Below are 144,179 nucleotides of genomic sequence, written 5' to 3'. Positions count from 1 at the left end.
TCGATATTGTGTTTTTTATAGACATCTTACTGTGTTGCACTAAAATTATAGACTTTGCCAGGTCTCAACTGTTCCTTTAGGTCTTCGCAGGGAGTTCTTGTAATGAGTTTTGTTTAGTTGACTGTGTGTAACAAAGAAAATTGATAATAAATTAATTTCTCGAACAGGACAGATCGTCATGTTTGCATATATCACATATTGTATTTTGATAAACATTAAAACGCTGCGTGTGTCATTAACATATTTCCACACACCGTGTAGCGACTTGGCTTGCGGGTCTTAGTTCTTGGGATTGCGGATCGAGTCATGCAGTCCTGCCCACTGTCAGTAACCAGTACGTGAACAGTGTAGAAAGTAGCTGTGTTTGTATTTTATCAAAAAAGCTTTTATCTTCATAGGTTTCGAAGATACACTTTCAAAAATGGCGTCATTCCTTGCATCATCGCTGTATGATGATAGAATCGTCAATCCTGATGTGTGTGACACTATCATACAGGGCGTGGCTACTTTTGTATGTTATCCTCAAACCTTGACTGCAATTGAGAACATCACAGATGAGAAGAAAGAGAAGTTAATGAGATGTCTAATGTCGGCTTATGATAAACGCACATGGGTACATACCACCTGGATTTTAGTGAGATTTTGGAGAGTAAGTTTTTAAATTTTAAGTACGACATTTTTGTGTTAACAGACGTCACCTTTAATATTCCGCAACGTTGTTACAACTTCCTGAAACTCCCTCATTAGATTATTTACAGGTTTTTTCATTGAATTCCTATTTGTACAACTTTGACAATTTTTCATCTGGTTTCAGTAAGATTTGCGCTGGTACCCAAACTTCCACAGAATTGTTAACCAATCAGAATTTAGGGTATTTTGTTAAAATTATAGGGAAACGCAGGGAACTTTTTTTGGGAAATTTTGTTGTATTTTTTCGTAGATTTTTGTGTTTAAAACGCAACAGGAGATTGTTTCGTACTTGTTTTGATTCTAAACGACATTTTGAAATTGTTCTATTAGGGCGATGGTTTCGGTTTTAGACATGCCACTTCACCAGATCTTATCCCGTTTGGAATATCAGACCAGGGTGAGTGTTGTTTTGAAAGTACTTTACCGCGGAAGTGTTAAAAGCATTAACTCGTGTGAACTTGTTGACTCTCAGGTTTTTGCATTTTACGGCGGCTATTCTTTAAAAAAAAATTTCCCTCTGATAACTATTAACAATATGAGAAAATAATTTTGTTTGATTTTGTTTAGCTGGTACAATCAGGGCATTCACACAAAGTATGTAGCTAATTCATTGTTTTAACTTTTTTTGTTATTTGTATAAATATTTGAATTACCTTTGACACCTACTTCCTCGAATTTTTTGGACTGCTTTAAACTTTTTTTACATTTAAATTTAAATCTTCATTGCAACATACGATTAATCTTTGCAGAGCCTTGCCCATCCAATATTTATCAACAATTGATGCGTACGTTATGTTTGGATGATCAAGTATTATCAAATGACTTCCTTAATGGCGTTTTAAATCAACTAAACTGGGCGTTTTCCGAATTTGTGGGGATACTGCAAGAGGTACTAATATGATCTATCACCATTTTAACATCATGTTTTTAAGAAGTGGGCGTTTTTTGTTGAAGCCTCCCACACCTTGTAATGCATATCTGATTTGAAACGAGTGGTAACATCTCTTGTAACCTCTACTATTTTGTGAGATCGTAGTTGAGTTCACTTGTATTTAGCATATAATTTAGTTTTGTGATGAAATAAAAAACAAACGTGCAATTTTTTAACGTAGCCATCTTATACGACACCTTTATGATGTGTTCACTTGGTTTTAGATCCAACAAGCGACGGCTCGTTTTGATGGCCAACTTCCAGAAACACGTCAGCTTCGAACGTGTGGTATTTGTTTTGATCTTACTGTAGGTCTGTTAAGGGTAAGATTTGTTAATCTCTATGCAGACTTATATCGGTACTAGCATTAATTTTAGTAGCAATATTGCAATGTGCTGAATCCTAAGGTTGCACGCTTAGTGCCGAACATTGTGTTTGATTGTCATTTTAGGTACTTGAAATGGTATCCAGCATTGTTCCTGAAGTGTTCACTGATTGGTCAAGATCGTCAGCTGAATTAACCCTCACCAGGCTGTTCCAAGTGAGTCCTTAATTTCGTTCTTTTTTCGAAAATTTTTCGTAAGTATATTTTTTGAATTGTTAAATGCTACTTTACTTTTATGGCATAATTTTTTTAGAACCGATATACATTGTGAAACAAATATAAGTATAACAGAGTAGAGGTTTCGCGTGTATGTTGTGTGATAGAATTGAAAGCCCCCTAAAATATTTTTCTACCATTGTTTTCTACCATTGTTTTGGCCTATTGAAATGCCCCATACTTTGAATTATCTTCTTGTTTAGGCCGTCATCCAAATATTAAATCGAGTTACGGCGAGTTATAAATTATTTGAAACACTGTCACGACTTCATGCTACAGGTTTGTCTCACTTATTTCTTTGCCTCGCTTTACCGAATCCTCACGGTTTAAGTTTAAAACTAAAGTAGTATTGTTAATTTTTGAAGAAATTTTTCTTATTATTGTACAAAACCCAAAGATGCGAATCCTAAAGCTGTCATCTTCTTTCAAGTATTCACTGTATTGTTTCATCATCTAGATATTGAACGTCAAGACAGATACGCTGTTCTTGCTGCGGTGGCAGGTGTTTTGGTGACTCTACTACAGAGGGCTAACACTGAGAGGTTTGTACATGTGATAGATGGTATCGAGTGTGAAGATGTAGCAGAATTTAAACTTTCTTGTTTGAACTTAAACTTTAAAACATGCATTCACAATGCAATAAACTAAAAGGCGTACAAGTTTTTGATAAGCAACACGAATGTTAAGCGCCTAGACCTTGAATAGGGCAAAAAAATAAGCATTTTAATTAGCGATCTTGCGGTCTTGCTCCAGCAACCTTTCCAATCAGACCGTGGCAAAAGTCTATTCAGAAACAACATGCATGAACAAATATCAACACTATAGTGTGCTGTGGAGAAATCTTTTTACGTGTGTTAAGTTTACTGCTGACAAATACAATATATAAGGAGCAGGGTAGAATATACAATGCCCCCAAAAAAGCTTTCCCTTTAAAATGAGCTTTCTTGCTTTCCGCTGTAAAATTTTATTTTATCTATTTTTTACAGACGACAATTTGCTGTTTCCAAGCTACTGGAGGAGCCCAGCTTTCAACTCGAATCAGTTGCATTCCTGGCTGGCAATCCTGTTGAAATAGGCGCAACCAACTCGACCACGCCCATGTTTTCATTTAAAAAATGTAAGTATGATCACGTGATCTTGTTGTTAGTTAATGTTGCGTAAATGTAGTGAACAAGCATGAATGCCTGTTGAAGATATTATTTCGGTTTGTCTATTCAGTATTCATGTTACTGTGAAAAGTTCATCATTTCTTGTACATGATAGTTTAGTAGGCGACGGTTCGGAAGATCCTTACCCGATGATGGGATATGATTTGTGTGATATTCATAAGACAAGTGTGTTTATTCGTCTCTATCTTTTCTAACATCAAATTTCTGTACAAGTAAAGTATAGGTAATGATCTCCATCGTAGATCTTCATCGTAGATGTTCTGTATGTCGTAGCAGTTTGCATTGCCCGATGATGGGAGATGGGAGAATGATCTCCCGAAACGTGGCCTACTAAACTATCATGTTCAAGAAATGATAAACTTTTCACAGTAATATAAATGTCTACTTTGCTTACTACCAGTTGGTATGAAGTAAACATGTTTTCAGAATTAGTTATGATTTTGTCAGCTTCATCCCCAAGCCTTTTCCTAATGTTTTCACATTTGTTTTGAGAAGTGAGAGTTGATTTTGTATTTATTCTTTTTTTAGTCAAAGAAGTTTCTCAAGAAGAATGTAATGAGATAGAGAAGTTATTACAGTTTTTATCTGAAGAACATACTGCTATCAAGATGAAAAAACAGGTGGGCGTAATTTCTTTAGCGTGCCCGGCCACACTTTATTTTACCGCAAGTCTTTTTTTCGCGAATCATTTATGTTAAGATATTGCTAAATAACTTTTGTAACTTTTATGTGCAATATACCTACAAATATAAGAATTGTTTTTACCAATTTTTTTGCAGTTTTAATTAGGCTGGTTATTATTTTTATCAACTACAAGAAAACGCTAGCAAAGAAAAATAAAATTATTTTGATTTTGCCAAATATTCGCGAAGTTAATTTTAACGAAAAATTCATGTCTAGTGTTAATTCTCGCCAGTTACTTGTGGAAAATGTTTGCGAATATGGATAAAATTAATCCTTGCAAAAATTAATTTTTGCGAAAATTAATCTTCGCGAAATCTTTGCAAAAATTATTCTTCGTGCAAATTAATCTTCGTGAAATTTAATTTATTTTTTCACATTTTTTATTTGCAAAAAATAATCAACCCCAGTATGCTCCTATTTCATAAAGTTTAGAATTCGACTGTTGATGTTTTCTTGTTTGAGATATTTTGGGAAAAAGTGAATAAAAAAATTAGTGGACTCTTTGAAATCAAGCAATAAGTTTTAAAATTGTTCGACACACCCCGTCTTATTTCCAAACCAGTAAAAGATATTCTCGAAATACCAAGTTGGCATTAGTACTTAAATCCATTTTTTAGGAATCAATCGACGCGGAAGTTTTGTGTACTATTTGTTATGCGTTACCACAATCTGTTTCGTTCGTTCCATGCGGTCACTCCTCCTGCAGGTGAGTTATATTTTCTTTTTTAATAAATCTGTTTTTTTTTTTGAAATTTTTATTGTACACTTTGTATATTTTCATCCATTAGTTATGGCTTCTGAAAAGTTATTACCTCAAGCTTGTATTTATTGCACGTCCTTTGATGGCCGTATTTCTTCTATTTTCTTATTTTAGATCGTGTATTACACGTCATCTGATGAACAGCAAAGATTGTTTCTTTTGTAAAGAAGTCGTAGTGAAGATAAAAGATCATGAAGAAAAATAAAATGACGGCATATGTGACGTCATTACTTTTGACGTTGAATACTAACAGTCAAAAATGTATATGCCGTTAAAATTAACTGTTACATTTTTTCAAGGAATGTTCTATTTTTCTTTTTCCAGCAATACTTGGAACATTTTTGTTTAAGTACGAAATGCAGACGTATTAAATGAGCTGTGTGTAACTGTTATTTAAAATAAATTGGAATTTGTACAAAGTTTCTTGTTTGTAATTTAAGCAAGATTTCTTGTAAGCGTGCAGTAGATGTCAATTCATCAATGCTTACCGATGATAGTTTTGGAGTACCGGTGTGGATATCTAGTCTTCTAAACTTTATCGACGGTGAATTTAAATTTTACATGCAATTCTAGCGTAAGACGTTCGGTATATAGTCAAAAAGAGAGATTAGAAATTCTCGGCAAGGTCATTGATGTTCTACACTATCGCGCCTGAAGGTCGTACACCCGGGGTTCCAAACACAAACAAATCATAAGTTGATTATATTCTTTTAGTGAGTTTCAAATTACACTGTGGTTGGACTGTCTTTAACACATTTGTTGACTTTGTACAGGCCAACAATTGTGTAGGTGTGAGTACATGTTGTTCCAGCCTCGCATTGACATCTTCGATGAAGTCGATTTAGAACAGTCTAAAAAAAGGAAAAAAATCTCTTTTGAAATCGAGGTTGATTTAGATCATGTGTAAGCCATAGCAGCTTACGGCACACCCTGGCATAAAAAAATTGTTCTGTATAATTTGTAATTAAAATGGTAAAGTACAGGTGTGGTCTATAGTGGATTTTTTAAGTCTGTGGTGGAGAGTGACGGTCTATAGTACTAACCTCGGTAAAGGTTGCGCAAATAGAACCTTCAGAAAGATGTCCTCGACATCTGTGACCAAGTGCAAATGTTGGAGTGCAGCATTCGTTGATATCGCAGTCAGTGTCCGATGAGCATTTCTAATAAAACAAATAGGACAAAATAAACTTCTATTTAGGGTGGGTTTATATCTTCTGTCACATGCGTCCATCATGCGGCAGGATGATTTTGAAAATCTGATATTTATATTAGTGACGTCAATAGAAAGACTCAAATAAAATTTTATCCTGCATTTAGTTCCATGTAGCTCTAAACAAAAGTACTAGGGCCAAGGTTGTATAAAATGCCGTTTGATTTATCTTTGAGTAAATCTCCACTCAAACGACATGATGTACGACTATTTTGTTTGAAACACAGTGAAAAAGTAGATATGACCAAGGAGGTCTGATGATTCTTGACTGTGGCGCTTCTTGACTATGGTGCTTCTTGACTGTGGTGTTTAATATATCTTGAGAGAACGCGATTAGAAAAGACGGTTGAAGCTAGGTCTGTTGCTTACATTTTCAAAATTAAAGTAGTCGGAATTATGAAACTTATGGAAAGCAAAACCGGCAAGTTAGTTAAAATAAAATACCATGACATTAAGACTTGACACAATGCGCATGCGTAAAAATCTTACCTTTCCTAGGATTGGTCCAAGAATATCCGTTGGCTTTTCCTCACACGAAACAACAACAAACAAAAATGTGGCTGCCAGCATCAACATCTTCATCTTGTATTACTTTTTATACCACTGTCTGCACAATGATTTTACAAGATATTCCCCCTCTTATGTTAAACGTGTTACTCAATATTCTCTCCCGGCGTAGAATGATCCGAAACTTGACTGTATTAACTAATTGCAGGCTAACGTGGGTGGGTCAGTGAGCAAAAAATCAGGTTTAAAGATGCTAGCCAAGCTGTGTAAACATATCTATTTGTGATCACCACTTAAAATTTTAAACTTTAATTTCTTGCACGATCAACAAATTATGCCAGAGAATAAATCTTTTGAAATAAAAGTAAAGATGGATTGAAATTTAAAATTGAAGGTGGCTTTATGGAGATATATGATTTTTTGAGTCAGAACAACTAGGCGGTTTTTTTTTCATATTTGTTCAGATGTTTTGTGTATTATTTATTCAGATGTTTTGCTGTTGAAATGATCTTAAACTGTTCATCTTGTGACAAATGGTTTCGATATCGACCATCTTCATTTTCGTTAAAAGAGAGAAATGCTTGCCATGTTAGCAAAGATGATAGCAAAAGTTCGCGCCTTTTATTTTCGTGATTTTGCGCATATTTAATTTTTGCGTGCGGTGAAATGCTCCAACAATATCATTCTCACGGAACCAATTGTTTGCGTAACAGTCTAGCGCAAAAATTAAAATGTGCGCAAGAACTTCACGATTAAAATATTTCTTCTTCCCGGATAAAGCCAACCCGGTTAAAAGTCATAATTTAAAAATACATCTCTATTTTTTATTAGAATCACCATCTAACCGTACAAACACATGTTCTAACTATTACAAGAATTTAAAATGTCTTCCTAACACTATTTCTCAAATATGTAAGATGTATAAAAAAATGTAAAAAATTATACATAAATATGGATAGTAATTTCATGAAATAAATTTTTAGTAGGAACTTCATGAACTAAAAATATAGACGGAATTTTTCTACTTCGAGAAGGGAAATTTTTACTATCTATCGGATAAAACACAGTAGTTGAACGTGCAATTTGCAACAAAAAAAATCGAAAACACCATTTTACTTGTCATGACTCAGCATTTCATATAAACAAAAATGGTAACTGTTGCTGCAGCACGATAAAAATAACAACAATTACAGAATAGCTTTTAATAACAGTCTGGCAAGAAAACGAATTCTGTTTACATTTTTATGAGAGTGAGAAAAAATATTTATTATGCGAGTAATTCATTTTGCTAATGAATTAAATTTTGCATGTGTTTATTTTCGCGAATATTTGCAATGTAAGAAAATTCGCGGTTAAAATTTTCTAAAAGCAACATGAGAATTTCAAAAAGCTCTAATGCAACAAAAAATGAACGAAAAATAACCCTCTAGACCTTGCATATTTTATGATGTGTTTTCGCAGAACATAAAAATAACATCAGCATGTTTGTTTAAACCAACAGAACACAACTTTTTGGAGAAAATAATGCAATGTTTGGAAAAACTTCCAAAGTATATATAAAAATAAAACTTCTGCGTAGGAGGGTTGATACAACCATTGCGATTCCAAAACTGAATCAAACATGGCGCAGTAGCACTGTTGCTTTTCAAAATAAATACTAATTATGCAAAAAATATCACAAATGCTGCAATGCATAGAAGGATAGTGACTACAGTATTGTAATATATTAATCTGCGAAACTTTGGATCAAGATCTCCCTGTCGATACCAATATATCTATAAAAATAACAAAAACATGTGATGAGAAAAAAATTTCTCGAATAGATTGATGGGCCTTTATTCTACCAGGCACTTTTTACACCGGTCTTTACTTTGTCACTTAAGGCCTAGTCTAGGAATACAAAGGATTAAAGCAGAACTTGATATGATTATAGCAAAATGTCGATCACAACTTTTGTACTAGCTACTGCAATGTTTTTATTTAATATTATGATCACGATTGCTATACTGTCATAATATGTCATAATTTGTTTTAATTTCTTAAAATATATAACTATTAGTATGAGCTTAACAGACGATGATTGGCTTTTTTTTACACATGGATGTGTGATTAATTTTACTAGAATTAGCCTAGTTAACTAAGATTTCTTCAAAGATACAAATTCCGTTTCTTTCAAACGCAAGCTTAGACGCAAACAAATGTTAAAGCAAATCCCTAAAATCCAAATCCACCTCATTAGCAAACCCCAAATTACAATTAACCAAATGAGCATAAAGTCGGCGTGGTCACATCTTACCCTCTTAAATAATACAAAAATTATTTAAGTTTGTTCGGGTGAGTGATGTTATTCGCGCTTAAAACAAAAACAAAAATATTAACTACGTGAGCAAAGAACAATAGAATTAACTAATCAAAAAGCGCGGTCATTATTCTGACTCCAGAAAAATTGTTTGAGACCCAGCGTAATTTTCCCCACCTTAGCTATCCCAATTTCCTGGTGGTAAAAAATTAAATTAAAAAACAACTATGATCTTTCCACAATGTCTATGGTGCATAATTAATAATTTGTGAAGCATATTAAAAATAACATAGCAGCTTCTCTTTCTTCTACTCACCAGTAAAATATTTGTGATACAATTCATCAAGATTGCTCCAGCTAGGAAGATATGTGGTACATTGAACTGTAATATTGCTCCAATTATTGTGGCCTAAAAGAAAAGTTTCATTAACTTCTACAAAGTATATTTTTCACACAATCTGTCGTGCTCTAGAAAGGTGCTTTCATACAATCTACAATTTAAGTAGTCTTTCGTATAAAGTTTCACCAGTCGTTATTTTTAATTAAACAACAGGAAGCCTTCCTTTTTTATAGAGTCATATTTAAGGAGATTTGATGAACTTTGTTGAGAATTTTCCGTTTTTTAGGAAGATAATGGTGTTTTCATATTTAAAAAATTGAGGAGACTTAAGGTTTTTATATTTTGCAAAGAAATCTAGTTTACCAAAAAAATATTAAAGATAGCAGAGCAAGTGAAGAAAAAATTAGTCCGTGAAAAAGTCCACTTAGGTATAAAAACAATAGAAATAATATAGGTTGTTTAAAGCCTTTTGCTGATGTCAGCAGTGCACATACAAAACATTTTTGGCGAAATTGTGGGCCCAATGACTGTAAATTTGTAGAGCTTGAAACGCTGATAAAGGTTTTTTAAAGGCGTCATCAACCCTTGCAATGTGAAAATAAAAAAAGGAGAATATTAAAGGAGTTTTGATAGAAAAATTCAAAATTAGAAAATTGAGGAGTTTAGAGAAGGCGTTGCAACCAAAGTACCCTAGATTACCGTAACACTAGTATTTTAAAGGTAACTTAATTAAGTTGTTTATAAAAGACAATTCTAATGGATAAATAGTTGTATGTTTCCATCTAACAAAATATGTATGTATATATGTCAAACTAAACCGAACATGCCACATGTGTGTGAAATTTAAATACTCAATTATCAGGTGTGATTTTATGTTAATCAAATAGACGTAATATTATTAAACACAAACCTTTAATTCAATACATACTGATTCATAAAAAAAAAGAGAGAAGCGCATTAGTATACTTACTACAACAAAAACCACAGTTATAATTCCTAATGCATAGTTGATATATTTTTCCTAAAAAGAAAATAAACACTGTCTAAGCAAATGCAAGCAATTCTTTTGTTAATTTCAGAAAAAATTCTTTGACAAATGATTTCAATGTTTAGACAAATAAAAGTAATATTGGTTCCACAACATTGACGTTTGTTTAAAACAAACATAAAGGGACGAGCAGAGAGTTTTGGCTGCCTCTAGTAAACAGTTTGTAAACATCTTACACCTATAAAAAGATGTGGTGCCTATATTTGAAAAGTTATAGTAAGGACATTCGACATAATTATCTCTTTGTTTAACCAACCACCTGTCTTATTTACGACATGATTATTTCAGGCGTTAAAAACAAAGAAAGACATATTTCCTGCATAATATACATATTAATTTTTTTATACAAAAATCTTGAAGTGCCGTATTGCTTAGATTAGTCATTCAATGTTGGAGGATGAACTGCAGTGTTTTATAGCAGAAGAGTTTTTTATAAGCAACACTAGTAATACTTTTGTAAACCCTTTACTGTTATTTTTGATATTGTAGGTTTATGAAACCCATTCAGTACAATTCTTAAGCACTTGCTGACGTGTTTTATGTTAATTCGGAATGTATACCACTGTTATTCCTTGTTCTAATCTGTGATCTCTTTTTTTTAGATCACTCTCTGTTCATTAACAGTACTACATGCCTGTGATATGACATGTTAGGCTTCAAGTCTATTAAAAACTAGTCTATTATAACTTCACTATTACTGAAACTTGTGTAATTTACAAAAAAGACAGTCCAAACAATGTTAGGGTTATACACAAAAGACTTCCCAATTAAGCAAAATGTACCAAATTTCAGAAGTGCTTGGATAGGGTGAGTGTGTGGATAGTTTGTTTAAAATCCTTTTCCACTCGGTGTATAAGAAACTTAGCATACTCAGCAATAAGTAAAAATAACCAATGTTTGTATTGTCCACATTGATTAATGTTAAGTATAATATTTTGATAATACATGTGAATAAATACAAATGTAGTTTTTTATTTACAGTGTCTTCATCACATAAACTTAGCAGTCATGACAGGATTTATGGGGGTGGGCAGTACTTTAACAATATCTTATTGAAAGGTTGGTTCCCATCTTTCCAACAAACTAAGACAAGGGAGAGGACATGAAAAATCTAAACATTTAAAGGGGGGGTCAATGATCTAGCATTCTAATTGTAGACTTTGGTTACTCTATATGTTTTTATAAGCATATATGACTGGGATATGCTTATGTAAAAAATGAAAAAAAAGACTCAGTTCATGCTTATGATATATTAAGTTGCTTGATCGTGCAAATTTCATTTTTACGTGAAATATGCTATACCAGAAGGGTAAAATATTAATTCTCTATTTTTATGTTTATAAATGTTAGAATTATATATAAAAAACATTACTTCACTCTTATTGTTTAATGATAGCTTACTAAATATTTTCCAAAGAACTCAGCAATTTTATTTGTTTTTATATACTTTCAATACACTTTTCTCAATTAGAAATTTCCTTAATAAATTGCCATAAAATGTTTGTTCTGCTGATTGATAACTGCTGCAATTTTGTTGTTTGTATGGTAAAAAAGATGTCCAATAATTAGAGTCCCACATTTGGGTTACTCCAATGCCGGTTTCGAAAGGAATCAGATTGAAGGCTTACTTTGAAATTCCCTTAATTATCCGTTTAATGGGTAGATTACATCCATATAGGAGACAATACTGAACTTATAAGGCTGTATATACATCAAAATCAAGCTAAACATTCCAACTCTGCCCTCTTTAATATCAGGAGTTTTTTTTAGTTTGGTGACTAATCGGCTTCTAAAATCAAGTTTTGTTGAGATCTATAAGACAGGGAAATAATTTTTTGAACAGGTCAGTAAAGCACACACGTTTGTAAGTCATACATCATGTTTGTAAATGGGACACTAATGCACCATCCTAATACAAAGCTCTCAATTCTAACCAGGATAAAACGTTTCAGAACAAAAGCTTTTAAATTGAATATCCCGTTTGCAAACAAAAGACGTTTTTGGTCAGGCAATACTGCTACAGCCTGTACATTCTACTAGCTCATGCATAATATCAGTATGAAAGCAATGTTTATGTTTGACCTTGGGGACTTTTTTTACCACAAATAATATTCCAAAGGCCCAAAAAGCCAAAAACCTCTCTATATAAAAAATGATAGTCCAAGAATTTTCTGAGACGAAGATAATTGATAACTGTACAACCTCTATCATAAACTGAAGTTATTGCACAAAAGTTGCCCCAAACTTTTGGAAAGAAGTTTACATTGGTAACTTTTATACCCTGATCTGGGAAAACCTTATTTCACCTATCCTGTCAGTCAGGCAAAACAGCTGAACAAGAGATCCCACAATTGAGGTATATATACTGCAATGGATGTCAGCACTTTTCATCCTTGGACAATAAGTTTGATTTAATTCTGTATATATAATACTCCTTGCAACACAACTTTATCCATACCAGATAGGACATTTGCAATATATAATACTTTCTCTGGTTTACTTGATCCAAAAGAAAACAAAGTATTTGAGAAAATTGTTTCAGGTAATTTTTAAAAATATTCAAAGGAATGATATATACATTGAAAAATAACAGAAATTTAAAAATTTTATTTCAAATGTGGTGGATTTTGCTATCATGTACCACTTATGGGGCATCATATTGACAAATACAACAATTGTGGGATCCCTCGTTTATTTGTTTTCTTAGAGATAGATAGATAGATGTCCATATTTTACGTGGCTAGCCTCACAACCTTGTCTATTTTTTCTAAAAGGGGCCATGGCTCAAATAGTAGTAGTAGAGTATTTAATGCTCATTTTTAAACTATGCAGACCCAATTCTGCGCTCTACCAGACAACTCCGTGAAACATCTTCCCAATTTCCCTCACATTGTTTGGGTGGCTCATATTGAATCGCTGCCAAGGGGAATCAAACCCCAGTCTCCTGCACAAAGTAAGAGACCACCAAATTATGGCGTCATCTCAACAATCTATCAATTAAATCAGGACAGTCAGAATGCTATTATCAAAATTTACAGTTTTCTCTGTGATGTGGATGACTTTATTTCTTTCTTTAATCAACATAAGAATGGCATGTCCATGAGTCTTACGAAAAAAATATCATTTTTTTTCTCCAAATTAAACAAAAACAACAACAATTTCTTACTCTGTTACTAGATTCTCCAAACAATGGCCTATCAAGGCCACCATAGGACTGATAAGACTGGTCCATAATGGGTGATTTCATTGGGAGCCACTAATGACCATAAATCGGCTGCTAGCAGCAAACAAAAAAAACAAAATGCACCTCCCACTTTTAACAACGTGGAATTTCAACCTTTTAAATTTCTGCAACACTTCTTTTTAATATCGCCTTGACGTGAAAAAATGGTGGTAAAAATTAACGTTCCAATAAAAATCTAAAAAAACATATAATCTTTGGTAAACTAACGCTAAATCACCAAATATTTTCAACTAAACGTGGGATATTCATGCCAAGGACTTGATTTCACAACGGCACCAGCTACCATTTTGAATTATGAAGGAGAGCATTCTGGTTGTAAATAATACCGTACATTTCTGAGAAATGCATCCCTCCTCCGGTGTAAAATTAGCGAATTTTCTACAATATTTCTGTTTGTGGGGAGAAGTGACTCAAGCAAGGTCAAGTTTCAAGATAGACCTGTTTTCAGCGAAAATATTCGCCATATACCTGGGCAAAAAAATCAGCGGGGGAAATGACGAAATTTTCGACGAGTAGCGAATAATTTCCCCCGACTAAAAAAAGTTTCCTAACACGAACAACAAAAATTGTTCCTCTTGGAGACATGTTATAAATAGCTTTTGAAACCTGCGAAAACAGAGCTATTCTAACCCAAAAACAAAAGAAACCAACCGCAGAGATACACGGCTTTATTACTAAAATAATTCGATAGAAAACACACTTTTTTATTAAGTATACACGTTATAAGCTGGCTAAATTATAAAAAATATTAGTCATGTAATAAACATACCATGACCGTGAGAAAACGGCAAGCATATTATTTCTGGTTTGTTTTCCTGTAACAATTGTTTCACAGTTTTTAAGACAGGTTGTGGTTTCTGAGAGAAACGCCAACTTTGCGCATGTTGCCATAGCAACTTCATTTGTTTATGCATGTGCAGAGCTTTCAATAAAATGAACTAGCTAACATTGCAAATTTTTAATTCATGACGGGCAAGTATAATCGGTGTAATCAATTGATGTTGAGCTACTTTGTCTAAGCAGGGAATGGACATAGGTGTACCATCGTAAGTCTTTATTTACAATTAGTTATATAAGTCGTTAGCCCGTGGAAAAATCCACGGGTTCGCCCTTCCTTTTTATCCCGCATTGCGTGCGTCTCGCTATTGCGCAGCTAAGCTACCATTTTGCGTGACAGACAGACAGACAGACGTATGCGGGCATTAAAATATAGATGTAAGCCGCATATGCACGTTGCTATGTTATTGGTTCGTCTGTGACTCCTAGTTGTGGGGATCACGCTCGCTGCCAGAGGCAGTGTGTTAGCGAATTTAAAGTATCTCTACTTAAATTTGCTAGAGATTTATCGGTTATCATGTTAAACGAAGATCTTAAATATTTGATGTTTGATTCTTAGAAAGATAGACACAAACATTATGTTCAGTTTTTTTCTTATATATTTGTTTAGCTGATCAGTCTAACGGTTTGTTCAGAAAACTGGAAACGAGGTTGTGCGACCATCGGATCAAACAAGCGAATGAACTATCAAATGAAACCTGATCCCAGCGCCTGCGCCGACGCGATGTGGGAACAGGAGGTCTGGGGACAAAGCGGCATAAAAAGATGGTGACGACGGAGGCCGTCCTCTTTAAATTTCTAAGAAATCCCGTTAAAATGTCAATGAAATCGGACTTAACGAGAATCGAGTCACAAGCAACTTGACCACCGACATTTCTAATCGTAGTGAAATGAGAGCTGGAAACATCCAACCGGTAAAAACATAAAAAGGTTATATTAATAATTGTTTTCTATCAAAAAGTTTTTACAAAATATATCAAATATGCCTAAATATAACAACTAATTATAATCTTGAGACTAGCGATCAATAGATTTTGGGAGAAAAAAACTTTCGCTATTAAGTCATTTCATTTTTTTTTTCACAGTGCGAACTTTCGCGTTTTATGCCAAATATTGCAAAAGTGTTTTTCTTTGAAGTAGTGGACTTGATTGATGTCACTATACAACTTTGTACCTAATAAAAATCTCCAAGATTGGTAACTCATGTCGACTATACATTTTATGAACACTATGGAGATCAATTAATATTTTACAAAATGAAATAACCTCTGGTCAATATATACTCTAAGAAAAGTCGGAAACGAATTAAAGGGTGAAATATTTTCTTTTGTGGCTCACTTGTAATGCGAATTTTTTTACTTGAATCACATTTATTAAGATTGAGTCACATTTATTACAGAAAAACAGTTTGTTCAGTAGATGAGATGATAAATGATAAATTATATATACATGATGAATTTTATATTTCCCAGACAGTAGAGCGGTCATTTATTATGTCGGCACCAGTCTCCCTTAACACGTGTAATTGTTCATTTCTTAAGTTATTATAGACACAATACGGACATGCCATGGGTATTCGTATATCCGCTGCTTTGTAAAATTTCGCCATAGCTTCCGCAGTATTAACTAAAGATTCGGGTAACTCGTTCATCCGCGATTGAAACTCTGGAATCACTGTTTCTAACATGTAATATCGAGGTAAATTATGATTACAAGTGAACACTGTTGAATCAGGCTCATCTATACTAAGTTGTTTGTACGACTTGTTCTCATGCGCGTCCATATCAGACTGAACTTGATGAGCTATCGAAGCAGCTGCTAGAGTTGCAGCAACAGCGTTCGATAAACTAATGTACGGTTTGATGCTCAAGATCTTTCGTTTGTGTTCAATTATTTCTCTCAACATTTCATCTCTACTCAGTGTAGTTTCCTCAACCGGTGCGTACAAACACATATCAGTATAACCAATCACATCTTGATCTTCCGAACTTGATAGGAAATTATACCAGTTACTACCGGAATCCATCTGTGTAGTTACTTGTGAAAGCATGTCAATAAAAAACGTATCAGAAAACTTTTCGAATAATGCGTTTTGTTTTGTCACGTGATACAACGCAAATCGTAATGTCGGAGACGATACATTGTTGGGAGTACCAAGGTGCCTACAATAAAGAAGAGAAACTGAAAGTGACGAAAAGAAAACTATATTTTGACACATGCATCAATTAAGGGGCTATCCCCCCAAATTTTTTTAAATTTACAAAAATTTGAAAAAACATTTTAAGGTAACTTTTATCCCTCCTCAATCGTTTTCTGCTCTTAGAAAGACATAAAAATTAGTAAAAAACCTAAAAATTAAGATTTTGTACAACCCTTGCGATAACATGTCCCCTAAGCAACGGACTTTTGCCTATAAATCTCCCAATATTTTCCCTATCCCTCTGGTTCTTTTGGCAAAAAACGTTAGATTTGGGTACGAGGTTGCCCAAGGATCTAAATGTCCGTAAAAAACTCGATAGCAGAGGCTAAAATCATAATTAAACGAGCCTACAAACACGAGGCTATCAGTTTTCCTTTTCTACAGTTTATGCAGCCATGGGAAAAACTTTTAGAAAGAAATTTAGAACTAAAACCTTCAAAAAAAGAAAAGGATTTCATGGAAAAACTGTTAGAGAACAACCAGCCAGTGTAAATAATGTAAATACAGATAATGATAATGTAAATATGGATGTAAATGTGGATGTTGTGAATAGCGAACAAAACGTAAATAACGACACGTTGAATACGACTGTCTCCCAGAAAAAGGTTGTTGATTTGGATGCTAATACTACTACGAAGAAAGATATGATTACTGGTTACAGATTTGTGCACATGGAGATAATGTTATCTTTGTTCAAAGTTCTCACTTGTCCAAGTTGTTCTGATTTGGGAACGCTTGCCAAAAACACGGTACGTTGGACTAACCCAGTTAGAACTTGGTGTATTTGATGCGGTTGCAAATTTTAATATTGGTCGGAAAGCAAGTGTTATGGTATATGAACAAATGCAATTAGTTCCTGGTAGATAATCTTTTTGCGGTTGCCATAAACTTAATATGCGAATAAAGCGAATAAATATATCAAAGTACGAACCAACAAAAAACCGCAGGCAATTACGCAGAGGAAAAGCAAAGCAGAGATCTGACAAAAATAAAACATCTGAGGGAAATACTTATAAATCTGGTGCTTTTTAAACAGTTTTTTAATTTTCCCTTATGTACAGATATATGTACTAATTATATAAAATTTACATGTTTGCTTCATTTTTTGCTGATGTTAACTTTTAAATCAGTTTTTCTCCATTTTGTTTTTTTCCTCGCCGCCCTAAATATTTCTTGAACCGCTTAACAGATTTGCTTGAAATTTTCACAAATTGTTCTTCACTATAAAAGGCATACAATGAATGAGCACTTTTAGAAATAATACATTTAATGACTCTCTATGTACATTTATAGTTAATTTTTGCGTATTTTAAAACCGAAAGTTTGAAGAGCCGCCATTTTGAAATAAAGCTATTTAAAAAAAAATTGTTCATTCATTGCATAGAATCATATTTGAACTACTTATGTGTGCAATTTGAATTGGTTATGATGAACGAGTCCTGATTTATTTTGGCCAGGGGAAAGGACATAAATCACATTCTTGCTTAGTTACCAGTTGCTATGGCAACACCTACCCGCCATTATTAATTTTTTTAGAAAGTTTTTTTGATATACTTTCTGTTTATACTGAAAATTTGTTTAAAAAAAACGTTTTTGTAAATTTTTCTTTATTTAGGGGGATAGCCCCTTGTGACGAAAAGAAACTATATTTTGACACATGGATCATTTAAGTGGTCCTTCCTCTCTTGAATTAGCGAAAAAGGTACACTTTCGTCAAAAATAAACAAAACAAAAAAATAAGAAACTTTATCAAGAATATATGTTAGGGTGCATTGTTTTAAAAATCCCAAACATCAAAATATTTTGTTTTGTTTGCTGTCATATAAACAAGCTACTTCCTCACTCCCTCTTCAAATAAGCACAAGTCGAAACCATGTAAATTTTTAAGCGCCTGGCAATGAATTACGACAGTGATTTGAAACAGAAACCACGCAACATCAACCCCTTTAAATATAACGAAAATAAAACACACATACCCAAAAAACACTATAGTGTAAAGAGGGCATAATGATTCCAAATGCTTTCGAAGCAAATCTTCTAAACGACGGAAATTGAAATCTTCTTTCCTCCAGTACTGAAGTATCTAAATAGTTAAACACAAAAGCTAAACAAAGAAATAGACACTCCCCAAATATTTTATTATATTTTAAGGCTATGTTCACATCGTACAAAAATTTAATGGTTCATCTCGTCAGCCGGTTAAACGGTACCGATTAACTCTAACTGATTTATCTTTTGGTAAAAATTTTTTCTGTCAAAAAAACTCGCTTAACCAGTAAATCTAAGTACAAATATCATACGCACTGCATTTAAACAAGTCACCATGGCAACAAGGCTGCAATCTTCTTCCAAATCTTCACTTAAACGATCTTCAAATTTGCTAAAAAAACTAAGTCTGTATATTTCCACATAAATAGAATTAAAACATGTAAAAAGTATATGGAAATGGACAACACAAAGGAGCTTCATCTGAAAAAATTTTCTATGACCCAGGATGTAATTACGTAATGCGACCACAGTGACGTCATCAAACAAATCAGTCACATTGTGGTCAGTGGTTGAGGTTAGTTTATATCCGCTAGAATGTTGATTATCTGTCCTGGAACAAAATGTCTTACGCTTTATATAAGCATTACTTCGATACGAAATCATGCAGAATTGAGTACCGTAATGCTTCAAATAAGCGTCCGGGGCATTTATTAAATTGTTTGACATTTTGGGAGGCGTTTAAAAGAGGGGGGGGGGGGGGGGGTGCGTTTATTAAATTTTTTACACTTCGTCTCTTTTGCAGTTTTTAAGGATACATATGATATATATCTTCACAAAAAATCACGTTCTAGAAAATTTCCAACCTTAAACCTAAGATTTAGGAAAAAAGTAAGTATGTATACTTTTACTATCTTATGAGGGAGGGGCGTCTATTCGAGGGGGCGTTTATTCGAGGGGGCGTTTATTTGAAAAAATGACTGAAAAGGAGGGGCGTCTATTCGAGGGGAGCGTTTATTAGAAGGGAGCGTTTATTCGAAGCATTACGGTATGTGTAGATAGCTGTTTAAGTCAAACGCAATTGTCAGCCAAAGATAACCATTACAAAATTCCTAGGATCCATATATGGAATTTTTAATTTTTAAAACAAGGCTGTAGGTGTTGCTAGTTTAATCCTTTTAATCAGGTTATGAATGTTAAAAGATCTGCATTTTTCTAGTAGAAAAGGACGAAAACCAGTTAAATTCGCGTTCCATCGCAGAGAAAGAACTTATGGGACCGACATTAACAGGGGAAAAAAAGAAAAAAGAAAACAATGAAACTAAAGAGCGTACTTTAGAAAATCAGCCACAACCAAAAACATCTTCTCAAAATATGAATACTGGTCTATGACGTCATGTGAATTGCTTCTGTAATAGTTCTGTATAGATTGTGCTCGATACCCGAAAGCCTAAAATATAGACCAATTGAATTCCTTCAGTACAATATTGAAGTAAAATTATTTCATAATCACACTTTTATCTAAAATTTGTTTTTGACTCCAAACATTTCCAAATTTTTCATAAAACACGTAGTGCGTAGTAACTTAGATCCTAACCAATTGCGTATCGGATGTGTTCGTTTGGTTCGTTAGAGTATAAACGAAAAATGTAACATTTGAATTTGAATTACCTTGTCCCATTTCTCGTCTAGTTCATAACAAAACGACAAAACAAACCATTGCTTCGTACGAAGTGCATACCTAAATGAAGAAGCATAAAAATCAGAAGAAATATTACGTGCGAGTATTGTTCACCAAGAAGTAACCATAAGCGAAATTCTTTCTCTACCTACAACATAACAAACCTCTTAAACAACTGTAACCTATAGTAAACTTACTGTCCCATGCAGTCAAGATCATACAATCCCTTCAATTTGCTTAAGGATACCAACACAGCTTCACAACTGTACGGAGCTTGGTCGTGACCTGTAAAAATAACAAACACTTGGTGAAATAGCAGCGGGCTAAAATATGCCAGGTAAAAATTTGTTATCTTAAGATGCAAACAAAGACAAGTCACAGTCTGGTAAAACACCAACGGAGAAGTCATATTACTCACCCACAGTGGATAAATCTGGCAAGTCATAATTTTGGTCGAACATGAATTCACGTTTTAAGCTCTAAAATATGAAATCCGAAAAACATTAATAACAGTTCGATGGCATAGTTATGTAAAGGTTAATGAAGATCCGCTCCCAATGCGTAACTCATAACTGACTCTAGCTACACCAGCGAATGTGACAATATGAATTCTTTTAATAAGTGATTATCATGAGAGGGGAGAGTTCGACTGGATAGGTATTTAGTCGAGCGATTGTTATCACTGTAAAGTTTCAGTAGCTTAAGCAGTATCCTTAAATGCACTCTATAATCTTCCCATACAGGACCGAGAGGTTACCCTGGGTCAAGCTCCACCTAAATTTGCTTCTTCCTGCACTGCTGGGCATTAAAGATTAGTAGGGAAACAAACTGAAAGTAATAAAGATTTCATTCTCGCACCTGGGTAGAGTCAACACTGACTTGATCAAAATGTATAGGCAGACCCGGAACTGGTGTTGGTGCCAACACGGAGAAGACAGATCGTCTTGCTACCGAGGTGGTGGGTGCAGCATCGTTCTCAATTCCAATCTTAAAAAGGAAATTTTTAATAATCAGTTAGCAGAGGCTTATCATATAAAGTACTTCTTTTTTAAAAAAAATTAGTCCCTTGTAACCTTCTGTCAAAATTTTTTAATAAGACAAGATTTTCTCAAACAACACGAATACCGAATATACAGTTTCATTAACGACAAAGAAATATCTGAAAATATTATTCCCATCCTTATTGTTTATCTCAAATACAAATGCAACGAAATGAAATTTTCACTTCAGTATAACATGTCAAAAATATATTATGGGACATCCGTGTAAGCATTTTTTACTGACCTGATCGATCCTCCGATCTTAACGGGCGAGTATATCCGTTTGATGAAATAAAAGTAAAGCTGCTTGGTGCATCGCTAACATACTGCTTAGTGAGTGGAATACAATCAACACTCAACTGGACTGCAAGTCACAAACGAACACACTACAATATGTTAGCGACACAAGTATGTTAGTGATACACACACTATGTTAGCGATATATGCAATATATTAGCGACGCACGCAATATGTTAACGACGCACGCAATATGTTAGCGACACACGCAATATGTTAGCGACACACGCAATATGTTAGCGACACACGCAATATGTTAGTGACACACGCAAAATGTTAGCGACACACGCAATATGTTAGCGATACACACACTGTGTTAGCAATATATGCAATATGTTAGCGACACACGCAATATGTTAGCGACACACGCAATATGTTAGCGACACACGAAATATGTTAGCGACACACGCAATATGATAGCGACACATGTAATATGTTAGCAACACATGCAATATGTTAGCAACACACGCAATATGTTAGCGATACAAGCGGATAGCTTATTTCAAGTGAAAAGGTATTTGGAACAAAAAACTTACCAAGCCACCATCTGATCTTCCCCATGCTAACACTTGATCTTCGCTATCTACACACAGCGAAAATTCACTACCAGCTGCAACACCAACAACAGATCGACGAGATAATGCTTTCACAAGACGAGGGGCGGGCTAAATGAAGGAGCAACCATATCAAAAATATAAGCACAATAAAGCGATCCAACGAGTACGTCATTTAATAGACAAATATTCAACTAAGATGTTTCTAGTGTCATATAGTATATTAAAAAAAGTTTTCTTCGATATTTTATTAACCCTAAAAAAACAGGTCCAGCAAATATGCATGCAGAAACAGGCAAAAATAGCGTTGAACACCCGTACACTTTAGGAGTAGGTTGCCATGAAAAGTCCTCCGCAGGTTTTGGGAAGAGAATGAATTGGGCTGCCAAAAGGTACCAAATGCGAATCATCTAGGTCCCGTCCTATGTATCAATCTGAAAAAGGGATGTTTTCAATCGTCCTTTGTGGGTTAAAATAAGTAAATTCAACAACAAGAAAATTTGCATGAACTTGGCAACTGTTCCCATAGCAGCATGGAGTACACCAAAAAAATACCTGTTCAATTTTATTGTAGTGTCCTAATTGTCCACAGTCATTGCATCCCCACGTGTACACATAATTCATTGACGTCAATGCCATGTAATGCCAATTACCACAAATCAACTAAAAATAGAAAATGACTCATCCTTTAAGAAAGTAAAAAAGTCGGTCAGTTTTGCGCCTTACAAAGATTGCAAGATTAGGTGGGTTCATTTTTTCTCACTATGTATTGCAAACTACATCTCTTTACAGCAGTCCCAAGAGGACTGGGGGCAAGGGGACTGGGGGGCAAGGGGACTATGGTCAATTTAAGTCAAAAACACTGATAGTCACACTATATCAGAAGTCATTTTAAGGGTCTGAGATCAAAAGACAACAACAGATACATTTGAGTGGACCTTGTTATGAATTACTGAGATCCACTTAAAACTGAATATTGTAATATGTGATGGAAACAATGGAGACCTGGATAATAGGTTGTTGCAATTTGAAAGGTAAATCTTCTGGAAGATAACGATGACTAATATCTGTTGTGTTGCTCGCCATTTGACGTCCATAACTTGCACTTTCAGCTTTCTAGAAAGAAAAACACCTTAATGACATGAATTGTTAAAACGCCACATGGGAAGAAAGCACCATATAAAGATTAGTGTGTATAAAAAAAATCGAATATGCTCCATTGTAGAGAGTTTTTTCGGCATAAAATACTATACCTCCCCACATGGATCACTCTATAGACCATAACGCCTTATTCGTTTATCTACACAGCATGAGCTTTAATGACAAAGACATGTCCAGCAAAATAAAGGATTACAAAAATGCTTACACCACAAATATGGAATTGATGATAATTTCTTCCCCAACAGAAAATTGTTTGGTCTTCAGAAACAGCTAGCTGAAAAGTGTAATGTTGTGCTACATGATAACTTCATATTGTGAGACTTTCTTTTTATTTCAATCCTTTCCAGTTTAAGAATTGAACAGTCATACATACAAATGGGGCATATAACACATAAAGTGTACCAATGTTAAATACAAATCACTTAAAGCACAATACCAGTAATTGTTAGTACATGGAATAAGAGAATTTATATCGAAAACCACAAGGCGGATGAAAATTATCAAAACTCTGTTTCGACCACTCACAGTTTCAAATGATCCACATGCGATCAAATAAATAGAATCATGCGCCAAAGACTCTACTAGCTGTGGTGTAGTCCTTTTAGTATTTACACCTATACCAAGTTGACCATATAAACCTTAAATAAAAAAATGTGTAACACTATTGGTTGGTGAAATCTATAATTTATTAGCTGAGACAGAGAGAGAGCTCAATACTAGAACGTATTATTTATGACAAGATTTGTATATCATCATGTTACAGGAAATAAACACATACCAGCACCAAATGTAAACACTTGACCCTGAACAGAAAAAAAAAATTTAAAATAATGTCAATAATTGTTAATTATTTATATTATTTTTTTGGGATTATCTGGTTTTGTTTTGTTGCCATTGCAATCTTGTGTTATTATGAAAGAAGAAAGTGCGTTACCATGGAAGAAAGTAAACAAAACTTACTCTGCTAGTTAAAACTGCTGAATGGGCGTAACCGCCAGCTATTTGAATAACTCGATGACCTTTAAGTAGATGAATAAACTGTGGTGTGACTTGGTTTTCATTGCATTTTAAACCAAGTTGGCCATGCACACCCCATCCCCATGAAAAGGCTTTGTAATCTGTTGTTACAGCTAAGGAGTGGTATTGCCCACATACAATAGAATTGACTTGTTTACTGCTCAGATCAGATAATAAGACAGGTCGACTTCGTTTTCGTGTATCCCCAACACCAAGCTAAAATTTAATGAAGGAGGAATTGAGATTAAATACCGTTCTTACCATAGGTTGAAATTCACCAACCAAGCACTGCTCCTACATTCATAACGGGGAATACATTCATAACGGGGAAAAATATCTCATGACTTGGACACAGGCAACAAAGATACTTAAACTAACCTGTCCATGTTTATTTGACCCCCATGCAAATACCTAAACCGAAATAAAAACGATTCTGAATATCGCCATCTTGGCTTGTGTATAATGAGAAATTCTTAAAAAACTTCGATAAGGTAACTGCTAAGTCAGTAGTCTGATAAAAAAGGGTTGATAAAAACATGCTTACTCCTTCTTGACACAATGCTATTGTATGTAATGCTCCACAAGCCACTGACAAAACTTGAATACTAAAAAAAAGAGAATATAATTTCGTATAAAAAGTAGTTAGAAATGTCATCTGTCCACAATTTGCACTGAAACATTATAAAACAAATATCTAAAATTATAAAACGTTTCTAGTAAAGTCTTCTTCCCCATGACATTAATATAAAATTTTGAGATTATAATACGTCTTGTATGTTATTCATTCGTTTTTATGCATCCATTATTTCATTCTCCACCTATTTTGGCTCTGTCTTCATGTTATTCTTCACGTTAGTAGACCCAATTTCACAAAAATGCATCATTTTTGCATTTTTTCTCGTTCTTAATGATCTGTAAGCTAATGAACTACAAGCTATTTTAAGTGCAGAAACCTTCGTAAATTCCTCGAGCTTTCCCATCTTACAAACGAAAACATGATTTGTGAAAATTAATACTTTAACAATACAGCACTACACTTAACATTCATCAGAAAAAAACGAAGTCGTTTTAGCATATCCATTTATTAAATATCATTGCTTGTGGTGTAGCGATATTTTGGAAATGTTTTATTATACCTGTGACATGACTAAAATCTTTATCAAGTTTAAGATATCTAAGTTTGACCATAACGTTAGATCGTTCATCGGTTTAGAATTAACAATAGAGACTAAATCCAAAATGCGATTCCGTGGTATTAATATTTAGACTAGGGTGAACATAGCAAAGTCTAAAGTCATGATTAGTAGCATTCCAGATAAGTGTGACCTTGTAGTTGGAAAGTGGTTTGTGGAGTTTGCAGGAAAGGGGTTGGTAGTAACTCAATTTTTTGTCAGACTTGCACGCATTGGGTACATAGAAGTGCAGTAGTATTGGTGGGAGGTTAAGAGCTGACATTCAGTTTGTATGCAAGCATCGCAAAGGTGAGATTTTAGAGAATGAAGTATTTCCAGCTTTAATGATGTACAACAGTGGCTCGTTAGAGATAGTTGAGAACTTCTGTTACTTAGGTGATATGTTGGGCAGTGAAGGGGGTGTTGGAAGAAGTGTTACTTGCAGGATAGGTTCTGCTTGGAAAAAGTTACTTCCTTTGTTGACTGAGTCTTGTCAATTGAGGTAAAAGGTAGGTTGTATGAGGCCTGTGTAAGAAGTGTTATGTTGTACGGTAGTGAGACATTGGCAATGAAGCAGGAAGATCTTGACCGTTTAGAAAGGAATGATATGAGAATGGTTAGGTGGATGTGTAATGCCAGTCTGACAGACAGAAAGGGTTCAGATGAGCTAAGAAGCAGGCTAAGTATCCGTATAATTAAAGATGTTATCCAGATAAGAGGATTGAATTGGCACTTGGAAAGAATGAAGGAGGATAGTTGGGTAAGAAAGTGTAGAGACTTGATAGTTCCTGGGGCAAAGCCCAGAGGCAGGTCAAGAAAGACTTGGCAAAAGGTTATAAGGACAGACTTGATACAGAGGAAGTTGAGTTTAGATCTAACACAGTCTAGATCAGATTGGAAGAGGGTCATTAGTATACCCCGTCCAACTCATGCTAGCATGGAAAACGGAAGTTAAGCCAAGAATGATGATGATGATAAAGATGATGACCAGCCAGGGAACCTGGAGTCAAAATGCCGAGTTAAGCCACAAGTAACTGTGTTACCTGGTGTTGAACGCCTGAAAGAGCGATTAATATGAAGTGTAAACTGTGCCACACATTTAGGTGAAGTGCTGTAGTATAGTATGTCATAAATTGAGTGAGGCGTAAAACATTATGGTGTTTTTAAAAATAGGCACACAACATTATGATCCTTCCAGTGTAATATATTTTTAAAAATATAACTTTTCACAATCTTAGCTGAAATAAAAACACAGTTTACAACTCATTGCTCCCCTGTTATAGCAAAAACAGTTGGCCAACCTTTTTTATTTTTCACAGCTAAAAGTTCAAACATACTCTGGACTGAGGGATTAGTACAGGCAAACAATGACACATATCCATATAGGCATAATACCCTTTTTTTAAAAAAAAAACTTTATCGTAACTTGGGATAAACAGAAACTCAGAAAACAGCCATCATTAACACTGGACTGAGCGGTTAGTAAAGGTAAACTGTGTCGTCAATGTGTTTAGGCGTAATACCCTTTTCAAAAAAACTTCAGTTTAAATAAGAAGACGGGAAAAACAGCCTGTTGTTACCATGTCCAGCTAAAAAAATTACTCAGCAATTCTATTTTGTGGAGTAAGTTTTCATGACACTAATAAAAGGTGTCACTACCTACTAACTGCACTTAGCATAAGAAATATTGATTTAGAATTTTGTTGTAGCTAGCCAAACACCATTTGGCTCCTTTTACTCTTCCGACAGAAGTAGCTAAAGAGCTAGCTAGAAGAAAGCCACAACCCCAACATAAAAATAAATAATAGTAAACTTTAAAATAATAAGAATAAATAAGGCTAGCTACAGCTAGCTGACTTCAGCAGGATGCTGCCTTGAAATCTATGTTAGCTAGCTAAAATCTTGAAATTGTTTTGTTTCAGATTAACACATGGCTAGAAAACGTGATGATATTTTCATCTCCATATGTGAAAACATAGACACAATGAAGAGAATATCCTAAACGCTGATAGAACTGAAATTTAGGCAGTTAAATAATTATACTGACCGAACCAAATATTCCTCTTCCCTCAAAAAAATTTTGATTTACAGGTTGGTGAAAAAGGCGAGTATAACAAATATGGCGTCAAAATTGGTCCCTCGAAAGAAACGACTTGTACCTTAACCCCTAGAGCTTGTTAAAAACATAACTGGAAACGAAAATTTGAAGAAGTATCTAGCATAGCTCATCAAATAATATTAAAACAACAGTCTATAACAATATTTGTGATTAAATTCGTAACGCAGTCTTTACTTTTTGCCAATTTCACGAATATCAAGGTACGCACACAGCCGGCGTAGCGCTAGGTCATGGGGTCAGGATGTCGTGACGTTACGGCAATCGGTTAAAATGAAGGACAAGGAGAAGGAGAAGAAGAAGAAGGAAACAACCGCTCATTTAAATAAGATTTCTGATACATCCGAAATCTTAATGAGAATTTGCTTTCTTCGTGATTGACCATACCGCTGCAAAACCATAACAAGTTTTTTTGCTGTGGAATTCAAGTTTATTGTGCAAATTAAAGAGTTATTTCTTAGAGACTTTCACCCTGCATATATGACGCTAATCGTCTCTAAATTGGTGTGTGTTAATATTATGATGGACGCTACCGTAAGATGAAACATGATCTGCATACTAGTGAGTTTAATGAAAACTTACCCGTGCATGTGAAGACTCTCTACTCTCATTGGTTGACTGATGGACCGTTCTTCAACAAGATCACCGTGACCTAATCTAAATAAGAATTTGTAGCACATGAAAGTCCATCTGTCAGGTTAAGAATGGTTCGAAACTTATGCTTAAGGTGGACTCTTCCACATAGTAACTAGATTGCCAAAAACACAAATAAGATGAAATACAGAATGAAATTCATGCCCTGTGCTAATAAATGCAGGACATAAGTTCGTACACCCAAGAAAATTATTTCTCTTTCTTTATTTAGCAATTGTTTATTTTCTTAAAGGGAACCCAAGGTACAAAATGATGTTGGACTTATATTATAGAGCTTAAAAAGTTAGCTAGCAAGTATTTTTAAATTTTTTAAAAAGCTCTTTTCGTTCTTACGATATTCAAATTTAAAGAATTTTAGATTATGCTGCATAATGTCAAAATTTGCTATTACTGAAATATGAAATCATAATTTATGCATCATAATTAAATCTGAAATTCTTTAAATGTGAATATCTTGAGACAAAAAAAAGCTTTTTAAAAAATTTAAAAAGACTTTTTAGCTAACTTTTTAAGCTCTATAATATAAGTCCAACATCATTTTATACCTTGGGTTCCCTTTAAGATAATTAGCTCTAATACAAAATAAAAAATAAATCAGCACTTTTCCAAAACATTTTTTCTAGTTTTTCAAGTATTTCCAAAAACCGTAGCGTACCTTCCAAAGCTTGCTCTTCCCCATGTGTACAATTCTTTATCACCAGTCACAAATGCAAGATGGTGACGTCCACACGCCACCTTAACACGCGACATCTCTGATACAAGCAGCTCGTTGCTACCCATACTATCCGACTAAAAATAAAAAATTAAGCTTTGTCTAACCAAATTTGAAATTTGACTGCAGGCTTTTGGAATATCTGCTTTAGGACGAGGTGTAAAAGATATAACCGCGACAAGTGTCACACTTACACGCATGTAGATTGAATTTGACCAACTTAATTGACCAGAAAGATGTCTTGAAATCAACTTTCTAAATAAACAAACACAAGACATGTAACATATAAAAAGTTTAACTTTCACTATTATGCTCAGAAAAAAAATCCAACCGCACTCATGGCCGTTATAAAATTTAGGTGTGCTAAAAGCGTTATCTTAAGCTTGATTTGCCTAATATTGTTTTTAAGTGTGCTTCAGGTGAAAATGATGACTGATTCTGGAGGTTTGACTATAGGAAATATTAAGGAAAAACGCATCTCTTCTCCATGTAGTAGTCTAACCACTATAGTGTGACTTTAAAGTCCAGTGGCTAACCTTGAGAGGAGTGAATACTTTAAAAAAAGTAAATCTACGACACTTGCAGTGACAAACTAAAAACAATTGATCTCAATTGCTATTTTTACAGTACATACCATATGAAAATGATAACTATGAAAAATACATACAGATCAGGTAGTGCTGTTCCCTTTCTTCTTGAGTTCAATGCAATGATGGATTTTAAAAAAACAACAATAATATCTGAAGTGGTTGGTAAAGTTGGATCATCCTGCATAACAAAAAATTCAAACATATTTATGCAGTCAAAGTGTTATTTATTAAAAAAGAAATAATGCAGCAATGAGGGTTTAAATTAGCAGGTCGCAATTCGTAATTGGTGAATCATTCTACAAAGACAATGTTAAAATTAGGAATTTCATTTTTCATCTATCGTTCGTATCACCTATCTCTATAATGTTTGTTGTAACAAAATAAGGGGCAAGGGATGAATGGAAAGTGGTCTATAGTGCTTCCAGGCCACAGCTGTAAGGTGGTTTCTCTATAGTCAGCAAATTGCGAATTGACTTTATACTTCTAATATAAACTCTGGAGATGCAAATAAAATTTAAGAATTTTAAGATGTCGATCATATATATTTAGGGCCTGAAATATTTTAAAGATGATTAAAATTAAAAACTTTGTTCTCAAAGTCAAAAATGCAATGACATTTGGAAGGAAATAAAATTGTGCAACAACTTACGACGATCGTTGATGTTGTAGAGTTAAGCGATAAAGATGAATTTGATCTAAAGAAAAATAAATTTAAAAAGATGCTACACTAAACAATATTTCATAGATTAAACATATTTTATCCGTAATTCCATAACATTTTTTTGTGTGTTAAACCTGTCCCTTATATAATATCTATAAAACTGGTGAGACAATATATCCAGTCCAATCAGAGTGCAAGGCGAAATCATTTTACCATATGAAAAATTATTGTATACTGTACAGCACATACACAAATTTACAAAGATGACAGATATATTTTTTTTAGAACAAGATATTTTATTTGCACAAATTACAACTGAGATACACTTTTAATGCAATCTGGTTACAATAAGAAAAGAAAACAACATGACTATGGACAATTATATAAACAAGCTAAATATGGCAAGATGGATACAAATTACCTTTTTCTTCTGTTAGAATCCACTTTCTCAAGGATTGGTTTAATAAATTGTCTCGATGGATCAAATACTCTTGCAATTTGAAGCAGTGTCGATTCTTCTACTTTCAGTAGTAATCGAGACACAATGTTGATAAACTTCTTTGTTACATCAGGCTAATAACAACTTGCTTATAAATATTATCCCTACAAATGATTATCCAGATGACACTACTTACAAATGACAATTAAAATTAAAATGACATATAATAAAATAAGAGAGAGGATAGTATTAGCAGAGAAATATTTAAAATGTTTATTTTTACCTGAGCTAAGAGAAATTTCGCTGCATCTTCTGGTTTCATGTGTTGTATGAACACACCTTAAAACAGAAAAAAGATTATATTGAAAAAATATGCTATGTATGAGAAAACAGTGAAGTCTTTTTTATATAAGCAACATCAGTTTTATTTCTGTCCCAGTTGCTAAGAAGTTAAGCTAAATATTCATGAAGTTTCAACATTTCAATAAATTTTCTAGTCTCGTTTGTTAGTAAGAGGATATCTTAACCTTATTTTAACTTTATTTTGATGTTTTTATTCATAGAAAAAGACTTTTCATTCTTTATATTTTTTTTTAAGTTTTAAGATTATTCAGATTTAGACATAGGTTGCTAAACTTTAAATTATCACCCTACTCAATTCTTCAGCTTAGGCTTTTTACTCAAATCTCAACTTTAGCCCCTATAAAAAAACTCAAATCTCAACTTGTTGCTTATAAAAAAAACAAAATGTGGAATATAGGCTACCTACTTAAGGCTTCATATTTGATTGTGTAGTGTGGAAAAGCATAAAACATATAAAGCTTTTACCGTTGGAAGCTTTGCATATGACATCTCCATAACCACAATCCAAAAGCATGTGCTGCACAGTTCGAGTTAACATAAATAAACCACAAGAAGACAGTTTATCCAACGCATCACTTATTCTACCTCGTGTCTGTAACAAAAAATACAAATCATTCAATATTAAAACCCAGTCATAATTTATACTTGATGCAAACATACTCCAAATATCAAGTAGAGACAATAAAAAAGAATAAACTATCATAGGAATCTCTTATTACGTGAAACAGTAAGGTTTGACCCATATGTAGCAAGTAAACTGTTTTTATGCTTAAACAAGTAATAGTGATGGGCAATTTATACACCAAAAACTTATTTATATAAAATTGTTAAGAATACTTTAAAAACACTAATTAATAGGGAAATTGTGAAGAGATCAATAAAATAATCAGAGCAAGTTCCTTCACTGTCATATACAATAAAAGTTATTCATTAGAATCAACATTTTAAAATTTTAAAACACGTTGCACAAAAGCATGCTATAGGATTTTTGCTAACCTTTGCCACTTCAAACAAATTATCAATCAAGCCATATGAAGCAAGTAAATCCATGGCCAGTTGCTCATCATAATCAAAATTATCATAGATAAATGATCTAAAAATAAACAGAGCAATGCAGTTCCAATAAAATCAGGGCGGAGATGGTGTAGTGGCAGGGCATTCGGCTTGTAATCATAAGGTTTTAGGTTTGAGTCCCCACTTAGGCGCACTTTAAATGTAGTGTTGTCAGACCATTTGGTGCCATCTACTAACCACTAATCGGCTTGTGTGACAGGCAATCAAGTTAGAGCAATGCTATACGTATATCCCTACCGCTAATGTAACATTTTGCAATCGGAGGGGAGGAAGAGGCAGCTGTTAGGATGAAATCTCCAAGGACGATAAAACTTCCCTTTACTTACTTTTAAACTTACTAGAAACTTTAAAACTACTGTACAAAGTTGTTAAATTAAAAAATTTAAATTAAAAATTACGATAACAAACATGAGCGTAAAAAACAACAAAAACAACAATACTTGAAAGAATCTGCTAAATTTTTAGAGAACGTTCCTGATCTTTGACTTTCAAGTGCCTAAAAAAATGTATTAAAAAATTATCAGGTTGCATTGATAAAATATTCTTTTATACAGGGTTCAGACAAAGGCTGACAAAATAAATCCCTGTGTTTCCCTGAGTTTTTACTCGTTTTGAAGGCATTTTCCCCTGAAAAAGACCTGGTTTTGGTACCTTTTTTCCCTGAGCAAATATAAGTAGAAAACGTTAATGTCAAATATAAATCTTGTTACTTTAACAAATTGTTTAAAACAAAATCTAACAATATAAACATGAGTTGTAAGTGTAATAAACAAAATATGGTTTGTAAAAACTTTTCAAATATAGGAAGAAAACATCAGTCAGTTGCCAACAATGAGAATTAGAAAACTAAAACAAAATATGAACGAGTGCAGTAAAAATTACAGTATCTTAAAAATGTCTTCTGCAGGGACAGGGATAGTTAATAAAAACAAATATCATATAACATGTAAGAGTTGAATAGCATATGCGGGTATAAGACTCATTTTCAAAACTCATTTACCAAAATTAAATTTGTTGAAAACAGTACATAGCTTGCCATAGCCAGAATATTAGAGCTGGGGATCGTGAATAGGTAAAATTATAAGCCATTTAAAAATCTTAAAAATTACTTTAGATTTAAACAGAATTAGGGCGTAAAAAGGTGGCAAAGCTGACAAAAAAAATCCCCAGAGATTTCCCTGAATTGGGAAGAAAAAAAATTTTCCCTGGGTTTCCCAGAAATTTTCTAAAAAAGAACCTTTTTTCCGGATTTTCCAGGGTCTGTCTGAACCCTGTTTATAATAATGCCAAAAGTAATACCTGCTCAACATAGCATAAAATTGTCATGTTGGAAAGTTGTTTTCGTTCCTTTGCAGATAAACTAGTTGGTTGTTTCTTCAACACCTGAAATTTTAGCACAAATATGGAAAAATTTCTTCGTGGTTTTTTCTTTCTGGTTTTATTAGAATATGTTTAGATGTTATCTACAAAACCATGTCCTATATTTTAACAAATAGTACAGTGCGTTACTTTAATTTCACATAATAGTAATAATAGCTACCTGTTTTATGTAAATCAAACTTTCTGTAACATTTGAGAACTCCACCAACTGAGTAGCACGTTTGATAGCTGGACACTATGAATAAAGAAATCTATATTATAATACCTGTATACGTCTGTCTGTCTGTCACACAAAATGGTAGCTTAGCTGCGCAATAGCGAGAAGCACGCAATGCGGTAAAAAAGGACGGGCGAACCCGTGAATTTTCCATGGCCTAACAACTAGTGTTTTTAATTTCAATATTAAGATTCTAGACATCATGTTACTTAACCATCCAGCTAAATATACCAGTTCGAAGTGTATAAATTTTTGAAATGGGAAACACAAATTTCTGTTTTCGCCTTCAACCATTTCCCAAAATAAAATTTCTATTTAAAATTAGAAGTTTGATGTGAGGACTTATAGGCTAGTTGTAATTGCTGATGGCTGTGTCAAAGTTGTTATTGACAAGACAAAAGTTTGCATGAATAATTTTTTTGATACTTCATTTAGCCTCTTTAGTTATCCTGCACGTCATTAATCAACAATATTCCTTCATTTTAAATCATTTACAAAAATTTTCTGACCTATGAAACTTTTAAATATTAATAAACAACAACTCAAACAACAGGCCTGCTTTCTTGACCCTGGGTATTTGTTTCTATGTACAATAAAAAAATATATACTACCTTTGATCGGTTGTAAAATTTAACAGCTGTTTGTATCTCTTTTTCTCTAATCAATTTATCAGCAAGAAACTAAAAATATTATTGAAAAAATATTATTTATGCTTATTCAGGCTAAAACATTACACACTGCACAATCAAAAATGAAAAAGCCCATAATTTCATTTAAATACACAAAAAACCAGTGTTGACAAAACCATAACCAAAAGATCATATGAAGGTTTTATTGATTAAATATTGATTCTACTGCAAAATTAGTACTATTAAGGGATTTATCACTATATCCTAAGAATCAAAGCAAAGCATAACATACCTCACACAATAAAGATATGTTTAAATCCAAGGTGACACCAATTTTTTCTGCAACTTCAATACCTGTTTTTGCTGCCAGTTCTGTGAAATAGTGCTCAGGAGAAATGCTAAACCAAGAAAATCAAAATATAGAACAACATGCGTACATAAAGGTGCAGCATCAAACAGTGTTTCTGGACATCAAGAGAATAAAACGTGTGCAAGATGTTTCATAGACCATGATTGTAAACTATCTGTCACATTATTTTCTCATCAACAAAAATTTAAAGATTTGCTATAGTGCAGATTCATGTTTAATTCTATACTCCCTTCCTAGATGTGAGATGGCAAAATTTATAATATATAGGCTTAAAAAATGAGATACTGTACCCAGACATTATTTGATGGTCTATCTTGTAGCTGATTACGTTTAAGAAACCCTCAATAATAGGAACACTGACAAGAAATTTCAAAATAAAATCTTTAAATATATTTTGTTCGTAATCACAAACAAAAACATTAAGAAATGAGTAAGTAGCATAGCATCAAACAAACAAACAAACAAATTATGAAATTCAACATGCAACATACCAAGGTCTACATTCTAAAACCCCATCTTTTGTTACAATGAAAAACGAAGAAAGATGACACTCATCTTTGTAACCATCTTTGTGTGGAAACAAATCCTTCCAGCTAACTGGTCTTTTAAAATGCACTTTGTAACAGTTCAAAAACTCTTCACCAGGTAAAAGTTTGAACATTTGAATTTCTGCTTTTCGTGATGGGTCTGGCTTCTAGAAATACATAGTAAACTGCTAATAAACACTATTGTACACTTATTTGCAGTAAACCATTAAACTAGTATTTCGAAAAAACACAATACATATACTTAAAATTTCCAGACTTTAACTGTATCAAAAATACCCTTCTACAGTACCACCGATATTGAAACTGAAAGTAACATTTGTGTAACCAGTTCAAGTTATCCTGCTGTAGAAAGTATTTAATTGGACCAATCTTTACTGAAATATTATATACCTTTAATCCCTGTCTGTTAAATGAGGTAGCTGACAGTTGACGAGATACAACATTTAAAGAAATCTAAAAACAATAAATACTGGTGGTTTTTGTTGCACATATAGTAACAGTCCGAAGTGTTTAAAATTGCCAGTCATCATTAAAACATTCCACCATGCACCATACGAAAGCTGCTGTTTATTTGAATTTATTTTATAGTCTGATAAAATAAACTGGAAAAACAAACAATCTACTACTTCAACACATTTTTATGAGTTGGATAATTCAATGGACATTTTAATGTCTTCAAACAATAATTAAAGTTTATTAACCTACTCAATTTTTTGAAAGTCACAAAACTTTTCCTTGGTATATTGCATAATCTACTATTCATATACATCAAAAATTGTAGGTATGATAACAATGTTAATTTAATAACAAAATGAAAACATAAATGTTATAATAAGAGACTTGTTATAACACTATTACCTTATTTTTATAACAAACTGTCACCAGTTAATGTAACCCTTTATTTTTATATCCAGACAAACTAATATTAAAGTTTGATTATCCTTATAGCATATCATAAATAAGCTAATAGAACTAACAACAATGGGAGCTCATGTAAGTCCATTTCACTTAAAATTCAAGTGATTGACGTTTCAAGGGCAACGGAGCATGGCAATTTAATTTGTCAGTTTTGTAGGCTATACTTACAAACAGATTACTATATGATAAAACATTTAACACCACAGCTTATTTTTATTATAAAAACACACTGATTAACATAGTGATGATTTTGAAAGTGATTTCTTTGAATATGTTATTTCCCATCAAAAACCAATTATGTAATTTGTTTGTAAAAATTTTGTTTTTTCTAGAGACTTGTCAAAATGCTAGTGAAAAGACTTGTTAACAAGCAATTGATAATACATAAATATTCAACATTAGAATCCAGGAACAGAGAGTACTAATTTGAATAATATAATAATAGTGGATAAAAAAAATTGGCTAACCTGATTGTCGTTCTTGGTGACAGTGAACATGAAGTTTTCACACAAAAGCAAATCAATACAATTTGGTGTGACATGATAAACATATTCTGGAACACGCCTAATGTCACTGAAAATTTCCAAAGCATTATACTTTGTGTCATGTTTTCCAATAAGGGCACTATCATTGATGTGATGAATGCAGTATTTAAAATCTTGTGGAAGGACCTAAAAATAATAACATTATTCTTCACATTATATTTTATACTTTTGTATCTTCTTAATCAATTCTATTAATCAACCAATATGTCAACTTTAGTTATCATAAAATGCAATTATTCCTTGTTTCTAACCTTCTGTACTCATTAATAAAACTTTGGGGCATAAAAACACCAGCAGTTCATACCCAATGCAATACGTCTTTACAAATGTCAATTTATTACGTTATTGTCAACACAAATCACAACATACAAATAAAATAAAAAAATACAAAGCATAATGTCAACAAGATGTTTAAGTGCTTTTAATCATTAAAGACAAATCATTTGCTTCATGCATCCTGAGTTTTGACCGGAAGCATATTGAAGTCAACAAGTTTTGGGTACATTCTCTCTACTTCTGTGACAATGAGAGTGTGTCTCTTTTCAGTTCCTCCACAAATCGTTTCACTAAGACCTTATGATCTTTACGCTTTATGTACGTTGGGTGGCCATTCAGACTATCGTGAATGGCAACACTCACTGCTGTGATATATACATCAGGTCTGCTGTTTGGAAATAAATAAATGTAGCATGTTATTACTTATTTATTTACAAAATTTGACTTTGTTAAAAATTGTTTTGCACTCACAAATGATGCATGTTAGGCACACTATTTTTTTATTCAAATCACTACCAGCTAAATAGTACAGGCAGGCCATGAATTAAAAAGTAGGAGTTTAATTGAGTTGAGTCAGCAACCGTCCTAGCTACTGACTGGAAAAAACATTTTAAAAAGACGTTTTCCTTTTGAATTCAACCTTGTTTTGAATTTTTCTTCAAACAGTTACAAAAAATTAATCTGATATTGTAATCTGGTGTTTTTCAAGTATATTTAAATGAGATCCTCCTGTCCACTGTCAGAATTACTTCCAACAATAAGCCCCTGCAAAAATTTCAGGTAACAGTTGTTCCGTTGCCATACTGGTTATATAATAACTATTAAAAGGAAACTGAATCATTCTGAATGTGAAAAGACTTAATAGTCTTTATAAGTTCATTACTTCTTCTGTTCCTTTGCACGTCACACCTGAGTTTTTTTAAACCTCTTTTGGATAAAAAAAACAATGAACAATCTATTCACAAGCGCCGGCAAAAAAGCAAAACATAAAAATAAACAAAAACATAAGAATTTAACGAGATGATTTTAACGTTGAAGGTGTAAAATATTTTGCGTTGTTAAGTCAAGGAGATCGGATAAGAGGCGCTAAAAGTCAAACAATGTCGCAGTAAAAATAAAAAGTAGATCCCTTATAACCAATATTATATAACATATATTAATGTTTCATAGAAATAAAATTATTTAAAATTTCAATGAGAGGCAGGACGTGAGGAGCATTCCAGGTTAAGCTTATTACTTTAGCAACTCACAAAAGCGACAATTCAGGACAGGAAAACGTTGATATCAGTACAAGTAATGATAAGGGTAAAAAATGTGTATCGATGTCAGTAGCATAAAGGACATTACCAGGAACTAAACCTTCAGAAACTATCTTTTGTTTGTGAAAATTAACAGAACAAAAAAATTGTTTTTGTAGATATTTGAAATTTTGAGTCCTGTCCTGGGGGCTTAATTAAGTATTTACAGCAGACAATGAAATAGAATTGTTACTTCTGTTCTATTTGTCAGCTGTATTTCTTCTTTATTTTCAATGCGTGTCGTAAATAAAATTGAATCAACATTGCAGTCTGCCACCATGTCATACCCCATATCATACGCTTGTGTCAAACTTGAGGGTGGGTTAAACTCTGCTGATTTTGATGGCTGTTCCAACAAAAGTTGCAATGTCCAATTTTTTACAGTGTAAATCTACATGTAAAAATTATGATTACAGTTATTTAACGATTAGCCTGTTAAAGTTTGTTTACAATGACAATGAATAGAAATGTTGTATTGTAAAGAATGGTGTATTATTTTTTATTTTTAATTCATGCATGTAAAATAAATGTATCATTAACATTATCAGAACTGTTTTCAGTTAGATCTTAATTCAAACTTAAATACAAAAAGTGATTCATGACTTCCAGAGACAAATGCAATAAAAAGTGCATATGTATTTGATTCCATTAAGATGGACTTATTTAGGTTACATTTAAACGTAAAAATTCTATTTTTCACTTACAAGTACATACGAAGTTCGTTCATTAATATCTTGTGAGAGTTCTAATTTTACAATTTTCTCCTTGATAGCTGTCCGTGTAATCTCTTGGTGTCGAGAGATGTCAAGAAATATCAATTCTCCAGACTTAAAATGAAAAGTGAATACACAAGTTAAAATATATTCAAAATATAAGACCTTAATGGGATTATTTCAAAAATTTATTGGTGTGAAATAAGACACATGGTGCTTACCTCTGTACCAACAATACCAACGTTTCTATCATCCAATGTATGCCACCATACAACACATGTAGGTCGACCTAAGTGAAAGAATAAATAATTAAATCCTCAAACGAATGTAGGCTTTCCTAAATGTATGCAGGCTATTTTTAGTTAATCACGTTTTTATGGATAAAGGCATCATTGTCAACTAGTGTGAATAAATATATCTTCACACAGTTGGAAAAGGCTATTGGTAAAAATTTTTCCAAATTACATAGTAAAGGGTACAGTGTCTGAGAGAATTATTCCTAGAAATCATACAGAGAGCAAGACTTATTAGATCACTGTTGTATAAAATCTTTTCACCAAACTAAGACATTTTAATTTCGCAATTTCTGAAAATAACCGAACGGCTGTAAAATCCCTACCGCTCAGCCCTTTCATATAACTAGCATACCCCTGAGCAACATCATGACATCAAAATTGTATTAAATTCTAAATAAGTTTGAATAAAAAACTATTTCAATATGGCGGCGGAGAAGTGACTGACTATTTAAGGTTAAATTGATGTTTTTGCAATACCTATTTGCGAAACAAAATTGTTCAATACTAATATCTTATGAACATTTTAAGTTAACCTATGTGGGAGTGAGAGGTAAGATTTAATACGGCACTGTAATAACCTTCTAGGTACTGTTTTAAAAGGCTTTAGGCGAAGTATAACACCACATTAGCCTTCTATAGTTCCTTTTTGACAGTTCTCAAGTAAACTACGGCGCCATATTACCTTCTATGGTACTGTTTTGATAATTTTCGAGCAAACTACAGTGCTGTATTATCCTTTTACAAACTTGTTTTGATAATTTTCAAGCAACCTATGGTGCTGTTTTAGGCTTACACAATCCCATTTTGACAGTTTTCAAGCGAACTACAGTGCTGTATTATCCTTCTACGAACCTGTTTTGATAGTTTTTAAGTAAATTTTTAGCTTTGCAGTACACTTCATAGTACAGTAAAGTTTATTTTTATATTTTTAATTGCTGTTGTTTGTGAATTCTATAGAGTCTGCACTGAAAATTTTCCCAAGATTATCTCACGCAGGTTATTGTTGTTTCAACAATAAGTTTCCAGAATCTATTTATCTTTTAGCGATGTAATTATGAAAGCAAACATTCATGTTAATTGTGGATATGTGGAAGCTTACATTCGGATTATACTGTAAGGATAAGTCAAGGTAAAATTTTATGCAGATTTCATAACAGGTACCTCAAAAATTTAATGCAGGAGAAACACAAAATAAATGGATTAATTCTCTTAATTAAACATTTTTCCAATGAAATATTAGTCATTTGTCCGAATATCATAGTTTATAAACTTTTAAAACTTTTTACATAGGGATCTAATCTCTGGATAGCCACTAAGTTAATTTCAACAGATTTAATTCCAAAACAGGAAATCCACAAAATGTAATTCCTGTCAAATTTACTGCAACATGAAATAGAGATGTGTAATGTTAAATTTTTCACATAGCATTATTGAAATACCTTTGGGTGGTTTAGAAAATGGAATTCTTGACAAATCTGTTTGTGACCATGTCGGAGACGCATTTACCAATTTTACTGTATCCTAGTAAAATTAAAAAAAATTACAAACTAAAACACAAACTACTTTTATTGCAGAAAATTTCCACGTCAAGTTACCTTTAACTGAGCAAGTGCTGGTATTAAATACAAGCTGGAGTCTTTGCATGCACACAAAATCCAAGCTCCTCTTAAAGGATCCACACATAATGCAACAATCCTCTTTGATGGGTTCTACATAAATTAAATTTGCTCTTATATCAAGTGCTGATCCGAAATGGAAAGGCAGCGCTCTATAATGAAAAACAGGCACATATTGGGGGAAAATGACGTAATATTTAGGATAACCCTATACTGACATACTATCTGATATATTCAGGTAAAACTCCATTTTTTTAATAAAAGACTTACGAAAAATGACATACAAAAAAGACAGCATTTGATTACAGCAGTCAAACACTTTTCTGCTCTAAATTACTGACTAATAAGGAAGCAAAGCAAAAGACTGGTAAGACATGTCTGTTTGTTGAAATAGGATTAACTAAACACTGGTTGGTTTACAACATTAATACATAATTGACATAATTTTCTCATTCAAATGTCTGAACCACTGTTTACAAGCATCAATTAATAATTTTGTATTGTCAAACTAGGAACTGTATCATGACTATAATGTTATTGTTACTGTATATTACGTTGTACCTGAAACCAGTTGAGTTGTTTTGTTACTGGACACTCTTCATCTTCTCTCATATACAGTAAAAGTGAACCTTTAAAACAAAAATTTTAACTGTTAGTAACAGATTTTCTTAAATAATCTTTACGCTTTACACGTGCAACTAACCATTTGAACAAACCAAGACTAGAAGGCTTCGTCCATTTCCTTCATACAAACTGCTAATTTTTATATCAATCTGGTCTAAAAAAAGTATTGAGAAAGTAATAGTATATGCTGATATGGAAGAAATATAGAATATATGAATCAGAAAACGAAATTAAACATGAATCAGCTATACACTCAGAATGGGAGGGCCACACTCCATAAACGAAAAAAAAAACTTTTTTGTATAGGTGAAATGCTAAAATTTCTTAGATTACTAATTTTATCAAGGTATGCTTGGTTTAACATGAAACTAAAAGTTTTCACAAACATAAAAATATACCACTTGTCCATCAACACAAAGGTGTAAATATTATTACTGTTTGTATTACATACTTTGTTCTTCCAACTCGTTTCCAATATCGCATTGAAATTTTTTTACTCGAAGTAAATACACACATTCATAGAGGTGATACGAATAATTGTTGATTTGTGATTTTATTTGATAATCTTTCTTCAGACTTGAAAGTGGAATTGGTGATATTGACATGATGGTAGTGCACACAAAAACTTTGGAAATCACTTGCGTTCACACTAGCATTGGGTGTTAACATACCTGAAAAAATATCAGTAAGTGCAATAAAATTTATAGTAGCGAGACGCAAGCAATACAGTATCAAAAGGACAGGTGAACCTGTGGATACTAGTAACAATACTAGTATCCCATAATACTAGTATTATATTATTGCTTTGTTTTACATAATGATTTATAAAAAAATCAACACTACCATCTAATTGCAAAAGTTAAATGCTCACGAAATACTTTGGAACATTCATTTTAGTTATTTCTACTACTATATAAGTTTCTCCTGTTAAAAAAATTCAAGAATCAATTAAAAACCTGTGTAGCAAGTTGTTAACCTCATTTCCAAGGATTTTTATCTATTGTAGTGTTGTGCATATTAAAAATGAAGTTGTATTAGGAATATGACATTCGTTTTCTTTAAAAAAGGTTTTAGGAGCTGTGGTATATATACATGATTTAATTCTAAACAATCTTAAAAAGGAAGAAATTAACTTTATCAATTTTGTGTTATTATTCTGTAAGGGACTGTCTCAAAATGTTCGTACGTAGTTCGTATAATTCGTATAAAAAACTTTGTATCGATTTATTAAATCTTTCGTATCATTTTATTATTAATATGAACTTGTTCGTATCATCAAAATTACAAGTTCGTATAAAGTTTGTATCATTTAAAATAAAGTTCGTATGTAGTTCGTATCATTTTTAAAGAAGTTTGTATAAAAATTTGCTTATACGAAGTTCGTTTATTATAATTGGACTATTATCTATAGTTTTATATTGAAATTTTTTCAACAATTATAAAGTTTGTTTCGTTATACAAACTTTGTTTATTTTAATTGGATTTATTATCTAAGGTCTTTAGGGATCGTCTCCACGGCATCGTAGAAAGCAAAAACATCTCTGTAGATCGTTTAAAAATCATGAAAACAGGATCGTAGAAAGCGAAAAAATCACTGTGGAACATTTAAAATTCATAAAAACGGGAACGTATAAAACCAAAAGATCACAGGATTGTAGAAAATTAGAAAGAATACCTGTATCTTCCCTGCTTTTGCTATTGCCCTTTAAATTTTTTTGTACGCTTCCCTTATTGAAAAATATCAAAAAGGGAAAAATGATGAGTTTAGTTTACTAGACTAAAGTGATATTCAATTTTTTGTTTTTCTAAGTTATTTGTCTCAGTCACAATGTATATTTTACATGATTTTTTGTTATAAATACGTATATATTTTATCAGGACACGCAATTATAGCAGTAATTTATTACTAAAGTGTAAATCTTTATGATAAATAAATAAATTACTCTGTGAAGCTTGTTTGAATTATTGGATTAATAATAACCATTGCAGAAAAAGCTCTGACAATTAACTCTACTATTACTCAGTCCACAAGAAGTCAGTCAACTGCCCCACGCTAAGTTCTAAAAAATCCTCATATGTTGTAAGAGGCATAATTCGATCGTAAAAATATGTTTAAATTTGATAACCCAAAGCAATTAAACTATATTCCTTAGAAAAAATTGCACATAGATGGGACATAGGTTTTTTTATAAGACTGCATGATAAACATTACAACACAAAAAAATTTTATTAAAATAATTTTTCTGTAATTTTGGCAAAAAAAATGTTAATCAATTCACCTTTATAATACCTATGCATTGATAAAAATATAAATGCACATCCCGTAACAGGTCTAAAATTACTGGTGATAGAAAATGTCAAAATTTGTTATTACTTAAATATAGAATCATAATTTACGCAGCATGATTAAATCTCAAATTTTTTAAATTTGAATATCTTGAGAACGAAAAAAAGCTTTTTAAAAAATTTAAAATGACTTATTAACCAACTTTTAAGCTCTATAACAAAAGTCTAACATCATTTTATACATTGGGTTCCCTTTAAAGGTTGCTTCCCACCTTAAAGAAAATGATCAAAGCAAAGCATTGTGCTAATTACGAAAATATATACTTGTTTCAACTTGTTTGCAAGATATTCGACGTTAAAGCGGCAAATTATTAGCTTGCAAAGAAGCTTTATCTCTGTCGCCATCTTGTTTTGCGAATGTAAATAAATTCCTATGCAAGATAGCTTGTTCCAGGGTGATATAGTTTTGCTGACATAGTTGCAGCCCTGGATTTTAAATATATGCATAGAGCAGTTTTATATATACCATGCAGTTGTTGCTATTTTTTGTTTTTTTAAAAAATGTTTTTTTAAAAAAAAAACTGAAGATGAGGCTTTTAACAGGTACTGAAGATGAGCAATAACTTGTCTTGCTACTCTTCTCATGGAAAAGTATAAGTAGAAAACGTACAGCAATGCCCACATACAGACTTTTTGTTGTTTACAGTTTGACTCGGCAAGCGTTTTTGATTCAGAAAGTCTGTAAAGAAATTCCCTTATCACTAAACTATTGGCAGCTTAGATCATCACAACCACGTGAGTAAACACACGAAGGACATGTGCGCAAAGTTGTAGAATGGACTGGGCTTTTTGCCTATGACCTAGATCCATGCTATTTTTTCCCAGGGGTCCATGGGGGGATGAAACAGTATGTGACAAGAAAAACAAGTAAAAAGAAATATAAGAAGAATTCTTGACTTAAAAAACTTTACATGCCCTATGATCGAGGCTAAAATTCACGGAAACTAGCAGAGGTCCAGGGAAAAAAAGAGTGCATAGAGCAAAATAGAAGCTTGTATTTATAAGGACAGACTTGATACAGAGGAAGTTGAGTTTAGATCTAACACAGTCTAAATCAGATTGGAAGAGGGTAATTAATATACCCTGTCCAACCCATGCTAGCATGGAAAACAGACCTTAAGCCAAGAATGATGATGATGATGCTGAAATTCCTGCATTGTATTAATATGGAAGCAATAAAAAATTACTAGGTGCAACATAAAAGAAAAACGCACACCAAAATTTGCGCAGGACCCATGCCAAAATGCAAAGATTCAGCGGACTGACATTAAAAATTGACACAGGAGACTGAGATTAAAGATTGACATAGGTAACAAACATCTGATGTTGTTTGTTACCTGTTGGAAGACTGTGATTTTTCTTTTTGCAAAAACTTATAGCACAAGTAGACATTTTATACTTATTTTATACTTATTCAAAAAATTAAGCATGTTACATGTGATAACAAAAGGATTTATCAAATCTTATTGTTATGACTCGTGTTTAAGATTGTTTACTATGTTTACTACTGTTATATTTTAGATTAGTTTTTAATTGTGTTGTATGACTGGGGGTTTTATCTATATCAGTAAATAAATTGAAGTTAACAGTGGTAGCAGAGGATGAGTCACAATTACAAGATACCCCCAGTCTTTAATGACAAGAAGCCATATAATCGCTATGTTGATGAATTGAAAGCATGGACATTATTAACAGATTTAGAGAAGCAGAAGCAAGGCATCGCAGTGGCCTTATCTTTACCAGAAGAAGATTCAACACAAGTAAGAGATAAAGTGTTCAGTGAGATTAGTATTGCTGATTTGAATAAAGAAGATGGAATAGACACTTTGATAGCGTTTATGGACAACTTGTTTAAGAAAGATGAATTAACTGATATGTATGAACATTACACAAACTTTGATCGTTATAAAAGAAAAAGTGATGAAACTATGGAGTCGTATATAATAGAATTTGAAAAGTTGTACAATAAAACAAAGAAATTTGATATGGCATTACCAGAAAGTGTTTTAGCATTCAAATTACTTGATGGAGCTTGTTTAAAACATTCGGACAGACAGCTCGTACTTACTGGTGTAAACTATGAAGAAGTAAATACTATGTTTAAACAAATGAAAAGTGCATTAAAAAAGTTTTTCGGAGAACAATCATTACCTACTAATAGCAATGAAAGCTTAAAAGTTGAACCATCTATTACTAAAACTGAACCTGTATTTATTACTGGAACTCATGGAAATTCAGTTAGACCTCGAAATGAACGTTTCAGATATGGTAACAGAAATAATTATGAACGAAACAATCAACAACCATTACGTAAAAGAAATAATCCACTTGATGAAAAGGGTGAACCACTTAGATGTCACATTTGTCAGTCAGTTATGCACTTTGCACGGTTTTGTCCTCATGGGAATAAAACCTTTGACAAGCCAGTGTTCCAAGCAAGCGATGAAAATGATATGGTGGAAAAAGCAGTTCTTTTTACGGGCGCAGTAATTGAAGATAAAAGTGTTTTATTGTCAGAAGCTCTTAACTGTGCTGTACTAGATAGTGCTTGTTCAGCAACTGTTACTGGAGAAGATTGGCTTAAGTGTTATTTGGATTCACTAACAACAGAGCAAAAGTGTAAAATACAACGATCTCCCAGTGACACTGTTTTTCGATTCGGTGGTGGGGAAAGATTAAGATCCAATGGCAAAGTTAAAATACCATGTAATATGGCTGGGAAGGAATGTGAAATTGTGACAGACATAGTTGAATGTGATATACCTCTTCTTCTTAGTAAAACAGCTATGAAGAAAGCGGACATGAAATTAGATCTGGTAAACGACACTGCTGAAATATTTGGTACATTAGTTGATTTGCAGAATACAACATCAGGCCATTATTGCGTACCCTTGAAAGAGGATGAAGTCTGTTTATCCAACTCAATATTGATAAATGAGTCGTTTAAAGAAAAAGAAAAGAAAGTTGTAAAATTGCACAAGCAATTTGGACATCCCACTGCAAAACGGTTAGCAAGTTTGTTGGTTGATGCAAAACTATATGATGAAGACTGTAAGAGAATCCTGGATCAAATTGAACAGGACTGTGAAACATGCAAGAAGTTTAAACGGACACCACCTAGACCAGTGGTCTCACTGCCATTAGCTACTGATTTCAATCAGTGTGTTGTAATGGATCTTAAAGAATGGGTAAAAAGTAAAATATGGTTATTTTACCTCATTGATGCAGCTACTCGATTCACTTTAGCTACAGTAATTCGAAGCAAATTACCTTCTGTTATTATTGACAAAACCATGCAGTTGTGGATTGGCAATGGATTTGGTGTTCCTGGACGCTTATTAGCAGACAATGGAGGAGAATTTGCTAATGAAGAGTACCGGGATATGTGTGATAACCTAAATATTGAAGTTTTAAACACAGCAGCTTGTAGTCCATGGCAAAATGGATTGTGTGAAAGGAACCATGCAATTGTAGATGATTGTTTGAGAAAGATTCTTGATGAAAACCCAAAATTATCGTTGGAAGTTGGTTTGGTCTGGGCACTTAATGCCAAGAATTCCTTGCATATGAATTCTGGTTATAGTTCCTATCAATTAGTTTTCGGACGGAATCCGAATTTGCCATCAGTGTTAAATGCAAATCCACCAGCTTTAGAGGGTGTAACCGTATCACATGTGTTTGCAAAGCATATTAATGCCCTTCATAATGCACGTAAAGCATTTATTGAAGCTGAAGCTTCAGAAAGAGTTAGAAGAGCTTTGCGTCATCAGATTCGAAGTACTAACACACAGTATTACACTGGAGAGAAAGTCTACTATAAACGTGATGATTCACCGAAGTGGAGGGGTCCTGCTAAAGTTATTGGTCAAGACGGCAAGGTTGTTTTTGTTCGGCAAGGCAGTGTGTATGTCAGAGTCCCACCTTGTCGATTAGTTAAAGTGGGTCAAGAATTTTCTGGCTCTAATCAGAACAAACTTGACAATACAGATCTTAAAGAGAACAAAGATGTAGGTGATCATCAATCAGAAGTAGTGATTGATTTAGAGGTTGAAGAGTCAAATGCTACACCTGTGCAACAAGAACAACGTAACAGAAGTGAACATGAGGAAAATGTTTCAGATGTACCAGAAGCAGAAATGAATTTGGAAGGAGAACAACAGGTGTCTGTTCGAAAAGAGCATGATTTTCCCAAAGTTAACGACCATGTTGAAGTGAAAATGAAAGATGTACCAGAATGGTTTTCAGCAAAAGTGATAAGTAGAGGTGGAAAAGCTACAGGGAAGTACAGTAGTTGGTACAACATAAGGAAAGAAGGTACAAATGATGAAATGTGCCTAGATTTTAAGGATGTTGAAGATTGGAAAAAAGTTGAAAGTGTCAATGTAGTTATTCTTCCAGAACACGTACATGATACTGTAGAGGCAGTTAAAGCAAAACAGAAGGAATTAGACAACTGGAAATTGTTTGATGTTGTTCGACAGGTTCCGGATGATAAACAAAGTAAGATATCAACAAGATGGATTATCACTGAAAAAGAAGTGGATTTCTCTAAAGTTGTTAAGGCACGTCTTGTTGTTAGAGGATTTGAGGAAGAGCACAAACTGCAACGTGACTCACCAACCGCAGCTAAAGACACTCTTCGTATGTTTTTTGGAATAGCAGCCTGCAAGAATTGGAATTGTGTGGCATTAGATGTAAAGTCTGCATTTCTGCAAGGTCACACTATTGATCGTGATGTTTATGTTACACCACCCAAAGAAGCAAATGTTCCAGATGGATTCACATGGAAGCTTGTTAAAGTCGTTTATGGCTTAAACGATGCTCCAAGAAATTGGTATTTCAGTGTACGTCAGACCTTATTAAAGCTGAAGGCAGAGCAGTCCACAGTAGATAAAGCACTTTTCTACTGGAAAGATACAGATAACAATCTGTGTGGCATCTTTATAATGCATGTAGATGATTTTGTACTTGCAGGAAATAAAATTTTTGAAGCATCTATTATGTCACAGTTGATTAAGACCTATAAGGTTGGTAAGATAGAAGAGACCAACTTTAAATACATTGGGATAAACATTTCTCAAGATGCTGGAAATATAACTATGGATCAAAAGCAGTATGTTGAATGCATTCAGGAAATACAGATTTCAAACAAACGATCCACTAGAAAGCGTGATGAACTCAATGATGACGAATTACATGAACTTAGATCTGCAATAGGACAATTGAACTGGATAGCTACTCAAACTCGCCCAGATTTGGCTTTCGATGTGCTGGAATTAAGTGTTTCCATTAAAAACGCAAGAGTAGAGCATCTTTTGGTGGCTAACAAGGTTATAAAGAAAATGAAAGCCACTAACAACGTGTGCTTAATCTTTCCAAATATGCCAAAGTATGAATTGTGGAAGTTGGTAGTCTTTTCAGATGCGTCATATGCAAACTTACCAGATGGCGTCTCCAGTGCTGGCGGTAGTATAGTGATTGTCGTTGCGGAGGATGGGAAATGTTTCCCAATTTCTTGGTGTTCAAAGAAGATCAAGAGGGTTGTTAAGAGTACCATTGCTGCTGAAGCCTTATCCTTAGTTAATGGTATTGATAATGCATACTACATAGGCTGTTTAATGTCACAGATTTTGTTTTCACAGAGAACAAATGAGAATTGTATTCCCATAACAGCTTATATTGATAATAAATCTTTGTATGAAAATATTCATGCTACTACTCTGGTGTCAGAAAAACGTCTTAGAATCGATATAGCAGCTATTCAACAAATGGTCAATGAAGGAAAAGTTTCTGTTCGATGGGTACCTGCATCATTACAATTGTCAGATGGAATGACCAAGCGAGGAGCATCCTTGCAGCGGTTGATGAATGTTTTAACGAATGGGAAGATTACGTTTGATTGATTACATTATGAGCAAGTTGTTGTAGCCCCTAGGAAGATGATATGTCAGGGACAATAATTCTTGTTGTTGAACGAATCAAAAAAGAAAACAAAACAAAACTACATTCTTTTATTTTTAAACATTTCATTTTGTTCAGAAGACAGTTATTGCAGAATGCTATCTCTCTTAAAAGATGGGAGAATGTTTAAGATTGTTTACTATGTTTACTACTGTTATATTTTAGATTAGTTTTTAATTGTGTTGTATGACTGGGGGTTTTATCTATATCAGTAAATAAATTGAAGTTAACAACTCGCGCACGATGAAAACAATAGAAAGCAATTAAGTTTGTGTCTAAACAAAACATATGTTCACATATCTTTTGTTTACACACAAACTTAATTGCTTTCTATTGTTATCATTGTGCGCGAGTCATGTAACTTTATGTATACATGAGATAGTTACATGAGGTCGTAAAACTCGCGATCTAAACTCAACTTCCTCTGTATCAATTCTGTCCTTATAACCTCCTGCCAAGTCTTCCCGGTCTGCCTCTGGGCTTTACACTCTACACTTTCTTACCCAATTACCCCCCTCCATTCTTTCCAAGTGCCCCAGCCAATTCAATCTTCTTATCTGGATAACATCTTTAATTTTACGGTTACTTAGCCTGCTTCTTTGCTCATCTGAACTCTTTCACAAGTTATACATCCAGGTGGGTACTGTATATAGTTGCAATAATTTACATTTCTTCTATTTCTGCAAGTTTATTCCATGAGTTTTGCAGCAACATGTTGAAGGGGCTTTTTTGCCACTAGGGAGATGACGTCAAACTTGGCTTAATCTGAATTTTTTTTTAGCACATAATGGGGGCTTTCGATGCAAAAGCAGGTTGTAAACACAAGAAAATATGGCTTTATATTTGCTTATTATTTTGAATTTTACCTAACATATAAATGTTAAATTATTAATTCTCAACACACTATAAACAGGATAAGATAAAAAAAAAAATTTAAAGTGGGAGGTAAGCTTTAAATCAAAACAAACTAAACGCTATTTATATATCTTCTGACAAATAAATAAAGGAAAATATATTTGGATCATCGAAAGGAGGCCATATGTTTTTACTAATAAAATCGTTGCAAGTATGCAACGGAACAGTATCGTAGCATAAATAGGAGAGATAAATCGTCTAATAAATAGCTTCTATTATTATAGACTAAATATAGACTATCATATCAGTCAGGAATAACAGTGTAACTTGCACAGTCATTCCAGACTACTGTTCAAAGGCTAGCTGTGGAAAAAAACTGATGTAGATACCCAATTTGAATAGCTAGTTCTAGCTTACCACTCGGCGGTGGTGAAGGCACTCAGTTTTACAAGGCTGAAGCTAGAAAATAAATACTCCCCGTTATTTATTGGGCAGAACCTTTGGTTCCTCCTTCCTCCTTTCATCATCCTTAGGGAAAACAAAAAAACTTATATATACACCAGGAGAAAAATAACCTAAGTAGGCAAAGAACAACAATAGTCACAGCAACTTAAACTGGAAAAATTACCTAAATCACATGATGATGAACGTGCAAAAACATCTACCATTATTGTTTACAATTTTTATAAGGCTTAGTTTCCACTAAAGGCCAAAGCACACGTACGAGTTTTTGTACGATTTTTCCTTCCGACAGCTTCTTTCGTTTTATTTGACAAAATGCCTTTTGGTAGACGCAGCAAGATCTTTACTCTCTTTTTCTTCAATCTTCCACCCAAAAAATTAGAATTCCATTGCGCACGTGTCTTGAAGCTGTTATCATGGAGAGCGGTACAGCTCGTAAAGGTGGATTTCCACTTAAAAACGAATTGGAACGGCTCAGGACGGACAATTGTGATTTCTGGAAACTGATTGTTTGATAAAAAAATTCTGTTTCGACTCGCTCTTATCCAAATAGAAAGTTGAATACATTTTTCTTGCGGACAGGGACGGAAAAAACTAAAAGAACAAAATTGCTCCGTCCCGACCCGTTTTGATTTTTTAAGTGCAAATTTTAACAAAAAACTTTAACAAAGAGAAAAGTGCCTTGGAAACAACCTCATGCCTAGGATTATTTGCTTCTCAACAGCGTGGTGCTTTTCAATTATTTGCCGCCCACACGGCGGTAGGTGTCTAGCTTGTCTTGGGAATTTGGTTAATCCCATGGATTAATTTTTAAATAGGGATTAAAAACTACAACCGAAAATAGTTTGATCTTTTGCTAGTTTGATTTTTCCGCAACTATTTGTTAACATAGTTTGAACCTTTTTAACACCAGGTCTTACGCCTTATCACTTTAATGCCAAATTAAAAGGAAGACCGCCATAAAAACACATATGCTTTTCCTAAATAAAGTCAGGAGGGGTGGATGGGAGGGGATAGGGTAAAAACGACAAACGCGAAAAGAAGGGAAGAGATAGAGATTATATCTGCATTGCGTACATTTTTATCTACTATATATCTGTTTTTTCTACTATTTGTTACATGTTGTAGGTTACTAGTAGCAAGAAAGGCACCTTGTATCTTTTTAGATATTGGAACCCCAATGCATAATCCTGGGAACACGCGGTAGGACTTTGTCCCCTGGGCTCTTCTACTTCTATTGTTTTCAGGGTTTCTTGGCCGGCCCGGTCTGTCAAAAGGACAAGAACCCCTGGGACGAGGTTTGCGTAAGCATTTTAGCGTAATGAATGTATGGCCGGGGATGTGGACACGTGATTTGTATGTTTATGTTATGAAAGTTTGTTTTCGTCAAGATAATCACCTTGATCGATGTCGCTACTGAGGATTGTAGTCCAGAATTGTATTTTTCATTCAAGTTTAAACTTATTTCCAGTGCTTAAACAACCCCTAAAACGTGTTTGTTTTGATGCATATTTGGGTCACCCATAAAAAATTCTTTGGCTGCTGTGCATCACGAAGGCTGGAAAAAGGAATTAACCGACCCTGTACACAGGTCTTCACATCAAATTTAAACACGCAAAACTATGTTATCTTAAGGCTGAAATACACGATCAGTTTAAACGGAAGGTCAAAACCTGATGGATAACCTGTAGGGGAAACTTTGTAAAAAGTTTCTTGTCTGCACATAATCAGTTTAAACGTACAACGCATGGTACGGAAGTCTTTCGAATTGTGCTAGCAAAACGAAAAAACGTGTTACTGCGGCTGCTGCCTGCGAGATTATCATAGCGACCGTTTTAATGAAAAGAAAGGAAAAAAGGAAAATATCTGTATGGGTCAAGTTTGACTAAAACGAAGAGAATATCTGGGTGTAACATTCACTTTACCACACAAATATCGCAAAAAAGACCCGTTTAAATACAAAAGGTTTTTGAAAATAAGTCCAGATGTTTTTGATGAGTTGCTTGCAATTATATAGTCATCCATACAAAAACAAGACACAGTGGTGCGCACTGCGTTTAACCCTAGCATAGAATTTGCTGCAACAATTCGTTTTTTAGCAACGAGTGCTAGTTATTCCGAATATTTTTCATGTTTTTGTCTTTATACGAAGCCAACGTTACATCCCACAGACGGGTTCGTTTGCACCATTTCTAAAAAAATCCTCGGTACACTCAATTTTTTTTTGCTCTCGCCATTTTCTCTTGTTTTTATCTTGATTGTTTTTTTACTCTTGTTTCCAACTGTATTTTTTGCATAATATTTTGATACATGTCGTCAAACGTTTAAAACAATAGATTTATGAAATTTCAATAAGATGAACACGTCCATAAAAAAGATGAACACGTCCATCTTTTTTGAATGACAAATAGGTCAAATTTGGCAGATCAAAATGTTTGATTTTTTTAAAATACACAATCTGCTTTGACCTATGACTCATCCGTCAGGTTTAAATCTTGCGTTTAAACAGATCATGTATTTCAGCTTTTAAAAAAGTGGTTTGGAGTAGGTTTGAAGGATGTGAACAACTCAGAAAAGCTGTTAGTTGCTGTATTACATCATGTTACAAAATTTTGCTGTGAGGGGGTTTTTAGGAATTTTTTTTTCTTGACAGAGGACCAAAAAATAATGACTCAAGTTATTTTTTGAGTTAGTGTTACAGCAACCAAGAAATGGACAGCCTGAGTCAAGATTTAAAAAGTACAATTTTTTTAAAGCTTCAACACATTTATTTTTCTTCTTTAAATGTAGATAAATTTACTATATTTATTAGGCATGTTTTTGTACGTTTTAGAAAATTCAAAAAGTTTAGACACTTTGACAAAATTTATAAAAAGTCTTTTCTGTATAATAACAGTAAGATTGTCGGTTAATGTCACATTTAGACGATAAAATATATCTAAAGAAATATGTTATTGTTTTTTAAAGGGAACCTAAGGTACAAAATGATGTTGGACATATATAGAGCTTAAAAAATTAGCTAACAAGTCTTTTTAAATTTTTTAAAAAGCTCTTTTTGTTCTCAAGATATTCACATTTAAAGAATTTCAGATTTAATTATGCTGCATAAATTATGATGTCATATTTCAGTAATAGCAAATTTGGACATTTTCTTTCATCAGTAAATTTAGACCTGTTAAGGGGTGTGCATTCAAACTTTATCGATGCATAGATATTATAAAGGTTAATTGATAAACATAAATAGACAAGAAAGGAATGATTTACACTTTTATAGTCTCTAATATTATTTGGCTAGGATTTTTACTACAAAAGGGAAATCTTCTTTGTAATTTTTTTACATGTCCAAGCAACACCAAGTGGCATATGAGTACTGATAATTTGTGTTACCATTACTTTTGATGTGATATTGTGGCGCTGTAGATTAGTGGTTATGTGGCGCCGTAGATTAGTTATAGCTCTAGTACTCTGTACGGGAAACCAGGGTTCGATTCTAACATTGTTGATTTTAACATTTAGATTTTAAAATAAGATCAGCAGTAACAAGAGATCCGTTTACACTCACTACAAAATAGTCAAAATAACAAAATGGTGAAAATTCCTTCATTGATTGAAGAAGTCACAAAGGGATGGTTACAGACTGTTTTCCAATCATTCGACAAGACTATTGAGGTTGAATCTATTAAACCAGCTGCAACTGATTCAGGTTGGTTTAGTCAAAGATTGACTGCTAGCATTATGCAACAAGATTCTGATAAAACGACAAAAAATATTTTCATCAAAATCATGCCACAAAGTGTTCAATATAAAAGTTTTCTAATTGAGAATGATATTCATATTACAGAATTAGGATTTTATCAGTCATTTTGGAAGGATTTGAAAGTTTTTTGTTGTGGCAAATTTCCTGAGATTGATAACATGGCACCTCATTATGTTGCCGGTAAATGTAACAAACATTCTTTTTTCTTGTTACTTGAAGATCTATCACCTTCACATACAATGATTGAGTTTAATAAAGGTTTCGAAACCTGCCAGTTAGTCAATGCTGTAAAAAAGATTGCATGTTTTCATGCAGTAGGTTATTTGTATGGAAAGCAAAAAAGTTTAAATTTTGAAAGCAAGTATCCCTTTCTTAGTAAATTTCACAAAAAATTTTCAACTGGTCTCACTGCCTTTCACGCAACAGTTAATGATTATTTAGAAAAAATCGAAAATCTTGTCACTGGAGATTCTTCCCTAAAACACCTTGCACCTTATGTCAGTAAATTAAAAGCTACTGGTGATATAGGGAAAAAATTTTCAAATTTTATGTTGATGTCAGGATCTGATTTTATTGTACATGGTGATTTATGGATCAATAATGTTATGGTCAATCATAATGGTGAATGCAAGTTTGTTGATTGGCAATTTCTTGCTGTTGGTAATATTTTTTTTGATTTTGGGTTACTTGCATTCTTGAGTGTATCACCAGAGGACACTGAAAAGCATATTAATTTTATGACTGAAAGTTATTATAGCGAATTTTCCAGAATATGCATAGACATGAAATGTCAGGATGTAATTCCTTGGAGTTATCAACAATTTCATGAAGCTGCATTAAAACAGGGAATGTTTATTACTCTGATTTGGTGTTGTATGTCTTTTGATTTATCAGAGAAATATGCCGATTATCAAAAACGAACTTTGTGGATACTCGAAAAGTGTGTAAATAATTGTCCGGAATATTTCTAATTAATTGGGGATGAATGAAAAAATACTTTGCATTTTAAAACATGGTAAAACATGCTTCTAAAAATTGTCTGCACTAGCTCTGAACTTTCACTGCCCACATATTACAAGGAGCTCTTCATCGTGTGATACATCTATACTAATTGAAAATACATGACCATAAATGTTTAGGGTCCGTTACACGTAAGAAAATTTGCAATAGCAAATAAGATACAAGTGCTTGTGCAAGTATTTGTGCAATGCAATATCAAGTGTAACAGCTGCTATTAAGCATTGCGCATAAATGGAAAAAGTCATCTAGTGTCAAAAAGATCAAGATGTATCTGTGGCAGACAGAGTTATGTTAAAAGCGTTAGAGTGATTGGATGAGTCTCGTCAGATGTCTTCCGCATTTGAAAACCAAAACCTTAGTCCTAATAAAAGCGAAAAACTAGAACAATTGTTTGGTAAAATGATTTCAAAGAATTTGCTTGACATAGAAAATATGTACACCCGAGAAAAGTGTAAACTTCAAATACAACAGCTTCTGTTTGACACAAGGTTTCAGAATGGACAACTGACAACCGTTCCTTCAATTTCGTTACCCTTCAGCTACAATGAAGGCCACCAAACTGGTACTTTCCACGGTCCTGAAAGAACTCAAACTGGGAGAACAACAAATCACTCAGGAGATTCCGATATCTTCCATCACGTTTCAACTACTACGGTTCCCGGGTTTACAACAGTAATTACAACAACAAACTTTCAATTATATGGTCTAGATTTTATAAAAAAAACAGTTTTATTGTATTTATGCAAACTTGTAGTGTTTTCTGTAAATATTTTATGATAATTTATACAAGTATATTCCATTGCCAAGATATCACATATTTCTTTTGCATTTGAACTAGATTTTCTCTGTGCGCAAGTTTGTAAGTCCTTTGAGAATTCAGCCATTTCCCTTCATTGACCAGGAACGATACGATTCCTGGTCAATAAATCTTCTTTGTCGACAAGACCAACTGGTGCGTACAAGTATTTAGACTTTTCCATTAGCATATTGTGTAGCGCTACGATGGCCATAACGAGGCTCGTTGTTTTACTCGGAGAAAGATTAATTGTGCTGTTGATGATTCTAAATCTAGCCGATAAAATACCAAAAGCGTTTTCACTTATTCAGCCTGTAATTGAAAATTCGCTTGGCATCACAAAGCGTGTTTTCGGAAAAAGATTTCATTAATTTTCTGATAATGCGAATGCGTCATCCTTAACAATAACGTTGGTATTTCTGATAAATCAAGCTGATCCCACGCTGGATCTTCACTCAGTGGAATGTGCTTCGGTGGTGGCAGGGCTAACCAATCATTGCTCAATAAATTATTTCACTCTATATTTCTTAAAACTCCACCATATCTAATACGCCTTAACGTCTACGTAGATAAATTTGTATTCACTATCAACAAATGGCAATAGAACTATATTATAGAATCCTTTATAGTTGTAAAATGTAGATCCAGTGTAACTTAATAGGAATATGTTTTCCGTCGAGAGCTCCTATGCAATTGGGAAACTGCCACTTTAAGTTTATTTTGTCTGACAGCACTTTCCACTCTTCCTCCGTTTGTGGCAAACGTAAATAATCTTTCTTAAGAACTCGATAAATCGCCCTGGCAATTATAGGTACGAAAAGGGAAAGGGTTTTATCCGACATGCGAAATTGGTACATCAGACTTTGATATGACTCTTCAGTAGCCAGAGATCGCAGTTACTGACAGTTTCTAATAACCATGGTCGCACCTAAAAATGTTTGCGTTGTTTTCGTGTTTTGCACTCAGTTATTTTCACTTTTACTGTCAGCAATAGCGCCAGAATTAAAACAACGTCTTTGCAAACCATTTTTAAAATGAGAGCTCAAAAACTCACATTTGTTTTTTTTATTTGAAATCAACAAAACTTATACAAGTACATGCAGAAGTACTTGTATGTTATTTGCTATTGCAAACTTTGCTACATGAGACGGACCAACAGAAATGATAAAAAAACAGACATAATGTATACATACAACAAGCAAGTAATTTAAATTTTACCAATTTAATTATTGTATTGTATATAACAACATTTGTACAATGCACGTTGCTGTTTTGATTTAATATTTAACTAATTATAAATATAATTAAGTAAACGTTTCCTATGTTTAATTGTTCCCTTTTATTCATTCAGCACTCATTTATTTATTTATTCACTAACTCATTCAGTTATTCATTTATCCATTTATTCATTTGTTCATTCATTTATCCATCCAAAGATCCTTCCATTTATTTATTTATTAATTCATTCATTCATTGTTTCATTCCTTCATTCATTCATTCATTTCTTCATTCCTTCATTCATTCATTCATTCATTTGAATTCCTTTTTTTACTACTAGTTACTTCTGCTAAACACGTACATTCTACAAAATATAAACAGGTGGGAAAATACACATTTATTCCAACCTTTTTACTTATTCAATAATGTATGATCAGGTTAGCATGGTATCAACCAGAAAAATATTTCAAGTATTTTTCCTACGCCACGTACAACAAGATCATATAACATGGAAGTAATTATGTCTAATGATGATTTTTAAGTGTTGAATTTTCCTACAATTTTTCCTACACGTTTATAAGTAATTATGTGGGATATAGTAACAACATATTTACTCTACGTGATGTGGAAAATTGTCATGAGTTTGTTTATGTATAAAAGTAAACTTGCAATGATGAAAAATATTTAAGCTGTTGGTGTTAACATGCTTCGCATTATGATACTCTGATGTTATTGTCTTGATGTTTATTTTTGTTGTACAAATATAAAAAGTGTGTGACATGTGATACAATCAAAAACCAGCAGTATAAATATATGACTTACTAGGCCATGAGAGAATGTTTGTTTGTTTATTTTTGTTTTCTTTTTTATATTTATATTTATGTTTATTTTTTATTTTGCAACAAATGTGTTTCATCATTTTCAAAATGTTGTGTAATCCTATTTACTTTGATGCGATAAAAAAACATTGTTGTATGTTTTATGGTGTTTTTTTTTTTAAATAAAGATTTGACCTCAAGCAAAATAAAGTGGTGAACGTAGAGTTGTTCTATAAAAGAGGAAAAACAGTGTGGATAAAGGTGAATAAGTCATTCTAAATTAATTAGTTGATTTCAGTCGCATGAATTAGTTTGATAAAAACAGTAGACTCACAGAAGATAATAGAACAGTTCTTGATCTGATGAGTTTTCATGAGACAACAGGAAGAGAACAAAAAGTCTAGGATTTTTAAAAGTGTTTAATAAGAAAGTAAATGATAAATACTTTTTTCAATATGAGCAGGTTTATTATTTATCAAAATGGCTTACCCCATGTAAGCCATTTTGATATGGAAAATTCCATATTGGTAAATGCTTTTTATTAATAAATGCTTGATTAAGCTATTTTTATAGGAAGGAATTTTCTAGATTATTTAAAGATATACAAATATGCCGCGCCTAAAGTGACTTAGTGTCTCAGTGCTTGAAGATTAATACATGCAGTTGAAAAAAGATGTGCTGTTTTCTCTTTGGTCATTGACTTTGTTTTGTATCTTTTTTATCTTATAGGGAAATATATTACAGTAACCAAAAAAAGACATGGCACCTATTGTTCTAGCGTACTGGAAGATCAGAGGGGTGAGTTAAACCTTTTTCATTTTAAAGTATATTTTTGTGGGTATCTAATGTCATAGTGTCCTGCAAATACCTATTTTTGCGGCTTCAAGAGTAAACAGAATTTGCGGGAAATAATTTCAAAATAATATTAACGAATAACTTGAATTTGTTTTGAGTTTAATTGGTAGAGAATTTGTGAGCTAAATCTTCTTGAGTTATGTTTTTTTTTCTTAATTTTTACTTAGCGATATATTTTATTTTTCAGCTTGCTCAACCAGCTCGATTGTTGCTTGGATACACAAAAACTGATTTTCAAGACAAGCTATATGAAGTTGGTGATGGTATGTCCAGTTTATTGTTTCATTATTCACCTTTGTTTGCTGCCAGGACTAGGCAAGTGGTTCAACATTTTTAAGACCAATCTAATTGAACTGTAAAATCACGCAGGTGTAAAATACCTCCATATGGTGATATCAGTATTGTTTTATATCTCATATGCTGTACAGAAAAAAAAACACAAGATAACATTGTTTCAGTACTACCATTTTGTCTGTTATTTTGACATCAATTTATAGAATTACATTTATTACTTGTTTAAACCCGTGGAAGTTTCCACTCTAAAAAACTTTTATTCATCAGAAAACAATTTTTGTTGTTGTTTATTTTATTAAATAAAACGCAAACAAAAGTTTTAAACAAAATCGACAATAACAATTTAACGTTACTTTTCCCGTACATTATTTTATAAACAAAGCAATTGAATCCCTTAAAATTCGTCACTGTAAATTATAATACAATAGCAAAATTCTTTGCTAATAAAATTATTTATTTTATCACGTGATTTGTTCTAGCCAATTGAAAAAGTAAACACAAGTTTTATAAAATAGAAAAAGAGTTTTTCGGAGATGTTTTATAGGCGCTTTTAAAATAGTAGAAACTATAATTGACTTTGCCGGTCACAGACGGACAGACAGTTTTCGTGTTAATATAAAAGATCTTTGTGGTTAATGTTGAAAATGGAAATTATTCTTTGCAAAGATAATGTTTTTTTGCGTTGAAAAACATCTATCCCTTCATTTTTTGTTACTTTCTAATTTTTAGGTCCAACGTATGATCGTTCATGTTGGTTCGATGTTAAAGACACTTTAGGACTGGATTTTCCCAATGTATGAATCTTAATTAATTTTTTGTTACAAGTAGCTAGTTATCAAATTTAGAAACTTTCCTCATCATCTTTTTAGTTACCATACTTAATTGATGGTGATATTAAAATAACTCAAAGTAACGCTGTAAGTAATAAATATTTCTTTTTAAATGACTACTTGTCTGACTATGTGGCTTCAGTATCGTTAAGACGGAAATCATTACAGAACATTATGGAACACGCAAAAATTTACCTGAAGCGAAGCAATTTTGCGCATGAATAAATTTCGCGAATAAAATTTTTTTAAGAGAATTTATTTTTACGAATTCAAAAAATTAAAATTTTTTGCGAGATTTTAATTTGGCGAATTGCTAAAAATCAAATTTTACGTAGGAATTTATTTTCGCGAATTGCTAAAAGTCAAAGTTTACGTAGGAATTTATTTTTGTGCAATTTTAAAGAAAAACTTTTGTTTGCTATTGAGATATAACATCGAAAAATATAATAACTTTTTTCGCAGTAATATAAATCTTTTTGCGTATTAAAGAAAATCACATTTTTCACAAGAATTTCGCAAATTTGAAACATTCAATTTTTTCGGGAAAAATTTAATTTCCTCCAATTTGAAAAATTGAAATTTTTCGCAGGAATTTAATTTCGCTAATTCAAGGATAATTGGCGAATTATACGAAATTTCTTCCCTTAAAATAACACTTTTATAATAAAATTATTAGCTTCATATTTATGGATCAGTTTAGTGAACAAAGTAGTTTAAATTGCATTGTCTAGATTTTGTACTTCGAGCTGGTCGTTCAAAGATAATGAGAGTGAACTATTTTGTGTAAAATAGTTTCCTCTCATTACCTCTCAAGCATAGTAAACTTTGAGGTGTTCTGCATTCACATTGTTTTGTATCTTGCAGGTGATGCGCTACCTAGGACGAAAGAGTAAGATGGGTAAGAAAAAATTACAATTTTTATGCGTTCGAAAGTTAATAGGTGAATCTAAGAAAATTATCTCACTTTCTGGTGTGTGATATTGAAGTTTCTCATGCTTCCAATGTTAAAGAAGTGTTGCTATTGGATTGTGTGGTCTTATGATAGTAAAAACAATTTTGGAAATAAAATTTGCTCATTAACTCGGTTTTAAGAGTCTAGTATTAAATAAAAAAAAAGTTTTTAACCCACTGCTGAAAGGTGGTTTTCTGTCGAACTTAGATAAAAAATGTGAACAATAATATTCTAAATATTCAAAGTTTTAGAAGAAAACAGAAGCTTTAAATATTTGAGAAATTGATGACATGTTTGAAGGAGTTTCGTTTTTACAGCCTTCCCATGCCCCCTTGATAACTAAAATATCTTTATATTCATATTTTCTTAATCGATTTAGATGGTGAAACAGAAATAGAGAAAGTTCGAGTTGATATAATGGAAAATCAGGTTAGGAAATGTTAAATTAGAAAAGTCTGATTACTGGTTTATATTTTTAACGAAAAAATAATCAAGATTTTTTGCGGTCTAAAATCAGTGTGTGTTCTTCACAAGGCGATGACTTAACTTGTAGTGATATTCACCTCATAGGCGATGGACTTTCGAAATGGTTTTGTAAAGTTTTTATATTGGTCCAAAACAGCTGAAGAATATGAGGTAAGAACAAATTGTGATTTTTTGATGAATAATTATCCAATTTATCGTGTCCTATCAATTTTTCGTGTGGGAGTGAAGAATAGTTACCAGGAATCATAAGTTCATATTGACTTACGGAATTTACGAGTTTCTTGTAGTAGGGAAATATATAGAACCATATAAATATCAGGAATAGAATAATGGCTGTCTTTTGTGTGATCAAAATGGGACCGGGTCACCCCTCAAAGTAAATATTTCGCTGGCTGTTTAACCCGTGGATTTTTCCACTGGCAAATGAATAATCAGGAATATTTTTTGTTTCTAAAGGAACTGTAGCGAGGTATGGAGCGAATGGTAGGGGGGAGGGGTATTCCTTTACAATCAAAAAAATACACACTCACATGTTGTTACCTAACGTCCACCCCCGCTTTCCCACGCTACCACCACCGCCACTCTCCCACGCTACCACCACCATCTCTCTCCCACGCTACCCCCACCACTCTCCCACGCTACCGCAACCACTCTCCCACGCTACCACCACCACTCTTCCACGCTACCGCAACCACCACTCTCCCACGCTACCACCACTTTCCCACGCTACCGCAACCACCACTCTTCCACGCTTCCACCGCCACCGCCACTTTCCTACGCTAAGAAAACACATCAATCTTTCCATAACTAAAATAATTAGTCACGAATTTATGTGAATACGGTAGCTACATGATCATATTGTATTTTTTCTTCAGCAAAAGAGACAGTCCTACATAGAAAATATCGTTAGCCTGTTGAAAAAATTTGATAATTTTTTAAATGGGCGAAAATTCTTTGCCAGTGATAAGGTGAGACGTTGAAATTATTTTATATTTTCAACTTTATTTTCATTTTATATTTTTATTTTATTTTATTTTTACTCTCCTTAAATATAATTCGGATTCATTATGTTAACCAAGTAAAAGGTGGCTTTTTATATAAATATTATTCTCTGAATGATGGATTTATAAATATATAAATATAATTTTTCTTTTAGCTAACATTTGTTGATTTTATCATGTACGAGTTATTGGATCAGCATCGATTATTTAAGACCGATATTTTACAACCCTATGAAAACTTAAAGGTGCAGTACCAATATTATAGATAGTATGGTATACACTCGTGAAAATTTGTAAAGTTATGTAATAAACTTGCCCATCGCACTTTTCTTGAAATTTGCGTCTGCAAATGCATTTGTCACTCTTTCTGTTCATTGTTTAATTATTTTTTAGGCATTTATGAAAAGCTTTGAGGTAATCATTTTTGTATGTGTTTGTGTTAGCAAGTAAATTTTGCATGTCAGGGAGACAAAACTACATGTTAGCAAGGCGTTTGCATGTTACCGAGGCAATCTGCATGTTAGCGAGACGATCTGCATGTTAGCGAGCCAATCTAAAGCTAATCAGAATAACTCTGAGTCTTACATTGGCAGAAATGCTGTTAAACGTGAAAACAATGTTGAAGACGACGTGCAAATTTTAAACTGTAGTTTTCTTTTTATTTTCAGGAAATTCCAGAAATAGCTGAGTTTATGAAATCAGAAAAATGTTTTAAAGGACCCATCAACAACAAGATGGCGTGGTTTAAATAATTTTTTTTAAATATATTTAGTTCAGTTTGTTATGATGCACAAAATTTAAAGAGTATAGAACATAAATTGTATTTTTTTTTTCACGACAAAACTTCAGAAATGACGGTGTAGTCCAATAATGTAAACAATATTTCTTCCCCTTCCCCATGCGATCTAGCAAAGCAAACCTGATGGCTTCAAGGATGATATTAATTCTGCACAGAGGTTCTTGAAACATGCCTAAAAATTAAAACCTTAGCCACCTTAGCCAAGTTTCGACATTTTTATGTGTATATGAGAATTTGAAAAAAGGCTCGGGTGACAAACTTTTATTTTTAGGTTCCAATATTCCCTAAAATAAGATTTTAAAATTTATCGTAAAAAAAATGGTCAACAATGGTAGAAATGCTTTATTTTACCTACCTGGTGTAGTCCTATAACACCTGTGTTCGTCCGTTATCAGCTTTTCTCAGGATAGAAAAGATAAAGAACAATTGACCCTCAAATATAACGAAGTCAGTTTTTAAGAATTTTTTTCGGCATAATAATGGCATGTGTAAGCGAAATGAGTCAAAACGGTTTACAAATTTTTGAACTTTTTAGAGGATTTGATTATTAGTTTTTTCTAATGTTTTAACTCCAGGTAGGTCCATTGGAATTTTGCTTGTTTTGTATTGATTGCTCACTTTGCATAGAAAGGTTGTCTCTGTTCACTATCAACCAACGAAAGTTAACAAAATCATCAAGTATTTAATCATGATCTCAAGACGATAAATTAAACAAAATCAAAAAGTCAACTCACAGTCAGACAGAAAGAGCTAACGTATTTTTATATTAGACTAGCTGTATGACCCGTGGAAAAAATCTATAGATTGAAATACACCCTTTCTAATAAGAACCAGTAAACTTTGACCTGAATGTTTGTATTTTAATTTCATTTATTCTTATTTTTTTTTTATAGTTTAAAATACATGTTTATATAAAAAATGCGTGTTACCAAGCTGTTTTTTAAGGCGGTAATAACCCTTCATCGAAAATATTTTTTCCTCACAACTATTTGGAGTTAATGCCAGGCTATATTCACAATCTTTTCTGTTATAACATTTCCTAAAATTTTATATAGCTATAGTACTATTTAATTTCGACAATTTCTCTTTAAGCTCAAAACTTCATAAATGATTACCGTTGCCACATAAGATTACTTTCAGTCATTATTAAAAGCGGGTTACTGCCTTCAGAGATTTAATTTTTAAGAGCTTTTGTCAATTTCCCCAAAATAAGATCCGCGTAAATAATTAAGTAACTCTATAATTAATAACTTCATAATTAATAATATGCTATCATCAATTGGCATATGCGATCAAATCTAAGCATGGATCAAATCTTTCCTTACAAACCGAACCCAAATCGTCAACAATTCAGCTAATAATATTGCAGATTATCAAGACTTTCCCAAAGACGCGTTTCGACTCTCTCATATTCCTGATACTGATGTGAGACCTTTCTTGTACCCCGAGCTCTTTGAGATTAAAACCTCGAAATTAGTACTATCGAGCTTATCTCAAAGAGTTCTTGGGTCAAGAGTGGGCGACAATAAAAAAGGTTCAGATACGTAAAGGGCTTTATTTTTGCCAAAAAAAATTAATTGTCGCAAGAACTTTTGCGATGCGTTAAACTTTTTTGGTATTTAATAAATTTGAAGGGCTTTAATGTAGGCAAAAAAGGGGGCAAAATGTTGCAGCTAATTCGTTGTTTAAAAAAGAAAAAAAGCACCAGATTTCGTGAGAATTTATTTTCTCAATGTTCGCGAATAGAGTTACTTAATAATTTACGCAGATCTTATTTTTGGGAAATTGACAAAAACTCTTAAGAGTTAAATCTCTGAAGGTGGCAGTAACCCGCTTCTAATAATGACTGAAAGTAATTTTATGTGGCAATGGTAATCATTTATGAAGTTTTGAGCTTAAAGAGAAATTGTCGAAATTAAATAATTAATTTATCAGTACTATAGCTATATATAATTTTGAGAAGTGTTATAACAGAAAAGATTTTCAATATAGCCTGGCATTAACTCTAAATAGTTGTGAGAAAAAAATATTTCGGATGAAGGGTTATTTCCGCCTTAAAAAAAAAGCTTCGTAACACGCATTTTTTATATAAACATGTATTTTAAACTATCAAGAACAAAATAAGAACAAATCAAAGTAAAATAGAAACATTCAGCTTCAGGTCAAAGTTTACTGGTTCTTATTAGAAAGGGTGTATTTCAATCTATAGATTTTTTCCACGGGTCATACATCTAGTCTAATATAACAATGGGCTAGCTCTTTTTCTCTGACTGTGAGTTGACTTTTTGATTTTGTTTAATTTATCGTCATGAAATAATGATTGAATGCTTGATGATTTTGTTAACTTTCGTTGGTTGATAGTGAACAAAGACAAGCTTTCTATGCAAAGTGAGCAATCAATAAAAACAAGCAAAATTCCAATGGACCTACCTGGAGTTAAAACATTAGAAAAAACTAATAATCAAATCCTCTAAAAAGTTCAAAAATTTGTAAACCGTTTTGACTCATTTTGCTCACGCATCTGCCGCCGAAAAAAATTCGTAAAAATTGACTTCGTTATATTTGAGGGTCAGTTGTTCTCTATCTTCTCTACCCTGACAAAACCCACCAATTGGTTTTCTAGACTGTTTGATATTTTTCTTTATATGGTGAACGCAAAAGGTCAGTAGTTTGCAACTAAGGAGCAGTTATTGTACTTATCACTAGTTTCGATACTTATCTTCCATGACAAGTGGAACTAATAAGGAGTGTTTACATTAAAGAAAATTGAAGAAAAATTGTTGGGGAGATAATCAGGCTGTTGGCCAAACGTTTTAACAAGATCCTCTATTTATGTCTTTTTTGTCTTAATTAATGTCTTTTCAATGGTAGGTTTTCTACGTTGAGTTGTTCGTACAAAAGAAGGCTTGCTCAAAACTGAAATGTTTTGGTGCGAGAGTGCTTTACCGTAGATTTTAAATCATGGATAATTTGATTAAGAAAAGATATGTTGAATCTTTAGAAATTGCTTCTAATTGCTATGCTAAAATGCATTTCAATTAAAAGCAATTACACCATATCTATTAATTATTTTACGTTCGAACTCTTTCTACAATCTTTCTTCTAAGTAGTTATGTGAGACAACTTCTGTTTGTTTGTGTATAAAAGTGAAGTCAAAGTGATGTTAAAAACTATCACAGGCTGGGGATTTTATTAATTTTTACTCGGTATGGACAATGTACAAATATGGATTATGTGTGACATGTAATTCAGTCAAGATGATTAAAAAATCTAGTAGCTAGGTATTTGACATTGCTAAAAATATTAAAAAGAATCTAACTGCGAACCAAATGACCTATAGATATATGTAGTCGTGTTTTAAATATCTTGGTTGACCTTTATGTAGTTTAGTTTTTTTTAATTGCATTGCATATTAATTTTTTATATTATGATTTATCCTTCTAACAAAAGACCCTTGGTTTTTTTTTTCGTAGCCTTAGTGTTGTTGTTTTTTATATAAAGAGAGGTTTAATAACGAATAAAACATGTTTGTTATCAGATATATCAGTAAAAATTGTATATAAGACTCTACGTTGAACAGAAGAAAATAAAGCGCTGAGCGTTAGAATGTTAACGAGAATGTTCTAGAAGAAATATAAGTGAGCTTATATCTCTGTAAGACAATGCATGTTTGGAGGCAACCATTAGCTAAGCATATTTAGCAAAGAATTTTCTAGATCGATATGGTTTTAATATATATAAGCTATGTCTCATTTTAAAATGTCTTTGAAAAAGTTTCTTGTTGTTAAAGTAATATTATGTGTAGTTCATAAGATATACTTCGTTCCATTTTCAGACACCACACTTGTAGTTTTGTATGTCACCATAGGTGAATATTTTAGAATTAAAAACAAACATGGCACCTATTGTTCTGGCATACTGGAAAATCAGAGGGGTAATCTCAATTGATATATATCTTTTAAAATATTTTATAAAAACCTTTTATTCATTTTTTTGATTGATTACTTTTCAGCTTGCTCAACCTGCTCGCTTGTTGCTTGGATACACAAAAACTGATTTTGAAGACAGGGTATATGAGATTGGTGATGGTATGAACTTGCTTTTATGCTTTTATCTTGCTTGACATGAGAAGTCTGAAATTTCTGATAAAATAATTCTCAGAGATAAATTTGATAACACCTTGAGTCAACTTTGCAGCAAATTTAATGTCTTCAATACAGAACAGACTGTCTTTGTCCCCAGGGTCTCTTGAACGCTAAGCCGTTATTACGGGACGGCCGATAATGACGATCTTTTACCGCAATCAAATTCATCAACGGCAAAAGGCACTGGGAACGTGGTTTGAAAAAATAAAATGAAAAAGCCTATTTGACACATCTTTGCCGTATTTTGTCTGTCTGCCCGCGGGGAAAGGATTCGCGCAACGGGCAGACGAGATAGCGTGTAATTTAAAGACAGACAACCCCGTGGACATGTTCACGGGTTAACGATATATTAGGAGTAGTTTAATATGCTTGTCTAACCTTCGTATGTCTAACGTAACAGACATATTTATAAAATGTTTAAAATATTTCAAAGTTTGGCAACTTTTTTTTTTCTTCGTGTAGAAAATGAAATGGCGTTTAAAACCATCCATTTTTGAAATTTTAGGTCCAACGTATGATCGTTCATGTTGGCTCGATGTGAAAAACACTTTAGGACTGGATTTTCCCAATGTACGGATCTATTTTTTTATTTTTATTTTTTTATTTTTTTACATTTTATACAAGCTATCTTTTGGTTGAATATTTTTGTTACACATTTTGTTTTCTTCACATATGAAGCTGTCAATGTTAATTTTGTGTCCTAAGAAAAAAATGGTTGTTAGAGTAGCTACATAGACCTTAAGCAAAAAATTTGGTTTTTAAGATGATGTTATCGAATCTCAAAAACTTTCCTCTTCATCTTTTTAGATACCATACTTAATTGATGGTGATATTAAAATAACTCAAAGTAACGCTGTAAGTAATAAATATTTCTTTTTCAAATAACTACTTCCCTGTGTGGCTGTTTAAGTAAAGCTTTTTCTGGTGAAAACTTTAAAAACTTGAATTTGTTTAGTACGTGGATGCATTGAGAACACACTCAGTGTGAAACTACGACAAAGAAAAAGTACTGTATTGTCTGAAATGATTGTGATTAGAAAATTTTGCTTTTTCACATCTCTGTCGTAAATTCGCGAAAATAAACTTCCACGCAATCCAGAACAAAACTTTAACTACGAAATTTACTTATGAAAATTTACTTATGGTTTTAGCATTCACATCTACCTGACTTTTAAAACCTTTTATAATAATAATCTCCGATGTTTATTTTGCAGGTGATGCGTTACTTAGGACGCAAGAATAAACTGGGTAAGAAAACTTCACAATCTTTATACCATTGAAAATGATCACGTGACCTTTGATGTTTGATATAAAGATTTTTCATCCTTTTCATGTTGGGAAGATGTGATCTTAAGGAACTAGATATCTGGGGGAGAAAAATTGTGAAAACAAAGCCTTATTGTTCTTCACTTTCATTATCCAACTACAAGATTACAAAGGTCGTATGACAAAACACAAGTCAAAAGAATATGAATGTCTGTTCCGACCTGAAACTATAGCATTAATTATGAATTCCTTTTTTTATTTTTTTCGATTTAGATGGTGAAACAGAAATAGAAAAGGTTCGGGTTGATATAATGGAGAATCAGGTAAAAAAATGTTTAATAGTATCTTGGTAGTTTAAATTTTACTTGGATTGAATATATCGTGAATTATTTTCACCTGGATTTGTTTTTAGAATTAAAAACTCTTCTTCTCTAATATTTTAAATTTTCTGTTCGAAGCCCTAACTTTGATTTCGCTACGATAATAAAGCCCCCTCTCTTTCTCTCTCTTTCCCCTTCCCCGAATACTAGCCCAGCAAGAAGGCTTATATTCTGGGTTTTTAGTGAGCTAAATGTTATTAGTAAGGTTATCCATTAGGCGATAACTTGAACTGTATTCACCTCATAGGCGATGGACTTTCGAAATGGTTTTGTAACGATGGCTTATTTTGCTGCAACAGCTGAAGAGTTTGAGGTAAACCTTATTTTTTGTCAGTGAAGGACAAAATACCTAATGAAACAAGCAACTGTTTATCTTTTACTTAAGAACATAATTTTTTAAAAAAACATATCCGAAACGACTTGACATCACACATAAGCCTATTTATGATGGAAGTTGTACGATAATATTTTTTATGTGTTTAACGCTTTCAGTACTAGTAATTGTGTGTCATCTCCGTTACTATGTTAAAAGAGCTAAATGTTAAAACCTCGTGACTTTTGGACGCTTTATGTCAGTTTTTCTGAAAGTAGACTGAATTTCCTACAAGATCAAGTGGTTTTGGGGCCGTCCTGCCCAAATGTTATGTCTTGCGGTACAAGACGACGTAGCAAAACTTTTGAATAACCATTTTTCAAAAATGCATGGCTTTTCCGCTGTGAAAGGGGTAAACATTTCACCATAATTTACGAATAAAATGCATTAACGCAAATACGGTAACATGCTTCCAAAGCGAATTGCGGTAACATGCTCCCAAAGAGACTCATATCATAAACATCCAGTTGGACATTTTAAATCCATTTTGAAATCCATTACACACTTTTGGCTGTCACTTCTCGTCTATTGAAAACAAATGTTCGAAGTTAATTCTTTCTTTTTTCTAGCAAAAAAAGCAAGCCTACTTGGAAAAGATTGGTGATTTGCTGAAGAAATTTGATAATTTTATAAATGGACGAAAATATTTTGCCAGTAATAAGGTGAGCCTTTAAAACTATTTTCTTTTTCGGTTCCCATTAATAAGTGTCGATATTCTAATTTTTTGGAAGAATTTAAAATATGTTCTCTGGTTTCTTGTTAAGCTTGTATACTTTTTTCCCCTATCCTTTGCTTATTCTCTGAATGATGGATTTATCCATATTTTTTTTCAGCTTACATATGTTGACTTTATCATGTACGAACTATTGGACCAGCATCGATTATTTAAGACCGATATTTTACAACCCTATGAAAACTTGAAGGTAAAACATATTTTTTTTCTCAAAATAAAAACTCTATTCCAACGGATGTGGGTTCAACATCAAATTTGAGCGTATATGAATAAAAGTTTAGTCCAACTCCCATTAAAGGGACACTTAAGTTATTGCACTCGGAAAAACAGTCCAACTCTTTGAGTCCTTCCAAGATAGATACAAATAAGGGGGAGAGGGGGGTCTTCAAATCAAAAGTTGTAGGGGGTGTAAATAATTATAATGAATGGATCTTCATTCTTTTGTCTTATTAGAGTGGGAGGGGGTGTCAAAAAAAAACTGGGGAAGTAGTTTTTCATTTAAAGTATGCTATTGCACTTCCTTTAAAGACATTATTCTTGTGACTTCACTTTCGGAAAGTTGAATTATTTCTTTTGTTAAAAATATATTTTTGATATTGTCAAATGATATAAAGTACTTTATTAGAAGAAACTTCTGCGAGGTAAAATTTTGTGACTAGGAAAATTTGGGAAAATTGTGAGTAAAGTTAAAGATTCTATTTTCCTTTTCATTGTTTAATTTTTTTTAGGCTTTTATGAAAAGTTTCGAGGTAATCATTTTTGTGTGTTATGTTTTGTGTTAGCAAGACGATATGAAGCTAATTAAGAATTGTCTTGCCACTTAAAAGATATGTTGCTGAACTTTGAACTAATACTATAAGTCCAAGCGTAAATGCCGTAACTGTAATATTTAATTTTTTAGGAAATCCCAGAGATAGCCGAATTTATGAAATCAGATAAATGTTTTAAAGGACCCATCAACAACAAAATGGCGTGGTTTAAATAAATTTTTTAAAATATATTTAGTTCAGTTCTGCAGTAGCTAGATATTATGCTTGCGATTCTAACGAAGTATTGAAATAAATATGAATGAAAATCAGTAGATAACAAACTGTATTTATATTCTATCTCTTCACGTTAGGCGCCTGAGTTGAGAGATGATAGCATTGATTGATAAATTCTGACATAGATGCACTGCTTTTTGCTTTACCTGCACGACATATGCTATTGTTGAGCAGTAGAATTTGTTTTTTGTTTCATGAATGAGAATATTTGATAAATTCGTGTTTTTTGCAACATGCTGCCGTCCTACCTGACCTACATAAGTAATCATTAGTTAAAAATCTCTTACATTTGTTAAGCAGTAGAATTTTTTTTTGTTATATATGGTGAATGGAATTGCACGAGAGAAAATCTACGTTTTTATATCATTATCATTACAGCCTCAGTTATGCTCAAATTGCTGAGAAATAGCAGACAGAACGAGGCTAAAGAAATTCTGCAAAAGAAAAAGATGTGACCTGAACCGTTTTTTTTTTGAGACACATCCTACTGAGGTTTTTTTGATTTGACAGAATATTCTGATCCTAACTTGGATTGCGTAAATAAAGTCCATGTCATTTACAGGTGTGCATTCACGCGTAAAGTAATCTCTAGTCTTTATGGATAACAAATCTTGAACTTTTATAAGAAGCATCCTCCTGTCAGTAACATATCTGTCAGTGACATCTGTGGTATTCTCCTGTCAGTAACATCTGTGTAATCTGTATTCTACTGTCAGTAACATATCTGACAGTGACATCTGTGTAAGCTGTATTCTCCTGTCAGTAACATCTGTGGAATCTGTTTTCTTCTGTCAGTAACATTTGTGTAAGTTGTATTCTCCTGTCAGCAACATATCTGTCAGTGACATCTGTGTAAGCTGTATCCTCTTGTCAGTGACATTTGTGTAAACAGACACCATTAGTGGAAAAATGGTCTCCGGTTTAAACAGTTGTTTGCCTTATAAAGATTTTTTTATGGATGATTGGAATTAACCGATCTGTTTCGAGTGTTAGTTTTCGTTATATAGAGGTGTCTGGTATACACACAGATTCCACTAACAACATCTTGGTAGTTATCTTTTGATCTCAACCAATCACCGCCAGCCTTGCAAGTTAACTAGACCTTAACAATCTTAACTACTTGCAGGGAGGGGTCTTTACATAACAGCCAATCAAAAAAACCGTAGACATTTACTAATATCTGAAGCTTTCCTGATCCAGTAGTACTTTTTATTTCTAGAAGGAGATTGAGTCAAATGTTATCTGAATTTTTTGTACCTAACTTGTTTCAGGAAGATCGAAGTGCAATTCTACAGAAATGAGTTCACAAAGTTAAAGAGAGGATTAAAAACATTTTGACAAATAAACTTTAATAAAGCATGACGTGCGTCACTGACGTCAGAAACAGTCAAAGCGGTTAAACTAATTTTAGCTAGTATGATAATAACCTCTAATGAATATAAGCATTAATCTCAAGCAAAAAAATATACTAATCCACAACGTATATTCGAACAAACCGGAATATTTAACCAAGATTAGCAGGGACAGTTCTCTTCATCTGAAGTAGGTCTCTTCCTTATCTAAAAGCAGATAACATCTGCTAAATCTGAAAAAAGTCAAAATTCTAATGTCGAAAGATGCAAAGTAAGAAGGCGATGCGGATTTGGCCTACCTACTGCAACAAATACAGTTAGGCTGATTAATTTTTTTTTCAAGAGCCTTACAGGCGCCAATAATAAAAACTGTGCTACAATTTTATAGTAGTCAATAATTTTTAAGTACATATATTCTTTGCATGTCCTCTCTTGGTAGCCATCTTGCTCATCTTGCGCATGTCAAGTTTTAACTGATCTCTGGCACCAGTATGTGAACATTGCAACATATTGACATACGAATTAGGACGGTCAACAAAAACGAAGCAAATTGCAGTTTCCTTTCTGGATGCATCTTGCGTAATAGTAACAGATCAATTTACGTACAACATCACTTCTCATCGCTAACCCTCATCTCTTTTGTTTGCAGGATGACGAATCGTTGTTGTCCATAATGCGTCTTGCGTTGTAATAGCAGAACAATCCACTTACAGGATCGTTTCTCATTGATAACCTTCATCTTTTTTGTTTGCAGGATGATGTCGAAGATGCGTTAAACCAGTACTATTGTTCTCCAATATTCTCATATTATTGTCTACGTCGACAAAGTATAATTCCGTCAAAAAATTCCAAGTCATGTCTATTATTCACAAATTTTCCAACAGTTGAACCAATAAGATGCCTGCCTTCTTTAATATTTGCTACTCTTGCGTTTGGTGTGTAAAAACCAGAACGGATGCGTTTATGAGTTCATAAAGCGTCATTTTATGGCTAGATGAAATCAGGATTAGAAAATTATGGCAAATAAAACAAAATCACTGACGTAACAGACAGTCAAATTGGCTGACCGAATATTAAATAGTAGGATAAGAATTTGTCATGTGAATAAGCATTAATTCCAAGCAAAAAAAAAATAATCATCCAAAAAATGCACCTATTATTGTGAAAGGATTACAACCCAGAAAATTTAACAAAATTAGTGAACACACAGGCTGAAGGTCGAGGCGTATCGCATTCGATCTGACTGAGCGTTCCGGTGCTCTCCATCAGGGGGAGTTTTATTCTTCGTCTAAGAGAAGACAACAGCCGCTAAAACTGAAGATATCAAACGCTCTAATGACATGCACCCACGTACGGAAGATTGGTCGTATGGGAAGTGAGGTGATATGTGTTTAAACCATCTACTGCGATAAATAGACTTACGTTGCTTAATTTTATGTCCGGGGTCTTTTGACAAAGCACTTTGAATGTTCTGTCTGCTCATATCGTACAGATTAGCAAAATGAATAAGTCTACATACAACATCAATTTTTTTTGTTAGGCTTCATAGCTTTTTTATATTGAGTCAGAAGACACAATCCATCTTACTGCAAAAACAGAGTTGAAACAAACGGAGAATAGTTAAATGATAAAACACAATAAAACATAATTCCACAAAGTGCGACTTTATACCTGTGCTTTTATGTACATATTTTACCGCGAAATATATTTCTTATGATAACACTTAAACAAAAAATGCATCTCCTGGGGATAACTTTTCACCAAAACATTACGTCATTTCTCTAAAAAAATATTTACCGTTATAATAAAAAATGGCATAATCAGTAAGCCGCGTCGAGTCATGGTAAAATGAAACTTTTAGAATTTATATTAAACAGTTAAAAGCGATGATGACAGATTATATGTGTGTTATGAGCTCAATCCTTAAATCGCTGTGTTGAAATTGCGTTACTAATGCGTTTTATGTTGGCTGTATTTTTTATGTCTCTCCTGCCTTGTTCATAAAAACAAATTACTCTTAATTTTAAACGAAGTGGCACAGCACCCAATTGCCAGAAACTTTGGCCACGTAGGAAGATCAAATATCCAAGAAAAACAGCTAAAGAAGCTGGAAAAATTTTTTCAATACATCTAGGGACATTGAAAGGCAAAGTGACAAAATTCTAATCAAAAGAATGCAAAAATATAGAATAAAAACTGCTACAACCTTATCGAATAAAACACCACAAACAAAACCATAGCCACGTGTTTGCATATGTCTCCTTTTTTGTGCATTTGAATACAACCTGGCGTAGCAACCTAATTTGTTAGGGAGGACTAAAAAACCAATGCGGAAGGAAATTGTTTTAAAGTTTTCGTTACAACATGCTTAGGATTATACTTGCCATGATAACTATGTTATAACAACACAAAACACTCTTGGCAGAAAAAACAAAAAAACAAAAAAAAACATGTCCTAGAATTGGCATATTCTTATTTTTCTTCTTTGTCTTATTATTGAAATTGTTTACCCAGTGTATCCTCCTCAGTTCCTATTGGTGCTAAAAAGGGGTAATAGTGCATTTACAGCTCCCATTTGAGCTACCAAAGTCGTGCAAGCACAGCTGTCGCTCAGCTACACAATTGTCGAAGATATCAATCCTATTCTCACGCTGAGCGTTAAGCTGAAAGGATAGATTCACACTTCTATAGTCTCTGGCATAACTCGGCCGGGGTTTGAACCCATGATTTCCGGCGCTGGAGGCGAACGTTCTACCAGGGGGCTACCAGTCGGTGTTTATTATTTAGAATTCATGTTAAAAACATCCACACAATGAAAAAGTTTGGAATGTTTGTCTTCGTTGCAAAAGAGGAGGGATTCGACAACGCTTCTCTCAGGGAGAAGCAAATTGTTTGACATATTTTTAACAAAAGTATTTTTCTGTTCTACTGTTGTGTCAATTGCTCTTAGTAACCCAGAGCTGGCAAATCGATTCTTAAATTGGGGAAAGGGATGGTACTATTTGAAAAATAAATGCCAGATTGTTCATCGAAGTGGCTTATGCCGCACGATAAATATTACAAAAGTTAAATCTATCAAATCGCCGACGCTCTAACCTCTGCTAAATTGTAGAAAAGCCTGAGTACGAAGTAGTGATCTATTTTTAGAAAACACGTGTGTTCCAGTAAGCGTCTGTCGTGAAAGACAACATTGTCATGTGGTTTATGCATCTTTGCAGCTTTGTGGTGGAGAGTGCTTTGTGTATATAGAAAAGTAAACAAAGGTTAGGATAATCAGTAAAACGAACACACCAACGCTAAATAGCATAAAGTTAAAAGTTCGTAAAATTAAAACGACAACAAATTTTTTTTCCTGCTAGGATGATGTCGAAGCGAAAAAGATCTTTCAAAGAAGAATTTCAACTGAAAAAAATTCGCTACAACTTTGATGATTTCGGTGAATCGAAATTAATATTTGTACAATCTAAGGTGAGTTTGACCACATGTTTCTTTCCATCTCAACAAGGATAATTTAAATTCAGTTGGTCAGTTTGTCTGCTTTTATCCACGAATCTAAAGTGTCATTTTCAGCCACTCAAAGACAAAAATTGTGACTATAGACCTTGACAAATAACTACTCGATAAAAAACCTGATATAAAAGTCTGAATGAACGAGGATAGGAGTTCTCACTTATACAACATTAGGGAGGTCGATTTACACATTGTCAACAAAATGTTTACATTTGCATTGTTTTCTTTACTTGAGGGAGGTACTTTATTGTTAACTTTAAAGTTAAAAGCTAATATTATGAGGGAGATATATTGTGTCCGCTGGAGCCATTCTTGTGCCTAAGACTCTTTGAAATAAACCTTAAATTCTGAGCCCAAATAGTTTTGGGAACTGAATGTGTTGGGACAGCTTTTTCCTTAATTATCGCCAATCATACATACTTTTTAACAAAGTAAAAAAGAAACAACGTTCTAACCTAAATCAAGCTTTGTTTTCATCACAATATAAGACTGGTAAGGAAGTGTTGTTAAGAAATGTGATTAAATCTTAAATTGTTTTTAATTGAGATAGATAATATTAGTTCATGCTACACATTTTTAAAGTAAAAACCTACTTTATAATACACAAAGGCTGAAATCTTGCCAAAAATTAAATATTTGTCATAAATTCCTTCATCATAGTTTAAAAACAAGAGAGGAGAGTTTAGAGTTACTAAGAAACAATTTTTTCACTGTAATTTTTCTTTTTTGTTAATAAATTTACATGTATATTTTTACAAGAACGCTCCAACACTATCTATCTCTTTCAACTTACAAGAACCCGTCACCTTATTTGGTAAATTTGACCATATACTTTCCCATTTTTGAGAATATTCGAGGATGAAAAAGATATATACATCAGCGGAAGACGTTAGAATAAAAAAACAAGAAGGCTACTAAGATGGCCTCTTTAAATAGATTCTAGTGCTCTGTTATGAAATTATGACGAAGACACTCTTTTACATATCATGTATAGATGATATAAAGACTTTGTTTCTTCAAACGTTGAAATATTTTACTTGCAGATGAGATTTTAGTTGTTGTAAACCTTTTATAGAATCATAAAATTGAAAGTAGCATGTGTTGGTATGTATGAGTCACGTCAATCGAGTTTTTTTAATTAGTTAATTAACTCGACCAAAAAATCATTAACTCGACCATAAAATCATTAACTCGACCACAAATTCATTATCTCAGTGGTTTAAAAACTATATATTTTGACCATCTTTGACCATTTCGCAATACCTCAGCAAGACAGAACGAAATTCTAATCCTTCTAGATTTAAGTACAAAAACAACAACAACAACAAAATACAGATCAACCTCTTTCCAGGGTCTTGTGTTATTACGAAGTGGCCAACAATATTCGCCGCTATCAACTTCATCAACAAGGCAAAATGCCCCGGGAACAAGGTTAAATACAGATATGTTTTTTGTTTCAGAATATTAAATTGTGGACACTCACCTCGATTCGAGATGTCTTTAAGTAAGATAATGTTTAAGCATCAAAGTAGAGCTGAATGAGAAGAAGTTACTGAAGGAGAAGGCTGACTTTTTCAATTGTAATTGGATCTGTTTAAAAATCTGAATCTGCATCAAAATTTGAGCCTTTTTCCAACATTGTCTTAATCTCTAACTTTCTCTTCGAGAAATTTGCAAAAATGCACTTTCTAAAAAGTTTATGTTGGAGTATCGTCTGAGAATTTTTTTTCCCTTGAAAAAATACACGCACTTTTGACCATAATCTTTCAGTGTTAACCTCCACTCAATAAAGAATCACCAGGATTATCACTTTCTTTGGTAGTGGTACCCACTAGAGATTTGCTTACTGGTCACACTTTGAATTTTAATATTTTTCTCGCATATGTTTTTTGTAGATCAATTGTATCAGTCCAACTTCGATTCTATTATTCCGACTTTTCACAGCGACCTATCTCATATTCGCCGCGATACTTAGTATAGTAACCCACACGACACCACAGAACTGGATTTTATTCATGACCAGTTGTAACTATTTAATCGTCACTATATATTTTTGTTATGGATTTAGTCTAAGTTGTCAAGCAGTGTTCTGTAAAATAAACTTTTGCCGTGGAGATGGCGGAACAGTAAAACACCGCTATCCTGGTCGTAATGTCGCGAGTAAGAACGGAATCCATCATGTTGACATGGTTAATATAGATCAAAACAAAAACACAACAGAACCAATCAAGTCTGCCCGAAATACAACAGAAAGCACGTCTCGATTGACCGAGAATAGATTCAGTGTTGCCTCGATAATTCTTGATATTGAAGAGAACAGTAAACGTCTGAGCATGGCGGCACCAGATGACAACCGAAATTCACGTGAAATACGGCACGCGCGTTTTGAAGACAATCGATTACCATCTATACAATCTGACGTGTTTATCGAGTCAATCACAGACATCAGTTTATCATTTAAACTTTATTGGTTCTTATCAAACGTTGCTTTAAATTTGTCTTGTCTAGTTGTATCTGTTTACTGGATTGCTTTATTTCCATACCAAGATCCAGTGTCAGACTTAAAGTGGTACCTGAGAATAGACAGACATGGAATTATATTGATATTGCTGTTACTTGATCACGTGATAACCAAAACACCAATCAGAGTATTGCATTTTGTGTATCCGTCAATCATGTTTACTATATATGGAATCTACAACGCAGTATATACAAAAATCACAAGTACTGTGGTCTATTCAACTTTGGATTTTAAAGATGATACTATTAAGGCAATTTTAACGGTAGCCGGGGCTGCTCTGATAGGTGTCCCGTTGATACAAGTTGGTTTGTATTGGATAATATACAGGCTGAAAGAAAGAATATTTGGTATGGTATAAGCAATATCTCACAATGTCCAAATTTATCGTTTGTAGCTATAAGAGTAGGAGAAAAGAAATAGTATAGGACTTTATCAATGTTCTAGTTATCTGTCAACATCTCATGGTGATGCCATTTTTTCCTCGAGCAGTTTGACACACACAGACTAACTTTTAACTAAAGACCGCTATTCATGAAAGCCGCAACTCACAGCGTCTGAACGCCGGTGCTTAATTAAATTAAAGATAGAAGTGTTTTCTGAATTTTTATTGGTTGTCGTCTGGTGAAGGCTGATTAAAAAGGCTGATTAAAATTGATTCGCTTTAACTTATCAAGTTACCAAAATGCAGGCGTTATAGCCAAAAAAGAAATCTTAAGCGCTTGCAGAGATACTAAACACCGAGAGCAGCGATAGAGAAAGGCTTAATGGAAAGCGATTTTAATTATAGATTTGATATATTTGATAAATGACATGATTTACGAAACGGAAATTTTATATTTAAAAACTAATAAATTACAAAAGTTTAGGTCAAAAATTTGTCAATTATATATATTTTTATTTTAAACCTAATCTAATGAATTGCACTCGGTTTCTCATAAGTAGAAGTTGTGGTAAATTGTATTAAAAGGAAATTAAGGAGCGGAGGGTAAAGAGTAAGTTTTTCTTTTCTTTTCTGTTTATCCAAATAATGTATAAACTCGCATTTCCAGTGAAAAAAACAAATTATTATTATAATTAACCAATACGAATCAAGATAAATCTAATGTATGATAATAAGGGTTGGATCCTTAATAAGAGGGAGAGTCATGGTAAGAAACACAAAGAAAGGTGGGCGCGTATTCACGACCAAATAGTAATAATAATGTGTTCTTTATTAAACGAATAACTTATCTTTACGAACGTTTCATGTTCTGATTATACGCGTCGTCATATAAGGTGAGCTGGGAACGAAGTTGACATTTTGTGCTAAAAGCTGTTCGCTATTTCAAACGCTTCTAAAAATATTTGCACCTAGCTGATTTTGAAATGACTTTGTTTAAAAGCTTCAGACAGTTTTACGATGATAAGTCTAGCATATGTCACCTCCTAGAAACGCAATGATAGCAAATGAGATGTTTCTAAAAATCGTGACAAATATATTTTATTGTAAAATGTTATCGATGTATGTTTATAGTATATATTTATAACTTTTTTTATTATTTTTTTGTTATAAAATTGAAATAAAATTCTATTTTTTTCATCCTTTTCAAGAAATAATTCTAAAAAATTAGAAACACTAGTATTGTCAACCTCGTCCTAAGGGTCTTGTAGCCCCTTAGCTGTTATTACGGACAACTTCATCAACAAGACAAAATGCCCTGGGAACAAGGTTGTAGCATTATTTGATATCTTCAATTTTATCTTGCTTTGGTCAAGTATAAAAATCCAATTAGTAGCAGTAGTAATTGCACGGGTGAAGCAAAATTTGCGAATGTTTTTAATGTGTAGTGACAACCATGGGCATAATATTTGTGAAAATAGCTGCTTTTTAGCTTAATTCTCGAAATATAGCAAGAATTGGTCTTTTCTTTAAAAATGGTAGGTTAGGAGCGTAGGTCAAGCAAACAACATCAAAAATGCGCCAGATGTACTTTTCAAAATAACCCAAATATGTAGCAGTCCGCACCACGATTCAGCAGGGTGCAAAAAACTTGCAATGATGAGCAGTGATTGGTCACATTTAAGTTTATAAAATAATAGTCGTCAACCCGTGGAAAAATCCACAGGGTCGCTCGTCCTTTATATATTTCGTGTTTCCGTAACAGACAGACAGACAGACAAACAGCCAGACGACGGCTATTTTAAAGTGACGAATATCCTGGGCTAAACGTGTGCCATGTGTTTGCTTAGTTGGGTTCTCCTATTTTTACACGCTCTTTGCACCACAGTACACTGATTAAACTTACTCCATTTAAAACAACAACTATAACTTGTTTCCACATGTACTTCTTTCCTTGTCAAATAAATAAAAGCACCTTAAAATCACTCAATCAAGGCATAATGTCAAAATTAACTTCAAGAAATTGAAAAATTATCGGTGTTAATGATATTAGACTAAAACGTTGAATTTTCTTTTGCAATAATACTTGCTTGAAAGTAAAAATTTTGTCCATCTTCTTAAATGTTGCGAATAACCTCAACCAATACATTGTTACCACAAAATCATTCCCAATCATCAACAGAATAATCTTTTTCTATTGAGTATTATTTGATTATTATTGACTATTAGTGAGACACTGTCTGCATATAACAGACACTTGCACCAAATGTCTGCTCTAAACACATTAAAACCGTATTGTTGTACCATGGAAAGACTGAATTTTACAAAATGTTTTTAGCCTTTTGAAAGAAAAGTTCTGCAATGACATTTCAAAAGTAACTTTTAGACATTACCTCGTTATGAAATTGGCGTTATAAGTTATAACACTGAAATTTGGTTTATATAAATTTTGGTATACTGAAATAACTTTAACATATTACCCAGTAAAGAAAGTTGTCTGTAGCTAACGATTTTCCATACGTGCGATCATTTCTAGCGTTGAAGGGTCTAAAACTTAATTGTGAATAGGTACATCTTTGCAGAAAAAACAACAAGTTTGTTTTTTACGAAGAACTAAATTACACAGACTTAAATATATTAAAGTTAATGGAGTGACGATCTACACCGATACCGAAGAACACTATTTCTGTTATATGTAAAATGTGTTTAAAAAATACTTTAAAGGTTTTTTAACACAATTCAGTCTATTTTGAGACGTCATTTTGCATTTTCTAGCAAAATATTCTACTAATGTGCTCCTTCCTACTGCTATTTTCTCCACGAATGTCGCATGCTCTTTTCTATTCCTACTGTCCTTCAACTTGCATTCTGATAGTCCTGATATACGAGTTGGATTCTAATATCTTGATTTATGTATTAATTTGGAACATTTGCGTTAAACACAGAGGAAAACAAAAATATTAAAGGCAATTTTTTTTGGACTACGAAAAAAAAATTAAAAAATAAAAAGTTTTTACACTGAGAAATCATTTGTAAAAATACAATAATAGAAAAATAACTATATACAAAACTTGCAAAAAATAGAAAGTGCTATTTTTAACTGTTCAGATGTAATAAATAAATTTGATATAAAACCGTAAAACTTATTCCAAACCAGAATTTTAAATTAACGAAATAGTAGCATTTACCTCGAAACAAAAATTAGCCAAAACTGTATTTGTTTGTTTGTTTGTTTGTTTGTTTATTTTAACCACAAGTCTAGAAAAACCAAACACAGGAATGAAGTTTAGTTCTTTCATTTTCTATCTTCCACGTCTTGCCATTCGTTCTCGTAAACTTAATTTTGGACGATCTTCATCATTTCTGTCAGCAAATATGTCAATTTCGTCATTTCTGTCAGCAAATATGTCAACCACTTCTTTTTTCTTAGGCTCGGACTTTATTTCATTTCCATTCAAATCAAGTTTAGTTGATTCTGGTGTTTTCTCAGCTTGCAGTTTTTCTTCTGATTTTTGCCTTGCTGTCCTACTTCTGATAGGTGTTTCTTCATCAGCGTCACCATCTCTTTGTCTCGATATCCTTCTTCTTGAAGGTTTGTTATCTTCATTACGTGGTTGTGTTCTCCTCCTCTCTTGTTCCGATTCTTCTTCTTTCTTCTCCTTCTCCTTTGCTTTTTCACTGCAAGCGCGTTCAACCTTCTCCTCCACAATGTTTTTTCTTCTGCTAAACTTTTCCGATGGAGTTGTCTTCTCCGCTTTCTCTGGAGTGGTACCTTTCTTTACCTTCCTTGCTTCATCTTTCTCTTTCATTTCTAAACTTGTTTTCCGTTCTTCAGCAGGTTTCTGTGAAGCAGGTGATTCACTAACTTCTTTGTCTGCATCTAATTTTTTTCTTCGAAGAGATGATACAGACGTTTCTGCAGGTGACACTGTTTTCTTTTCTTCAGCAGGTTTCTGTGAACCAGGTGATTCACTAACTTCTTTGTCTGCATCTAATTTTTTTCTTCGAAGAGATGATACAGACGTCTCTGCAGGTGACACTGTTTTCTTTTCTTCAGCAGGTTTCTGTGAACCAGGTGATTCACTGACTTCTTTGTCTGCATCTAATTTTTTTCTTCGAAGAGATGATACAGACGTCTTTGCAGGTGACACTGTTTTCTTTTCTTCAGCAGGTTTCTGTGAACCAGGTGATTCACTGACTTCTTTGTCTGCATCTAATTTTTTTCTTCGAAGAGATGATACAGACGTTTCTGCAGGTGACACCGTTTTCTTTTCTTCAGCAGGTTTCTGTGAAGCAGGTGATTCACTGACTTCTTTGCCTGCATCTAATCTTTTTCTGCGAAGAGATGATACAGACGTTTCTGCTGTTTTCTTTTCTTCTTGCAGGAATCTATTTTTCCGTATTCCTTTGAATTTAGAGACTTCTTCTTCTTTTCTAGCTATCTTGGAATTATGTTTCTCTTCTTTCTTTGTCGTGTCATTTGCTGCAGTGGTTTTATCTTCAATATCTTTTTGTCTCATCATCTTCGAATCATCAGTAGTTTTCTTCTCAAGTTTTTCTTCTAGTTTTGGAGTGGAAAGTTTAGATTTTGGTTCATCTTTTAGTTTGTGCTGTTCTTCTTTAGATGCGACTTCTTTAGATGCGACTTCCTTTTTCAAGAATTCTTTTTTTTCCTTCTCCTCTTCATATTTTGACTTCCCTATGCGCGGCTGAACGGTTTCAACTTCTTTAGGCTTTGTATCTAATTTTTCTTCAAATCTGTTTTTTCTTACTCGTGTTCGAGCAGTTTCAGTTATTTTAGACTTTTCCAATATTTTCTCTTCATTTTTGGATTTTCCTACCTGAGTTCGAGGACTTTCAGCTGGTTTAGAATTAGCCAATAATTTCTCTTCGTATTTAGACCTACCTACTCGCGTTCTAGCGGTTTTATTTTCCTGAGAAGTTGTACCCACTTTCTCCTCCTCTTCTTTAGACTTTCCCACTTGTGTTTTATCAGCTTCCATTGTTTTAGTATCTGCAACCACATTCTCCTCTTCCTTTTTGGACTTTTCTACTTGCAAATCTTCCTCTTGACTTTTATTTTTATTTGCATTTGCTCTATGGCTGTCTTTGTTGTTCTCAAAACCTTTCTCGCTTTGTTTACTTTTAGATAGATCATTATTAAATCGATCAGCCAAATTCTTTTTGCCACTTTCATCGAATAGTTTCTTCTTTTTCTCCTCTAGACTGTTAGATCTGTCTTTTTGTAAATCTGGCTGTCCTTCCTTCAATTTTTGGACTGGCTTTTTTGAATCTAATGCTACTTCTTTTTTCTCTGAGTGCTCAAAATCATTTGGCAAGGTGGCTTTCTGAATGGATGATGTCTCCTTTCCAATATTCAATTTCCTTTCTTCTTTAGATGTTTTCTCCTCAACTTTTTGTTCATCAGTTTTTTTGATTACTGGTGATTCATCATTATCTTGTGTATTCTCGCTGTTTTTACTTTTCTCAGAGGATTTTTCAACTTTATCAAGGTTGATAGAATTTTCATCTTTAGCAGCTTTTACACCTTTATCAACAGGTTTCCCTCCATTTCCCATCCCTTCAGCTTCTTTTTCATCAGAAGGAAAATCTTTAACATTATCTGATTTTTGCTTCTTCTTAAGATGATTTCTGTTCGAGTTAGTATCACCATTCATCTTTGTGACATCTTCCCTTTTCTCATTCAATGACGTCACATTTCCTTTCTTCTCATTCAACTGCGTCACATCTTCTTTCTTTTCATTCAATTGCGTGACATCTTCCTTCTTCTCTTCAGTTTCATTTTCTTCTTCTATTCTTGGTTTTGTACTTTCATGCATCTCTTGCATTATTCTTTTGTTCTTCATTCGTTGTTGTTCTTCAAGATCAGCTATTGAAGTTCCCTTCAGTTTTGATTTTCTTGCAGATAATAATGCATTTATGTCTAATGGCGTCGCCTCCTCTTCTCTTAAGTTTGAACCACGTGATTCTCTTTTAGAGCCATTTTCGACACCAGCCATATGACCCATCTCTGTTACCTACAAAAAAATATTTTGTACGATTAAAAAGTGATTAAAAACATTAACGAACTGGTCCGATAGTGTTGTTACAATTAATTACCTTGTTTTCAATAAGGCCACCAAGCAACCGACGGCCCTTGACTTTTATCCACGGCAGGGGCCACGGGTCACGAATTTTGCACACGGCCTTCAAGTCATACACATTTTCTTCTCCATTTCGGCGTCGTTGCCGTACTAGTATTGAGAAAGTACAAGAAGTGAATGTGATGAAATACAAAAACGAAAAGAAATAACGTGGTGGGTGTCTAATTTTACATAGGTTAATGTGACTAGTTGTAACAGGGTTATATAATATACGAAGAGGAGGTAACAAGATGTTTTAAAAATTGTGTCGTCGCTCACTTCTTGCTGAAGATTGATATACAGACTAACATAATGTATTATCGTTCTAGAGCGCGGTTAAGGAGATGCTTGAGCTCAATGGTGTTTTTGATATATTGCCAAATGAAGACAATGATCTTACGATTTTCGTTGTGTCTAATGATTGCTCTGTCTGCTTTATTTCTCGGTCCCGGTTGTTTAAACGAATATCCAAATTTGAGAATATTTTCATTTTTGTGGATTGCATCAGCCATTAAAGCTTCTCCTTGACCACCAAACGGTTGTTTCTGAAACGAAAATTAATATTAGCTAAAATATATATATAAATAAATAAAAATAAAAATAACACTTGAAGATATTTTAAGAAATATCTTTACCTGATTAGAAATTTTGATTTCTCTCAGCGATGGATGCCGTCCTACTTCTTTCATCAAAGCCTAAAAAATTAATAAGTAAAAAAGCAATTAGATGCACACAAATATTTTCATTAACTTTTTTATCCTTTAAACTATTCAACTTGTTTCATCTTTAAACGCTTCATCCCAGTCCTTCATGTAAACCCCTGAGTCTCACTACAATTTGACAATGCAAATACATTTGTATTGTCCTAGGTTTTGATAACTCAAACACTCACCTCCAGACCATGTTGTGTTATAATGTTTGACTCTAAATTCAACGTTTCTAATTGCTCATTGTATCTGATGGCTCTGGCTAGAATCTAAAAAAAAAGAGAATGAATCCATTCTCGTCCTCTTGTAAACATTAGAATTAATAGCTCAGTCGGTATAACGCTCGACTCGTGCCCAATAGGCCGTGGTTTCGTTTCCCACGTAAACAGTTGTCTGTTTGGGCAGATAGTGTGAAGGTGTCCGTAATTTAAATGGGTACTTTAAACATTCTATAATGGACTTTGTGGTCCCTCATGGATACAATCGAGAGACTACACCCCTCTAAATTAGTATGGCCAACTAGCTGCTCAAATTTAAGTTAACAATTAACAAAATCATGAAACTAAAGTTTAATTTTGTAAATACCAAATAGATAAATAGGTATGTCATTCAATTCTCGTTCGGGATTACATAAACATACCACTAGAAGTTTTTAAACATACAAGCACCATAAATTACCTTTATATCTGCATCAATCAATCCTGTCATTGCTAAAGACAGGTGTTTTATCTTTTTGGAAACTTCAACAGCAGAGAATATTTCTTTTAAGACATGTTTTTCTAGTTTTGGTTCGTTGTTAATACAAACATAAAACAAACTATCAGTGTCTTCTTTCAAATTCTTCATCAATGCAACAACATCTAGCTCTGTTTCTTCATCTTGAGGTCGAACAATTTGTTTTGTTGGTCGAGGAGTAGCTTTGACAGCAGCTGAAGAAGAACATTTGTTATTTTAATCTCAATCAAAAGGATAAATGCTTAACACTTTACGTTTGATGTGATAAAGGATTTTCGGCTGAAACTTACAAAAATGGGTTTAAATTTAGGGCTCGGTTGCCCGTTGGTACGTAAAAAATCCAAGTAGACATAAAAGGGAGGGGTTGCAACTAAATCATAGCGTTATATAGACAAGTTTGGGGTGTTAAAGGTTTGTCAGTTAAAAATTACAAAAGTTTAGGCTAAAGAAAATGCTATGGATATTTGTGTACCCTGAACCATGCCATGATTTGTGGACGAATCAGTAGGAATATCATAGTGTCATAGACAATCTTTATCGTCCATAAAAAAATGAATTACAGAAGTCCACTCACTTGTACTCTTGATGCTTGCTCCAGGAGGTTTCTCTCCAGCGAATACAGAATGAATTTGATCGTTTGTCAGCATCCCATTCATCTTCAACAAGGCTAAAAAGCATTTGTGAGATAAATTTATAGTAAATAACAGTGGTCAGGTTTGTCCAGTATTTTGGATCCACATGCGTGATTCAAATTTTGTTCAACATTTGAATAATTATATTCTATCATAAATAAATGTTATGCCACTTGTTATGGAATTTATGGGCTTAACGAAAAACTATGTAAGCTTAAGAAGTGGGAGAGAAAAAGTTTTTCGTGGCAAAACAATAAATAAGCTATCCAGTTGGAGTTTCACAAAGGATTGCAATGGGTTTTTTGGGGTGAGTTAAAACGACATGAAATGAGGGTTAAATCATAAGGTGTTCTATGAGAATAGGTATTTTCAATCAATTGCATTTTATTTGAACCGTTAAGTTAGCTGGTTGCCTTACTATCTGCTAAAGTTTTTCAAAATTATGTATATATTTTGATAAACAAAGCGTCTAAGACAAGCGAACCTTTTGCAAAGCTCTCCGTTTTGCGTCTTAATTTACAATCAAACAGCAAAAGAAACATAATAAATTCAGACACAGAGATGGAGTTTGTTGAAAAAAAAACTGTGCATGAAGATTCAAATATTTATGGTGAAGTTTAACTTCGTGCATGAATGTATTATATTTCCGTGATGAAACTTTAAAATGTGTATTCTACCTTGCTGTAATAAAGCCGCCGACACACCACGACCATCCACTTTGTCATCTGCTGTTTTTTTTACTTCAAATTTTTTGCTCTCATGTTTTTCAGCATCTCGTTCCAGCAACGCAGTCAGTGCACTTCTCTTTTTGGGTGTACCTTCTTCATTACTTTGTGATGGTTGACCAATCATATCATCAGCATCTTCGGCTTCAGCAGGGTCTTCTATCCATTTCGGTTTTGGAACTTTTTTCAATTTTGCACGAATTGCTTCCAATGCTTTTAACGCATCCTCCTTTTCGTTGCATACAGGTTCAAATTTTGTTTTATTTATCGGAGAAGGAGATTTCAAGCTCTGTAAACCAAAACGTTTTGCTGACTCAGCATTATTGGGCAGTTTGGGCAATTTGTCATCTTTCTTTGTCATACTTGTTCTTTCTATTTTCTTGTTAATCTGTGTTTTGTTTGCTAAAGTATTTTGCTTTGTGTAATCCAGGACTTTTTTTTCATTGGTCTGTTTAGAGGAATGTAGGTTCTTGTTATTCTCATAGAGAGATGTCATTTTTTCCACGCTTTTATCACGTGACAATTTTCTTCTTACAAATGCTTCTCTTTTGTCTTTGCATGCTGATTGGTTGCTTGACTCAAGTGATGATTTGTTTAATTTTTCTAACTTTTCTAGTAAAGTACTGCAGGTACTTTTCTTTTTATCTTTGATCTTCTCATGTGTTTTAAAATCACGTGATTCATCCATCTCCCTACCAATGATATTTCTAGAGTCACGTGATAAGTTCTTATTGTCTTTAAAACGACTTTGGTGCAATTCTTCGTGCCGAGATTTTGATTTATTATTGTCGCGTGGTGACAGTTTGCTGTCTCTGTTACTCGTGTCTGCCACATTACATCGAGACAATTTTTTTTCATTTAATTTACTTCTATTAACTTCGTTTTCTCCCTTCCTTAAAGTTCTGTCCACACTATCTTCTTTTTGTGAAGATTTATCCCTACTTGATTCGGATTTGTCTTCAAGAAACAACAGTCGATTGCTCTTCAGTAATTTACTGTACGGAATAGAATTTTTTATCATATCTTCTTTGATCTCAGTTGAGGCTGTCCTTTTAATTTTAGACTTCATAATTGAGGACGAAATTTTTGAAGGTCGATCGATGCTGGAGTTACGGCGCATATATTTATTCTTCTTTTTTGACAATATTTTATCATTCTCAATTTCTTGTTGTTGTTGTTGTTGTTGTTGTTGTTGTTGTTGTTGTTGTTGTTGTTGTTGTTGTTGTTGTTGTTTCCTATTTGTTTGAGCTTCTATTGTATTTTGCTTACTCAAAATTTTCTTCCCGTTTTTATTCGCTTCAAAACTTTTTTGTTTAGCCATTTTCTCAATCTGTTTTTTATTTTTCTCAAAACTTTTATCACGAGAGATTTTCAATTTACACGAATTTTTTCGCGCCTTGGAATATAACTTTCTCGAACGCTTATTAACATGTTCTTTTTGGTCAGTTTCTGTATCTCCCATTCTTGATTCCGTATGAAGGTCACGAACATTCAAATTTTCAGTCTGCAATAAACTTTCTTCATTGGGTATACTGGAACTGGGCGTAGCACTTCCATTCAACATCTCCACAGGTGTAATTAAATCTCTTTCTAATCTATTTGGTGTTACAAATCCCATCTCGGATGAAGTTTGTTCGATTCCTGAATCACTATAAACATCGCCGTTTCCATCATAAAAATTCTCTCCTCCGCTGCGTTCAAATCGTTTAGAAGACTCCTGTTGTTGAGTTCGACTGTCTACAGATTTGAGAAAGTTGTTTTCTGGTTCAAATTTAGTTACAGCTTTCATAAATCTATTTTGTTTTATAGTCCGTGGTGGAGATTCATTTAACGGAACATGAGTATTTTGCGAAACGCCTTCATCCAACGACGAGGTGTAACCTAATGCTCTTCGTTGTTCTCGACGTCTTGCTATATCTTTGATCATATTATCAACTATGCTTTTTTCATCAACATTGACTTTGACATCCAAACCCTTTTGTTTTAAATCAGAAGGTACATTAACTGTAGTTCTAAACTCCGCGTTAGCATCTTTGTCAATGTTTACTTCGATATCCACGGCTACGTTGATCTCCTTCTCAGGGCTTTCAATTTTCCTTAAATCGTCTTTCAGTTTACTGGTCTGCATTTCTGCATTATCCTGACCGCGCCCCTGTTCAGTCTTGCTAACACTAACATTTAAATTTACTTTAAGAGGAACAGCAATTTCATCTTGCGGTGTATCGTTAACTGCATAGGGTATGACAGCCAAACCGTTTTGTTCCTCACTACCACGTGTCGATCTTACGCCACCATTTTTCTTAGAATACGAACCGGATGATGCGCAAGATAAGTATTGATCACTGCAGTCGGAGAATTCGTCGTTACTATCTCCTTGTCGTTGTCTTATCTGTTGTGTCCAATTATATTTTCGATTAGAGTTAGATTTGCTATCTCGAAGCTTTCGCCTTCTTGCATTTTCTTTTTCGACAGATTCGTTATATTTTCGAACTTTCTTGTTGTATCTACGAATTTCTGCGAAGGTAAATTGTTTTGTCATTTGCGAGGACAAATTTACTTCTTCATTACGCGCATGCGCGTGTACGTGTGCCAGTTTAACTTTTTTTAATGAGCTGCTACTTTCACTATCTGAATTAAAATCTGATTCGTCAAGCCAGAGGTCTGATGGTGCGAAGCTGGAATCCGTTTCAAAATCAAACTCCGGATTGTCAATAATAAATTCCGTTATTGTATCAGTTTCACTGTCAATTTCTACAAAGTCTGAGTGACCTCTCCCAAATTGTTTATCATCTTTAGGCGATGACGTAATTATATTCCAATCTTCGACTCTTCTGCTTCGATTTGGAGATTTGTTTACATCTCCGTTTGATATTATGTCAAACGATTTAGCATCATCATCGATGAAGGACATGTCAATTTGTTGCTGTTTTCGCTTTGTCAGCATGTGTTGAATTTTCTCTCTCAGCTCAAACTGTTTTTCATGGAGTGCTTTTTCTAGAGGTGGATGGTTTGTGTATATAGTGCAGAACAAAACCGAATGCAAGTTGGATATCTTTATTTTACAAAATCCCAAAACAATTATTGAAAGAAATATATATTTTCCTTATAATATCTTAATTCGTAAATTACAAACTCCATCTCCGATCCAAGAAAAACATTTTAAAAATTATTTACCTGCTGCCTCGATTAATTCTTCTTCAGTAGCCTCGTTTAGTAGCTGCTCCTCTTCTTCTGTCAAAGCAATCTAGGAGATTGGAAACGAACATGTGAATATTACTTTTTACTATTTTAAGCAAATATACATTTAGATAAAATTGGCTCGATGGGTATACCGAAATTAATTCAATTAATTTTTTGTCATTACGTACCCTTTGTCATTTGAAACAAGAGTTGTTTTTTTTATTTATTTATTTATTATTTTTTTTTTACCTGTTTGGGAGGCGGTGGCAGCAAATCTTCTTTATCTCGAGAATATTGTTTCTTTAACCTTGCTTGTTTTTCTTTCTGCTTTTTCTCTTCTTTTTTTCGTAGTTTTTCATTTTTTATCGGTTCTTGACATTTAGCAACCTTGAAAGATAAGAACGTAGCTACTAAGAGAAATTAAAGTAAAGAATAATCCAACATGAATGTCAAATTTAATTTTTTTTATTTTCATTGGATTTAGATATTGTCATAAATGATATCTTGTGAACATTTCTTATTCAATTCTCGTTCTAAGAACTATATTTATTTATTTATTTAAATTCGTATTTATTTTTTTTCTAATTATTATTAATCCTCCAAGTTAACTGATTAAAATTCTTAAAATTAATTTAATTTTCGTGACGCAGAATACCAATGTGACTCTCACGCATGATGAAATGATGAAATCACCATAACAACGAATTACCATAATGGCGCATGGGAGGCGATTATTAAAATATAGAGTGTAATGAATTCAATTACTTTGCTGAGCGAGTTAATGATTTTTATGATTTTTTAAAAGACTCATTTTTACTGTTTGAAAGAACAAAATTTTCGTAATTATATACTTCATATCTTCCATAGAAAGAAAAACTTAGTCGCTAGGATATTCAGAAAATATGAGAAAATAACACAAGGTTATATGGTTGAAAACTTTAACATTCCGATGTTCGCTGAAAGCGGATTTTTTCTTGCCTACTCTATTTCTTTCGGTTAATAATCTCTAATAGCGTTATGGTTGAATGAGACCATTTGTTAATGCAAATTTAAATCGACCGTGCGTATAAATAATGTACCATTTTTTCCAGATTGCCCACGAGGTCTTCTTTATTATACATTGGCGCAGCAGGCACAGGTGATCTGACTTGTTGGCGGCTTCCGATTGGAGACAATGAAATCTGAAATCAAAATGGACGGCTTAGGAAGTCTTTAAATAAGTTGGTTTAATAAAATTAGATTTTACGCCAAAGTTTTTGCTTACGACAAATTTGAGCTTTAAAGAACTTAGTTCAAAACTTGCTTTTTTATTTGTAAAATATTTATTTCAGTTGAAAACTGCTTCTCAAACGAGTCCTGGTTAATACATTTCTTACCTAAATTTACTTTGCGGGACAGATACATGTCTGCTGAAAACATCACTTCCAAAATGAAGCGAAAAAGTTAAAAACTGAATTATTTTATCCCTTTGTTTCTATATTTTCACACTACTTTATAACACAACCTTTTCTACTCTTATTCTCATAACCAAATCATTATTTTTTGTCTAGTTCTAAGTACAATGTGAAGGGGATGCTTCGTTTACGTAGATTCTAAATATTTTCCTAAAATTTTAAGGTGTAAATCAACTTTATGCCCAGGTATTTTTGACACTTATAGTATACTGACGGGGTGAAGTATTTAAAAGTAAACGCATTTACTACTTTTTTTCTTATAGAGACAATTTCTTGTTGTGTTTTTATTTACCTCTGGATCAAACTCATTATTGAGCTGTTCTAGCTCTTCCTCAGTCAGTCCATTTAACAGATCCCAGCCTTCCTCATCAAGCAATTCAGCAATATCCGTCAGATCAGATGACTAAAACGAACAATAACTAAAAGTTAATAAATAAATATAAACAGGTACATATATTCAACAATAAATATGTGCTTTTTATGTTCGTTCAAGGTATAAGAATTAGTTGCACACAGAGGTGACCAACCACTAACCATGGTGTGGATATTCTGACAGTTACGGCTGTAACATTTGTACAACTGAAAAAGCAATGGATCAGATGTAAATATGAATTACACCAACAGTTCCCCCATTTCACTTCGATACACGATGTTTACATCTTGCTTGCTTTGTCATAGTTGTATTCTTAACTTGCAAGCACGAATCTCTTTACTGCGGATTAAACAATCTATGTCTGTTTTTATGTTGTATTGTTTATCCTTTCTAATGACAAATAAGATAAAGTTTGTAGAATGTATATCATTATTTCAATACCATGGCAATTAATTATACTTATCTCTAGCTTAAGTTGGATGAAAGGAACAAATTGATTAGCCTAATTACCTTGTGTCAAATATCAATGTTCTGCTAACACTTAAACAGATAAATTTTTGTTTATGTGTGTTTACGTGTATTGCGAAACAGGACTTTTAATCAAAACAATTATTTCTTAGCCACGATATACACGCATTCTCAGTATACATAGTCAGCTGTAATTAGTTCAATAGATCAACATTATTATTTTGTTGTTTATAATTAGCTAAAATTTAAAACATAATGTTTCCTTATAACCGGACAATGCTGAGTCTATTTTGACATTCTGTATTACTGCTAGCTGCATGAGGTGTAGAGGAAGATAGCAATGCCAAAATGCTTCCACAATATTGCATGATATTATAAAGTACAAGTGACCGTAAACTTGGTTTACGAAACTAGAAGAAAACGCAATGCTGACACGATGATAAGGTATGGTCATCATTTTTACTGTAGATAAAGCCAATGGAAGGAGGAATAATACGCTTACGTAACGAAACCCGGCTTGAAATCTTGTGACGTTTTTAAAAAATTGTTGAGTTTTTATACAAGATCAAATAGAGTTATTAGAAAAACTAGGCGTCCTCTCTGAATTGCTTTAGATATGAATTTGTTGGATATGTAAACTTTAAATCTGAAATCACTGTTCCTACTTTTTAATAATAGCCACACGGAATTACTTGTGCATACAAATGTTACATCATCTGGATGACATTTTATCAGTTTTTTTAACTCCTTAATTGACTTAAAATGCATCTTGACTACATAAATTACCGCAGACGCCTAATATAACCTTACTATTTATCATATTACTCTAAGGTCCCAAATAATCGCTTATATCTTTTTTCAAATCTTTTTGTTGTTGTTGAAAGTTTATTTCGAATGTTTTGAAGTAAGTCCGCTTATTATCCCCCCCCCTCCTCCCCCTGCTATTCGGCACCTTAGAGTAAAGAGCGAAAAAGTCAGGACGTGAACATGAGAAGAATCAGCGTAACACAGTTATATGTACTAACGAAGCCACGACGTGAATATTGTTATAGCAAACTATAGACATAATGCAAGTCCAAGATGACGAACGAGGTTATAACCATATGCATGTTATAACGAAGTGTGGTATGACATAACTGCAATAAACAATGTCCCTTTTGAAGGTTTTTGAAAGTAAGTTATAGATTCTTCTGCACATGAATCAGGTAGGGTTGCATAAGAATCACGCTTGCACTCTTGCTGCGCTCCTGCAGCGCCTAGCTATTATCTTTGACAGACGTCAGTGCTAGACGAACACTTACAGAGAAATACAAACATTTGTAATTAGATCAATCAACACCAACGCGACAAATAACTATTGATCAGATTATGTGGTGTCGGTAATTCTGAAATGGTTTGAGGACGCAAAGAAGATAATATATTAATTGATACTTATTCTGTTCGTTTGTAAAAAAATTAAAAGTCGGTGCTATAAGTTTTCTTGTGTGATTAATCACATATTATAGTTGAACTTGGTAGTTAAAATAATCCAGTTGAGGATGACGAAAGCTGGTAGAAGATTAACGAAATTTTTGTTAAAAACGCTAAAAACATATAATTCCACTTAGGCTAAAAAATACGGTGACACGCCGGTTCGAACGCCGGACAACTTTTCCTTTGTTTCTATAGGGTGAGTTAATATGTCAAATGAATAAAAAGCAGCGCACGTGGACCTGCTCGACTGTGTTACTTTTACCGATACAAACTAGCCACCGTCGTCAAGAACTCGTCCCTAACGTAGCAACTGATGAAGATAGTCATCTCAAATATACAGTAAGTAAAAAAAAACGATTTCTTTTATTCAAACTGTTGTTTTTGCCTTGCGAAAACAATAGATAAAATGGCACCGAAGCTGCGCGTCAAAATTCAATTCCGTCAAAAAACCCTGAACCGATTGATGACGGGCCGCCAGAATAAAAGTCAGTATGGATTTAGTATGGCTTAAGATGTGTGAAAATATATTGACATATATAGACCACATGTGGTATTTCTGATTAAAGCGGACTTTTCGTCAAATTATTCTGTTACGCTAGTCAGCTATATGTTTGCAGCATAAAAAATTGAAAACTTTAAATGAAAATTCAAATACTTAATCTGCTTCTAAACAAAGCAATCAAATATGCACCAATAAAAATATTTTTAAACGTTGATCCGCAATATTTTGAATAACTTTGCTTTGTCAGCTAATACACTGTACCTATCCTTATTGTGGCCTCTTTGCAGTTACAAAAGATCAGCATATTCAAAAATAAACAATGGTAAAGTCTTATGATGAATACGCTGCTTTACACATCAAACCATCTTGTCATCTCAATGCATCAAATTTATGAAGCAAAGTTTCAGCAAGGAAGAAAATTCATACTCTTGATTTTAAAATGGCGACCTCTAGCGTTCCTTTACTAAAAATCCTCTTTGAAATCAAATACTGCAAACATTAACCTAGTTTTAAAATAGTTAACCATCAGTAACTCGAACCTTTAAGGGACCAGATTTCCCTTGACAAACAACATTATCTATCTAAACTACATCAGGAGTCAATAAAAACTAAAAAAAAATTAAAATATGACATTTTTCTCGTCTTTGATTTCCTTTTCTCGAGTAAAAAGTTCCAGTTATGCGAGAAAATTAGCCTCAGGGGGGATGAAAAATGGGTCGAGTTAAAGAATGTTCGAGTTATCCGAGGTTCAAGTTAACCTGATTATTTTATAAAAAAAAAGTATTAACAAACTTTCAAGGGACCTAAGAAAATAGTTCGAGAAAATAAAAGTTCTCGAGTTACCGGGAATTACCGGTAAACGTATAAAAAAGTATTTTCCTCACCATTTGTCTTGTAAGCGGCGATACACTTTCAGTTAGTGATTTCTGCCTCATTAGAGTAATGAGAATATTATAACAAAACAAATTCAATCGAGAATCCAATGGAACAAAAACTTCTTCTGTTATCACAATGTTAATTTGTCTCCAAGTAACCAAGAAGCCATATAACACGATAGTTTAGTTAGTTACTCGCATATTCTTAATTATAACTAACAAAGAGAAATAAACTTTGCATATTAAAAATATTGCAAAAGAGTGAAAACTAACTGCACACACATATGCAATATGGTTTATAAAAGACATACAAAGTGATTGATGGGAAACATACAAAGTGATTGATGGAAGACATACAAAGTGATTGATAGAAGACATACAAAGTGATTGATAGAAGACATACAAAGTGATTGATGGAAGACATACAAAGTGATTTATGGAAGACATGCAAAGTGATTGATGGAAGACATACAAAGTGATTGATAGAAGACATACAAAGTGATTTATGGAAGACATACAAAGTGATTTATGGAAGACATGCAAAGTGATTGATAGAAGAAATGCAAAGTGATTGATGGAAGACATACAAAGTGATTGATGGAAGACATACAAAGTGATTTATGGAAGACATACAAAGTGATTGATGGAAGACATACAAAGTGATTGATGGAAGAAATGCAAAGTGATTGATGGAAGACATACAAAGTGATTGATGGAAGACATACAAAGTGATTGATAGAAGACATACAAAGTGATTTATGGAAGACATACAAAGTGATTGATAGAAGAAATGCAAAGTGATTGATGGAAGACATACAAAGTGATTTATGGAAGACATACAAAGTGATTGATAGAAGAAATGCAAAGTGATTGATGGAAGACATACAAAGTGATTTATGGAAGACATACAAAGTGATTGATAGAAGAAATGCAAAGTGATTGATGGAAGACATACAAAGTGATTTATGGAAGACATACAAAGTGATTGATAGAAGAAATGCAAAGTGATTGATGGAAGACATACAAAGTGATTGATGGAAGACATACAAAGTGATTGATGGAAGACATACAAAGTGATTGATGGAAGAAATGCAAAGTGATTGATGGAAGACATACAAAGTGATTGATGGAAGACATACAAAGTGATTGATAGAAGACATACAAAGTGATTTATGGAAGACATACAAAGTGATTTATGGAAGACATACAAAGTGATTGATGGAAGACATACAAAGTGATTGATGGAAGAAATGCAAAGTGATTGATGGAAGACATACAAAGTGATTGATGGAAGACATACAAAGTGATTGATAGAAGACATACAAAGTGATTTATGGAAGACATACAAAGTGATTTATGGAAGACATACAAAGTGATTGATGGAAGACATGCAAAGTGATTGATGGAAGACATACAAAGTGATTTATGGAAGACATACAAAGTGATTGATGGAAGAAATGCAAAGTGATTGATGGAAGACATACTAAGTGATTTATGGAAGACATACAAAGTGATTTATGGAAGACATACAAAGTAATTTATGGAAGACGTACAAAGTGATTGATGGAAGACATGCAAAGTGATTGATGGAAGACATGCAAAGTGATTGATGGAAGACATGCAAAGTGATTGATGGAAGACATGCAAAGTGATTGATAGAAGACATACAAATTGATTGATTTAAGACATACAAAGTGATTGATGGAAGACATACAAGATTATTGATGGAAGACAAATAAGAAATGATGGACATAAAAAAGTGTTAGCAGTTATGTGTATGAATGTGTTTCTGTTTATCGCAACCAAAGCTTATGGTAAAAGTATAAGAAAGTAATACAACCCTATAGCTGAAAAGTAATCACTATGAAATAAATAAATTAATGCGAAAATACAATTACATATTTTATACATACTTTGCAAAAGGGTAGAGCGTTCGCTTCAAGTGTTAAAGGTCTTGGGTTTAAACTCCGGCCGAGTCATGCCTAAGACTTTTTAAGTGTGTGAATTCATCCTTTCTGCTTAGCGTTACCTTAGCGGTTTTTTAGTTCAGTGATAGCTTTCACAGCTCAAATGTGAGCCTTAAATGCACTAGAACTCCCGTCCTCAATACCACTACAGGTAGAAACTGAAGAGACTACCTGGGGGTAAATAATTTTATTTAAAATAGTAATAAATTATTGTTAAATTTCTTTGAAAAATTTTAAAACATTAAGCTTTAATGTCTTCTATAAGCTATGAAAAAACATTCAATGTAAAAAATACAAATCTGTGGTATTTTCGAAACACAAAAGAATTTTATTTTTTTCAATTGATTTTTAAATGTTATATGGATTTGAGATTAAAAAGTTGTTTAAAAGTATTACTTTTTTGATTATGTACTGCGCAAATGTCTTCCCATAGGAATTGTACTGTTATTTTTCCTTCAACAATTTTCTTAAAGTGTGATATTTACAATTACTAAAATAGGAAAGGCAAAACCACATTTTACTCTAGCAAGAAATCCCTCAGTTTTCACTAAAAAAACTGAAGATGTTAAAATCACATAAAGGAAAATTCGGCTCCTTAAAAAATATTTGAGCCTTCCAAAGATTCAAACTTTAACAGAAGTAGTTGTTGCCAATAAGTGATATTGAAGTTAAAGTAAAAGTTACTGAACTACAACTGAAGATGTCGCATATCGCGCAACTAAACCACAACAAAGATATCTCATAGCGCTCAACTAAACTACAACAAAGATGTATCATAACGCGCAAGTAAACCACAAAAAAGATATCTCATAACGCTCAACTAAACTACAGCTTAAGATGTATCATAACGCTCAACTAAACTACAACTGAGGATGTATCATAGCGCTCAACTAAACCACAACAAAGATGTATCATAACGCGCAACTAAACTACAACTGAAGATGCATCATAACGCTCAACTCAACTAAAACTGAAGATGTCGCATAACGCGCAACTAAACTACAGCTGAAGATTTATCATAACGCTCAACTAAACTACAACAAAGATGTATCATAACGCGCAACTAAACTACAACAAAGATGTATCATAACGCTCAACTAAACTACAACAAAGATATCTCAGAACGCTCAACTAAACTACAACAAAGATATCTCAGAACGCTCAACTAAACTACAACAAAGATGTATCATAACGCTCAACTAAACTACAACAAAGATGTATCATAACGCTCAACTAAACTACAACAAAGATGTCTCATAACGCGCAACTAAACTACAACTGAAGATGTATCATAATGCGCAACTAAACTATAACAAAGATGTCTCATAACGCGCAACTAAACTACAACTGAAGATGTATCATAACGCTCAACTAAACTACAACAAAGATATCTCAGAACGCTCAACTAAACTACAACAAAGATATCTCAGAACGCTCAACTAAACTACAACAAAGATGTATCATAACGCTCAACTAAACTACAACAAAGATATCTCAGAACGCTCAACTAAACTACAACAAAGATGTATCATAAAGCTCAACTAAACTACAACGAAGATGTATCATAACGCTCAACTAAACTACAACAAAGATGTCTCATAACGCGCAACTAAACTACAACTGAAGATGTATCATAATGCGCAACTAAACTACAACAAAGATGTCTCATAACGCGCAACTAAACTACAACTGAAGATGTTTCATAACGCTCAACTAAACTACAACAAAGATGTCGCGTAGCGCTAAAACTAGTTAAATATTAACATTCAAAATACTTATCCTTGACCTGTCCGAAGATTTCTTTTTTTCTTGGTCAGTCGTTTTAATTATTTTTAACAACCTTGTAAGTAAATATTGCACAGATAAAATAGATCTCAATGACAATCGCATCCTCATATGTTGCTTATATTAAACAAAATTTACACTTATTCCATGGAAAACAAAATCACACCATTTCTTCGCTATCATACCTATAACACGCTCCTATGCTTGAAACATTTAAACATTCACAAGTGATATAAAACCATACATTTAACTTTAAAAAAATTATTCACAACCTATTTTTTAGCATTGATAACAAATACTGGTTTGTTAAAAATCAAGCTTGCTCAGATTGTGGATCAATTAAAATCATTGTGATGAGATTAAAACAACAAAAGAATAATGATGGTAATTTATTAGAAATATAAATGAATATATACAATATTTTGTTGTGATTTTAATCAGAATGCGATCATAAACAAACAGCACTTTGTTTATTATCAGCACTTAAGGTTGAGCATTTTTTGACTCACAAAGAAACAGCTATTTAAAACGATACTTTCCAGAACTAATGAACGTGTTAAAATAACAAAACTCTAGCATACAGATGATATTTATCGCGCATTTTGTTAAGCCGACAAAACTCTGATGAATTATGGAGATAATTATTAAATGTTATTCATACGTTTGAAGCAGATAAACCTATGCGTAATATACTGGAGAAATACAATAAACTGTGGTCAAGAATTTAGCGCAACTGAAATAAAAACGATAAAAAACACGACAAAAAAGCAGCTAAAACGCATACCTAATAAAACCTTGATTCTGACCGCTCTTCTCAAATAGAATGAAACAGATATTTGTTTGTTTTTTCTTATTGGGAAAGTCGCACGCATGTATGTAAGGAATTTTTAAGTAAGTTAGCAAAAAATTGGATACAAACTTTCTGCATGCTATAGATAAAATAAGGTTCACAATTAAAGATAATTAACTCCTATATATACGGAGTTGTGGCACTCAAGGGCTAAAATATGCTGATATCAGCAGCAAAAAACTGAAAATCATAAGGCAGAACCACATTTTTTCAAAATTACCCAGGGTTCCTCGACGTTGTCCGTCATATTGGCCAGCGCTGAAACTGAAATGGAACTAAGAAAGCCTTAAGTAACTTTTTTTTCATTAGATATACAAGAATTTGAGGTAGCCCATAATGAGAAGTAAATAACAGAAACGCCTTTCTGATGTCTGATGATGAAAGATGGTCGCATCTGGATAATATTTATTTTGTGATTTTAAGCTAGCTAGTACCATGCCATGTACCATGTTATTAAACAATGACGCGATAAAGTACAAAAGCTAAGTATATTATTTTTATGTAGCTAGCTACACAAAAGATTTTTCAAGGCATTCTGTTATTTTAAATAAAGATAGATAGCTAGCTATTTGGACCTCCCATAACAGTGAGCAGTCAAGACTTAAGTATATAGCTAGATAGGTATGTAAGGCATTGCATGTTGGTTAAATATGTTGTCGCAACAAACAGAAACCTGTATTTCATAAATAAATTTCTGCAAATGTTCAGGTTTCTTTTATCGAACGGGAACCTATTTTTCATAAATAAATTTTAACCTAACGGTTTCTTTTATGAAATAACAAAATTTGGGAGAGTAGTAATAGCCAGAAGTAATATTCGCTTGGAGCGGGACGACCTAAAGTCTCTGTCCAGGTTAAGACTCAGTAAAGGGTAAACTGTGTCACATGGAGGACACTTAGTGTAATGTGTTACAAATCAAGTGGAGTGCTTATTGCATTAAAGATACAGTATATTTTTCATAAACCAACATTCACAGGACTTACGATGAAGCATATTGGTACTTCTGCAAAGCAAATACAGTTGAGCATTTTTCATTTTTCATAATAACTTCCTGTGGATATTCAAAAATTAATTGTGATTGGCACTAGGCTGAGCGATTAGTGCAAGTAAACGTGTTGCAGATCCAGGTGGACAAAAAAATAACTTTCTAATCACGGCATAAAATTTAGATTATGTATTTGGCACTGTGCTTTAGAAGCACATTCCTACTTTCTCTGAGCTGGATAAGGTATTTGGTCCTAAACCTGGAACACATTTTATCTGTTTGAATTATTTTTAATCCTGAGAATCACTTTGAATGTTTTCTGTACACATGGCTTGTCAAAATTGATATACTGTCAAAAACAGTTTATCGGCATCTCCAAAAATGGCTAAATTCAGGAACTCAGAAATTATGATAGTAGTAAAAAAAAATATTTGGGTTCATTTCATCAAACTGTTCTAAAAACATATAATACCAAGTTTCAAGTCATTATTTCAATTTTTACTGAAGTAATAGGACTTTTACTTAGTCTAGCTTTTCACACCGCTTACACCAAAATGGCTGCAGGGACTAATGGGTTTGAAATTAATTTATAATATTTTAATAACAACCTTTTTCGTGTTTTTATTTTCCTGCAAAAGTTGTTGCATAGCTTATGTATATGACATTAGGATAAGGATGAAAAAGTTACTGTGGGACATGGTTTTTAAACTTTAAAAATTTCCAGCGAGAAAAGCGAGAAATTTGAAAACTAAAAAATATGTGTAATATAATTTTAAAAACTTTGATGTAATTTTCCTTTTAAGTTTTGACTTTTAACCCAACCAAAAAGCTCAGCCTTGTCCTTTCATACTTAGTCTAGCTAGCCAGGGCCAAAAAGTTTAATATTCAAACTATTTTACTGAGTATTTAGTAATAAAGGCTAGGACAATCCTAAATCTAGCTATAGGGTAGCTAAGCTACCTGTAAGAACAATATCAAACAACGTCGAGGCGGTTCTCCTTTGTAAACAAACCCAGTGGTATTTTGTAATAAGTACCAAATTTTATGTGTGCATTTATTGCACTAATGATTGTAACCAAAGCGCCCTGTACGTAAATCCTAAAAAATTATGTCATTGGCTCACTCTTTACGACTGACACGTAACAAAGACGCCGTACTTTGCTATTTTCCGTAACCTACACCGAGATTTGGGTGTGATATATATCAGAATTAATTGTCTTTAAAGTAAGTTTTTTAGTCACGTATGCTTGTGGTGGAGTTTAATCTATCTGCGGTGGAGGGTGATGTGGCGTCTTACAATATCAGAATGGCGGGAAAATTGCAACAACGCAGAAAATGAAGTAGTTTTTTAAAAATCAAGAACTTTTAGCAATACTGTTACCACGGCTACAGATCAAACCATGACAGGTGAAAGAAATTATTACAATCCTAATGATAGCTACGTAATGTACACCTTCAAAAGATAGAATCCGCATTGACAACAACGAACTGGCTATCCTGTATAAATATTCTGAAACGAATAAGTAAAAAAAAGGAGCACAGAAAAGAAGCAGGTTGCAATCTGCCACTTTGTTTGAAGTGTACTTAATTTCTTGTTCTGTTATCAAGAAAGATTTACATATAATGAATGGAAAAAAAGTTTCGTTTGATCATAGAAGTGATAAAGACAGAATAACAGCGGGTGAGAATTAAAAGTAACCGACACGAGAAAACTAAGGACATTACCACAAAGTTGCGGGAAATTCTTTTATTCGGATATGGAAAGAATCGTGGGACAGTGCCAATTGTGGTAAGATTTTTTTTAAAATAGTGCTTAGGTCGTGTGAAATACATTTAATTTTTTTTGTATTTTTTGAATTATTTTTATGTGGTTTCAATATTCACGCTTTTTTATATAAGTTTTGACAACTTTTTAACGAAAACAAGAAAATGCGTCAAATAAACTGTTTAAGATAAATAAATCAATAAATTAGAGTGAAACGTAAACAAAAGTTTGTTTCGGTCGGTTCACAAGCGTGCAATAGCTAAATACACGCTTTTTGTTTTATAAGAATATCAAAATTTTAACTAGGCTGGCCATAATTTGTATTTCTCTATTGTTCTATGGACCTATTGTTTTTAACCCAAAATCCCAGCCTGATATTCTTACAAAGCATATTCTTATAAAATAAAAAGCGGGTATGTCTGGTACTCTAGTAAAATTCGGTTCCCAACTAACTTTGCAGGGCAAGAGATTCGAATTTTGACGTGATAAAGGGGATGGGGAGGGGCATTCAAAATAAAAAGTCATAACACTTCGGTTTCGTTGGTCGCAAAGATTTTCAAAATGCGATTAGAATCCGTATGGTATTCTCGGTGTACAATTGAAAATTCCAGGCAAACATTCCTTTTTTATTAGAATATACTCCTGGTGAATTTAAAGCCCCTATTTAATCTACGATAACTGCTCTGCTTAGCAGCGGGCGGTCCATCGTCATAGTGTTATGCTTAGTGTTGAAAAAACGATTTAAATTCATGAACTTTACACTGGAAGCTATCCTTGTCACCAGTGTTCATTTCCTAAAACTATTTCCATGGGGCAGATTATGAATTGATTTGAAGCTGCTCCACACATGGCGTCTGACAGAAATTTAGGTTGGATTTTTTAATGTTTCCATATTTATTATCTCCCTGATTTCACACCCATTTTCTCTGATACTTTTTTTGCATTTTCAAGCAAGCCTGCAACCTCGTCCCAGGGGCATCTTATATCTTTTCTACCGTCCTGGTTTTAGAAAAGAGACAACAGGCGCTGAAAGTGAGGTTGGCAAGCCTGGAATTTGTCTATTGACTCCAGTGTTACAAGATAAGTAACAATGTTATGTAAAAAAAAACTTTGTTTCAAAAACTTTAACGATTTTTTTTGGACTAGTGTTTTGAAAATATGTGGGAATTTCCTGTTTTTTTATGTTTTTATGTTTCCGTGGATTTTACAGATACCATGTTTGTTTTATCAAAGTTCAACTAATACGCAATACGGCTCTTTCTGTTTATTGGTCAAATTTTCCGCTAATTTTGTGAAATGAGTGAAACGTCTGCACATCTTTGCTGAGAACTCGCGCATTAGGGAGATTTGAGAACATCTCCACAATACCAATGTGGCACATAAACTTTTTTTTAAAAAATATAAAACAAAGATCGATGCAGGATATGTCTTAAAAAAACTATTTACAGAGTAAAAAATTAAATGTCAAATCCATGGGGACAACATGATATTCTACTAAGGTTCATCAGCTTTACCGTCCTCCACTCTTATTCCACCAACTGCAATGAAGCCAATACCACCACGTATCATTGAACGCCCACTGCAATTTAACCACTCTCTGCCAACATGTTCGGGATAACCGCGTTTCACACGAACGTTTCTGAACACAAATTAAGAATATAAAATAAAAAGAACTTGCTTATAATTATTATTGCAAATGTAACGTCATTTGCTAGTTAAAAAGGTATATTACAGAATGCGTCGAGCATATGAGAGATCAAAGTTGCGACCAAGTGAAATACTGTATTAAGTACTTGACCAATATCGTGTACGTTCTTAAAGCCTTGTTTACACTTCTGGGGTAACAATGGTAACGCCAGTATTAAGCTTAACGCTAACATGATAATGTAATGTATCCGTGTTAACAAAGTTTATCCTTCGATAACCTTTTTAACTCTTACTAAGCCGTCGACGTTAACATAACATTCAACTCTGACATCTTAACGCCGGTAACACTTTTAACCACATTAAGACTGTTAATCCAATAGTGTAAACGAGGCTTAAAAGATTATATTACCAATCAATAACAAAAGAACTATAATCATTTCTTACTTGTCATTGAATAAATAATAATGTTTTCCAGACACGAAGAAAGTATGTTTTCCATCTGACGAGCTGTACGCAGCATCGATTTTCTCTGGTAAACCTCTCCATGCTCGTGAAATCCTCTTCGGATATCCACTGTCCAATCGATTGTTCTTATTGTTATAGCGCCAATAGTATGGACCAGAAAAAAAATAAATTCTTTTATTTCGTTGCCATATCAACGCTGCATCGATTTTTTTAACCGAATTCGGAAAACGCAAGTTTAACGGCTCCTTATTGGTTCTTCTGTGTATACTATGCGGACCAGATATATAGCGAAACTTGTGGAACAAATAATAGCTGAAACGAAATTATAATTTTTTTATCTGAAGTTTTAACACAACTCATTTTTAGCACACTCTTTTCTGTGTGTTTTCAAAAAAATCTTCATGTTGTCGCCTTTTCAAAACATTTTTATAACGTCTGAATTAGTCAGGCAAGGATAGCACTGCTCTGACCCAACTTTCCCCCACATAAGATGCTTTACAGAAACTGTGAAAGACACTTACCTTTTTGCAATGTTTTTGCCTGGATAGTAACTTTTCATGCAATTTATAGGTGATAGCATTTGAACACAAGCTAGTAAAATACACATGCAATGATACACTTACCTTCTCTGTGAGAATACAATCGTGTACTCCTTGCTTCTTATTTTTATGTTGAATGCTGCATCAATAGCCTGCGGTATGTATGATTTAGGAAAATAATTTGATGTCGAGACCGGTCCATACTTTATACCTTTGTTATTAACAAAATACAACTTTTTATTTTTTGTTAGTGCTACCATGCTTTTAGCCCGTTTACTGTAGAAGATTGCCGTGACACCAGCTTGTGGACATTTCTTGTTGTTGGAAATTGGACGAATTGGGCGAGTTGGACGAGTTGGGCGGCGACTTGTCGGATTCTTTCTCTTTCCTAGAACAGATTGTTTTTTATGGTAAGTTTTAAACTTACAAGCTCCGTTATTACTCGCTAAGCAAGCACAGTGACTTATGCTGAGCTATGGTCACACTTCCTGAAAGTTAACAAACATAACGTACCGTATAATGCCTGAATTCCATGAACATCATCGTTATGCAGTTTAAAATTGGCTTTATACTTAGTGTACCAAGGATACATCACGGCCTCGCGAAGGTTGGAGTGTTCTAATCCAAGGGAATGACCTAGAAATATAAAACGTGTTGTTATTGGCTGGTTCCCCGTCTTTCGCTTCTAATGATACATTCTTTCGCTAACACGTTGCTTGTTTCATATAAACGTTGGGTACTTTTTTAAGCAAATGTAACGCATGCAGAAAAGATTATTGCGCCACCATCCTTAATGTAAATATGGAAGTGCGCATGATCTTTTGTTTTAGGCTGTTATCACTTGGTAACCAGAGGACTTGTATTGATAGATATATTTATAAAACTGAAACACTTTTCATGTAAATATTTTTAAAATAAATTAATAAATAAAAAAATTCTACCTAGCTCATGAGTAGCTACCCATAACAGATTTCTTCCACGCGAAGATTGATACGTGTAATTCTCATCATCATCAAAGTGGATGTCTCCACTTAAGCCTTGATTATTATGTGGATAAAACGCATGAGCCAGCGTACCACCTGGACCATCGAATGAATATGGATCACCATGGTGATACCGTGTAAATTTGACCCAAATATCGGGTTTACTACTGGCCGTTTCTTTAAAATTAATGTTTGTAGAACGACTCCAGTAGCCCATGGCTTTACTCATCACTCTCCGAATAATACTTCGACTCAAAGTTCGACCACGCCCTTCCAATCTCCATGTCAACAAACTCTAAAGATGGTAGCAAAGCTTGGTTAACTATAACAACTTTTAAAAAGAGGCAAAATGTGATGAATCTGGGAAAATCACGTTTAAATCTGAAAATCTATCCTCTCGGACGAGCAATGTAATGTTATTACGCTATGTTAAAACTAAAGTTTGTATTAAACATGGCGCATCATGCTTACCTTCCGCCATCTTGTCCCTTGATGCACATATCTTCTTGCGCGTGTTATCTTGATCTTTGGATCAGAATGGGCGCATCTTGGGATAGTCATTTGTTTTTGCGTAGCAGCGTCCAGTACTCCTGTATAACAGAATGATTGCAACATTACTATCGTCCTCTTTTGTATTCTACTTTTAGCTTGCAAAACAGTGTTTAAGGTCGGTTTACTTAATAAAGTCTAATAACTGTAAAGGTTGATTTTCACGAAGCGATTTCTGCGGCGAATAAGCTGCGAAATATCTTTTTGATTTTCACGTGAAAGAGAAAACATGTGGAGAATTTAAAATACAAAATGTGAATACTCTCCTTGGTATTAAAAACAAGACATTTATTTTGAATTCTTTTCAGTAATGCGCTTTTCTATGAATAAACACTGAAGATTGCTTTCTGATTGGTTGAAAGTTTACAGCAAAATATTTTGCGGCTAAAAAGTAGAAACTGTTTCTAATTTACGGCGAAGCAAAATCAAAACAAACACAACTGCGCATGCTCAGATACATTTCGCTGGGGAATTCGCCGTCCAATTTGCTTCGTAACCCCCCCCCCCCCTCCTTAACACAAGCATATGAAAGCAGACTATGGAGTAACCAAGAAAACATGTTTACCTGTTTGCTTTAAGTTAGCAAAATATTGCAATCTTTTGATACTAGCCTTTAACACTTCATCTCCAACAGAAAAAGTGTCGAGATAACCATACTTCAAAAGATACCTCTGATGAAAAAATAAATAAAAATAAGAATAACAACAACAACAACAAAAACGACAACGACAACGACAACAACAACAATAACGATGACGACGACGACATAACTACGGCGACGGGACGACAACAAAGAAGAAGACAACAAAAACAACAACAACAACAATAGATATAATATATAAACCTTTGCATTCTCGGTATCTGCACATTGACTGTTGTGTACGTAGCAGCTCATGATCATTAACAGCAGTGTTATTAGCAAGTTCATCGTGTTAGAAGGCTTGATATTTATAACTGATATAATCTATGTGTGTCTCTGTGTGTAAAGCAGACTGTTAAAAAGCTTTTTATAATCTGAGAAATCTGTTACTTTTTATAGTCAACATTAGTTGCTATGGCGATCACTTTCCACCAATCAGCTACGCTTGTCAACACACTTATTTTGTTTAAAAGCTATACGAAACTTCTTTGACGTTTTCCCTATTTTTTTAAGGCACCATAGATATTTACTTTAGAATTAGTTTCGTGATCTGTTTATACAAGCATCATCATCTTCGTAACAAGATAATCTTAAAAAAAATACTCCATTTTTCTAATGATGACTCATCAGAAATCTAGCGCACGACAATGACGTCATTATCACTATTTTTACTGTAACCAGTTTATAAACATAAAATAACCACATACAGACTTCATCCAGACCTTCTCAAGAGCTGAGTTGTTTTAAATGACGGTGTCATGAAAATTGATCATTCCATTTATTAAGTATATAGTTTGGAGAAAAACAAGTGTTAAGACATGTATATTTGTAACACTACCATGACGCGCCAAAAAAATAAAAAGTTGAAAGAACGTGGGTGTAAAAATAAGAGAGAAAAATATGGAAATTAAAATAACGAATAAATTTGCAAACTCCCATGCTCATTCAACTCCCATACTTATTCAATCGGAGAAGTGTATTGTTTGAAACAGTAAAGCAATTCACGGTTAGATTTCTTAAGCGAAAGGAGCAAGAGGAGGTGAATGATGGGGGATGCATATTATTAGCGTGTTTGCTTGCTGTTATGCGCAAGATTTAGACCCCTGCAGTCTGCAGTGATGGGAGGTTTATTAGTGGTGCGTGAGTTAATTGTCTATCTAATATATTCACTTATATCTATGAAAGAAACTACAATCCCGAACATAAATTATTGCAAGGACCCCGGAGTTTCAAAGCTTATAACCACAAGCAGTTGGAAAGCCGTCAATGTTCGCTCGTCAATGCTCACTCGCCAATGTTCACTCATCAATGTTCACTCATCAATGTTTACTCGTCAATGTTTACTCGTCAATGTTCACTCGCCAATGTTCACTCGTCAATGTTTACTCGTCAATGTTTAATCATCAATGTTTACTCGTCAATTTTCACTCGTCAATGTTTATTACTCGTCAATGTTTCTTACTTGTCAATGTTCACTCGTCAATGTTCACAGCGGACATACCAACGGACTTAGGACTTGGTTAGATCCATAATCTTAAAGTGTGCTATTTTGTGCTGACGTCAGGACAAATTAACTTGGTAATGCGGACAATGTAGTAAGTGCATTTCCGTTGGTTCCTCATCCCTTGCCAAAGTAACACGTTTGCAGCCTAATGCTGGCCAAGTGATGCCGTTTGGCCATGGAAATAATCAAAAAACATAATTTTCAAAAAATATCAGGTTCGGAATTGTAGATCACAGTGTATAAGAATCTTTTTCTATCGTATAAGTTTACCCCTGAAGGACAGCCTGTTTTTAAAACGGCCTCTTCTTCAGCCAACACATAATTAGCTTTATAAATTTTGAGGAACGATTGGTGGCTGAGGTCAAGACATAGAAGTTCCATAATTGGTACTGTTGGCTCATTTTGTCCTCTTTCTAAAACAGAGAGAGAAGTTTTCATGATAACAAAGTACTCAGAACTTATGTCGGTCCAACTGTGGGATTTTTTTGCCCTATTTTGTTACACTCACATTAGAAAATACAGAAACCACGTCATTAGAATTTAACATCAAGGTAGAGGTAGAAAAAATATTACACGAGATATGAAATGTTTTAAACGGAAAATCAATTGTCAACAATGTAAGGAAACGTGCATAAAATTTCATTGTATGCGCGTTCTGTTTTAAATTTTGATGCTTAGATAGATTTATTGGATTAAATTCTTCTTTCTTAACGTTCATAAAGAACAGAAGATGGACAATTCTAGGTATTCTCCAAGGACTTCTTAAGTATCGAAAGGGTGGGTTTTTCATTAAGGATGTATTTGCAACGTGTCCATTAATGCGACATATGTAGGGGAAACGTTGTTGCCTTTAGCTCATCTTTTCTTTAAAGTGGTTCCACCAAAAATCTTTATTTTACAAAGCCTTGTATCATAACGGAGTTGTCCTTGACCAAACTTAAGGAGAATGATACACTATGAGACACACCAAAGAGAATTGTTGTTGTCGAAATTCTCCTACTACTAAAAACATTGGTTAAGATAAACAACGAAAATCACTATTAGTAGGTATATGTTGGTTTGCCATGCCTATAGATGATTTCCAGCGTGACGTTATTTGTTTACTTTCCAGCGGTAAGCTCTTTGGCTCTGGGATTTGCAGGGTAGGAAAAAAGATGATTTAGTGGCGAAAGGTCTTTACCTATGTATTTATTTTCACGGTTACATCGTTTGGGGTTTTAAACTATTATCGAGTATAAAATAATGCCTTATGATTTATCTGTACAATGCCTTCGTGAGATAAAATGGACTAAAAATAACTTTGCTTCAACTAGCGCCCGATCTTTTCTTCTGTCAAGTAGATACCAGAGCCGAAAGAGCTTACCGCTGAAAATGTAAACAAAGAAATTCATCTATTTCCTTCAGATCATTCAGTACTACTGTATCATTAGACAAAATTAAGCTTATACTTTCTTGTTCCGTCTAAACACTATAAACGCTTTCTTTGACGTTTTTATTAAGGCGCGATAAATGTTTATTTTAAGAATGAAGGTCCGTCATCTGTGTACATAAGTAAAAATGTAAGATAATTTAAAAAATATGATTGGAAATTTGCGGATGACGAAAGGAAAATGTCCCCCGACGAAACGAATTAATTCCTGTTTCTTCATGACTCTCGCTTTCGCTGGCTCAAACATTGTCCAGAATGCCGTTCAAAATTTGTGATGAAAGCAGCAGGGGTGGTCCGCGAGGATGCTATGAGTGGTGCTGTAGTTGAATTTAATCCTTTTGCTTGAGGAAATGTTTAAAACCAAAAAAATTGTTGTTTTTACTACACTTCTTCTTAATCGCGTTAATTTAATACAACCGGAATGGGTGCGTTAATTTAATACAACCGCAATGGGTGCGTTGATTTAATACAACCGCAGTGGGTGCGTTAATTTAATACAACCGCAATGGGTGCGTTAATTTAATACAACCGCAATGGGTGCGTTAATTTAATACAACCGCAATGGGTGCGTTAATTTAATACAACCGCAATGGGTGCGTTAATTTAATACAACCGCTATGGGTGCGTAAATTTAAGTCCGCGGGAATTAAAATGCACCCAAGGTAAGGTGCCTCAAGTTTTAAGACACGAAGCCCGAGCCTGTATTTCACTAGCTGTAATAACACTTCGAGTAAGCCAGAGCATTTAGCATGTGAAGGATAGAAAAAAAGCGAATGCTAAATAAACCTCCTCAGTACTATTTATCGTCACAGATCATTTATTACAAATATCAACAGAACAAGTTAGTTACAATTCTTGTTGACATATTTACACCAAACGTTTACGTTTGGTACCTAATTTTTTAAAAAAGTTCTATTCCAAACATTCACTACTTATTGAGCGTTATTTCGCATTTTGATGTAAACTTCCTTGAATTTGTCAGCACCAGCCAACACACCAGCCCTGCAACACCACGAAGGATGTTGGCGCCAGCACCCCTCATCATCGACATTGCCCCTTCATTCTTTAAAATTTGCACAGTACAGTCAATGGATCCCTTGTACTTGACAGCTTGTCCAGAAGTCATCATACGTCTTCTGATTGTATCAATTGGGTAGGAGATTAAGCCAGCAGTCGCAGTAACACCTGCTTGAATTAAACAACAAAAAACTTATAAAGCTTGTGATACAAAAAATAACTGTTCAAATAAAAACATCAATAAATGTATGAAAACTATTCCATGTTTTAGGAAATTCTGCTAACATTTTTTATTTTTTTAGGGAATAAAATTATAAAGTACCCAATGTTGTTTATTTATCCTTAATTAAATGATTACGCAACACCATCTATATTATAATGCCCGTATACGTCTGTCTGTCTGTCTGTCACGCACAATGGTAGCTTAGCTGCGACGGGCGAACCCGTGGATTTTCCACGGGTTAACAACTAGTATAGAGAAATAGTCCGACTATCGCCTGTCGTATATATAGATATTTCACACACGTGATTTACACACCTGACTTACACACGTGACAGGCCCGGTGAGTTTTAACAATAAGTTTCAGAATCGTGATACATTGATTTCACAGTGTGGTTGTAAAAGTATTTTTTAAAACTCGCTTTTGAAGTATTTGTCGTTTTAAATGGGCAATTTAAAGGGTCATTCTGGATTTTTTGAATGGTTTTAGGAATTGAATTACAACTTGCAAATTGTAAAAATACAGAATGTTTTACCCGCCTCGTTTTACGCATCAAGTTTTCAAACATGTTTTCTTTTTTTTTTTTAATTCTGTGTTTGTTTATAAATGTTCCGCAAAGCTCTGTCCGTCTAGCTATGTCGTCAATAGGTATACATACAAAAATAAATTCGGGAACAATGTTTAGAATCTTTTTGTAAAAGATGTTTTTTGTTTGTTTACGCGACTCTGATTGCCAATAACAACATTGGTTGATTGTGTTGAGAAAAGATCTTACACCAAGCGGTAATGTTCAGCGGTAGATGTAAATAAAATCAATTACTCTTTTCACTGGTTGTGAAAAGAACCAATCACATACTGTGTTTGATTAACAAAAATATCGTGTGAATACGTAGCTAACTTAACGGCCATGCACCTACACAGGCCACACAGCCTACTCCCACACAGCCACACTGCGAATTTATCGCCTTGTATTTTTCACACCAATCAAACACCAATTTCTGACTTTTCTGTTTTCATCATTCTATTTGTGGCCGTTCTTCATTATTGCATGGTATAGTAACTATGAACAACTTCTGGTTCAGATCTACGGCTTTGCCGAATTGACCAAACTCAGTTTTTGTATTATCTTTGAACCAACTTGTCAGAGTTTTAGTTTTTAGTTGTGTTTTCTGCTTCCATCCCACTTCAGGGCTTACGAGTTGGTTTTGAAATTTGTAAAGGCCATTATAATTAGTCACTTTTCCCTCAAATTCATTTTTATCTATTTCAAAGATAAAATTAATTTTAAGACATTTACTCTTGACTTCCCACCAAAATTATGTATGCCTCACAACTTATTTAACATGAATACCTTTCTCTATATGCTGTATAGTCACTATTTTTTAGGATTGTCAAAAACGAGTACAAGCTTTTAGCTTGTAAAAGTTTAATTTGTATTTTTTAGATTACATTAGGTTACATTCTTAGTCAAAAAGAACCAGAAGAGAATAACCGAACTTTTAAAATTTTAGGACTTAAGAAGAACTGAGAAATTTTGCCTTAATTTTTCTTTCTAGAGACATCTCAATCGGCAAAAAATTAATTCAACATTACTTTCCTGGACAATATAAGGACATTTTATAGATTTTGTCAAAGTCCTAGAAAAAACATCAAGAATTTTCCAGGACATTTTTTCTCAGAAATTTCCAAGACCAAGGTCTTCTAGCTTTTCCACGCAAAATGCTATACAAGTTCTTCCTCGACAAGTTGAAGAGTAAAGAAAGCTATGTTGCGACGAGAGTGCACTGACTGGATATAAAGAAGACAACATAACAGCCGCCACTAAGATAATTATGACACTTGTTAACGAAGGTGTTTTAGTTTTGTCGGCAAAAAACCAATATAACGATTTTTCGAGTCAATTTGAGATTTGAGGACTTTTGATGAGAATTTTCAACAATCTTTTGAGACGAAGGAGATTTGATGACATTTTCATATTTTCTCAAAGAAATTGAGAATATTTGAGTTGGTTTTAAAAGTAAATCCATAAGTGAAGAACAAGTTATTGCTGGAAAATAGTAGAATTTCTATACAATTTAAAAATATAAACATGGGTTGTAAAATTAAAATTAAAGAGATTTGAGAAGTGTTTAAGGAAATTTTTACAATTGAAGAATTAAGGGCTTTTGAGGTGGCGTGGCAACCTTGTATATTTTTTTTGGTATGCAGGTAAGTTTATGCTCTTCAATGCTGTTCTCCAACCCTACAGTTTTCAAATTCTCGTTATATTTTCCAGTTTGTTTCATTGGAAATCGTATATTTTCGCGCGTATAAATTTATTTCGCGCACCAACGAACAATTTTGCGCGATTGAGCGAACATGACTATGTTGCGCGAAGCCAAAAAAAATCCATTTTGCGAAGATTATGGATAGAATTTATTTTCGCGTAAATGAATCAACTTAAGGTAATACGAAAAAGGTGCAAACACCAAAATCACGCAATAAACGAGTTTCAGTTATGTTCAACATTTATATTTTTACAGCGTTACAAACAGTAGACTTTGTCAACAATAACAACAACACTGGTATATACAAAAGTGCTGGTCGGTTTTTTAAAAACCCGAATAAAATAATCTGACTTTTTGCAATATCTACAAAAAATTGAAAAAAATAAACTAAAACACACAAAGAAACGCTTGGTCAAATATGATAGCGATTTGAGATGGATTACACGAAAGGGAAGCACGAAAGTGAAGCAAGAGATACACGCCTTGACAAAATGTCCCAAAGGATGATATTCTCCCAATGTCAAGTTAAGTCAGCAAAGAGAATATTTCGTGCTCAGTTAACATAATTTCGCACGATGATTATGTTTCTCCGAACTGTGGGCAATCGAGTTGTTTACAGAATTAGATTTAATTTAAATGTTACGACCTAAAGTAATGGGACGCCAAGCTTACAATCTAAAGTAATGGGACGCCAAAACGGTCATTAGTAGATTTAATTATTAGAGTAGCATAAATACAAGATATAAAACTAAGAAGAGTACTTCAAGTATAATACTATACCCCCTGCTTGGTTGCCTAAAAGCTTATGGCAGCGGGGGGTTAAAATTAACAAAAATATATTACCGCATAAATTTAAATATGAATAACACAAAACAGTATAAATAAATTTTACTTTCAAATCCACTCCTAAAGATCTCGTCATATAATTCCTCTCGCACGGAGAGAAAGTGACAGCAACCATTCTAATCGAGACAAACATCGGAGGTTTTTTCAAGATGCCGTTACCACCGTAACGGTCTCATTTAGCGATCTCTCGTACTCTCTAAACGAAAAAAAACACATGAATTATGACAGCTAGAATACAAGGTAACATTTTAACTAGAGAGTCTGTGAGGAAAGTTAAAAAGGTTATTTTAGATTACTTACTGTGACGTCATGTTTCTTAATTCGTCCTCGAATTCTTCCTTGATCACCGTAATACCAGGTTGACTAAGAAAAAAGGTCATATATTACTTAGATGTTTTAGGTGGAACTTCTTCCTATACAAATACACGACTTTCGTTGATTTTCCGACGTGAATAAGGTATCAATACAGCAAAAAGCTATTACTTTCAGTGATTTTAGTAAAAAAATTAATATTAGTAGTAAGGAATCAATCTTTTGAAAATCATACTATATTATCAAGTAAGAGAGAATTAGTGCAATTATTATGAAAGTATAAAAGTATATGGAAACAATAAACATGTGACATTCTTGTAAAATATTTCCCTGACTTTTTTTTGGCGTTATTTTCCCCTATTTTACAGACATTACTTGTCAAGTATGTTCTCTTTTTTTCTAGACGCTACGAAGTCTGTACTTATTACAAAGAAATAAACTAATTTAATCATCTAAATTTAAGAAAAAAATTACTTCTCCATTGAGTATTCGTCACATTTTCTCATCTTCTCTGGAGGACCAGTAAATACTTCATCACGGGGTCCTTCACTCTCCTCCTCTTCGTCATTTGAATCCTTTCTTATTGAATTGTCCATAGCCATAGAAGGAAGAGGTTCGTCTGTTACGTAATCATCTTCTGGTTCAGGAGGAGAGTTTGAGCCTTGATTGTTGTTTTCTGATGGAGCGTAATATTCGCGTTTCGGTCTGAAATATCGAGCAAATATGTATAAACAAACATGGCAACTATATATAAAAAATTTAGACACTTTTATCTTCATTAACAGTTGCTTCATTTTCCAAACAGTCCAAATTATACCCAATTGTAAGATATTTCATAGACTTGACAGATGAGGCCACGTGACAATATGACATGCCAACTTACAGTCCTGGTTTTGTCATCCTTCGCCTGAAGAATTCAACATCGTCCACCGTCCACACAGCACCTTTATGATTTTCTTTTCGTACGAAACATTTGTGTAAACTGAGATTATGTCGAACTGCGTTCTAAAGAAATCGTATTTTCAAAATTTCCGAAGGTGAACTTTGAGAAAAACATGCTGACTCTACCGACGTGATTCCACTCCTCTAGCAATTAGAAATTTCATGTCAAGAGTCCAAAAAGAAGTATTAAAAAAAAAAAACTAAAAAAATTCTTGGCTTACCTTCCATGTACTTGTATTCTTTCGAAAGTATGCAAAATTTTTCATAAACCATTGGTAAATTTCATTCAACGTTAATTCACCGTTTGGCGAATCGAGAACACCTTGCCTGATAAGCGAGGCGTATGTGTAAGGAGGTCTAACATCTGGATCTTGGTACAAATTTCCCTTGGTGCGTAATTCTAAAAATAAATGTTACCGACACTACCGACACGAAGCAGTTGTAAATGCATAATTTATAACAAACCACTTCAGCATTGAAATTTTTGAAAACAAGGTTCTGTAAAAAAAAGTTGATCTATGTCTGAAATAAGGAACGTACCAAATGACATACCGTGGCCAATATCCACCATTGCTGCGGCTTCACCTCTGCGTCGAACGGGATGGTAGCCTACAGAATCGTTACTTGGCATTTTGTGACCACTTGAAATATGAGAAGGGCCCGTGGGAAGTGTTTCTACCATCATTGAGTTCCGATGCAGTTCTTCACTATGCGAGACTGGAATCAATCCAGGTACGGAATAGCGATCTTCAATTGGGCTGCGTGTATCGTGTTCAGGCGATTCACGTTTCATCATCAATCCAGGTCTGACAGGAAACCCATGATGAACTGGAAAGTAGTGGCCTGGTGGAATATGATAATGACCTTGTCCATGCATTGTTTTTGTATGAGAAATGTAACTTTGATGACTTGTGGGTGTGATAACCTGACCATGTGAGGTGGAGTGTCTTCTCGGTGATGTAGACGGCGATGGAGAGTTTTGACGTTCCCTTGATTCTCTAGAAACAGGGTGTGGAGAATGGACGGCACTTCGTTCACTCTCCATATGTGGCATGTGAGGTACTGGGTGCATATGATGAGGTGGAGGCGGGTAAGGAACTAGAACCATCTGTCCGTTTGAAGAAGGTATTACAGGTACATGGCGATCCATACGGGGCGGAGGAGATATGGAGTGAGCTGTCGTCTGTAACATGTATGATCCCTGCGGAGAAGAGTTTGAAAAAATCGCTACTATAATAAACAAAATTCTAAAACGCTAATATAAAAAATAAAATGCTAATTTAGTAAAATAAAACAATGTATGTTTGAATGACGTTTCTTATTCTTTGTTAATTTTAATTGTAATTTAATTTTTTTTTTTACACCAGTTCATGCAAGAGTAGTAAAGTACAAACCTTATCATTTGATAAGCCCACTTTTTCATTTGAAAATTGTAGATGGCCTAACATGGCTGAAAGTTTCGATCTTTCGTAAGATAACTAAAAATTAAAATATTTATTAAAAGAACATGTCGAATGGACTATATTTTACCTTGCCTTCGTTTCTCTGCGATATGTCTGTTGTGCTAAATATGTACGAAATATATACGAAATCGGAAACATGGGCTACGCTACGCGCTACACCAAATCCTCTTGTTTCAGTTACACTTCTTCAAAACGAACATCGAAAATACCTTTTCTTCCAGTTCTCGTACAACATATCCCTGAACACGAGCTTGTGCAGCACTCTTTTCATCCAGAGTATGATAACAGTCAAGATGCCTAAAAACAAAATACTTTCATATAGCATAAGAAAACATTCACTACATCGGAGAAAATGAGAGATTATTTGATTGTCCAGTGTCGTTAATGTTTCAAATTAGCTAGCAACAGATTGATTTTCAACAGAACGATTTTTGTACCCACCTGACAAATTCTCTTCTATCAGGAAATGATCTATCGCAACCTGGCCAAATGCAACGACCATCACGAAATAATTTGTTTATAACTAAATAAACAAAAAAAAGTATATATAGCTGCGTGGATACTTACCAGTTATAGTGTTTCGTGTATTGTAAAGCATAAAAGTAGCTATCGGGTAGCCATTTTAAACAAAATACAGTTGTTACTATGGAGACGGACTGGTATTAAGTATCGTACCTGTATGTTCATCCATTTTAGGTTCACTTCTAAAAACAACAATATTGAACAGATGAGAAAGTTGTCATGTTATGGAAACCGCAGATTGTTATAAACTGAAAAAAATATGGTTGACATGAAATACGCATGTCCTGTTTCATTAGATAAAATGTTTGTATAGATTATGTTTGACCACTTTAATACTGTTAATATTATATTTTTTAAATGTCTACACTACATAACTCCGTTTTAGAACGTTTTGCTGTTTGAAATGTCCAGTAGACCACTAGAACTTTTAATCATTACCATAATTTGCTATGTGGCAGATTTAAACAGTACCCCGGTTTAAAAGTAGGTTCGAAATAGTTGTAAACACTACCCCCGGTTTAAAAGTAGGTTCGAAATAGTTGTAAACAGTACCCCCGGTTTAAAAGTAGGTTCGAAATAGTTGTTAACATCACCCCTGGTTAAAAAGTATGTTCAAAATAGCTATAAACATTACCCCGGTTGAAAAAAGGTTCCAAATAGTTGCAAACATTACCCCCGATTGAAAAGAAGCTGCGTGATAGTTAAATTGAAAATTAGGTTCGAAATAGAGCAAAGGTGATGTATGGTTCCCATGGGCTAACTTCATTTTATTATTTTTTTGAAATTAATTATAAAGTGGGAGAGATAAACCAAGGTCAACGATACAGTCTTGATGTCGTTTCATTAAGGTCAACGATACAGTCTTGATGTCGCCTTTTATCATTACGTTTCAATATGCAGCTTCCAGCGTTTTGTATATAGACATGTGCATTAGATTATTTTTCTGGACGCGACGTCTGTATGTTGGACGGGCAATTTTTTTAACAACCAATAACAGCTCAGAAAACGCTGCCATCTTTAATGTAATAGAAATTGAGCATATCGAGACTGACGCTGTGAGTTGCGGTTATGAACGCTTGGAAGGAGGCCTTTAAAGGCGGTTTTCCACTCAAACAAATGCGGTCGAATCGATCCAAGGCGCTTTTATTAAAATTGGTTTCCATTTAAATTCGACTATGCCTCGATCGATAGCGATTCATTTCAAATTTATTTCAAACAACGCAAATTTGATATGAAATAATGATATTGAGCATGTACTTAAAATTTCATGATAAAAATACGATAAACAAAAATATTTTTATAAAACTGTCTTTGAAACTTCTCGAGGAAGTGTCCCAAGAAAACGAAATCCGCGAACTTCTACAATCTCAAATTCCTCAACATTCATTTGCGAATTAAACACTTATCAGTGATACATTTTCATCTTTTAATTGTTGCTTGTGTTAAATAGTGTATTGCTGTTGCTGCATCAAATACGCAATTATATTTTCGTTTGTTTAAAACGTTTTTAGCCATTTTTCTTTTTTTCCCGCTTCTAAGTGAATGTTCATTTCTCCGTTGATTTGTTTACATCACGTGGGTTTAAATCAATCTCATTGGATAAATTTCAATCGATCGACGAAAAAGTAGAAAGCAATCCTACTTTTGAATTCAATCGAATTCGACCGCCAGGTAGACGTCGATCGACGAAGATTATGCAATGTTCTTTTTTTTAATAACATCGGTGTGATCGACGTCGATCCGTTCGATCACATTTGTTTGAGTGGAAACCCGCCTTAAGCTAACTAACGAACAACACCGGGCAGAAATTATTGGTCATAAGCTGCTTGACACAATACTTCACGGCATATCTATTTACTACGATCTATTTTTAACGTCTTTTTATCGGTAACAAAACAAAAAAAGGAAATGTAAAAAATTAGCACACAAAAAAGTAGGATCAAGGAAGAAGAGAATTCTACATACATTTGTCGACTACCATGCACTGGTGAATTATTTCTTGAACTTTCACCATTTACTACCATCTCTTTATGCGGCTGAAGAAAAGAAAATATATACATTAAAATAAAATGATGCAGCCTTTTATCAGAATGTATAAACAGCATTAATAAAACGTCAGAAAATATATTAGCTAATAACGTGATTGTTTTTGTGTATGTTTCTTTCAAGAATATTGCAAAACATTATTATACAGTTTCATAAGCAGTTATGAGGTTAGATTTCATGAGAAACAACTTCTTTTTTGTGGTTTACAAACAGATGAAATAAAAAATACAATAGAGTTGACAATAAACACAAATAATTCTGAAATTACAGATCATCACACTCCATATCGATTTTATAAACGTTTTTCCAGATGTTTAGATGTCTATAACTTGCGCAGAACACCTTACTGACCATCTTATTGTTGATATCATGTTTCAGAAAACAATATTGTATATTATAAATCTAATCACACAGACCTTAGGGGTAAGGATTACGTCCTTCTTAGCTTCATCTCGGTAATAATTTGTCGCTTTGCCGTGGTAGCTGTGAAGTTTAGTACTGCGAATATACGCATCTTCATGAGTTGGACTTTTTAAATTATTACAATAATTATCTTTCATATGAGGACTCAAATTCTCTTCATTATCACCATTAATCCCATTAGCCCTAGCTTCATCGTTATCCAACATGTTCTGATGTATTTATATTCTTAAACGACTACAGAGAGAGAGAGAGAGGAAGAGAATGAAATTTTAAATGTATTTATAAAGACGTATATTTTATAATATATCACGTGATCTCTACCAAAACATGAACCAGTGGAGATGTTTTCATCAATCAAACAACCGCTTCAATCACTAATAAAAACAACAACATCAAAATAACATCAAACTAATGTTCTCTCCTCTCTTTCTTGTTTATTAACCCACAACAAATCACAGGTTTGTGTTTTGATAGCAAAAAAAATTGTTTACCTAAATAATATCAGTTTACTTGTTTTTGTTGACAGTAAACAATAACTTATTGACATGCGACCTTTGAAAAGGAAATTTACTATTGTGTACCGCCGTTCCTTTCCGGCCTTTATTTATTTATTTTTTATTTATCTATTTATTCTGCTATTTACATCCATTAGCTCATTTTTACACATGAAAAAAATAATTCTAACAACAACATGAAAGAAACATGCAGTCGAGACACCTGGTAGGTTTAGTACAACACCTGGTTTCTATAACATATACAATCAACTTTTTTTTTGTAGGTATCTTTAAAAACCGGGTTAGCAGAAATACACAATTTTTCTTTTATAAGAATATCTGCTTTATAAAAATATCTAGCTGTTATTGCAGGTTAAAAACAATAGCTCTATTGTTTAGAACAATAGAGGAATAAGAATAAACGACCAGCCTGGTTAGAATTTGGGTACTTGAACTAGTAGATTTGAGTCTGACTAAAAAATTGATTCTCATAAAAAGTAAGTAATCAAGTAATGTTTTCGCGTGACTTTCACAACGTGGCTTGTTGTTATTTGTATTGACCAAATTGATGCTAGTTCTATTCTTTCCAAAATAAATATTTACATCAACTTCATACAGTTCTTTTATAATTATTATTTGTATTCTTTTTTTTATTTATATATCTTATTTATACTTTTATGAAATCTTAACCTTACTTGTTTGTTTATTTGTTTTTATTATCTTACAGAATAATTATAATTTTTTATAAATATATGTCGTGATTAAGTTACTCAAACATGCAAAAATGAAAAGAGTCAACAAATTTACCATAAATTTAAACCACCTTGTAGAAATTCTTCATTTGATCTAATGCAGAAGGGTTTTATACAAAAATCGAAACTGAATTTTTTCTTGCACTCTTCTTAAGCACAATTTTTTTCTGGGCTTAATTCATTTGTTCTCTTATATTTTATTTTGTCTATAGATAAATTCTACTGATTAAATAAACCTTTAGCAGCAATATATTAAGGAAGAATTTAAAATTAGAAGGTTCAGTACAACTTTATCAAAGTAAAAGAAATAAAATAAAATAAAAGATGTCTGGATATTGAACCATAAAGTCTAATGCTAATTTCTTCTTTTTTTCACTCAAACATGTATTGATAAAGACTTGAAAACAAAATGGTGGAGATTTAGTTACAGGTTTCTGCTAATTTTATATAAAATTAAAAGCATGCGAATTACACAATTTTTACCCCACAAAACGAACTGATGATAAAGAGAAACCATAGATATACTGGTAAATAATTAACAGGTTATACACATTTCTTCCATGTCTTAAAAAATCTTCTGAAATGCTGAAATAAGTAGAATTTTTTTTGAAAAATACTTTTACCAAATTATAACTTTTATTACAGGAAAGTAATTTCGAACATAGTTTTTTTTCTTCATAAAAATATCCTAAAAGTTATGATGTTGTTCGAAACAAAACCTTTTAAGACTTCACATAACTTTCCAGCATGACTTATAAACGTGAAATGTCCTGCAGAATGTTAGAGATTAGACATTTCAACAATGGATTCAAAGATTACAGACTTTTGGAGTACATTTTTCCTTTTTCTTTCCCCTTAAATTATGAATTATAAATCAAATCTGAGCTAAAACTGTCATAAGCAGGCTTTAGTACCATGATGAATTTCAACAAAGGGGTAAATTTCCTGTTATCTGACTTCCTTCAATCTTTCCCTTCTTTACAACAACAAAGACAATAACAACAACAACAACAACAACAACAACAAAAACAATAACACAATTAGATAGCAGCAACGTTCCATACACTTATATTTATAAAAAAAAGCAGGCTGTGTTTAATGTCATCCTAAATGATATAACTGTAATAACTTTGTTTAGTATACCAGCAAAAATTCCATAGAATATAAGAATATTCAAAAATACAGATCTAAAATCCCTTGAATAAAAACATCCTTACAAAACAAGACCAAGAAATGTTAATTCCAAAAACAAAATACGTCTATTGAAAAAAACTTTTTTTAAAAAGTATATTTCATCTTCAAAACAACATTATGTTGAAAGAGACATCACAAACAGTATTCATCTCATTCAGATTGTATACAAATGTTTTTTTGAAATCAACAACCAATCAAGTTGAAGTTATGAGTAGCTTAATCAACTCTCTACATGCTGAATGTGAGCACCTGTAATAATCAATCATGTTGTTTATAGAGAAAAACAGAAAGAAAAACTTTCGATGAGAATCTTCTATGCAAATGATGAAATAACAAAATGTAGTCTTGAATACATGTAAAGCTAAATTGTAGGTGAGGTGTCTTTCACATAAGCCCCAAGAAGAGAAATAATTATATATATTTAATCAGATGTGCAAGGTCATTTTTCAAAGTGAATTGAATAAAACATACCACGAAAGATATTAATTATCCTAGATAAGAAGCCAAACCTTTTTTCTGTTTGAACCTTAACAATAACTTATTTACAATCTTTATAATATTGACAAATTTGCAAGCAGCTTATAGAAAATATTTCAAAATCATGCAGTTGTGAGCATACCACCTATAAATAGTTTCATTGAATAGACAACATGCCAGCATACTCTCAAGTATCATGAGATGCAACAGGTGGCAAGAAGATGCTTTATTTACAGGATGCCACACATATTCACAGCTTATGTGCAACAAACAAACACAGCTTTTTTTCTATGCTCACAATGAGCAATGCATAAATAAAAACAAAATACTAAGAGAATGCTACCATTGTGGTAGAAAAATAAAATACCCCTTCTTGTTGGAAAACCAACTAAGTTACATTGACTTGGTAGTACTCTGGGTTTTTCTCTTTGTCTCCTTAGCTTCAGTAAGGCGTGCATAAATTTCTTTAATATAATTTTTATATCCTTATTTTTTTAAAGTACTTTATGTTTATAGCTAAAAAAATATTTTTATTTACCCATTCGCTCATTCATTCATTCAATAAACCGATAAAACTTTCTAAACCTTTTCTAAACCAAAATTTCTAAGAATTTATGTTTTGAACAGTGAAAGTAATTACATAAAGATGTAATCATAGGTACAAGCTGGTCGACACAACTTACACTTTCTGTGAAAATCAAATAATGGAGAAAAGAAGTATTGACAAAGTATGCTTAAATTTTGAAAATAATGTGTTACAAACATAAAACAGCAAAAATAATAATAATAACATTATACTCTGCAACAGAGAGATAAACTAAGGTTCAGTGAAGTTATCATTTCAAAGACTTGTGTAGCATTATTGTAGCAGAAGCAAAATTTAAAAGAGTTGGCACTGCCTTCCTGTTTACTTCGCATTGAACAACAGTCGTAGAATTGTAACAAAACATATTCTGAAATTAAAACCCGTAAAATAACGAAATTATAATATAATATGAAATAAATATAAGATAAAACATATCAGAAATACACTTTAATTTTAAGACTTCTTATTTGGAACTATTACTCATCTCTCTCTCTCTCTCTCATTCATCATCGCATGTATTTGTGATCAAAAATATTTTGTTACTGTATATATTAGTTAAGCTGTTCATCAAAAAGGGCTTTAAAGACAATAATCTAATCAAGTAAATTTAATTTGACTTTGTTTTTATCATTAAACAAAACATAACAGATCTTATCTATACAACTATGAGAAACATGTTTATTTGAAACAATATAAAGTAAAAAATAATTATAGTTTTAATAAAATAAAAAGAAACAATCAAAGCAAGATAGCATGACCAAATAAATTCTAAAAAAATGCAATAAAACGGATTTTGTCGATTGACATTCAACATAAACAACCACACACAATTATTGTTTTGAAATGTGTTCCTGACAAAGGTAACAATAATATGAACTTGTAGAATTAAATTTATAAAAAGATATACATAAAGTCACCCAAGGCCTGAAATATTCTCAAACTTCCCGAAAAAATCAAATTAACTAGTAAATTGTATTTTTTTGATCAGAATAAATTCATTTACCAAATCAGATATCATAAAAACAGGCCAACATGGATACTGATATCCATAGGGATAAATCCTGCAAAAAGTCTAACGATCTGATGTATATATATACAAGACTAAAATATAGCAGCATTGCACGTTAGTTGTGATTGCATTGTGCCAGTTGCCCTTGTTAAGAGCTGTCCCTGGTAAATAGAGTATTAATTTTAAACCTTTGCTTACATGAGTTATTTATTAAATTATCTTTTAAAAGAGTTCTCAAATCTGGTTACAATTAATACGTTAAAATCATGAAACAACTTCCTTAAGAACTGAAAAGAGAAACTGAAAAGAATTTATTTGAACTTCATCGCATGCTATGAATCAGAAAACAATCCGCAGTACATACATGGTTCATATATAAATGACGTTGTAAGATAGGGGGAGAGGGGGGACCAAATTATATATCACTACCAGCGTTTCCCTCAGTTTTTCAGTAGCTTGTTGGGAGTTTTCTCTTCGCTTGTGTATAACAAACTGTGCACGTACACAACAAAAATAAAAATACATAAGTTGAACTCATTATATGCATGTAGAGGATAATGTTTAATACATGCAGAATGATTTATTGATCACTTTTTAAATATATCTTAGGGGATTGGAGTCAACTTGTTAAGAAAGATGGGAGGGGGGGGTCATAGACTTTTTAGGGGGATGTCATTTATGTATGACCCCAATTCCTAAAGAACACCAATTTGGTTAAGAGCTAAGACTCAAGTTGGAGATCAAACGACTTGGCAGGGAAAGATGAGTTGACCAGTAAAAGGTCATTGTCCATAACAAAGATGGCTGGTGAAAATGTGGTTTAGAAGTATGACTTCCAATGTCTGTCAATAATTTGGATTGCTTCACTTATTGTAACAGTGCACACAATTCAAACATATTGTTCAATACAGTATACTTGATTAAGCTTTGAAAAGCCCTAGGAATTATTGTTGTTAAATAAGTCCCCACCTTCGAATAAAGATGGATTACCTGAATTTAGTACCATACTTGCTTTTTAAAAAAAACTATATGTTAACGTTTATCTTTTCATGCAAATAACTGTCTCAACTAATGACTGACAAGCATTGACAAACATTTTGTCCAGCAGAATATAGGTTTAAAAATTGTGTCAATAAATTATTGTTTTGTGATATTGAAAATTTATCAAGCCCTCTCCTTCTAATGAGCTCAAAATCATCTCTGAGAAATAAGCCCCAGGAGGCATAATTAATTAAGTAAAGAAGAGCTAAAAAAAACTTTGAATGCTTGACATATTAACATTTGCTGTGGTTATAAAATATTCTCTGAATGGAATCTAATAACTTTTTATCTAGCATTATCTCACAGTTACATTCGGGTGATAACAAACATAAATATTTTTAAGTCCAACTTTAAATCGACAATATGTAACGTGAAATCTTAGTGATCAAAAAGTTAAAAATAAATGTTTTTATTTTAAATACTAAAGGAATTAATCTTCCTTGGGATTAATTTCAAGGTACCTGTCTTGTAATCTGATTACTTACTTTAATATACTTACTGAAATAGGAACACAACACTTATAATATTCTGTACGTTTCATCTTCAAGATGACAAACACCCTTCCAAAATCTCTGTTTGTTACAAAGATATCTTTAAAAGTTTTTGTGTTTTCTGAAGCTTAACTTTTACACAAACTTCTCCAAAACTGGTTGATACTAAAAGATCTACTGGTGAAATAGGATGTCTTTGTGTGTTCTTATTGTGATAGAAAAAACTATGTTTATTATAAACAAAACAGTCCAGATGATGTTGTTATCATTCCTCCTAATAAATGTAGAAAGGTTAGAAAATCTAAATAAATTTGTTTCCATTTCTATCAATATAAACAACTTCATACCCCCTGAGATGTTTACTTTAAAATAATAAGCAAATGAGAAAAATATTTTGATAGCTGGGGGGTGGTTGCATGATGTCATAAAAATCTGACTCGGCCAGAAACATGTGACAACAGGAAAACAAAAACATTACATTGGACTGGTAAAATTCCCTGTTTTCTGGTTTACAGATTGTCAGTAAATCAACCCTTTCTAAAGATATGCAGTTATTGATTATTGGAACATTTTAAAAGCTTAAAATTATCCAGATAAAACTAGTACAACTGGCCAGAATAAAAAGTAATGTATAAACTTACAGATTTAGATTCGTGTCTTCCCAATTCATACGACCTACTTGGAGCAGAGGTGAATGTAACAGCATCATTATGATGACTTTTATTACTATCAAAATTTTCTTGCTCACTTCTTGAATACCTTGTCTCTGGATTTTTGTCTCTTGGCAATGTATGCTCTGTTGTTCTTCTAGGCTCTTCAGGTTTTCCAGGGTATTCATAAGTGGCACGGTTAGAATCTCCGGAATCAATACTTTGTGAATTAACCATCTTATATTTCTGAGTTTCATGAGAGACAGTTTTGCTTTCAGGGGGTTTCCCTGTATGTAGTAAAGGCTCTAGGTTTTCCCTCATAGATTTACCACTGTCACAGTATTGAGAACGATTTAAATCAGACATATCTCGTTCCGTCAACCTACTGGAAGGGGCTCGTTGCTGAGACAAGTTTTCAAACTTTGTTATGGATGTGTCTTTTTGTCGAATAAAAGTTGGTTCCACAGTAAAATATGTTCTGTTACCATCATTATTATCGTAAGTGAAGTTGGATGTTTTTGTCAGTTTTTCGTTGGTGTAAGCAGGTGAATTTTCTTGGTTAAGAGGTGCCAAAATATTGTGCATGCTGGTCGGTTGCATTGCAACAAAATACTAAATGTTCAGATGTATCTAGACAACAAAAATTGAAATGGGTATTGAATTTTTCCACATTTTAAACATATACAATAACCTCAATGGGTTTCGGGGGTGTGTGGCCTTGTTGTTATGGAGTTCGCTACGTAATTACAAGTTCCGTGTTTCGATCCAAAGCTCAGGCATGTTTAGCAAGTGTCTTTACCACAGCTATGGGTCAACCCATGCCATGTGAGGGAAATTGGGTAGGTAATGCCAGTGTATACTTAATGCATACATTCCGGACACAGGACCCACATTGATAAAAGTGTTTCCAACACGGAATAATAATAATAAGATTTTTTTTAAAACAGTAAAAATTCAACTATTTAATTATTTCAACTAGCTGTGGCAACTGTATTTCAATGGTTACAGAGTTAAATAGCTTCATATTTGCAAACATATGAAATTAGGAAGTGTATGAAAACAGACTGTCAACCTTAAAAATGCATGAACATAAATATACACAAAGAAAATCGTTTTACATCCCTCTGATTTTCATAATGATTAGGCTTCTGGTTATTTTATTTAATCAAATTGACACTCATTTCAAACATTACAGAAACCATATTTAACAATTCTTGTTTTGAATTTTACTACTATATAACTTTTTGGGTGAAATTTCAACGAATTATTTGGTTTATTTAGCCTTTCTTTGTTGCTTACATGGAGCTTAAAAGGATTGGAATATGACAATAATGCTAAATGTTGTAGACCTTAAAAAGTTGTTTAGAAAGTCTTTTTTAAAAGCGAGTCTTTTCTTTTCAAGATATTTATATATTTTTAGATATATTTATGCCACATAAATTAAAACCACATTAGGGCACTGTATAGCAAATTTTAATACTTTCTGCCATCAGTATTTTGGACTTGTCACTAAGGATATTGTCAGGTTTTATAAGTATAATCACAAAACTTTTTATGAAAATAAAAGAACATATGTGGTATATGTTCTTTTATTTTCAAAAGAAATTAGTGAAAAAGAAGTGAGTTTGTGGGTGAAAATGATAATTTTGTGGGTGAAAATGATAATCTAAACTTTTAAAATGCGATCTATCGAAGCATTTCTATCATTATTTTTAGTTCTTAAACTTTTAAAACACGATCTAACGAAGCTTTTCTATCGCCGTCTTTTGTTCTGAAACTTTTAAAATGCGATCTAACGAAACTTAAATCTTTGTTAAATTTTATTTTCTTTCATTGATCTCTTGACGACTATAGCAATTAAATGCAACAATGGGACACACGCAGTTCACATGAGCTAAATAAATTTCGCGAACAAGACATGCACCCTATTGTTTTCAACATGCAAAAATAGCTCATGTATTTAACAATACGGTAACAATAACAGCGAAAGTTCTGACGCTACCAAAAGCTTGTGCCAAGGTGATAACTATCGTGTACATGCAAAGTACATTCGAGCGGTACTATATGTGGGCTGTTGGATGTTACAGGGAATTGTCTGGCAGAGTGAGGACCCTAATTGGTTTTGCATAGCTCAAATAAGAATCAAATGCTCTAGGACTCCCCATCTAAGCCATGGCTCATCCTGGAAACAATAGACAGGATACATCCCTCTATAATTTTGAGGTAATTAGGTAAAATATGGACATCTATCTATCTATCAGTTAGGCTAAACCTACAAATCAGGGATACCAAGAGCCAGGGGTCAGATCCCCGGTCGAAACATGTTTTTTAATTAGAGGTAGTTTGCTGTATAGTTCGGATTAGCTAAGGCATGTTTGAAGATTAAACCGTACCAAATCAGTTTTAGTTGTTTTGATTTCATTTTGAGAACAATTAGGCATGCACCCACTTTTGTATAGGTATCAATCTACTAATTTTTAGTAAATATTTATATTTTTGGATTAAATTTCTTTGGTTACTGTGGTCTGTTGCTACAAAAATGCTTTTCCATGTACAAAAAAAAACTGCAAACTTTATAAACTTTTTAAATATTTGGCAATTCCCCTAAAAGAGATACCTTGGGAATAAATCAACAAAAGATCTTTTAAAAAATCAACCTCTAAGTTGAGCTAGGCCTCCAACATAGGACGGGTAAAAATAGTAATTGATCACCTTTAACTAGAAGCAGTTTCATCTTCCCTTCAGCACAACAAGCGAAAATTTGTCATAAATGAAACTGTGGTTGGCTGCACCGTAAAGCTGCAATATTTTGTTTTGTTTTTTTTGTATTTGGATGACGTCATAAAACCTGGTCAGTCTCGCATCGGAAGCGGAAAAACACTGGAGCGGCCCTCCATAATCACGTCCCCAGGGCTTTTCTAATTGACAAGAACTAACGAAAAAGTTTGTGTCGTTATCAGTAAGGGTCCAAAGAAACAAAGGGCTATCAGATCCAAGGTTAAGCACTTTAACTAGCCAAAGTGAACTATGTTGACTAAGGTAAAACCTGTTTATAGCGCACATTCTTTATAGCTGACACATCACTCTACTACGGACATCTATGAAGAATGGAGAAACAATAGCGAAATGTTTATTTTTTCTAGAGTGTACGCTGTTATACATCTTCCTCTAAAATAACGTCTCCATAAATAAAGCACCCAAAACTGCGTAGCATCAAAATATCAAAGTTTTTTGTGAAGTCTTTTATTTTTTAAAGAAGGATAGCATTTCTACAATATATATGGCCTTTCGGTTTTAACCTCTTGAGAAATCTTACGATGACTTTCACCATACACCCTAACATCTATGTCACATTTTTTAGTCTTATGATGTCTTCGATGGAGAGGTTTCACAGTAGTGAGCTATCATAAAAAGGCTGAAAATTTTCCCGCCTTCCCGAAGGATAACCCTTCGCTTTGTTGGTAAGCTTTTAGTAATTTGTCTGTGTTTGTCTCGTTTTGCTTTGTTGTTTTTTTGGTCTCGTAATAGATTTTGTATGTTATTTTTTTCATGTAATACATAACAACACAATAATAATATAACTTGATTGGTTAACTCTCTCTGTTAATTAGAACTATTTTTTTTATTTTATCTCTGTTCTAAATTTAGGAAAAAGTTAATTTTAGGAAAAAGTTAAACACACGGAGGACGAGAGCATTAAACTCAACTTATCGACCAATCGAATTTCAGAACTCACAATTTGTAACAATATGAGATTGGCCTCCTCCTGAAGGTCAACAATATTTGATAAGCGAGTTAAATCAGTAGGAACGAATAAAAAGTTGGTTTTAGTAGCATAAAGTTGCATTTATTTAAAGCTTCTGTGACGCAGATCACACGCTTGGCTTAATTGCCACTATATTAAAGATGGCTGCGTTTTCAAAATTTTTATTGGTTGTTAAATAAGTTGTCCATCTGTGGGAACTTTGAATTTTTAAAGATGACAACATACAGGCGTCGAGGGAGACAGAAAAATTCTAGCTGCAGCCAAAAACACCTCAATAGAAATTGGTCTTTTCGAAAAGTGTAAAATAGATTTTCACAAGATTTTAAACACCTACTTCGTGTTTATACCACAATTTTAATCATCTACCTAGCGTGACGTAAATAAGATTATTCTGCTCTGAAAATCGCGGAAATGTATTGTGACGAACAATACATTTCAAAACTTCAAATCATTCTATCAGAAAAGCAGTAATACTTTTTCAACCGAACAAAAAAGTCCTGGGCACGAAGGTGTAAAGAAAATCACACGCAACATAAACAATATTAAAAAGCATCAATGTTGCTATAGTGACGACAAGATTTTTGTTTCAATATCTAATTGTGGCTGATGAAATCGTAAATACAACACGACAAAGAAATTGTCACGACACAATCTTGTTAAGGTTTTGGTAGCAACATCGTCCCCAGGCTTTTGCAGGAAAGTACTACGTTTAACTGGCAACGATGGACTTTCGTTAATTGTAGTTTATTTCCTTAACTGCGTAAGAAGTAAAATCGTTGCAAAGGGGTGGGGGAGGGAGGGCCAGTCTCAGTGTCTCCTCTTGGGGCTATCATAGTTAGCTCCAATAGTTAGAACATTTCACAAATTTAAAAATTTATATGATGTAAATTTTACTGTGGGATTGTCCCCTCTGCTCCCTGTCCGGTTTGTATGTGCTATGCTCCCAGCAAGGTTGCTTAGCACTCAACGGTAGAGATACTGGGATAGAGGTAGCTTAGAAAACGCTGATACGATCCTTTGTCTCACAGGTAAAGTAGTCTCTAATCACATGCATTAGAGTGTATTAGAAGACACATGCATGTCTATAGTGGACCTTCTTCCTTTATAAGATTCACAGTATAAAAAAGAAAAATGAGAAATCTTTACAGAGAATCTTTATTGAGCTTTTTGAAAACGCCTAAGAAAAAGTAAAAGACGTTTATAAACGCCCAAAGCATTATATATAAAAATATGTATAAAATTGTATATTAGTACTCGTGGTTTGCGAAATCAGTACTGCTTTTGTCGTATTAGCATATCGTATTGCTTTGAATAAACGCCCCTCTTCTACGTCTGTCCATCACTCAAAATGGTACCGCAAGTAGCGAGACACACGCAATCCAGTAAAAAAGGACGGGTTAAACCGTAGATTTTTTCACGGGCCATCGACTTGTTATATTCTGTTATGATAAAAATTATGCGTTTCAACGATCCATCCGAAATATCGGATGAAGATACAGTCAATGCTGCACCAGCTTTTATATTACTGACGATGACGATATGTGTACTTTGACAAGAAAAAACAAAAGAATATAAATCTTATTAGCGCCCTCTAGAACAGACGCCCAGGCGTTTATTTGAAGCATTACAATACGCATTATTTGCTCATAACATCAAACACACATTAAACTGATTTCTTTACCAAAACGGAACAATCTGACTGGTTGCATTTTTATTCCCGGTTCGTTTCGATTCAAACAGGAAATTATTTCAACTTTTTATGCGGATAAGAATATAAAAGTATTATAAGAACAAAAGAATAATTACCAGAATAGCCAATCACATCAAAGTATTTTTTTTTGTTTCAAACCTGTTCCATTTTGTTTGTAAGTGGAAATTCAGCTTTTTCGAATTTTTAAAAAAGTTCAAATTTTTTATCAGATACTCTTGCAAATGTATATACCAAAGTACCTTATTTCCCTTCAGAACTTCTGCTTCTTTTTACTCTATCACATTTTCCACTTCCAATAAAAACTGAAAAATTCTTTTGATAAAAACACAATCGCCTAAAACAGAACTCCAACAACGAGAAGAACAACATTTATCCAACAAAAATTTTCTCATACAAAACAGCGAGGTAAACAAAAACATAGTGTTTGCATTCCAAATTGCGTAAACAAAACCATGTGAATAAACAAGACAAAGAAAACATAACATAAATAATTAATCGAGCAACACAAAAAAGCGCTGGCAACCAACACACGGGACAGAACAATAACAAAGTCAAAACAATAACAAGAAACGAATCAAGGTAAATAAATTATTTAGAAAATAAAACACGTTAATAAACCTGGTCACGAGATGATGTACAGTAAAAAGAGGATAATAAAAACAACAGCAAATAATAACAACAACAAACAGAAAAATCAAACAACAAACAACAACAACAACAAACCACCACAGCATTAACAACATGTAAAATAAAAGCAAAAATGACGTCGGTAGTTGCTATAGCAACAACAGCACAATAGCAATAAAAATAACAACAACAAAAAAACAACAACAACAAAGACCTCCCATTGGCAGCAGCTGAAAAAAATATATGAACAACGCGTCTTTGTCTGTTTTGTAAATAAAAATAAAGCAATAAAATAAAAGTTTAAGATAAATATTACTATCGATAAAAAAAAGTTAAAATAAACAAAATCAAATCAACATTTTTACAACAACATTTTGTTTTCAACTATTTTTTTGCGTCAGATGATGTTTGCATGACGTACTTTACTCAACGACGTCGTAATTTCGACACGTGTAAACTGGAACTTATATTAAAAGCGAGTGCAGTTTCAGGGCCGTAGTAGCTCAGGGGACCTTCAGGCACGAACCTTATATTTTTTCGATCATAGTTCATATGTGGGAGACATAAACAACCTCATCTCCAGGACTTTATAAGTTGCATGTTGAAACAGGTTCCGTCAGGGTTAAAAACCAGGGCACGAGTTTCACATAATTTGTGTTAAGCCTATCTAGTGAGGTTAAAAACAGAATTTAGGGTGCCTACCACGACCCAAGGTTGTTTTCTTCAAAGCGAGGACGAAAGTGATCAAGAAGTAATGTGATATGTAAACTAAAATATTAAAAAGTTTCTTAGATTGCATAATAACTTAATTTCTAGATAAACACTAAGAATAAAAATGCTTTCACCGCACCAGTTGGTTAGGATTTTAAAGGAATCACCGATAAAACTGTTGTTAAGAAAATCATGCATCGGTTGCTAGGTAACAAAGAATTGCAAGAAGCGTCCATGAAACCTTGGAGGAAAGATGAAACTGACTGTTTCTTTCCTCAATGGTGGTTTACAGAATCAGCGATTTTATAAAATAAATTTAATAGTATGTATGAACAGAAAAAAATAATACCTTCTAATGTATTTGACTCTCTCTGTCTTCTTTAAATTTTAAGTTTCATACACTAAAATATAAAAATAAATAAAATATACTTTGTATAACATTGTAACGTTCCTAATTGGTCTCAGCTAAAGTTTTTATTGTTAAAAAATTGTTTATTCTCCATTTATTCTTTATGCTTGAATAGATTGCTTTGTTTATATTATTGATAGCAACAATATAATATTAAATAATTTTTTTAACGTCTACCATTTTGAATATCATCCTTTTTTGTCACCTGGGTACAAGCCTGATATTTTAAGCCACAAATTAATTTTTGTTGTTGGTTTATTGTGCGAAATTTAATAAAATGAGTTAAGTTTGTCTTTTCGACAGTAACTTTTTGCAAACAATCTGTATAAATTTTATAAGCTATTGGTGTCAGAATATTAAATGACGCCCTAATATGTCACGCGGTCGTATAACAGCTCTTTTCCAGACCTTTAAAACGTTTTTTTTCATAAAACGAAATAATTTTTCTTCGATTTTGATAAACATGGTCTTGTATCAAGGCTTATGATACCACAAAACAATTATAATAAAAAATTATTTTCAAGTGTTTTTAAATTTGCCCCTTCAGCAAAACAATGCATGTACTAAATTTTTCTACAAAAATCAGGTTTAGGATGGTGACCTGTACTTTTGTGATTTCGTCAAATGAGATATTCATTAGACTTTTATGTTATTCACAAATCAAAAATTCAAATTTAAAAAAAAAAGAGAACCGTTAAATATCAAACATCAACAAATATATTCAGTGAGACGTGAAAAAATATATTCAGTGAGACGTGAGACGTCAAAAAACATATCCAGCGAGACGTCAAAAAATATATTCAGTGAGATGTCAACAGATATATTAAGTGAGACGTGAAAAAATATATTCAGTGGGATGTCAACAATTATATTCAGTGAGACGTCAAAAAATATATCCAGCGAGACGTGAAAAAGTATATTCCTCAACGATTATATTAAGTGAAAAGTCAACGCATAAATTCAGTGAAAAGTCTACACACATATTCAGTGAGATATCAACAATACATACAGTGACACGAATTTAATGATTTAAAAAATTAACAGCAATAATATATCAAATGAGGAAAATTTTCTTCTTCCCGTTTTTCTTTTTATATATTTTCTTCTTCTTTTCAACAGTTTTATATATTCATGTTTGTATTTCACATTATTAAAAAACAAATACATGTTTTCTTTTATTGTTCGTGGTTTTCGCTTTCAGCGGTGTGAAGTAACATTTTGTTTTTTATACAAGTCCCTGTTTGAATTATTCTTTTTTCCAAAATCCTATTTTCGTTAATGAGGCAATTACTAAACTTATTTATTTATTTATTTATTTTTCCATCTAACAGACTTTTCTTTTTTGTTTTTGTTTTTTCACTTTACTGTATTGACACCAGCAACATAGAAAACAAAATAAACTCAGTACGGTCTTTTTATAGGAACATGAAATCATGCGAACAGCCAATTATGCAATATGTCAGTTAAAATCGTAGTAGATATCAACCCTACAAAGATTTTAGAAGGGATTTTATCTCATTGAATTGTCTCGCTGTCCCGAAAAAAGCAAGACAAAGAACCTTGATAATTTTTTGCATATGGCTTAGAAGTTTAATTTAAACTTCTTGGACCAAGATATAGATTTTAGGTTCTGATGCAAAAAAAATCGAATTGGTAGTTGACTTTTTTAAACGTTATCTCGTCACTAAACACTCAACACAAACGACGTTGTTAAACTTAACGCCGTTAATTTTACAAAATATGTAGATAAAAATTATTTGCTATCAGTAGAAATATAAAGTTAAATTTTAACACAAATATTAACGAATATATTCTTTTAATCGCTGTTTTCTGTTCGTTTTCGCTTTTAAAATCAATAAAATTAATAATGGCGGAAAATCGCGGTAAAAGTTTCAATATTCTCACAAGTAGTAAATTAAAGATTAAAAAACAAAGGAATGGAGCAGCGCTGAATACACACACGTATTTCTTATTCAAACCGTATTCGCTTGTTTGTTACACGAGAATATAGCCGATTTTTTTGTTTACATAGAACAGATTTGGGATACCATATTGGTTTGCGGTGTGATATTGCATACGCAAACCGCTGATCGCTGTTCAGCTATCCACTTTTTTCTCATTTCTGTTTCATTTGTGATAGAGTTTTTGTAAGCGAACAAAATTGTTTTGTCTGTAAAACATTAAATAATATATATATACCCAGCATTCTTGAGGGGTTTTTAGGCAGCACGTAAACTATAGCGTATAAAACATGGTACGTGATAAAATGTCCTGGAATTGTTTTGTTTGTTTCATCTGCATTGAGACAACAACCTTGAATTACACCACGTATCAACACAATATGTAAAATTTAATCTGATCATGAATTGTGGAATATTTTCACTTACAATTTAAAAACTCGTCATTCCTTAGGAGAGGGATGTCTTAGACCAACTTCCTCATCCTCAGGGCATTCCGTCCAAACGAACAAAAACAACCTTGGGGACGAGGTTGATCTTAAACAAAACTCAATTGGAGTATAACAAAATTGGCACGAGTTACATGTAGAAAGCGACGCTAAAACGTTAACAGTCACTGACTAGTTCTAAGATAATTTACTAATTCAGCACAAAAACAAAGTTATTCAATTAATTTGACCCGCAGAAACATTGTTTAACAAGATTTGTACAATTTTTTTTGCTGTTATAAGCACCTGAATCAGGACAGGACACGTTTCTTCTCTTTCCTTCCATGACTTGAGTTTGAAATTGATAAGACACATTAAAAATTAAATCTTACACTTTGTGCTCACCAACTACTGCATAAGATTTATGACGTGGCTTTAATTCCCAAATTTGATTTTTGTGCGAATTCTTGATCAGAAGTAAAAAGAAATGGTTGGCGTAAATTCTTAGCAAGATTTTCTCTCAAACAGATGAACGTAAAAAAAAAAAAAAATGAGCTTCCTACCAAGATGTCTTTGCAGTGTCAAGTTACTTGGTGACTTCTCTCTCTCTAGTTCTTGTCAGAACTGTATTTTTATATTTATATATTTGTTATAAATTATTTGTTATAAAATGTTATTTGTTATACATGTATCCTATACATGTGTTTTTTAATGTTAGATTTAATCTCGAAGAACAATGAAATGGAAACTCTGACCCAGCTAGTGCAGAATTCACTTATATGAAAAAGGCTACCCATGATGCATTTCGTTGTTTAACCATGCGAGAATATTTACCAGGTTTTCTTTCTACGTTTGTACATAAATGATCAATCCATGAATGCCAAGAAAATCCAAAGTCCAAAAAAGACGATGACGTCGACGTAACTACGACGAAAATGACGACGACGACGATAAAAATGACGACCGACACAACTACAACAACAAAAACAACAAAAACAACAACAACAAACGCAATAACAACAAAAAACAACAAGAAGGAGAAGATAACAATAATCTAAGACACTTAAAATAACGAATTTCTACAAAAACTTTTAATATACAACTTACCGCGATAAGGTTGTTTACTTCAATATTTTTATTTACGCACGAACAACAACATGCAACTTAGCGAATCTCCTTCGGGGAGAATTCTCTAATCTCAAGGCACCATTTAACAACATCTATTTATTGAACAAATTTTGAGCTTTACAAAAGTTTAATTCAGAAGAAATAAAAAAGAAGTCGTCACATCAAAAGATTTTTTTGCCACAAAACATACACGCATTAAACCAGAAAAAGTCGAAAATTAAGTGTGTAAATTTCTGAGTGGGAGAGCGGTTATATTTTTTTTGACAATCCTCATTATAGCATTTTTACAACTTCCTCTTTATTTATAGTTTAAAAAAAACATTTTTGTCTCTACGATGGAGTGTAACGTAAATAAAAACATCGTCCATTCCAATTAGAGCTTGCTGAATAAGTTTTTATAATACTATTTATTAAAAGACTTGAAAATAAAGTAAACAAAATCATTTCCGGCCAATCACGTTTCTCCTATTCAAAACAACAACAACAACGCGTGGTCCCATGGTAACAAGACATCATAAGAGTCTTTAAAAGACTTTTATTTTGTCAAATTCTGTACAAATCATTTAATTTGACAACTTTGTACATAACCTCTCTTTTCTTTTCAATGACACATCTACAAACCATTTTTATAAGAACCTGAGCAAGGGGTATATTTTTCTACTACTGTTTTGCTAAGTTTAAGTAATAAACATTATGTTAAAAACTGAAGACCAAAATGGCGCATATGGAGGATTTAGCTGTCTCCACTTTGCAAACAGTTTCGTAGCGCCTATGTTAACGCATAGAGTGGAAAAATTATGTCACGCGATTAAAACATTGTTTTTTTGTTGGAGGAACATATTACAAGGGATAGTAAAATTAGAGTATTTCTATTTGAGAACTGGAAACTACTTTAATAAAAAAATCTGGACATACATGCGCATATCTACTTTTTATCACCTCAATGTATTTAAGAAACTCCTTCTCGACTGTTAGTCTAGCGAGTGTTTGTTTTTAGTGCTGGAGGCTTTGTTTCAAACGCCGATCGAGTCATAGCAGCGACTTTAAATTAATCGGATCCTTTCTATTCCGGTAAGGGAATGGAATTGATGTCTTGAGTGGCTGTGTATTTAGGCGGTTTCTGTATTCCCATCACTCCTGTAGCTCAAATAGTCATATGTTTTGTACTTTGATTATGTTCTAACGATGTTGAACAGAGAAATTAAAATTGTTCAAAGCAGTTTTAAGGACATGTTATTTTATCACCAGAACCTGACTTTATTGGTAATTATGGAAACAAGTCTCATTTTTGCTCTGACTGAATTTGTTGTGGCGTGATTTACGTTCTTGTAAAGACTATGACAAAACACAGTGGATAACCAAGTGAAGTATTGATTAGTTAGACTTTACCCACAGCTTGTTTCTTTATGTACAAGACTTAGTAAAGTATTTGACACCAAAATTATTGATTTTGTGTAAAAAAAACCCAGGAAATTATCCTAAACTGTTCTTTTCTTTTTACATGCTTAGACTAATATTGTTCTTATTTTTGTTATTTTTTGTGTATTTTTTTTTAATTTTTAATTTATTTTTTTTCCACAGAACAACGCAAATATTTGTCAAGTAAAATTTAAGTTTCGTGAAATAGCGCTAATTAGCTTTTTGCGAACACTCCTTCCTTTTTCCCTTGTTTATTGTCTTTGAGGAAAAAAGGGGAAATCGGTAAAAGTTCAACCTTCCTATTGTTTTAACTTTTTTTTCGGTCATTTTTTTTGTTATATGTAATAAGATACAAAAGAAATATAATCTGCTAAGGACACTATAAGAACATGAAGGCTTGATTTTAGTGCAACAAGAAGAAGAAAAAAACCTTAGCATGAAGCTTCAGACTTATAGCTTTACTTAATACATTTATTATGTATAGACGAATAACTATCTATCTATCTTAACTTACATTATGAACATCCTGTTTTTGTTATTGTTGTTATTTTTGGAAGTTGCACCTTGTGCTTCCTCTTCTTTCGCCGAATGTTGCACCAGATAGGCACGTTTTCTAGCATTTTAATTTGATTTGTTTACTGCACTTGAGGTATAATTTAATACGGAATGTAAAAAGATTGAAAAAAGAAAAGAGAAATCACTATTTAGCTATATCATCACAGTATATATGTAAGTATACACAAACATAGTATATATGGATTTATATATACATATACTGCCACAGCATATATGGAGATATATATTAAAATGTATCCATAGCGACTTTGTCATTTTTGTAGATGGTTGAAAAGAAACCAATTTTTTTGTTTCAAGAATTATACCCAAAAATCCTTGATTTGTTTTGTTTTTTGCAAATGCGCATAAACAAATATTTTGACGCAAGCCAATAAAAATGTGTTGTAAATGTTTCGCACCAACATCACGTCCGCTGTTGTGTTGCGCAACAGTCTCTTTTACTATACGACAAAAAATAGTTTAAGCTTTGAACAGTTTAACAAAAGGCGGATATAAAACTTAGCAAAATATACGCCCTGTTCTTTCGACATATTGGATATTCAGATTTAAACATTGACCGCGCCCCTACTGCATTCCTTCACCCCTAACTCTTTATGTAGGGAAATTTTTCAAATTTTTTAAAGTCAGTGGTGCAAGCAGTAAATTATAAACTTTCATAGACGAATTACGTTAAAAAGAAATGAATGAAATGTTTTATGGCATAGAAAGGCACGTATTCGTAAATTTGAAGTACCAAACTCAATCTCGGCATTATTTGCCAGAACTATAAAAAAAAGCGCAGCGCTATTGAAAAGCAAAAAATCCTGGGGACAAGTTTGTTGCCGACTCGTTACTGCATAGTCACTTTTATCTTAGCTAAAAATCACGATGAAAACCACTTTATAGATTTGATATTCCAGGCATAAAGTATTTCATTTTTTGTTAGCATGAAAAAAACCCGCGAAAACAGAGGCCTGGTAACGAAATTTCAAAAAACGAAAGGGGTAAATGTAAAGAACCCAAATGTTCAACCAAATGTTTTATTCTTACCCAGACAAATATATCCACTGTAGTTAACACAGTTCATGAACCCATTAAATCATAAACATTTAGAACTCAGATGGAAGTTACAGTATAATTAGAAAAAAAATATTGACTAGAAGTCTTATTGAAGAAAACAAAATATTCCTATAATAAAATGATCCAATTTCTCTTACAGCAAAGGAATTAATTTTCGCGAATTTCTCAAGTTTTGTCAACTTCAATTAAATTTTTTCTCGCGAAAGTTAATTAATTAAAGGTAGTCAATCCGTACTATTATATTTGATCAATGCAGGTCCAGTTGTTTTTTTAACATATTTTAACAACTAAGATACATCGCCTTATGTTTTTCATCCGCAGTGGGTGCAAAGGAAAATCGTGAAAAGCATTAAATTATTTGCAACTGCAAATTTTCCTAACCATAATTATTCTTGATTTCAAAAAAAAAAAAAAAATATGGAACTTGGATAGGCTTCGCATAAAAAATGTATTAGAACTCAGTATTTCACGCTCCAATCATTTTAAACAACTTAGTAGCTAACAGTGACTCATACACAACCATAGTCACAACAAAAAGTCTTGTGACTATGGCATACGTAAGTCGTGATTATTTCTACCTCTCAATTCCAAAAATCAATTTTATTCATTCATACGAACATGAAGGTGATTTTTTTTACTTTTATGGTATGCGCATGATTGTAATCCACCAGGTTCTATACCTCGGTTGACTAACCTTGGATTACTTTGTGCCTAGTTACTAAAAATAACTCTTTTTTTCTTATAACTTTATATTCTGTATGACAGAATGGCTGATATTTATATTTTTTTAAAGTTTTATTATCCAGTAAAGTGAGTGCTATCATCTACTAGCCTGCTGCTTTTAATGAAGGCCTGTGAAACTTATCGACGTTACCTGGAATATCGTACCTTAAGGGAATTAATTTTTGCAAGAACTTATTTTCGCGAGAAATGATTTTTAATTAAAGTTGTAATAAATAGTTTTGTATATCATTTTTTAAAAAGAGAAAAAAAATTTCATAGGAATTAATTTTCGTGAATTTCGCGAAAAGCGAGTTTTCCAATAATTTTTGCAGGAACTAATTTTCGCGAAAGTAACAAAAACTCGCGAAATTTAATTTTAGTAAAAACTAAATCTCTTAAAGTATCATTGAAATTTCTCCAAGCTCCACATTGTTATCGTAAAAACAGACTTATAAGAAATTATATAAAACTTTATAATTATTAATTAAAATTTAAGAAACTTCAGTAGTACTCTAGAAAAATCATTTTGCTGAAACAAACCTGCTGGGAGATTGAAAGTCGTCACACAAGTTAGTCTCCAAATAACCCCTAAGATCCAGTCTTTCTCAACACAAAATTAATTTTAAGAAAGCAATGAAAGTTTTTCGCAGTTTTCTTAAAGGAGAAGTGTAAGAGAGGCTTAGAGACGAGGTTGCTGTTAACGCATGCAACATGCTGAAAGTGATTGGTGATTTCTAAAAAGTTTATTGATCCGATAAAAATTCTGTCTGCATATCCGCTGTTTTTAAGCACGTTCTCAAATACGAAATCAGACTTCTAACCAACTTTGTTCCCAGGACTTCTTCTAAAGTCAATCAAAATTGCGCCGGGTAAGGTTGAGTTCTGGACTATTCAAAATTCACATTTGATTATTACTT

General features: G+C 33.2%; 9 protein-coding genes across 20 annotated transcripts in view; 4 read left to right on the top strand and 5 right to left on the bottom strand.

Annotated features, from left to right (window-relative positions):
* LOC130625440 (E3 ubiquitin-protein ligase RNF123-like) overlaps window positions 1-5,254 on the top strand; it is a 15,149-nt gene extending 9,895 nt beyond the window's left edge. Inside the window, exons 25-36 of the mRNA XM_057440539.1 lie at window positions 399-649; window positions 1,021-1,087; window positions 1,258-1,284; window positions 1,440-1,579; window positions 1,846-1,944; window positions 2,073-2,162; window positions 2,426-2,501; window positions 2,680-2,764; window positions 3,209-3,339; window positions 3,920-4,011; window positions 4,693-4,781; window positions 4,950-5,254. Coding sequence (XP_057296522.1) covers window positions 399-649; window positions 1,021-1,087; window positions 1,258-1,284; window positions 1,440-1,579; window positions 1,846-1,944; window positions 2,073-2,162; window positions 2,426-2,501; window positions 2,680-2,764; window positions 3,209-3,339; window positions 3,920-4,011; window positions 4,693-4,781; window positions 4,950-5,040 — 1,238 coding nt within the window. The 3' untranslated portion in view covers window positions 5,041-5,254. The remainder of the gene's footprint in view (window positions 1-398; window positions 650-1,020; window positions 1,088-1,257; window positions 1,285-1,439; window positions 1,580-1,845; window positions 1,945-2,072; window positions 2,163-2,425; window positions 2,502-2,679; window positions 2,765-3,208; window positions 3,340-3,919; window positions 4,012-4,692; window positions 4,782-4,949) is intronic.
* Window positions 5,255-5,524: 270 nt separating this feature from the next.
* LOC130625449 (transmembrane protein 243-like) lies at window positions 5,525-13,789 on the bottom strand. The gene is made up of 6 exons (XM_057440550.1): window positions 13,406-13,789; window positions 10,162-10,212; window positions 9,168-9,260; window positions 6,535-8,327; window positions 5,879-5,995; window positions 5,525-5,686 (listed from the first exon to the last, which is right to left on the bottom strand). The coding sequence occupies exons 1-4, from the start codon at window positions 13,484-13,486 to the stop codon at window positions 8,214-8,216; spliced, it is 339 nt and encodes a 112-aa protein (XP_057296533.1). The 5' UTR covers window positions 13,487-13,789; the 3' UTR covers window positions 5,525-5,686; window positions 5,879-5,995; window positions 6,535-8,213.
* A 1,506-nt stretch (window positions 13,790-15,295) lies between these two features.
* Window positions 15,296-51,315, bottom strand: LOC130624943 (uncharacterized). Of its 4 annotated transcripts, XM_057440005.1 has the most exons (44): window positions 42,339-43,173; window positions 41,919-42,138; window positions 41,547-41,621; window positions 41,405-41,472; window positions 40,823-40,936; window positions 40,667-40,748; window positions 39,153-39,220; window positions 38,923-39,045; window positions 38,412-38,609; window positions 36,567-36,770; window positions 35,572-35,634; window positions 35,125-35,327; window positions 34,556-34,661; window positions 34,246-34,314; window positions 33,578-33,652; window positions 33,337-33,420; window positions 32,478-32,533; window positions 31,960-32,056; window positions 31,429-31,555; window positions 30,884-30,939; window positions 30,583-30,734; window positions 30,150-30,195; window positions 29,578-29,678; window positions 29,105-29,165; window positions 28,854-28,987; window positions 28,127-28,201; window positions 24,801-24,861; window positions 24,635-24,667; window positions 24,200-24,472; window positions 24,018-24,042; window positions 23,765-23,877; window positions 23,445-23,513; window positions 23,084-23,194; window positions 22,634-22,741; window positions 22,061-22,189; window positions 21,046-21,174; window positions 20,606-20,666; window positions 20,385-20,472; window positions 20,178-20,247; window positions 19,841-19,956; window positions 18,825-18,909; window positions 18,497-18,603; window positions 17,227-17,408; window positions 16,282-16,482 (listed from the first exon to the last, which is right to left on the bottom strand). In XM_057440005.1, the coding sequence occupies exons 2-44, from the start codon at window positions 42,070-42,072 to the stop codon at window positions 16,421-16,423; spliced, it is 4,413 nt and encodes a 1,470-aa protein (XP_057295988.1). In that variant the 5' UTR covers window positions 42,073-42,138; window positions 42,339-43,173; the 3' UTR covers window positions 16,282-16,420. The 4 variants fall into 4 exon arrangements, with proteins under 4 accessions (XP_057295986.1, XP_057295985.1, XP_057295987.1 ...); XM_057440003.1 differs by lacking the exons at window positions 17,227-17,408; window positions 42,339-43,173 and adding an exon at window positions 51,258-51,315 and having other exon boundaries at window positions 15,296-16,482; XM_057440002.1 differs by lacking the exon at window positions 17,227-17,408 and having other exon boundaries at window positions 15,296-16,482; window positions 42,339-43,164.
* Window positions 51,316-54,676: 3,361 nt separating this feature from the next.
* On the top strand, window positions 54,677-55,819 carry LOC130625114 (uncharacterized). Its single transcript, XM_057440187.1, has one exon. The coding sequence runs from the start codon at window positions 54,677-54,679 to the stop codon at window positions 55,817-55,819; it is 1,143 nt and encodes a 380-aa protein (XP_057296170.1).
* Window positions 55,820-58,888: 3,069 nt separating this feature from the next.
* On the top strand, window positions 58,889-71,904 carry LOC130625436 (glutathione S-transferase Mu 5-like). Of its 4 annotated transcripts, none has more exons than XM_057440531.1 (12): window positions 58,889-58,961; window positions 59,430-59,498; window positions 59,743-59,818; window positions 60,579-60,643; window positions 60,719-60,766; window positions 61,544-61,577; window positions 62,011-62,060; window positions 62,202-62,267; window positions 62,993-63,085; window positions 63,274-63,363; window positions 63,512-63,532; window positions 63,787-63,973. In XM_057440531.1, the coding sequence occupies exons 2-12, from the start codon at window positions 59,460-59,462 to the stop codon at window positions 63,868-63,870; spliced, it is 666 nt and encodes a 221-aa protein (XP_057296514.1). In that variant the 5' UTR covers window positions 58,889-58,961; window positions 59,430-59,459; the 3' UTR covers window positions 63,871-63,973. The 4 variants fall into 4 exon arrangements, with proteins under 4 accessions (XP_057296514.1, XP_057296513.1, XP_057296512.1 ...); XM_057440529.1 differs by lacking the exons at window positions 58,889-58,961; window positions 59,430-59,498; window positions 59,743-59,818; ... (7 more) ...; window positions 63,512-63,532; window positions 63,787-63,973 and adding exons at window positions 67,494-67,555; window positions 67,786-67,851; window positions 67,930-68,005; ... (7 more) ...; window positions 71,543-71,563; window positions 71,716-71,904; XM_057440530.1 differs by lacking the exons at window positions 58,889-58,961; window positions 59,743-59,818; window positions 60,579-60,643; ... (6 more) ...; window positions 63,512-63,532; window positions 63,787-63,973 and adding exons at window positions 67,930-68,005; window positions 68,568-68,632; window positions 68,870-68,917; ... (5 more) ...; window positions 71,543-71,563; window positions 71,716-71,904.
* Window positions 71,905-76,488: 4,584 nt separating this feature from the next.
* On the top strand, window positions 76,489-79,672 carry LOC130624979 (uncharacterized). Its single transcript, XM_057440052.1, has 2 exons — window positions 76,489-76,677; window positions 78,615-79,672. The coding sequence occupies exons 1-2, from the start codon at window positions 76,570-76,572 to the stop codon at window positions 79,596-79,598; spliced, it is 1,092 nt and encodes a 363-aa protein (XP_057296035.1). The 5' UTR covers window positions 76,489-76,569; the 3' UTR covers window positions 79,599-79,672.
* A 947-nt stretch (window positions 79,673-80,619) lies between these two features.
* LOC130624977 (trichohyalin-like) lies at window positions 80,620-97,101 on the bottom strand. Of its 2 annotated transcripts, none has more exons than XM_057440050.1 (13): window positions 96,896-97,101; window positions 93,488-93,598; window positions 92,821-92,922; window positions 91,991-92,128; window positions 91,736-91,805; window positions 88,514-91,555; window positions 87,779-87,871; window positions 87,148-87,398; window positions 86,655-86,738; window positions 86,398-86,457; window positions 86,163-86,307; window positions 85,740-85,873; window positions 80,620-85,657 (listed from the first exon to the last, which is right to left on the bottom strand). In XM_057440050.1, exons 1-13 carry the CDS (start codon window positions 96,944-96,946, stop codon window positions 82,922-82,924), a joined length of 7,017 nt encoding a protein of 2,338 aa, XP_057296033.1. In that variant the 5' UTR covers window positions 96,947-97,101; the 3' UTR covers window positions 80,620-82,921. The 2 variants fall into 2 exon arrangements, with proteins under 2 accessions (XP_057296033.1, XP_057296034.1); XM_057440051.1 differs by lacking the exon at window positions 96,896-97,101 and adding an exon at window positions 93,730-93,964.
* An 8,549-nt stretch (window positions 97,102-105,650) lies between these two features.
* LOC130625828 (matrix metalloproteinase-24-like) lies at window positions 105,651-109,438 on the bottom strand. Its single transcript, XM_057440943.1, has 8 exons — window positions 109,266-109,438; window positions 108,987-109,092; window positions 108,344-108,462; window positions 107,831-108,167; window positions 107,403-107,525; window positions 106,974-107,277; window positions 106,330-106,662; window positions 105,651-105,877 (listed from the first exon to the last, which is right to left on the bottom strand). Exons 1-8 carry the CDS (start codon window positions 109,347-109,349, stop codon window positions 105,733-105,735), a joined length of 1,551 nt encoding a protein of 516 aa, XP_057296926.1. The 5' UTR covers window positions 109,350-109,438; the 3' UTR covers window positions 105,651-105,732.
* A 6,289-nt stretch (window positions 109,439-115,727) lies between these two features.
* On the bottom strand, window positions 115,728-139,606 carry LOC130625000 (forkhead box protein P1-like). 5 transcript variants are annotated; one of them, XM_057440075.1, is made up of 14 exons: window positions 139,465-139,606; window positions 135,912-135,963; window positions 128,739-129,377; window positions 121,550-121,620; window positions 119,738-119,766; window positions 119,504-119,585; window positions 119,272-119,359; window positions 118,994-119,077; window positions 118,140-118,800; window positions 117,821-117,999; window positions 117,541-117,662; window positions 117,132-117,362; window positions 116,646-116,708; window positions 115,728-116,541 (listed from the first exon to the last, which is right to left on the bottom strand). In XM_057440075.1, exons 3-14 carry the CDS (start codon window positions 129,345-129,347, stop codon window positions 116,490-116,492), a joined length of 2,271 nt encoding a protein of 756 aa, XP_057296058.1. In that variant the 5' UTR covers window positions 129,348-129,377; window positions 135,912-135,963; window positions 139,465-139,606; the 3' UTR covers window positions 115,728-116,489. The 5 variants fall into 5 exon arrangements, with proteins under 5 accessions (XP_057296058.1, XP_057296059.1, XP_057296057.1 ...); XM_057440076.1 differs by lacking the exons at window positions 135,912-135,963; window positions 139,465-139,606 and adding an exon at window positions 134,464-134,930; XM_057440074.1 differs by lacking the exons at window positions 135,912-135,963; window positions 139,465-139,606 and adding an exon at window positions 131,460-131,844.
* Window positions 139,607-144,179: the final 4,573 nt, after the last annotated feature.

Source organism: Hydractinia symbiolongicarpus, chromosome 14 (assembly GCF_029227915.1).
Source record: "Hydractinia symbiolongicarpus strain clone_291-10 chromosome 14, HSymV2.1, whole genome shotgun sequence".
Lineage (NCBI taxonomy): Eukaryota > Metazoa > Cnidaria > Hydrozoa > Anthoathecata > Hydractiniidae > Hydractinia > Hydractinia symbiolongicarpus.
This window is presented reverse-complemented; position numbering and strand designations above follow the sequence as displayed.

Bases quoted from the DNA above. Each gene is read 5' to 3' on its own strand.
- LOC130625449 (XM_057440550.1), bottom strand. From the start codon at position 13,486: ATGAAATCACCCATTATGGACCAGTCTTATCAGTCCTATGGTGGCCTT. The intron at 10,213-13,405 runs GTAAGAAATTGT...TTTTCTTTTTAG, and splicing joins TTGGAGAATCTAGTAACAGA to GAAAAATATATCAACTATGC. The intron at 8,328-9,167 runs GTGAGTAGAAGA...TTATTTTTATAG, and splicing joins GTATCACAAATATTTTACTG to ATATATTGGTATCGACAGGG.
- LOC130624943 (XM_057440003.1), bottom strand. From the start codon at position 42,072: ATGTCAATATCACCAATTCCACTTTCAAGTCTGAAGAAAGATTATCAA. The intron at 33,421-33,577 runs GTAGCTATTATT...CTAAAATTTCAG, and splicing joins GTTTGATTTACATAAAACAG to GTGTTGAAGAAACAACCAAC. The intron at 18,910-19,840 runs GTACGCTCTTTA...ATACAGACTTAG, and splicing joins GTTGTGGCTGATTTTCTAAA to TTTTTTTAGCAAATTTGAAG.
- LOC130625114 (XM_057440187.1), top strand. From the start codon at position 54,677: ATGGTGAAAATTCCTTCATTGATTGAAGAAGTCACAAAGGGATGGTTA.
- LOC130625436 (XM_057440530.1), top strand. From the start codon at position 59,460: ATGGCACCTATTGTTCTAGCGTACTGGAAGATCAGAGGG. The intron at 68,006-68,567 runs GTATGAACTTGC...TTGAAATTTTAG, and splicing joins GGTATATGAGATTGGTGATG to GTCCAACGTATGATCGTTCA. The intron at 68,918-69,276 runs GTAAGTAATAAA...TTTATTTTGCAG, and splicing joins AAATAACTCAAAGTAACGCT to GTGATGCGTTACTTAGGACG.
- LOC130624979 (XM_057440052.1), top strand. From the start codon at position 76,570: ATGATGTCGAAGCGAAAAAGATCTTTCAAAGAAGAATTTCAACTGAAA. The intron at 76,678-78,614 runs GTGAGTTTGACC...TGTTTTTTGTAG, and splicing joins TAATATTTGTACAATCTAAG to ATCAATTGTATCAGTCCAAC.
- LOC130624977 (XM_057440050.1), bottom strand. From the start codon at position 96,946: ATGAGGCAGAAATCACTAACTGAAAGTGTATCGCCGCTTACAAGACAA. The intron at 91,556-91,735 runs GTAAATAATTTT...ATCCACCTCTAG, and splicing joins AGAATTAATCGAGGCAGCAG to AAAAAGCACTCCATGAAAAA. The intron at 87,872-88,513 runs GTAGAATACACA...AATGCTTTTTAG, and splicing joins GGCGGCTTTATTACAGCAAG to CCTTGTTGAAGATGAATGGG.
- LOC130625828 (XM_057440943.1), bottom strand. From the start codon at position 109,349: ATGAACTTGCTAATAACACTGCTGTTAATGATCATGAGCTGCTACGTA. The intron at 107,526-107,830 runs GTAGAATTTTTT...TTATATTTCTAG, and splicing joins GGTAGCTACTCATGAGCTAG to GTCATTCCCTTGGATTAGAA. The intron at 105,878-106,329 runs GTAAGAAATGAT...ATTTGTGTTCAG, and splicing joins TATTATTTATTCAATGACAA to AAACGTTCGTGTGAAACGCG.
- LOC130625000 (XM_057440075.1), bottom strand. From the start codon at position 129,347: ATGCAACCGACCAGCATGCACAATATTTTGGCACCTCTTAACCAAGAA. The intron at 119,360-119,503 runs GTGGGTACAAAA...TTTTGTTTTTAG, and splicing joins GATAGAAGAGAATTTGTCAG to GCATCTTGACTGTTATCATA. The intron at 118,000-118,139 runs GTACGTTCCTTA...ATTTATTTTTAG, and splicing joins TGGCCACGGTATGTCATTTG to AATTACGCACCAAGGGAAAT.